This window comes from Trichoderma aggressivum (assembly GCF_033847375.1).
Source record: "Trichoderma aggressivum f. europaeum strain CBS 100526 chromosome Unknown scaffold_010, whole genome shotgun sequence".
NCBI lineage: Eukaryota > Fungi > Ascomycota > Sordariomycetes > Hypocreales > Hypocreaceae > Trichoderma > Trichoderma aggressivum.
The window spans coordinates 1-117,645 of NW_026946376.1; the positions used below are offsets into that span (position 1 = coordinate 1).

The window sequence follows — 117,645 nt, forward strand, 5'->3', positions numbered from 1 at the left end:
TGACTTGGTCGGCTGTGGCCAATCAGGTTGAGCTACGGATTGATTCTGGATTTTGAACCAAAGGCTGGGGCGTAGCCTTCCTCTGACCTAGCTGTTGCATCCATAAATAGGCCCGTTGTTGCGACCATAGAAGGCCTCTTGTCTACCTTGTGATTGTTCTAGAATGTTTCCAGATCAGCGGGGAAATTGAGAGCTAAACTAAGAATACTTGGAATAGTGAAGCTGAAGAGAGTGTCGGATCTGTTCTACTTTGGTGAAATATAAGTGCTGACGCCGTATATGAGGTTATAGCTAAGGGATTGCTTAGCGGGCTGGCTGTGTGAGCAAGAGTATGTAATTTCTCTATTGTTCACCGCCTTATATGCTTACAGTATGACCATATCTAATGACAACTTGCAATTTCGAGGCTCATTTATCACCCTGTACAGCCTGGTTCACCACCGCCTTCTCGGTCACCTGTAAATCTTGCTGTCTGAGACATGCGGTACTTGGCACCAAAGTGGTACAGGCAAGTATATAAGCGTTGACGAGTTGTATTAAGACATAGAACCACTGTTTCAGCAAGTGATTTCCTCTATTACTTCCCTTTCCATAGCGAGAGAAACCATTGGCTAGGGGTTGAGAGACCAAAAAACCTGGGGGTCAGGTATGAGGAACGGTCTCGACAAAGTCCGTGGTGATGAACCAGATCCAAGCCAGGAGAACATCAAGATGCCGACCCCACATCGTATTGTGGGCGAACCTCAGAGTGAGATCCCGAGTAGGCTTCAGCCATTGTGGAGATGATTGGCTCGGCATATTATTGGAAACAACGACAACTGGGCTCATAAATTCCGTTCGAATTCCGGGGCCCGAAAATGTGTCGGTGAACCATTCCGTAAATCTCAGCTTGTTTGACCCATCGGCTTGACAAGGCCGCTTAGACTAGATATTAAGTTGGAGTTTACAAGGTAAATGCACTTTTGACGCGGCCACGCTGAAGCAAGCACTCCGCATCCAGCATTGGTCTAGTTCTCATCGACTTCCATGTTGTCATTGATGGCATTACAACATCCATAGACTCTAGAGGCTGCTGTCGCTAACAAGAGTTCCGCTTCTCCTAGCCGTAAGCCCGTAGTGCAAACGTCCAGGTCAGCAGTTAGCGCCACGTTGTCGGCATCTCTCCGCCGAAAGCGGCCCCATGCCGCCGATATTCGCAAAAGGCGGACTGTTTCTTTAGGCTATTCGAGGTGCGGAGAGATCTGGGGTAATTCCTGGGGAAGAGAATGCTATATGTACAAAGGCTCGATCTCGAAATTGTTGAATCTGTGGGGTAGTCGATCCATTGAGCGTCTTGGGTGTCACCATTCGCTGGACGGTTGTAATTCTAGAAGAATTTCCAAGAAGATTCAATCAGTCTCTCGCAGCAAACATGGCGGAGAAGGAAGAATTCGCCGGCGTTCACATGGACGAGGACGTTGAAGCAACCAAGGAGGTATGCAATGCAACCAACACTCGAATCTCTATCCAGCACTCTGCTAATTCTACTATAGCATCTGTCTGATATCCGCGATGGATCATTGGGACACATTGACGCTGCTCGATCTAGGGCATTGGTTCGGAAGCAAGACTTGAGGATCATTCCAATCACGGCAGGAATCTATCTCCTGTGCTACCTTGACAGGTCAAACATTGGAAATGCAAAGGTCTTGAACTCGTCCACAGGCAATGACCTCTTGACGGAGACGCACATGACCAACTACCAGTACACAATCGCGCTCATGGTTTTCCTTATTGCCTATGCGATTTTTGAAGTTCCGTCCAACTATTTCCTCAAGAAGCTGAAGCCGAGCCGCTGGATTGCCTTCCTCATGTTTTCCTGGGGAGCCATCACGATGGGCATTGCTGGGACACAGAACCACGCGTCAGTAACGGCGGTGCGATTCCTCCTGGGAGTTGTTGAAGCAGGTAAGTGGTGGATATCATTATGTCTTGAGAATAATTGCGTACGGCTGCTAATAGTTCTCGTTAAGGGTTGTTCCCCGGCTTGGTCTACTACTTGACATTCTGGTACCGCGTAGATGAACGATCGATTCGAGTTGCTGCCATTCTGGCATCTGCCACGCTGGCCGGCGCGTTCGGTGGCGCGATTGCCTTTGGTGTCGGTCATATGAACCAAGTGAGCGGCATCTCTGCTTGGCGATGGCTCTTCATCATCGAGGGAGCTCCATCCGTGGCTTCTTCCCTCTTGGTATGGTTCTTCCTCCCGGATTACCCCGAGACAGTATCGTGGCTATCGACCGAGGAGAAAGACTTTGCGGCTTTGCGGCTCTCTGACCAGGGTTCTCATGGATCCGGCAAACCTCTAACGTGGGCGGAAGCCAAGTCCACACTCTTTGAATGGAGACTTTGGGCCCATTACTTTGTAAGAGAGTTTCTGTTATGCATCTGAAACGAATCACCACTGACGACTGTTGTCCCAGATCTACTTTGGCATTTCTACCCCATTCTCTAGTTTGTCGCTCTTCACGCCGTCCATTGTTGCTGGATTAGGAGTAAGCTTGATCCTCTCGATCCGTAAAATTATGTTTATTCGAGAAATAGACACTGATAAACATCCTCCAATCAGTTTACCGATCTCAAGGCCCAGCTCATGACTGTGCCCCCCTACGCAGCAGCTTACGTTGTGACCTTGCTCGCTTCATGGTCTGGCGACCACTTCAACAAGTGAGTTGATCAACGGCAAATTGTGAATCACTGAATCGCTGACCATGGCCTAGACGTGCTTTGCATTCTGCCGCATTTTCCCTCCTTGGAGCTGTAGGTTTCATTGCTTCGGCTACACTTCCAGCCGATCACTTTGCAGTATGTCATACTCGTCTTCCTTCTTGAATCGCTCTCCCAACTAACGCTGCGGTCCAGTCTCGCTACGGCTGCCTCATTATCGCAACTTGCGGTTCATTTGCCTGTATCCCCCCGTTGTTGGGCTGGCTCTCCTCAAATTTGTATTCAACTGCCGCAATTGGCCTGGCTATTGCGCTCAACATTTCCATGGGGGCGCCGGGCCAGATTGTCGGCGTGTGGATCTACAAGGCCGACGAAGCGAAGAAGGGATATCCCACCGGACACTGGACCAATGCAGGCTTGCTGCTCTTTGTCTCGGCTTCTTGTGTCTGCATGCACTGCTACTATGTGTGGCGCAACCGGAACGGCGGAGCAGGGAACGGCGTCTTCTTCAAGTACTAAGAAGCGCAATAGACATTGTAATCACCTATTGTAATTGTAAATAGAATTACCATTTCACGTAATTGTTTGTCAAGCTCGTTTTGAATGTCCTCAAACATCAGATATTAGCTGCCAACAGTGAAAGTATCCCCCAATTTTGTATGTGAACAGAGGCCGTGTTCGGATGCCCTTTGCCGCTGTGCGGAGATCGGACCGACAACTCCTCAACATCAGCGGGTGGATAAAAAGCCCGGCTGGAGGGCGCGTTTTAGCAGCTAATTCCAGCCCATAGTGGCCCTGTTCAGACCATCTCGGCCAAGGACGACATCGTTTTTCTCCGAAATCATCGGCCAGGTCCCTCCGAAGGTCCCAGCGACAATGTCAGGCCAGGTGAGATGAGCGTCGATGCATCCCAGATTCAGGCGTGCGACCGCTGCCATCGGCGCAAGACCAGGTGCGATAAGACACGGCCGGAATGCAGTCCTTGCAAGAAGTCAAGGTCTGCGTGTGTCTATTCTGAGAGGGTCAAAGAGCCCACATTCCCGCGAAGTCATGTCCAGACTCTTGAGCGCCGAATCCAGCAGCTTGAGGCGGCCAACAAGGCACTTACATCGGCCAACAAGGCCCATAGAATGGTCGCCCACAGAGCGGCAGGAGATGCGGAAGATCGATCCAGCTCGCGGTCTTCTGTCGCCAGCGATAACGAAGTTGCGAATGAGGTGACCTTTCTTTCTACCAGTGTTGGCGGTGATAGCCTTTTCCTAGGGCCGACGAGTGGCATCATTCTTGCCAGTCTGGTGAGAGCCGGCGTCGCGGTCGATGTTGAAAGAGACGCACCAGCCTCATCGGTATCTTCTGTGCCTCCTCGCCGGAGTCCCGGAAGGACAGATTGGGACACCGGGGATCGTTCTCTTCCGGCGGAACAGCTTGCTCGAAGTCTCATCGAAGCATATCTGGCCCACGATCATCTTAGCTACCCCTTTTTACATCCGCGGGCGGTCAGGGCCGTTGTGGATGGCATCTATAGCGATGCCAGCTTTGAAAAGACGCACCCCTTTGAGATGTTCATGTTCCACATGATCCTGGCCATCGCCACATCTCAAGTATACAAGTTCAACTGGAGGGTCTTACCGGATGCAGAAACGCATCTTCAAAAGGCCACCGACTATCTCAATGCCGTGCTGTTTGAGGGCGGACTACGGGCTTTGCAAGCCATGCTACTGCTCTGCCAGTTCCGACTGAGCAATTCAACAAATCATGCTTCTGATAGTAAGTTCCTCTTGCCAAGGGAAGCCATCTGTAGCTGACGGCTCCATAATCAGGTCTCTGGCACATTGTTGGTATTGCGGTGCGCATGTGTTTCGAGCTTGGTTTGCATCGCGAGGCCACGTACCGGACAGCTGGCCCGAGACGTGATGCTGCCGATGTGTCTTTTTTATCGCCTAAATATGAGGAAAACGAAGTTCGTCGAAGGTGTTTCTGGAGCGTCTATGCTCTCGACAGGTTAGCCCTTCCAAAAATCATTTGACTCTCTAGAATATCTGCTGATTAGGAACATGTAATGTTATAGAGTCATATCCGTAACACTAGGACGCCCGTTGGCTATCTGTATTGAAGATATCGATGTCGAACTCCCGACCGATGACTTTGAAGAAACAGCGAGCGTGGCTACTCTGAGTCCTGGAAGTGACCGGGACTCCTCACAAATCCCATCTCGATATCGCACGGCCATCTTTGTTCATATCGTGCGCTATCGTGATATCTGCGGCCGGTGCCTCACTTCACTGCATCGCGGCGTCAAAGGTGGTATTCAATCTTCGGCAGATTTTTACCAGAAACGTGATCAACTTGCTACCGAACTGAACGCATGGCGAGCAGAAACAAATTGTCTCAACACTCCGGATATGGACTTGTCGACTCCCCTTGCCGAGGCCCGATCTAGCTTTCGATCAAAAGCTTGGTATGAGCTGCTATACCACAATGGTGTTCTCCTCCTCTACCGTCCGTCAGCTTTTACAGTCTCGGATGGACGAGATGGATCTAATTTACAGCATGTTTTTTCAGCAGCAAGGCAGTCGATTACACTCTACGCTTACCTGTTCCGATCGCGCAAGATCAATTTCTCTTGGATGGTGCTTCATGCGGTTTTCATGGCCGGAATATCCTACATATATGCCTTGAGTCGACATTTCCGAGAAAAGAGACGTCGTCGTAATGGCGGAGAGGGCGATGGAAATTTATTCCAGCTGCTTCAGGAGCCGACCATTGTTGAGATTGTCAACGACTGTCGAGCGTGCTCAAACGTCATTGTTGGCGTTTCCGAGAGGTGTAATTCACAAAAGAATTGCCATGAAGTATTTGACCGCCTCAGCGATGCTCTCGTCGAGGACGCTGTGGAAGCACTTTCACATACTCGCCAATCTAGCTCTTTAGCCGCTCCGCAAGACAACCATTCGGCAATGACAGCTATGCAATCTTCAAACCGAACTCCAAGCAATGATATCAATGTGCAAAATAGTCTTGTCTCTGAGGCTACCTTGGCGGGAGTCGGATCTAACAATGGCAGATATCACTCTCGAGAGACGGCTTTTACGGGGCTTAGTGACAATAGCTTACAAGAAGACAGTGGAAGGCAGGCGTTCAGCCTCGGGACGCCTCTGGCAGCCGATAATGCTCTCCGAGACTGCCTACCTGAGCTCCAAAGGATGTATAATATGCCATGGGGAGATGATGCTATCTTGCAGCTTAGCAATGATTGGTTGGGCGAAATTGGGGGCTATGACAGATTCATGGGTAATGAATGGGGCATGGATCAATGAATCTGTACAATAGCATGCATTTGGCAAAGTAAAGTCGCAAAATGGAGATCCAGGTGTTTAACATCTTATTCTACACTGTATGTAATATATGTACTAGTACAAGATTGACTTCATATCCGGCCTCTTTCTAAGAATGCTCTTGGTATATCCACATATTTGCTGCGCAAATACTCGGCAACTCCCTTTCCAAGCCCATCAATTCTATCCGATGACGCTATGCCTCCATTGAGATTGTCAAGTATCCGACTAGAATCATTCGTCAGTATGCGTTAATGTGCAAAGTAAGATATAGTACTCACAAGTGGACGGCGTTGATGTTGGGAAACTCTACTCGCTCTACCCTTCTGTTCGGGTTGCCGCGATGCCAATCCTCGCCCAAAAGTTCTTTGAGTTTGTGAACGCTCAATAGGGTCCTCAGCCATGGATACTCTGAGGCATCTCGAACAAAGAAGCCCACGTTGGAATTGTCGGCTTTGTCGCCCGACCTTGCGTGGACAATGCTGCCAAGGGGAGCGAACTCGGTTGGGCCAAAAGACAAAAGGTCTACGGGATGGGTTGTGTCTGCCGATGGCCGTACTATGGGATATGTTGATGTGATTTTTGGTGGATCAACCTTGATGACCTTTCCGGTGCTCAGCTGGACGTGGTGATCTATCAATGACAGCGGCATCAGTGCAGGGAACATCTCCATGAATGCCCGTGGTGTCATTGTTCGGAAGTCGAGGTTCATGTGGTAGCCGGGATAGCTCTGCATACGCAAGGCGTATATCGGGATCTTGAAGTTGATTTCATCAATATCTTCCTTCTTGCGAGCTTGTGCAAACACTCTCAGTGACACGGTACCAGCCTGCTGAGATGACGGATTCTCGGCTGGTGTCCCATAGAGCTCAATGCTGAGTTTGCTGAACCGACTGTCACGGAAAATATGAGCCAGCTGGTTCTTCATCATGGTTGCCTTTTCCGCAACGTCTAATCCGTTGATGTAGAATGTTGCTTCGGCCTGGTAGCCTCCTCTGGCTGCTATCATGGCCTTGGTCGTAGCTGGAGGCGCCAATCCCTTGATACCCGTCACCTTTATACGATTTGCTGCCTCTTCCCGCACAGCAACGGCTGACAGGTCGGCGACGACGTCCGGATTCAGATAGAGGTGACCCTGAAGCTCGTACAGCAATTGGGCTTTTACTGTCCCTTCTGTGACATGACCTCCTCCCTCTGCGGTTTTGGTGATGACACTACCCCCTTTAGAGTCGATCTCAGCAATGGGAAACGCAAGATCAACGAGGTCTGGAAGGAAGTCTTTGAAGCCGGAAAAGTTCGCTCCAACGACGTATGGGCCGCATTCGATCAAGTGGGCTGCTAGCAGAGATCCTGCCAGCTCGTCGAATTTGTCCTCTTCCCATCCATAGTACCATGCAGCTGCTCCCATTACCGGAGAAGCATCAGTGCATCTTCCACATATAACGATGTTGGCACCAGCTCGAAGAGCCGCTGTGATGCCCCAACAGCCAATGTAGGCATTTCCGGCGCATGGCGTGAAGTTCCAGTCGTCAAGGGAGATTTCGGGATGGTCTAGGTGCTTGAAACCTGTATGCTTCTTGCCTGAGACCTTGTCCACGAGCAAGTCTGTGATATCATCTCCCAATACGGCGGCCACCACGCAGTTCTCGTATCCTCGTTGCTCACAGAGGCGTCTCACTTTGTTGTATAGGCCCATGACATTCAGCGCACCAGCATTAGTTACGACTCGAATGTCCTGCGCAACAATGTCATCGATGCATTCTTCAAGCTGCTGATAGAAGCCATTCTCATATCCTAGGCTCTCGTCGACCTCCTGCCTGGTGATGGCATTCCAAGCAATGTTCATCTCGGATAGCCAATCGCCCGTGATGACATGGACATTCCCCGAGCGCACCATGCGTGCCATAGCATGCGGGTGGTCGCCCGTGGCACCGGAGACATTGCCAATACGAATGTGCGGTTTCTCAATCATTGTGGCTGATATTGATGATTCAAAAGATGTAAGAGCTAGAAGCTGTTGTTGTAGACACGACTGAGGTTCGTAATGTCGAAGCCATTACTCTTTCCACCAGCTAAGCAAAAGTCCACAGTGCCCCCTTACATCTATCTTGTATGTAATGACAAACGAGGTCTCATAACCTCACCCGAGGATCACGTAGTATCGGCCTCTTGAGATCCAGCCGATGGTAGGAGCTGTTGGACGGTCTAAGTCGGCCGAGGGGCCACCGGTAAGTGACGCTGTCGGCGATCGGCAGCCGACGCCGACGAAGCTATTCCCCGCGAATCTTACTTCGTCTGGACAAGGGTATCTACATGACTCGTGTTTTGCAAGATGACCCATCATGACCAAGAATGTCGAGAGACGCAGACTTACCTCTTCTGATGCTGACAAGTCCAAAGGCGTGAATAGTAGCGAGGCACTTGTGCAGTGGAGCAATATTGAGAATTCTTGCTGCAGAGCGTAATGAATGGACGTGATATTCAGAGTACCAGGCGAGGAATCGCGACATCGCCTTGTGTCTTTTATGAACTTTGCCTAATGGCAGAGATTTGCAAGAGCTCATGATTTATAAGAGTAGAAATGATAACATTGAAAGGCTGAAGATCTGGATTATCTAGTCTAATTAGACTTGTAGTATTACTTTTCTTGCAACCCTCCTTTCGAACAAGTCATAACCGAGAGCAGCATCATTCAGCGATAATTCATGAGTAACATAATTCTTTAATGCATGTTGGTTCTCCCTCAGACATTGCAGTGCATCATTGAAGACTGTACGAACTGGAACCCGACCAAAGTTCATACTGCATCGGTGTGTAAGTTTGCAGCCACACCAAATGAGTAAACAGGGGACTTACGTTATGTTTTTCAGATAGCAGTCCAGCCCGGTGAATGGAAGATCATCTTGGTGAAAGCCCACTGAAGATAAAATTCCACATGGACGCAACAACTCAAAGGCAGACTTGAGAGCTGCTGGGTTGCCTACCACTTCGATGACGGCGTCTGCTCCCCGACCTTGGGTCCGGGACTTGACTTCTTCTAAGATATCGTGCTTGGAGAAGTTGAGCGGAATTGCGCCTAGTTGAGCAGCTTCTTCCAGGCGGTCATCGACACTGTCCACTGCCAAAACGGTCTGAATCCCTTTTGATCGAGCAGTGGCAATGGCACAGATACCGACAGGTCCACAACCGAGGCAAACAACGACTGAGGACCCGAGAGGATCAAGAGATTGATCACCATTTGCGTCCCCATTTTGACCATTCGAAATCGATTTTTGTTTATGAAAGCTTGTCAGTGGCGATTGTAATTGGTTTTGTAAACCTTCAATAGCCCGACTGGCCCCATAATAACCTGTCGGAAAGATGTCGCACATCATGATGAGCAGAGACCTATCCAAATCTTCTGGTACAAGGTGTAGAGTGCCATCCGCAAAAGGTACTCTCACAAACTCAGCTTGCCCGCCATCGAGCTTTTGGGTCCCAAAAGCGACTCCCTCGACACATCGGTTAGTAAGACCTTGTTTACAATACCAACATCTCAGACTAGTTGCATGTTACTATTACCGTTTGAGTGGAATTATATGTGGGTGAACATACCAGACGGGCGAGAATATGGAAACAACTTCATCGCCAACTGCAAATCTGTTCACATCTGAGCCTATTTGATCAATGGTTCCAATGAATTCATGACCCTAGTAGTGGGAGATATGTTAACCTCGTTTCAAATTGTTTGGTTGCCAAACATACCATAATATGACCAGTGGCCGTCTTCTGGTGGCCACGATACATATGCAATTCACTATAAATTGTAAGCAACCACTTTACAGAGCCATGAAGAAGCCTTGGATAGAAGAAAAAGTTACACAGTACCTTCCACATATTCCAGCTATTGTGACTTTTACAATAGCGTCCGTTTGATCGCGAATAGTCGGCTTGGCTTTCGTCTCAACACCAACATCAAAAGCGCCCCGGAAGACTACAGCTTTCATTGCCATTTTTCGCTGTTTTTGGACTTCAAATGATTTAAAAAGGCTACAATGAATACACAGTCAATGCCAATTATATTCCTGAAATATAATGTTGAGCCGAACATGTCAGCCTTTTCTATCCAGTACGTGCTGCATCATGTCATCGTCTTCATCCTCTGGCGGAACATCCGGTATCCACACAATTGCAAGCAGAAGCCGATGATAGATTGTCTTAATAATACCATGTACTTGAAACGTCGGGCTATTTTTGGTACAAGTATTTCGCTTTATGTGTTCGGCTTCTCGAAGTCGCCGAAAGAAGCCGAGAAGTTTTATGCTAGGCACTCAACGCCCCATACATCTTACAAGATTGTGCATAGCAACATGAACGTCATGACGGAAAATAAATTAACATTGATATAATATTATGAGCATGTGCTCACAAGGAACCATCCATACTGAGGCTTAAAGCGTTCCGAATTCACCATTCAACTTGCATTCCAGCTCAATCATGGCGCTGCTTGGCCAGTCTATTCCAATTTCTTTTAGCAAAACTTTGTTTAACAAACTGTATATTAATGGGGAGTATACAGAGCCAAACTCTATAGATACGTTGTCGCTACTCAATCCTAAAGATGGCACATTGGTTGCAGAGAAGATGCCAATTGCCGACAAAGTCGACGTTGACGCTGCCGTAAAACACGCCGAAGCAGCTTTCAATGGCCCGTGGGCTACTTTCACCTCATCACAGCGGTCGGACTGTCTTAGAAGACTGGCTGATCTTTTGGAGACAAGACTGCCCGACATTTTGCATCTCGACTCTCTTACAACGGGAAATCCCATCTCTCTAATCCCCACCAGAGAAAAGAATTATATCAAAAATTGTCTTTTGTACTATGGTATGTGTTTCCCATGATACGTTTGAAAGTGGGATATCGAAGTGATCTTATCAAAGATTACAGCTGGCTGGACCGATAAGTTACGGGGTGACTACTTTCCAGCTGATGATGGATTCGTCAAACTCGTTCGGCAAGAGCCTCTTGGGTAAGCAGTCGGCTTCCAATCCATTTAATCATCGTCTAACGCCTCTATAGTGTATGCGTTGCTATCAACCCGTATAACTCACCTGTGGCATCATTGTTTATCAAGGCTGCACCATGCTTAGCAACAGGAAACGTCCTCATCGTGAAGCCTTCAGAGAAAAGCCCCCTAGGCTCTCTCGCTGTGGCTCCGTTATTTGAAGAAGCTGGTTTCCCACCTGGCGTTGTGCAAGTCCTTCCAGGTGATGGCAAGACTGGCGCGTTGCTAGCTGAGCACATGCGTATACGCAAAGTGAGTGCTGCATGTAAAGTATCTTGATGGTTGATATGGAGTGCTAACAATAGCTAGATTAGCTTCACAGGTTCAGTCTGTACGGGTAAGAAGATACAAATTGCAGCTGCACAGAGCAACCTGAAACGGGTAACATTGGAGCTTGGTATGCATTACAGCTTGCCTTTAATAAACGAACGTGCACATCTAATAAACATACAGGAGGGAAAAGTCCAGCAGTTGTATTTGAAGACGCGGACATCGACAATGCAGTTACTTGGTAAGCCAAAAAACCTCTACCAGTCATATATAATCTGATACACAAGACTAATATCACGTAGGACTGTCAATGGCATCTTAGCTCGAACCGGCCAAGTATGCGTCGCCGCCTCTCGAGTTTATGTGCAGAAGTCTATATCTGAGAAATTTATTGCCCAATACGTCGAACGGATGAAAGCAGCAGCACTTGGTATAGGGGACCCTCAAGACCCAGATACAAGATACGGCCCTTTGGCCGACTCAGCGGCATTCGAAAAAGTACACGCCATGATTTCGCGAGGAAAAGAGGAAGCAGAGCTAGTGGTGGGCGGTAATCGAATTGGAACCAAAGGTTGCTTCATAGAGCCAACCGTGTTTCTCAACCCAAAGCCAGATGCAGAGATCTACAGGAATGAAGTATTTGGCCCGGTTGTTGTCGTCAAGACTTTTGACACCGAAGAGGAAGTGATTGAGGCTGCAAACGACACGGAATATGGCTTGATGGCGGGTGTCTTTACCAAAGATATCAACCGGGCCCTGAGAGTTTCAGCTCGAATTGACTCTGGAGTCGTGGGAGTCAATTGTGTGAGCATGGTACGTGCTGAGTGGGACCCAACCTATTCATCTTTTTCATCCGCTGACGATTATCTACCTAGATGCATATACAAGCTCCATTTGGGGGAAAGAAGGCATCTGGGATTGGTAGGGAGTTTGGTGAATACGTAGGTTTGGGTTCTCACCTCTATGCTTTACGGGTGTTAACTTGTAACAGGCACTACGAGCTTTCACAGAGCCAAAGACAATTTTGATCAAGTAGGTCATCGTCACCATTTCTGAATTAAACTAGGGGCATAACTAACAGCCAACTAGTATGAATTCATCGTAAAGTTCAGCAGACGGTGGACGACAGTGAATTCGAGTGTTGGCGAATTTGTCCAGCTCATCAAATTTGTATTCAAGGGAAAGTGTTTTCAACATGTAGCAACTATAGAGTCACGGCATAGCCGGTTGTATTCGGTAATAGAAGACATTAATTGAATGATCACGCATGAGTCTCGCTTAATTGTCTGGTTTCATTACGCCTAAAAGGGAAACTTGTACTTAGCTCTGGGTCTAGAATCGGGAATAAACTGCTTTGTGGGTTGACTGGAAGAAGACTTCTCGGCCTCTATTTCTCTCCGTCAGAGAGGACCGGGAATAGAGGTCTGTTACAGCCAGCTGAGCAGTGAATTGTCCCCACCGCACTTGCATCAGCAACTAGTAGTGCTGGCTTCAGAGTACCCATAATCACCATCCTACATTACGGGTAGGATTATACTATGCCGAAGCTCAACGTGATCTTCCCCAATGTCCGAGACATATGCATAACCTGAGAAGTACGGTACAGAAATGCAGACCAGGGTTGTAGAAGAAGAGTATTCTGTAGAAAATGGTCAGCAGCATCGGCTTCTGTCGACTGACTAGTGCCATCCATCCATCCTAGATGAGGCAACAAAGATCTGGAGCCGAGATGGGTGGCGGAGACAGGTGTGGAGTGCAGACCGGCGAACGCCCCCCGAAGAAGCCGAGCGAATGCGGGGAGAGGAATTTGGGATGACATGCCATGTTATGCGAACTATAGCAAAGAGCACGTGGTAATTGTTCGCATGACGGAGGCCGGGAATAAAATAGAAGGCAGGGACTTGCGTTGTGGTAAGATGCCGCGATGGAAGCGCTCCAAACACCATGGAGAACCCGAAAGACAGGAGAAACCGGCTCCGTACGAAGGACAGAACACGGATAGCATGCCGCCGATGTAATTCGAAAAAGGTCAAGTGTGATGCGGCTCCTGGAGTTCCTTGTTCAGGCTGCCAGATTGCCAAGGCGGAGTGTATCCTGATCGATTCAAAGCGCGGACGGTAGGTCGGAACTATGACATGTTATCTCTCGGAGCAATTTCTTCAATTTTGATGACGGGGCTGACGAGTGTCATAGATATGTTCGTCGGAAGAATATACCGCCAAGTGAAGGAGAAACACGAGGCGAAACACCGGCTTCTGTATCACCTCCAAAGGATCCTCCACCGGTGTCTCTTAAAGACCATAGCAATAGTCATGCAACTCTTATCTCTGAGGGTGTCTCGACCGTGGAACCCGTGGATGGCCATTTACTACACGGCTTATCGCAATCCTTCGAACGCCGAGCTCCTACCGATTCCAGTGCTTTGTTTTATCTGCATATTGCCGATCAGAGCGTTCGTCCAACACAACAGCCAATAAATGATTCCATCAGAACTTTCTACGCTGGCGATTCGTTCAGTCTTACTTATGCCATCCACGATGTGCTGGCTCCCTTTTTGAGTCATAGACTCAACTATCAGAAGCGCCTTCATTTTCCTATTGCTGAGGGGTTTGATCCCTCAGACATGGGGCGTGAGAACATTGCTAATGTTCAAGTGACCCTGTTGCGTGAGAGGAACATTCTCCATCGCCTGGGCCCAGATGCTTTGGAGAGGATGCTTGATGTGTATTTCCGATGGTTCCATCCAGCCTTTCCCTTGCTCAACCGGCAAGACTTTCTTCAGAAGTGTCTTCGCAACCAAATGTCCTTGCTAGTTCTGAATGCACTGTTGCTAGTTGCTGCTACAATATGTGACCAGGCGGACATAGCCTTGACAGGATGCAAGAGCAGGCAGCATGCTCGTACAGTCTTTTACACACAAGCCAAAGCTTTGTACGATGCCGACTTGGATCCAGACAAAGAGAATAACGTTGCTGCTGTATTCCTGATGAGCTTCTGGTGGGGCGGATCGAATGACGAGAAGGATTCGTGGCATTGGCTGGGCATCGCGGTGAGCCTGGCACAAAGTCTAGGGATGCATAGATCGTGAGTACCTACATGCACTTTATACCTAGGCAATATTGGATTGTTACCAACAGCTAACACCTTTGGACTGATAGAACTGCCAAATCTCATATGAGCAGTGAGAAGTCGAAGCTCTGGAGGCGCATATGGTGGTGTATACGCATTCGAGATACGCTTACGAGTGGCTCTATCGGTCGACCACAGCATATTTCCCAAAGAGATTGTGATGTAGAGATGCTCGAGCCCGGCGACATGGCCAATGAGAATCTTCTAGGGGCTGAAGAAGCGATTTATGCCTGTCAAATGGCACGTCTATCCATAATATGTAAGTCCTTTTTTGGTTGTCCTATGCCTACACCCAATCTAACAGCTTTAAACCATAGTCAGCAGAATAATTGCGTCGCGATACGCAGCAGTCCAATCAACGAGCCCTACCAAAAAGACCCAACTTGAAGACGATTTGGAAAACTTTCGACAGCAGGTTCCAGCCGCATTACAATACAAAGGAGTCTATGCCGAGACGGGCCAAGGCTTGTGGTCTGCAATGCTTCTCATGGCTTACAAGTATGTAATTTAATCCCAACATTCCAAGTTGCGTTACTAATATTCACCATCACAGCTTTGGTGTGATCCTTCTCTGTCGACCTACAGGTACTGGAGATGAGACTGCCTCAAACTTCTGGGGAGATCGGCCGAAAGCTATGGCTGCTGCGAATGAAGTTACGAGAGTGATGGAAGATATCCTTTCTACCTCTCTCGTCCGCCTCTGCCAAATCCATACGTTCGTGTGCCCTTTTGGATCTCTTCTCTTGAAAATCTTTGGTTAGCTGACCTCCGAGCAGTATCCCTGCTCTCTTCAACTCTCTGTCTATGCATGTCTTCTCTCTTTGTACGTCAGGAGCTATTGGGAGAGAACTTGCCGAAAACCGAGCACGAACATGCATGCTTGGCTTGACTTGTCTTCAAGAGTCATGGCCCGTTAGCGGTTGGATCTTGAAACTATTTGTCGACATTATTGAACGACTTCGTAGAAAGCTTACGAACCGAAACAAATCTGGAGAGCTGAGTATGGTGACGGCTAGCCCTGCTCTTGGGCTTTCACAGCAACAAAAGAGCACTACCCACCCATATAATCAACACTCGGGGACCATGGAGGATATGGGAAGACAATCAAACACACGAGAACTCGATATCGCAGGTGCCATGGACTCAACATCTAGGCCACCTCTGGAGGCACTGGGCGATATTCCTATGTTATCGAACGATTATTCTGCCTTTAGTTACACCAACGCTGAAATGTTGCCGAATCTTTTTGTATTGGATGATCTGTTTTCTGATTTGGATGCAGGTCAAGTGAACTTTTTCGATTTGTTGGAGGTTCCAAACTACGATACTATTGATGGAATCTCTTATTAGGCCTGAGTTTTTCATCTCTATACCTGTATCTCTATGTGTATCTAAGATGCGTCCATATCGCAAGTTGACATCCAGTATGGTATATCTCCATAGTCATTAGAATACAGCAATGACACATGGCGGAGATCCAACAGCCCCGATCACATGAATCGGAGCGCTTGTTAAGAAGAATGACCATCTCTTTACTTCTGCACAAACAACACTCAGCTGCTCCAAATTCCACAGCTCCCCGATTGGAGTTCCCCACTGGCACAGGAGCCACTCATGAAGGCAGCAGTCCTCAGGATAAGGCCAAGCCTCCCATCCCATTGTATCTCCAGCAACGGCTGAAAAGTGCTTGGAGTAGAGCCAGCGAACTGTTTCCATGTTATTTGCTACACCAATCATGTAATGCTGCTGATTAGTTCCGAGAGCTCTAGTAGACTTATCCGCTTGACTATAACGGCAATCAGCTAAGTTTCTTTCAGAGATGGTATGCTGTCATACTTATGCCAACGGACGAATCCAGTTCGAACGATGAAAACGTCTCCTTGGTGGCATTCTGTGCCTTGAAACTTGAGTACTTCTTCTAATTCGGAGACAGGGATCGCATAGGGTGATATTGCGGACGGAGGTTCTTTGCCTGGGTTGTGATGTTCCCACCACCTCAACTGTAATGTTCTTGTCAGAATTTCTAGTTAGACTAGCCATTCCGGTGGTTTAAACTTACCCAGTCAACTAACACTCCTCTGGCAACTATTCCACCTCGTTCACAAACATCTAATCTGGGTTAGATGCCTTGATTGAGAGGGCAATGTAGGGTGTAAGGACTGACTGTGAAACCCATTTCGTGGTGATTTTAATGCATCTTCAATGGACAAACCGTTATAGAATAAGCCTTGTTTCTGTATACTCCACTTGAATAGAATATTAGCACTGAATTCGTATACTCATCTTATGAGTCAACTTACGTGTTTCAAGCTATCCCACTGAGAGCTTGTCTGGGTATTGATTTTGATCTCATCATCAAGCCCGAGGAAACCCTCTGAAGCCATTTGCTTCACATTATGCTCAATGGGAATGCGACCGAAGCCCGGGAATTCAAGGTTATTCATAGGCCAATCCAGTTGCACGTGCTTCCCGGTACGAATCTCAAGCGAGGCATTTCTCACAGTGTCGGCGTTAAGAAGATTGAGGGCTACGGAGTCTAGGTTAGAACTTCCAAGAAGATTATGCAAGGGAGCATGTCTAGCTCACTACCAAGTTCATCCTCCTTTCCATCCTTGTCGAAAAATCCCCATAGACAACCCTGTGGTTGCCCCGGAACAGACGGCAGGTCATCAAAGGGTGGGAAACTATACTTGTCAATCGACATCATGTTGCGTTCGGAGTGGCCAAGCCGATGTTCGACATTCTGGGAGGCTTGGGAACGAGCAGCAGCCTCTTCAGCTATAAACACGAGTCCATCGTGAGCATCGGTGTCTCAAACTTCCCCACATCGATTAATTCACGATTCAGCTGGGGTCTGCGGGGTAAAGGAGAAGCGTAATCCGGGGTAACGGGAGAGAAAGGATATACAGTCAAATTACAGCTATTTGTGAGGGCGAAAATCGTTGGTAAACTCAAGATGCCGAGATTCGGCTTCTTAGCGAATTAGTGGACTACATCCCGGATGGTCCTGAAAGAGGACTTGGGTGGCTGTTACTAGCTTGACATGCGGTGAAAGGGAGCGGTTCCAGTCTGTGGAACTTTGTAAGACTATTTGTTCTCCTTATTCTCTCCGATCGACAGCCTCCCAAAAATATCCTCTTGGATGCTTCATCTCATACGTTGATTGAATTCAGCAGTCCAAATGATTTCGCCGGCATTGTTTCGGATCCTGGTACGTTGCAGTCCTATAGCTTCATGATTATCTTTAAGGCATCAACTGACTATTCGCCTTATCAGATCGTGGCCTTTGTGGCCCTCGGCAGTGTAACGTATGGTTACTGCTCCAGTATCATCGCCACGACTCTTGGACAGCCGTCGTTTATCGCATACTTTGAACTCGATACTCGACCCAATGCCACACAGCTTGAGGGTGCCATCAATGGACTCTTCCAGGCTGGTGGTCTCTTCGGGTGCTTGTCTTGCATCAAGTCCGCCGACTGGCTTGGCCGCAAGCGTGCCATTTTGTTCACCTCCATCATTGCTCTTATTGGAGGCGCTCTGCAGGCAGGCAGCGTCAATATCGCCATGTATCTCGTTTTTCGTTTCGTGACAGGGCTTGGGATAGGTATGACTGTACGACCTGGATACACTTCTTCGCACCACTAATTGTGCCCTTTAGGTTCCATGGTCGTCCTCATCCCCCTCTACCAATCCGAAATTGCACCGCCTCGTATTCGCGGCCTTCTCGTCGGTATGCACGGTGTCATGATCTGTATCGGATACGCTCTCGCCAGTTGGGTCGGCCTTGGGTTCTTCTTTGTGAACGCGTCTGGTGCACAGTGGCGTCTTCCGCTGGCTATCCAGTGCCTCCCGCCTCTGTTTCTCGCTATTGGTATCTCGTTTCTTCCCGAATCACCTCGATGGCTTCTAGATCAGGATCGCCCAGACGAGGCTCTCAAGGCCTTCGAAGCGGTACGAGCAGAGTCTGATGATTCAATGCTTCAGGATAGGACAGCTATTCTGGAAGAGTTTCGCATGCTTAGAAGCCTCATTCAACACGAGAAGATGGCTAAGCATCGATTCATCGATCTCTTTACTTCGCCTGGCATGCGTAAAAGGTGCCTGATTGGTTTTCTTATCTTGTTTGGCTGCCAGGGAACTGCGACCTTGGTGATTAATAGTATGTCATAAACCATCATGAGAAAGGGAAGAAAGCAATTCTGACTCTGCGTTTTAGACTATGGCCCAACGCTATATAAAGCTCTCGGGTTCTCTACCGTTCGTCAGCTTCTGATTCAATGCGGTTGGATTACCGTGTGTCCCTTTGGAAACATCATCAACTCGCTTATTGTAGACCGTGTTGGCCGTACGCGTCTGCTTGTTGTTGGCTTTGCTGGTGTCATCACGGCTCTTGTTGGCGAGTGCATCACTGTCAGTATCTTCCAACGCACAGGTTCACGAAGCGTGGCTGGAGCAGCTGTCTTCTTTCTCTTCTGGCACATGGCTTGCTTCTCATCGACTTCCGATGCCACCTCTTACATCTATGCTTCCGAGATATTTCCAACCCCGCTGCGTGCAAAGGGCCTTGCAGTATCTGTCTCGGGCCTTTTTGTTGCCACCATCATCTTCTTACAGTGTGCGCCAACTGCCTTTGCAGTTATTGGCTGGAAGTATTACCTGGTTTTCATTGGCTGTACGACTGTGATAGGCACTTTCATATGGCTTTATTGTCCCGAGGTAAGTTGTCCTCTGTTTCTCGTTTTGGCGCTGAAATGGCTCATCTCACTCTTTACCGTATTGATGCTGATTATTTCTCAGACTAGCCAATTATCCCTTGAACAAATCGGTGAGCTCTTTGGAGACACGGTTGAAGGAGTATATGATACGGACGAAAAGCTTGATTATGCTAAGAGCAATACTATCGAGGATGTCTCTGCTGTTCTACCTGAGGCTGCTAAGAGAGATGCTGAGAGAGTTTAGCGGTATGGGCATGTCACCAATTTGATTTCGTTCTGCATGCACTTTATTCCTATGTTGAAGCCACTGTGGTTGTTTGCTTGGTAATTTACAATGACCATATAATCTTGTCATAATACCACGATTAATGTAAGGGAAATGCTAGCTAGCACCTCAGTGATTGCATGAGGTTCAAGTGTCAGAATAGAACGCAAAGGGAAACGTTTTATTTTCTCACTTACAGATATCTAATAAAAATTAAATACCAAAGGTGCTTAAATATCTTCATGTATCTGCTACTGCCACTACTCTCTGCTACTATCGAGATTTTTATCTAGTATCTGCTACTACGGCTATGTCTTTCTATAATTAGCTTCTGGTATCATTATTCATCAGTCATTTGCTTTTTTAAAAATTCGCGACGTGTGATGCTGGATAGCATAGCTGGGGTGTTGGCCAGAATTCCCCTTGTTATAAATATGTCCCCATTATCCTTCTATGAAGAGGTCGCCTTACCTGTGCGAATATTATCCAGACAAATAGGGGTCTATACTGTTAATAATTAATTCTGGAAAGTGCCACAGTATCCCAAAGGCCATGGAGAGAAAACCCAGATACTGCGTATATTGGACGTGTTGATCTACACTCCAATTGAAGGGTAAGTTCTGAAGTAATTAACAATGCATTGATCTAGATGAGCAAGAATATAGAAAATAGCTTGGTTGATTGATATAGTCCGAATCGAAGAAGTAGAATCTAACTATCAGCTCATAATCTGTCTTACCCCTTCGTCAAAGGAATGGATTCAGGTTGAAATAGCGGAATGAAACAAGGAGCATTGCTGATGGATTATTATTTTTCCAAAACCCGGCTTACACTGAGTCACGTCATGTGATATTACATGTGCTTCGCCGTTGTCGGTGTGATATTGTGTGGGCCTCTTGGCTTCATCGGACGGAGTAATTTGGGGTAGATTCCAGCCATCTTCATGTAAGAGGCGACTCACGCAACGCCAGCGACATGTATCAGGCAAGATGCGGCACAAGGTCAAAGTGCCCCCATGCCAGTTCTGCAACAAGTCCTTTCTAAGGACTGAACACTTGCGCCGGCATGAGAGAACACGTACGCGATTCTATTCTATGAGACTCCCCATCTTGTTCAATGACCGACTAACCCCGTTGATTTGGACTTCTGGCAGATACCAAAGAAAAGCCCCACGCTTGTATCTGTGGACGGAATTTCTCACGTCAGTATGTGAATCGTTGCCCTTGTAAATCCCATTCTTCCCAGTACTCATCAGCAATAGAGACCTACTCTCTCGCCATGTGAAGTTAGCCAAAGAGTCCGAGGGGCATGGGCCTCTCAGCCCCAGTGTCCCGAATCGACAAAGGAAATCGGTTGACAACTCTGAAACCTCTATGCTGAACTTTGGATCGGCCATTGAGATTAGAACTGATAGTGGTCCAAATACCGATTCGGTTCTGTCTACGAGTGACACTCAAGTCTCCCCTCCCGAGGCTGCCAACCTGATTCCAACAGCACTCACGAATGAGTTGGACATGCTCTGGGACAGCTTCCAGCTGCAACACAACCCTTTTGACCTTTCATTTTTCAGCCCAGAATTTCCCATGAACTTTCAACCATTTGACTTTGCGCCTTCCCTCGATATACAACCGTTGCCAGAGACGACGACACCTGCCAGCGAGGTCTCAGGCAGAGCGGAGGAATCTATCTGGCAGGATGATTTGCCATGTGCCTCTGAATTATTACGCCAGCTGCCTCTCAAAGATTCCACAATACCTCCTCGTCCTAGATTACCCAACGTATCGACTGCTTCCCCGAGTGCTGAAGCATACTTGCCCTCTGCGCCGAGGAACCCGTGCTACATGTCCCCCCAAGACTACGACCAAATTTCAGCTTCTGTTCAAGATAACGCTGCTCTTCTCCCCCTACAATTCCAGCTCCCCTCCAAACACACCCTAAGCAGGTATATCGAAGGTTTCTCCGGGTTTAACTTGCACCGACCTTTTCTGCAACTGTCCACGAAAAGCCTCTCTCAAATGCCTCTAGAGCTTGTCTTCGCGATGGCTGCAATGGGCGCGCAGTATCGGTTTGAGGCAGAGCCAGCCTTGTCTTTATACTACGCCGCGAAAAGCATCATAGATGCGAGACTCAACAAAGTTTCAGCAGCCGTAGTGGAAGCAGCGCGCAACTCGACTATACAGGCAAGGCCAGCGCTCGAAGCCATGCCTAATATTGCGGCGAATTCGGCAGGCCATACAAGCCAACCAGCCATAAACATCGAGACAATTCAAGCCATGATCATTTGCATGTCCCTATGTTCATGGGAGTACAAGAACTTATTGCCAGATGCTTTCATTCTGGCTGAACAAATCGTGCTACACTTACACCAGGGAGATTATCTGTGCCAAGAGGATCCATCTGAAGATGAGACTTGGTTGCAATGGATTCGACGCGAAGGACGCAGACGAACCGTTTTCATCGCCTTTATCCTCTTCAACTTACATTCGATCTTCTATGACACACCGCCGCGGCTCATGGCTCGTGAGCTTTGGTCGATCAAAATGCCACAGCAGGAATCTCACTGGTGGGCTGCCACAGCACTCGAATGGGAGGAAATCCGGCGACGCGATCCCCCCATATGCCGCACTTTTGGTGATTATTACTCGGACTTGGTAGTCCCTCGTGAAGCTCGAGGTCCGCACCATCGAACTTCAGCGTTTGGATGTCTGGTTTCGATTCATGGTCTCGTGCAGCAGATCCAGCTCACGAGGGACACACTATTACACATTGATACGTCGGGTGCGGATCTCGATACAACACCGCTGTCGGAAGACGTCTACATGAAGTTTAGGCGGGCTCTCTGCCGTTGGGATAGCGGCTGGGCTTCGAGCAGGGAATCCACAACACAGCCCATTGCCCACATGGCACCGCTGGGTTTCAACGCCACGGCCGTGTTTCGGATCGCCTGGATAAGACTTTGCTTCAATGCAGTCCCAAGCCGGAACTTTAGCAGCAGAGATCCTGCCGTGATTGCAGCCTCTTTTGCTCGATGCCCCCTACCAGAACGCTCGCCGCGCCTATACTCGGCAGTTCTCCAAAGTGCACATGCGCTCAGCATACCAGTGCGAATTGGCCTGAGATATGCGTCAAAAACCCAGATTGTATCCTGGAGCATTGTTCACAGCATTGCTAATCTGGAATGTGCTCTATTTCTGAGTAAATGGTTGGAGCGAGCGAGCTTAGAGAGCCACTTGTTGCATGATGAGGAGAAGGTGCTGGTTCGCGTCATTGCGCGGATATTAAAAGAAACTCCATTCTTTAATCCCGCCCTGGATGACGAATTCAGCACAACGACGATTAAACAGATGGCGTATTCGGTGTTAAAACTGTTTACGGAGATGTTCAAGCAGTCGCATTTGTTTGATGCGATTGGTTCATGTATAGAGGCGGCTGATCGATATGCGTCCACCTTGGAATGTTATAATGAAATCCAATGAGAATTGTAATTTACGGTAAGAGGCTAAACATATCATTTGTATTACTCCAATAGAAAGGCTTCATCTTTTCATAGTAAATATTCATACCAAGCTAGTTGTTCATGTTCAAAACGTCGTCACTAGGCAAAAGTCCAATTAATTCCTTCGACTCCGTATATGCTCTCTGTATGCAGCGCGTTAAGCTTACACCAGACTAAAAATATTTCGAAGAGCCGTTCCAAACGTTCGAACAGCCACTTCCATATTCTCAGCACTGGACGCCGCAAACGTGAGGCGGAAAAACACGTCGTCCAGAGGCAAATCCGGCTCGGCTCTGAACCAGGAGCCCTTTGCTACTAGGACGCCCCTCTTGAGACACGCAGCGAATATTTCCTCCTCGATATCAAGAGCAGAGTATAGTTTTGCGTTGGGCCGCAAGCTATGGCTAATTTTGATCCAGCACTGTCGCAATCATAATTAGTCCTTGTGCTTTCATTTCTCTTGGGTCTTCATATGTACTTACAAACATGCCTGCACTCGGTGAGTTCCAGCTCACAATCGACTTTGGCAGGAACTTGTCAAACGCAGCCAGCAACACGTCTCTTCTCTCAGTATATTCTGCCTGTAGATGCTGCAGCCAGTCGAGGAATCCTTGGTGACCCCATTTCTCGTCAACTAGCTTATATATGAGAGCCTGAGAAAAGCCACTGGGTCCTTGACTCGCCGTTTCAGCGTGCCGGATGAAACGCTCAATTATCTGCTCGGAGGCCGTCACCCAGCCCATTCTTGCTCCGGGGACGACGACTTTCGAAAAGGAGTCGATGCGCATTACCCGGCCGTCGGTGTCGATGCTGAGAAACGAAGGGGTGAGATTGGAGAGGAATATGTTGGTAAGGAGCTTTGAAGAGTTGTGACTGGGGGTTGGATCGGATCGTAGCTGAAGAAAGTAATAGGGGTCGTCTTCGATGACATAGATGTCGTGTTTCTGACAGACTTTGTATATCGCTCTTTTTCTTGCAGCGCTTTGGGTTGATCCTGTTGGGTTCTGTCCGGTCGGCACGGTGTACAAGACATGTGGTTTTCGAGCTCCCTTTTTCGAGGCGTCCCAGTTTGTGAGAAGCTCGTCCATGACTTCTGGTATGGGGCCGTCGGCATCCATCTTGATACCGACCGTCTTGAGGCCCATTGGGAGAGCAGTCTCCAAGGCAGAAGCATAACAATACTCCTCCGTCATCCACGAGTCGCCTCTGTTCTTATCGCATAACATTCGCAGCGCTTGGTATATGCCAGCCGTGCTCCCAGTAGTTAGACAAGTATCCCAATCAGCATAAAGAGGTTTATGGACGAGCTCTGTGTGTTCGGTAATCCAGCGAATCATCTGGGCTGAACCTGCTGCCTGGCCGTAGTTTAACGCGACAGAGAGGTCAAACGCTGCATCTCCGGATGCGATGTCGCGTAATCCCATTGTAATGATGGATTCCGCTTCGAATAGGTCGCTCTCGGCAGCACCAGGTATCTCGGGAATCGCAGCACTTATAGAGTTGAATGGGAAATAGTCGGGGCTGGGAAGACCGCCAGCTAGTGAAATCATTCCCGGTCTCTTGAGAAACCTCGCGGCTACTTTCAAGATTCCAGGAGCTCGTGCTCGACATTCATCCGTTAGGTGATCTGAGACGGCATCGTTAGAGAGGACGTGTCTCCTTGAAGTAGCTAGAAATGGCACTTACTATCCCATCTCTTTGCAGCCGGCCTGTCGGATGACTTTGTTCACGAGGGTAAGTTACACGCAGTTTACGGATTTACAAAAAGATGAACTGACTCTGGAACACTGCAATTTGAACATGTCGGAATCAGCATAGGCACCCGTCGGAGCCACCATTTTTCCAACTGCCTGTCGACGGGCATCGATATCGGCAATGGTGGGATCCTTCCGGATGCCATTGGTGAGACAAACGCTCGAGTGCCATTCTGGACTCGCCGTATCGTCTAGGAGGATGCCATCTGTAACTAAAGGTGCCATGTTGCTATGTGAACCCTTGGCCATGTCAAATGAACTACGAGGAGATGGGACTTGCTAGTTTCAGAAGCTAGAAAATTTGTTTATAAAGGACAGGGGGGCTTGGGGTCTTTATTACCGTCTTATAAATCCATCTGCAATGATCATCACTCTGATGTCTACTTGCTCTGACTCACCGTGCTCGTAATGAAGTAGTGATATGGGGCTGCTCTGTATAAGTTGAACGCGAGTTGGGGTAGAAAAGATGCGTTGGGGTAGATTGACGAATCTACTCCAACAGTTGTTAATACTACCGAGACTCTCGGCCTTACAGTCGAATGTACACTGGAGACATTAATGAGTAAGAGTTTCTGACTCCTTAACAGGTCGCGTTGATTGGCGCTTATGAAGGAGTCTTGATAAACGAAATCTAGTCTATTAATCTACGTGCAGGTCAAGTGGAGGACAGAAAACCCGAGACTGAGAAGATTTCGAACACCCACGCCGTTAATAACACGCTTGTTTTCTAAGCATCTGCTACTCTAGCTACTTATATATTTTTTTTTAATATTTACTATTATGTTTGTATTTCTCCAGCAACTGCTCATATGTCTATACTTCTCTAATAGGTTCTATTACATCTATATTTCTTTGCAGGTGTAGAGGTGCCTAGAAGCCTCTAGTTGTAAAGTAGCGCCAAAAGTACTCCGTTACGGTCTTGAAACATGCATGACTGGTGGCTTGGCGAGAGTCATCCATCATATCTCAAAACACACGATGAAAACCTCAAAATCATTATGGGAATTTCTCACTGCTACCAAGCTCCGGGTAATCTCAATCGAATTACATCGCAGTAAATCACCCCGTTGACACAGCACATTTAACCTCTATCAACGCTAAAGAACAGATGACTAATCTCGGATTATGAAGCCGATGATACCATGTTCAAGTAAGTGAGCAACCTCAGACTCAGTGAGAATCTCATCACATCTCAGCTCATCTCATCTCGGCATCACACCAGCCATGGACGGAAACCTCGCCCTCACGGGAGCTCCCAGGCGCAAAAACGGCCGCCCACAGGCCTGCGAGCCCTGCCGAAGACGAAAAGTCGCCTGCGATCACCGCATTCCCATATGCTCCCGATGTCGCCGCGGAGGAGTATCAGACAAGTGCGTCTATCTGGCTCAGCCGGGCCAGCAGCACAACCACACCAACTTGTCGGGATCAGCCGCCGTTCCATCTCTAAGACCGCAGGCCGCAAACGGCTCTCCCATCTCCATGTCAGTCCCCGTCAGCAGATCGCCACAGGCAACTCTCTCAGAGAGCAACGTTGGGTATCTCGGCGCGACGAGTTTCTCGGCATTCTATGAAGAAGCTCAAAACAGCTTGTCGGTAACGGAAAAGTGCGAATCAGAGGCGGACACGATGCCGCCGCTCAAGATTGTAGAGGTTTTCCCGCGGCTAGATGAGCTTGCTCTCGGCGCCCTGCGACACATTCCCGACAAAGCTTCGTCTCAGCTGCTGACGAGGCTCTACACAAGCTTTTACGGCGGCTGGAATACGCTCTCGGGGCGGTGGCTGAATGATTCCCTGTGGGCGGCGTTTGGGACGACTCTGGATCATGTGGCGCGGGACGAGGAGCTTCTCAGGCGCATGTCGTTTAAGCTGTGTCGGAACAGCGCGGTGCCTCTTGGGGAGTCTCATACAGATCCGCAAAAGTGGTTTGCCGAGTATTCAGGGGCGAATCTGCGGTGGGAGTCTCTTGGCCTGCTCTACGTCTTTTGGGCGGGCGGTGCTCGAAGACTGCCTGAGAGGACTATCATATCCAGCGACTGCGAGACGCTGCACAATACTCACGCAAGCGATCTTGTGAAGCAGTACAAGATGGCCGCGTGGAAGTGCATAGAGCTCAGTCGTGATGCGTCCAATAGTAACACCATGTTGGCCTTTCTTATTTTGGGTCACAGCTTGTTGGAGTCCAACGAGTCTGGGGATGCAGGTAACTCGCTCCGCTGCTTTCTCTGTCAAGCATTCATCTAACAAGTGCATCTCAACTCTCAGGCATGCAGTACTGGAGGACACACGGCGACCTCATGGCCATGACAACGTTTCTCGGCCTCCACGTCTCTCCAAACGCCAACCCAAAGGACTTTTCCGTCACTACGCAGACCAAGCGCCAGCTATTTGCCGCCATCTTCACACATGACAAGGTCACGGCCACGTTCACCGGGCGGCCGGCATTTCTCAGTAGAAGATTCTCCTCAACGCCACTTCCTTTGGATATGAGTGAAGAGTTGTTATTGTCCAATCCTCCCCTCGCCGATTACACAGACTGCCGCGTGGATGAGAATGGATGGAGCACCGATGGCAAAATTTATCTGTCGACAACGTTGCGTGCAAGAGCCATGCTGTCGTATGTAAGAGATGAAATTCTGGAGATTGCCCTACAAAGCATGGATTTCGGGGGCAAGACGGCACTTTTGTAAGTTTACGAAATCACACATTAACAGCACCGTAAGAATTCGCCATTAACCATGTCCAGGAATTTGAAGAAGCGAGAGATGCAAATCGTTGCCGAATTCCCACCCTGCATACTCTATTCACACAACGACCTCAACAACCCAGCCGTCTCAGGCAAGGACCTGTACGCAAAACTCCTCATCTGGCTCGAGCACCTGCAAAACCTCTTCCTCATCGAGCGTCTCCTCAGCAAAGAAGACAGCGAAGAAGCAGGGTCCCGGCTCTTCGAAATCAGCCTCGAGATGGTAACGCTAGCCCATCTCTTCTGGACGCACCAAAACCGGCTCAAGACGGTCGAAGACTGCGTCGAATGGACAACGGCCTCGTTCGCGGCTCCGGCGGGCGGGATCCTGTGCATGGAGCTGCTCCGGGGCAAGGCGCACGGCACGATGAGCGCGGCGGGCACAAAGGCCATTATCGTGGAGAAGCTCGGGATGCTGGCGGCGTTTCTGGACTGGGTGATGCCGTCGTCGCCGAATGCTGACATTTGCTTTCGTATTAAAAAGGTTGTGAGAAGGGTGTTGGAGCAGGCGTTGGAGGCGCCGGTGCAGACGAACATGTTGGATGAGGGGGGGCATTGGAATATGGACTTGTCGTCGCCGGATTTGAATTCGTTTTTCAGTTTTGATTTGCTGGATACGTTTGAGTGGTTGCGGCCGGAGGGAGGTGGAAGCGTGTAAGTGAAGATGCGTGATGGATTCAATTGTATGTGTACATGGATATATGAGTTTGTGCGTAGCGTGTTGGGTTATTCATGTGCTTGATTTAACATAAAGATCCAGAGTCGATTGCTCTTGGAGTGAAGTTACAAGGATTCGTACGATTCTCTTTATTGGTAGTTAATCTCATCCTCCCATATCGTACCTATCTATGATGAGCCGTGTAAACATCGTAGAGCCACCCCTCGACGCCAACAACCAACACACCCCACCAAGCCTAAACCTCGGCTATCAGCTCCGTCTCTTTCCATCTCGTCATCAACCATCTTTCAGCTTTCAAATCACAACCTACAACAACTCCCAACTCACAACCAACAAGCTCCAATTCAACTCAACCCAAACTCAGCACTCAACATTCAACCAAACCAAACCGAATAACAAACAACAACAAACAATCACAATGCCTCCCTTCCTCCGCCCTCGTCTCCCCCTCCCCTTCCCCCTCCGCAACATCTTCCTCACAACAACCCGCCCATCATCATCCTTCTCCTCCCGCCCATCCCCCCCAAAACTCCCCGCCGCCCAACAAGCCGAATTCGAACGCCTCCAGCGCGCCGCCGCCGTGTCCTCCGCCTTCCAAGAAGCTTCAACAACTCAGACTCCCCCCTCTACCGAAACTCCTCGCCACACAACAACCGCTTCCTCTTCTTCTTCTGTTTCTGCTTCATCGACGCAAAATTCAGTCAAGACAGACGACACGAATACGCTCAACCAGGGCCTCTTCCGCGGCGCGCCACCGGAATTCGAGGGCGATACGAATCCCAAGACGGGCGAGGTCGGCGGTCCCAAGAACGAGCCTTTGCGGTGGGGTGGCGATGGAGATTGGAGCTATAATGGCAGGGTGACGGATTTCTGAGCAAGGTTTTGAGGTACAGAAGACGATTCCAACGAAGCTTTTAGATTCGAATAAGGAGAGGGGGGGATCTACAGCACAAAGGGAAGAGAGGCACCACGAGATGAAAAAGGATGTAAGATGGAAAGGATCAAACCGCGAGGAGATACCAGCGCCGCACGCAGCGACGAATTGTACATTACAACTATAGAATCTGAAGCATGTACTATTACTATCCCACGCATCATGATGAGTAGAGGGGGTATTCTTTCATGTCCCAGAGAGGAGAGAGAAGAAAAAACTTCAAAAGAAAAAAAGAAAGAGAAAGAGAAAAAAGCGAAGCTCCGGATATAAAATGGCCGCCACATCCTGGTCCACTCCCAAAAAAAAATCAAAGCATTTGCCCCTCGCTATTTTGCTGTCCGCCCAAAATACAAAAGCCCGTATATATGAGTCCTCCCTCTCCCAAGGGGGATATTCCCATCCCCATCCCATCCCATAGTTAGAGCAGAAGCCTTCCCTTGAACAGATCGTCATGACAATGGAACAAAAAAAAGGATCAATAATTAACAGAAGAAGAAGAAAATAGAAACCAAATTACTTTTCCTCAGCCGTTGCCGCCTTTTCTTCATTTCCCATATCTCGCATCTCAACATCCTTATCCTGGTCGTGCCCTTGAGAGTGGGTGTCGCTCATCTTTTCGTCAGGTTGATTCTCCTTGTCTCCTTCGCTGTGTCGGCGCTTAGCCTCGGGAACTTCATCCGCGTTCTTTCTCTTCCCCCAGTTGCCGGAGATCTCGCTGCCCAGACTGGGCTTGCCGTCCAAGATATCATCAGCCTTGCCCATTCCCGTAATCATCACATAGTTGGCCGCCTGCTCCCTCATGCGCTCTCGTCGGCCTTTTCCGCGAAGTCTGGCTTGGGGCTGGGCACCATTTTGCACCCAGCGGATGCTCTTGACCATGTAGCTCAGGCCATCGTGGACGGCGTGCCGTGATCCATATTCTCCGCCAAACTCGCGGCTGGTAATTCCGTATCGCGTGGATGGGGCGTACTTAACGAGTCGAGGCAGTATCAAAACATTCACGTGCAGGTCGCGCTCTGCAGGGATGGGCATTGGGCCTGCGACGGGAGGGGCGGAGATGAGTCCTTCAGAGGTAGCATTGACGGGCTCGTTCTCCGGGTTCTTAACCTTTCGCCGCTTCGTTTCGCCATTGAGACCTTGCTCCAGATCCAGCAGAGACGTATCGACATCCTCGGTCCATTCTCCCTTGATCCATCCCCCGTGAATGCATGCCGCAACCACGTCCGAGTCGTCGGTGTAAACATCCGTGCCCCAAAGAAATGCCCTGGCGGTAATCTCCTCTCGAGCAACCGAAGACAGGTGAACGCGCGATACTTTGACAGTCAGAGTGCAGTTTTCTTTGCCCTTGATCAGTTCCAGCGGCAATGGCTTCGGATTTGACGAGAAGCCGCGGTGTGTGGGAGTACTGGGGAGTAGCCTTCCCGCCTTCAGGTCTGGTTGGTAGATGAAGTCGCCCAAGTGGTGACGGGGATGGCCAGCGACTTGCTCCAAAACAGCCTTGGACGATACAATGGTTCGCGGTTTGGACGGGATCGCAGTCGGGGGGCTCTGGGCAGATTTCGGGGCCTGGGCTGGTTGCGCGGGTCGCGACGCATGGTGGTGGTGATGGTGATGATGCGCAGCGTTCGGCATCTTTTCGGTCGGTGATTCCATCGGTGCGGCGCCCTTGAAGTTCTTGAACGTGGTTACTGCAACTGTCGGAGAGGCGGCGCTTTCGGGTGCGTGGTGGTGATGGTGGTGGTGGTGACTATGGAAAACATGCGTGGTTAGACTTTTTATGCCGCTGCCCGGATTAATCCAAAGTTCAAAACAAAACTTACTGATGGTGGTGGTGGCCATGGCCCCTCGCACGCTTTGTGCCACGTCCTACCGGCGTCAATCTGCCTGAACTATCATCATCACGACTCTCGTCTGTATTGTGCTTGCGTCTTCTGCCCCTTGCGCCCTTGGTCGCGCCGTCTGGTGCGGCATCCGGACCTTGGCTGTCCATCTCGTCTCGTTTGGCCAGCGCGGCGTTGACGTACGGCACCGGGGCCGAGGTGATGGGGCTGGACAAGCCGCCCAAGCTCACGCCGCTGCCAATGCCCGCAAACATGCGACCAAACTCGCTCTTAATGCCTGGTTCTGCAGCGGGGCCTGGCTGCTGGGGCTGCGCACCCTGGACGGCCTGCGGGAGCGGGGATACGCGCCCTTTGCGGTTAATCTCCTGGATGGCCAGCAGGTTGCGCTGGTGAATGCCAGGTCCGGATGGGTCGTCGACATTTCTGTTCCGCGCCGGGTCAAACTGGTGATGTCCAACGGCACCACCAAAAGGCGCCGACGAATGAGGCGGAGGCACATCGTCAAGAGGTCGAGGTCTAGGATGTTGTTGTTGCTGTTGCTGCTGCTGTTGCTGTTGCTGATGTTGTTGCTGTTGCTGTTGCTGCTGCTGTTGCTGTTGCTGCTGCTGCTGCTGCTGCTGGGCGTGGTGAAGCTCCATTCGGGCTCTGTCTGGAGACTCGTGAGGCTGAGGTGGGCCAACAGCGCCAGTTGAGCTTTGAGGATACGCTGGGTGGGAGGTTGGAGGGAATCTCTCAGGAGGCGCTGTCGGATACGCTGAAGAGCTATGAGGCGCATAGGGTCCAGAGGCAGGAGGATAGTCTGGGTGTGGCCGCTGGTGGTCCATGGGCGCGGGCCTGTAGCTCGCCTCGGTTTCCGGTCGCCCCCAGCGAGGGTCCCGAGGATCGCGCCGGTCGAGGAGCTCAGCAGGGGGTGCGCCGTAGGGGGCAGATTGATGTACCGGGGGTTCGCGATGCGCCTGGTCATGCGGCGGCAGCGGATGTCGGTTCGGGTCACCACCAGAATACGCTCGCTCCCTCCCTTCTCGTTCTCGCTGCTGCTGCTGCTGCTGCTGTTGTTGTTGTTGTTGTTGTTGTTGTTGTTGTTGTTGTTGTTGTTGCTGCTGCTGCTGCTGCTGCTCTAGTCCGATGGCGTTTTGTCTTTCCCTTTCTGCCCTGTAGCGATCATCGTACGGATAAGGCCTCAGGCCAGCCCTCTCACCGTAATCCAGGCCCGCTGCTGACCGCGCGATTTCCTCCCGACGGCCGTAAGCGTCCTCCGGACCGGGCACCCTCCCGACTTCCATCGGCCGAGGCGCCATGCCACCGTACGGCCTCGACTGAGCATTATTTTGACCAGGAGGCGGCGGTGCTGTAGGCAGTCTTGCCGCGTCTCGTGACGGGTCGGTCGAGCTCGAGGGGTGTCGCGAGTGATAGGGAGGCTGCTGCTGCTGCGGTGTGCCGTATCGTTGTACGTCGGGGGTCGTGGCGTAGGGACCTCGAGGGGATGGCGCGGTGCCAGCTCGAGGGTCGTACGGTCGCTGAAGCTCGGGGGTTTGGGGCCGTCGAAAGGGAGGGTATTCGGATGACGCAGAGTGCATTCGAGGCGAAGCCTGGATAGATGCCGCAAAGCCAGGGCCAGAGGTGGAGGCAGATGTCGGGGCCGAGTGCGATGCGTACTGCTGGGCAGTCGAGGGAGGTTGAGCATCTCGCGAGGCTGGTGGCGGGCCGCCGAGCATGGACGAAATAGACATGGAGCTGCCGCCAGACGCCGAGCCAGCGCGCGCGATGGATCCCAGAGCAGGGAGCTCACGGCCTGAAGGAAAGGCGCTGGGTGGTCCGACGGCGACGGGGGGAGGCCGCGGTGGCGGTGGCCCGTAGGTCATGGCATGAGGCTGGGGCGGGTGAGGCTGCTGGTGATGCTGCGACATGGGATGCTGCTGATGCTGCTGCTGCATCCCCGGCTGCTGGGGAGGCGACGTGGGCGGCGGCATGTTGCGACTCAGCTCGCGAGCGGTGGGCAGCGACGAGGCGCTCTGGGCACGCGAATGACTGGGCTCGGGATAGTCGCGGACGTGCGAAGGGCGGTAGGGCGCGTCCGAGGTGCGGCGCTGGTGGGCATAAGCAGGGCTGGCGATGCGATGCGAGGCTGGCGGCGGTGCTGCTGACGAGGTCGACGCCGACGTCGAGTTCGGGGGCAGAGGAAAATGCGGTCGGGCGTGATGGCGGTTGTGGTTGTAATTGTGGTTGTGGTTGTGGTTGTAGAGAGCTGGCGACCGTCTTGGATCCATCGTGCCGAAGTTTTAGCTACTTAGCTCGAAAATTCCGACCCGGGCGGAGCTGATCTTGGCCTCAGATGGGCTGAAGCTGCCGCCCCCGTTGCGTGAGGAATGGACGGACAGCAGGTCAAGAGGTCGACGGGAGGCGAGTCAATGACTTGGCCAGCTTCGGGCTTGCGAGGGACAGAAGCTGGGCAACAGAAGTCGGAGCCTCTGTATCGTCCTCGTACCGCTGCAGTTCGCCTGTGGGCTTGCGCCCGGCAGCTGCCGTCTGGCAGGGCGTCGAGCCGAATTTCTGCTCCCGGGGGTGAGAGGCCAGGTGGGCTAAGCGCGCCAGATGCGAATGCTCTCACTCAACCCGTCTCAGAACGCCTCGATCCAATGCAAACAAACCGGCTGGGGAAAAAATAAAAAAAATAAAAAGTGTGCCAGCCACTGACAGCACGCGACGGCCTGCGCTAGAAAACCTTGAGCTCGGCAAGCGCCCCTTTGTTTCGCCCGAGAGGCCACAATCCAGCTTTAACGGTGACAAAAGTCCACTTTTCTGGGGAACGATGACAGTGCTCGTAGAAGGAAGAAAAGAAGGCGGTTTTTGGAGATGTGCAAGTGAGAGAGAGAGAAAAATGAGTGACACGCACGGCAGAGGCCAGTCAGCCGCGCAGGGATCCGAGCTCCCCCTTGCTGGAGTAACGAGATGCGCGAGGACGCTTTGGATTTGGTGAGGGGGAGACAGACGGACCAGGAGACGGTGCGGTGGGGGGGGGAACCAGGATAGGTGGGATGCAGCAGCCGGGAGTCGCTGTTGGTGTGGAAGTGTATGTAGTGTGTGGCGTAGTGTAGGTAGGTGGTCTGCCGGTTTGTTTGTTTTGTTGTTGTTTTGATTTGGTTCCTGTGCGGTGGTGATGGACGATTGATGTGTGCCGGCCATGGACATGGACATGGATGCTGATCTTGCTCGTCTTGACGAGATGTCGCTGTTATCGGTGGCCAGATATAAGATGCGAGTATGAGGGGGGAGGTGGCTGGGAATAGCTGCAAGTGTCCGCCAAAGTCTTCTTCTTCTTTTTCTCTCTCTTTCTCTCTCTCCCCCTTGTTTGAATCCCGCTTCTTCACCAGATATTCTCTCCTTTTTTTCCTTTTGGCGTCGTGAATGGCGGAAAACAAAAAGACACCAAGACAATGAAACAGGCGGCAATCAAAAAGGTTCAAATTCAATGGCTTGGAGCTAGTGGGCGCGGATCCCGGGGCAAGTTTTTGCTTGGCGCCAACGCAGGAGCTTTATGCGGGGAAGCTGCCAGAGGCGTGCCGATAGGCTATTCTGCGAGTACAGGGCACCGCTGGCAAGGTACTCGCCCGCCCGCGCTGCTGCGAGGAGCTACCTGGCGGCTGCGAAGAGCTACATGACATGTGCTGCGAGGCTTGAAGCCATCGCCGTCATTTGATGGGTATTTATAGAGGCAAAAGTATTTTGCATCACTGGAATCCATTGCTTGTACATGTATCCATGACGATTACATACATGCACCGGCACTAAGACACACAAGACACGACACGACACGACAAAGCAGCGTCTGCACGTCGTTGGGCTACAGTTACGAGTATGTACCTACGAGTGCGTGCCTCACCTCAGCCGGGAAATGGCTCAATGAGTGGCCACGGTCAGTTGAAGCTCAAACAAGAAAATGGCTCCACGCGCGAGAAGATAAAAAAGCAAAGAGTAAAGAAAAGAAGAAGAAGAAGAAGAAGAAAAGACAAGGGGTAAACTTGGGGATACAAAAAGACAAGGCAGCATCATCACGGTCAACAAGCTGATGATTGATGAAGCTTCACCTTCTTTCTTTCATCCAGATTCCACATCTCAAATGCCACCCATTGGTTTGATCCGACGTGATTTCGTCCATCTCCATCCCGGCTCCCTCCCAGAGCGCAACAAGAAATCGTGTGTGACAAAGGACCCGCGATCTGACCCAGCCTCGACGTCGCACCGGCTCGCTCGCTCGCAAACAACCTGAACCCCTCAGGAACCGGACCGGACCAGGGGACCCCCGTCGCAATCAGACGTCGATGCGCTGGACGGGCTAAGGCAGACATCATGCACGCATTATAACCGAGTGGCAGCGTCGGGCCGCATGGCGCTGGACTGGCTGGACCCTTTTGGCCCTTTTGCCCTTTGCCTTGATCCTTGAGTCTGCTTGCTGCTTGCCCCCCTTCACCGCTGGACCAGACGCCCCGATTCGGGGCAATGGGGGGTTCGGCAGAGACGACTGCATCCAGCACGGCACAGCTTCACTTTCACACGCTCGCTCGCCCGTTCACGTCAGCGCTGATGATGGTCCGTTGGGATTCGATGACATGCCGGACCAGAACCCAGACCTGGAACCCGAACCCCTGGCCGGCCCCCAACTACATGGGGTTAATATGCAGAGATAACCCGTCCATATATTCATACGTGTCCAGAAACCCTAAGAGAAAAAAAAAGAAAGGAAAAAAAAAAGAAAAGAAAAGAGGACCAGGCACGTGCAAAGAAAATTTCCCAGACATGGACGGGAGGGTCTCGGGCTGGCTGGGAATCCACTCCCTCCCCCTCTCTCCAAATAAAAAATGGAGGTGAGGTGAGGAGGTGGATGTATCTAAGAGAGAAAGAGAGAGAGAGAGAGCGCGAGAGAGAGAGAGAACATCCATTGAAAATTGGGCAGAATCGGCAGAAGTGTGTGAGGTGGTGGTCGTTCTGGCGGTGTAAAGCACCCGGGTCGTAACATCACAGGCTGCATGCATGTGAGTCGATGGGGCACGCAATTTATTCTGTGTGCTGTGCTGTGCATGCACATTGTGTCGCGGCGGATGCAATGCGTGTAACAAAAAGCGGGCGCGTGCAGTGTTTTGTGGTGTGGTTTGCGTTGCGTTGCGTTGCGTTGGGCTCGAATGCTAGCTGGATGGCATCTTGATTCAGTTCCATTCTTTGGTGGTTTGGTTTGATTTGGCATCCAGGCATCATCCCCAGCCAGCCCGCAACGAGTGACCATCCCATGATTTCTATTGCATGTGTTTGTAGTAATTGCTGCCAAAAGTATCCAATGCCTATAATATGTCTTGGAATGCCCTCATCCTGTCAAATTAGTCGCTGATATTGCATTTACTGCAGAGAGACGGACCCCACGTAAATGTGGTCTACCTCTAGGTTAGGTGAGGGAGCGCCATCCGAATGAGGGCATCACCGATTGGCACCAGTGGCAATCAGACACTCCTTCAGACGCAATTTACGTGGGCTGCTCACACTCCCGAGACAACCTAGTACAAATCCCGGTATACGGATTCCTAAAAACATGCAGCCGACCTTGGAGACTTGTTGGTGTCATCATCCTTAATAATCCACCTGTGTATGATCTTTTGGACGATGGTTGTCAATTAATGCGTCCAATGTAATGTAATTTGATGCACTATGGCTCTCTGATCACATGTAGCCGTTATCACTGTTATTTCATATCTCTTCGCCAACTGCTCCCATCTTGTCCCTACCATGTCCCCCCCCCCTGATAGCATCTGTCGTTATCTCGGCCAAGGCTTCACCTTTTCCCTCACAAATGTCTGCATCACATGATACACCATTTCCAATATTCACACAGAGTTACTATAGACTATTATAGACGCTCGGTAGAATGGCACGACTCTGGATTGTACGCCAGACCCGCTACGAAGCTATTCTAATGCAGGACTGCAATCAATCCTCTGTCAGAACCGCGCGGGGTCAGTGCCATACGCTCGGTTGATTCCGGCGATACGGCGTCGACCTATCGCATTCTGGAGCCATATCACGCCGGTGTACAGGTTCCGGCGTGTTGTACCACCATCGGAATCCATTAGTTCTCGTAGACTACCTAGGTAGAATGAGGGGTTTGGCGGGGTTATCTCGTGATGACCTCAGTGAAGCCAATATTGTATACTTGCCTGATCATGGCATATCTGAGATTTCAATATTCACTCAAACGTCAAATCGAAGCCCACACTTGATCGGCGGTTATAATTCATCACATTTTAGCTACCCAAGTGCCGTAATCAGCAATCAGAAACGCTAAAAAGGCCATCGCAGAATAATAATCAGCTGCTGTTAACGGCTCATAGAGACAAGGCCACTTCAGCATGCCTGACCGCGTTGTCCGTGTCGCCGTTACTCAGGCTGAGCCTGTCTGGCTAAACCTCCAGGCGACTATAGAAAAGACGTGCAGGCTTATAGCAGAGGCTGCATCGAATAATGCTCAGCTTGTCGCCTTCCCCGAGACTTGGGTTCCAGGCTACCCTTGTTGGATTTGGTTAGTTTTGAGAAGTCATCACGCGTAACTTTTTCAAAGGTTGCGAAGAGCTAAATGGTATCTCGATGATAGGAGTCGGCCGGTTGACTTTGACCTCAACGTTGCTTACATCAAAAATTCTCTCCGCTTGGACTCACCAGAAATGGAATTGGTCCAGGCGTGCGCTCGTGAACATGGGATTGCCGTCTCGCTGGGTTTCTCGGAGAACAGCAACAACTCGCTCTACATTGCCAATGTCCTCATTGGACCTGATGGCGAGATCAAAGTCCATCGACGAAAGATGAAGCCTACCCACATGGAGCGCACTGTGTTCGGAGATGCCTCTGGCCATTGTTTGCAGAGCGTGGCAGAGCTCCCGTTTGGTCGCGTTGGCTCATTGGCATGCTGGGAACACATTCAGCCACTACTGAAATACAACACCATAGCACAGAACGAGGAGATTCACGTTGCTATTTGGCCTCCTTTGAATTCAGAAGTCGGAGATCCCATCCCGTGGTCTATGACCGCAGAAGGTATTCATAGTCTTTCTCTTTCACCTCAGTCGGGCTTTGCTAATCGATACAAGGCTGTAAAACGCTCTCCCGCACCTACGCCATTGAATCCGGAACATTCGTGCTACACTGCACCACGGTAATTACAGAAGACGGAATCAAGTTATTAAGCACAGCTGGAGGGGCGCTCATGTCGAGTCCGGGCGGAGGTCATTCAACCATCTTTGGTCCAGACGGTCGGCGCATAACGGATCTCATCGAGGAGGCAACGGAGGGCATCGTTTACGCAAATTTGAACATGGACGAACTGATAGTGAGCAAGATGTTTGCCGATTGCACGGGACACTATAGCCGCCCTGACCTCCTCTGGTTGGGAGTGGCGCAGGAGATTAAGCCAGTGGTTAGGCCGCAGCGGGTGGAAGGTGCTCAAGAAACGAATCCGGATGAGCAAATCGAGTAGCGAATTAGCTGCCAATGACTATAATGCTTCGTTGACATGTGATGATGACGGCCAACAGGACTACGACCTATTGCTGCTGACGATTCAGACTAGTCTCACATCTATTATTCTTCAAACAAGATAATGCTCTCCCGGTTTACCAAAATTTGACAGTGTCGTCAGAAGAGCCGGATACCAACGGAGTAGAACCTTGCAAGAGAGTCACTAATGAGCATTTAGGTGTACCCTCTAAATGTCTGTCGATATTGCCCAGTAGTTAAATCCTAGAGCTTGATGGTGCTACCCTTGAAGCCAACACAAAGATCTTCCTCGACCTGTCGGAGAATCTCACTGAAAAGAAGATGCCGCAACGGCTTCTAAGTGTTTGTGGCACTGGTACTCATATTCAGTTACATCCAACATATCTATGGCTTTATCCACTGATATGATGCGATAAACTTTGACTCTGAGAGAGGGCAGCGGTACACACGGGCATCAGTATGCCACTCAAGAGTCAGTTAACAAAAGGCTGCTAAATCCCATAGTTTCCATATTAGATTCTACATGATAACCCGCCGAAGCAAGAACAGGCACATTTACAGCATATTGAGAGATTACAGAGGGAATATGCTGAATGAGGTCAGCATACCATGACTTTGCATGGATTTATTTTCATGCGGTATCAATAGAATCTGTATATGGCTAATTAATATGTCTTGTTTGTAATTACCGGACATGCCGGGCAACGAATTGTTACAGCTTGCCTTACACAATGTCCACGCCACTGATCCCGCGAATGAACCCAATACTATTTTGGGAGCAAACTGACGAAATAACCGATGCAAAAAGATGGCCGGGGATGATGAATCGTGTATTTGCATGTTGAATACTAGTAGGTACTACTAAGGTAGAAAGCTTATATCATGATGCTACTAACATGTACATATCAGTGCGGGCAAACATTTGGATTCAACAGTGCCCTTCGGAATTTGCCGCGATTTAAAATGCAAATGACCAACACCAAAAGTCATTGAAGCTTTGAAAATCTGAGTAAATCGGTCGAATGTCTTGAGCCTCTTCAACCGACCGTCGGCGGGACCTGTAAACCCGATGAAAATTGATGTCGTCTAGACTCGGGACGTGGAAAAGAAATACGGCCCACGAGATAACGAGCTTAATTGAAAAGCCAGGCAAGGCCCAAAAAACAGGACGAATCACTGAGCTCGAGATCAGATCTAAGTGTGGCGTGTGACTCTGGAGAGTTGAAGCAGAGAGTCCATCGCCTATACTTGTAAGCGTCATTAGAGCCGCTACGGCTGAATAGTCCTCCCGAAGCATTTCTATTTCTGTATCTCGGGCTGTTGTACCTCCGGCAGCACGTGTGACAAGTTGACGCCACAAGAGCCGGTCTTATGGCAGCTCACCTAATCGGGACGGATCAAACGGCTTGAATGGCTTGAATAGCTTGTATTAAAGACTCGGCTGCTCTACCATGATCAATAACAAGAGATGCTGGACACGAGCTTCATCAAGTTGTCCATATACGAATCCAATAATAAAAAAGAAACAAGAAATTATGACGCGACACTTACGTGCTATATTGTCGGCGCTTCTCTTGATACTACTTGGTAAGTGTCGGACGAACGAGTGTCCCATCACGAATTAATGGTTGACAACTGTCCAGCGTCAAACCTGGTCCTGGCGCAAGAAATTCACAATCAAGTTGAAGAAAGAGATGTTCACTCATTCGAAAAGAGAGAAACCTACAGAGTCTGGAATCGAGAACGAAATGGACATGCGTGCATCATGTCCATCGTCTTCATCGTCCTTTATCCTTTGGGAGCAATCTCCGTCCACCTCCCCATCGACCAGATCCCTTATCTAAGAAACACCTATCTCCGAAACAAAATCATGGCTATGCACGCACCCATCCAGATCATAGCATTCCTCATGATGATTGGCGGCATGGCTCTCGGCATCAGGGTCGCCAAATTCGTAGGATATCTCCATAATCCTGTACACGCGCATTGCATCATAGGCTTCATCGTCGTCTGCACACTCATACTCTTTCAGCCAATCCTGGGTATCTTGCAGCATCGATATTTCAAGAGAACCGGTCGCAAGAGCATATTTGCTTACGTGCACCGCTGGATAGGACGAGTCGCCATCGTTACGGGCATAATTAACTCTGGATTGGGCTTCCAGCTGGCCAAAAAGAATGTGATTATTCACACCCACTCTTATGTCAGAAACTATGTGATTGCAGGCATATTGTTACCCATCTGGGTGGGCTTGATTATCTGGGACGAGTTGAGATCACGCAAATCGGCAGCGGTCCCCGATGGAGGTGAAAAGGGAGCAACTCAGGAACAGGAACAAAAGTAGATAGTAAGGGGCAGCATTTTTGAGGAAAGCCATGTTTGTGAATACGGCTGGTACTAGAATGCATTTATTGTAATGTTTAATAGCTAATATTGTAAATGAGTAGAACCTTGACTGCTACGTAGCTTTTGGCTCTGTTCTTCCCATGCTTCTGTGATATGTATAATTGGATTGGTTCATTTTGCCATGTAACCTATATGTATTACATATTTCCAATGCTATGTTTCTAAGTCTGCGTGCGGTCTTTTCTTACTTAATCAGGAAAATGCCGATTAATTCTGTATCCTTAGACGTATCGGCTTAGAACAGCAGCGAGTCCTTGCCCGACGAGTCGTAGAACCCTGGATGTAAAGTCTGGGCTAAAACTCAAGAACAGTTTCTGGTTATAATTCGTCTCCACAATACATCTAGAAGATTGTCTAGTGTTACTTAATCCTGGGGTTAATGGAAGAAAGGTGATGCAGTCATCGATAGGTACCACCCACCAACTCTCTTACGTCCCTCTGTTTTGTTCCTGTTTGTGTAGACTTATGATCCATCGTCTACCATTTAATGATGGCTTTGCACTGGTCTACCCACTTCGGATCGTCGCTCTGAAACACTTCGCGAACAAAATCTGTCGGTTTCGACATCAGGCTTCGCAACCGCTCTAGTCGTGCATCTAAGGATTCTATACTGGCCATCCTCACGTCCGCAGACTTGGACCTACCCCATGCATGGTCCTTGGGACAATTCAGCCAACCTAGTGCGGCAACCATGGGGTTCGTTATCATATATTGGCCGGCGTTCAGTTAGCACATCACTTTTGGAGCCCTAAAAGAGGGACGACACACTTACTAGTTGCTTCACGCACACGCTGAGTACTGTACATGGTCTCTTCTTCTATTTTCAGCTCCTCTCCCTTTGCCTTTGTCCAAACGAATTCTTTGGGCATCAAGTACCAAAGCATTCGCAATGCCAGGAGGGCTACGCGTGTTCCTCCTCGCTTGTGCTTCACAGAGCTGCTAGCTATTGCGAACCTGGCGACTTCATCTTTAGCATCTCTTTTAGGCACGGTATAAATAGTCATGTCCAACGTCATGCCGACGGTAAGAGCTAACATGAGGAGAAGCTCGACTTCAGGCTCAGATTGGAATTCCTCCAACAGACTGAGTGCTTTGTTGTAGTGATTTATGAGCCCAGGTTTAGGTGGCCCCCAAACGTTTGAGTTTGCGTTTGAGTTCTCCTGCAACCGTTTGAAACCTTCAACGAGGCCAGCAGGGAGGCCGTTCTCAAGAGGGAAGTTGCATCCAAAGTCGATGTGATATCCTCTGTCCTCGGGGCTCGTGATTTTGTGAGTATGAGCGAGGCTAGACATGGCAATTATTCGCTCTTGGCTCTCTTCGTTGGATACAATCCTGTGAGTGATCATGGCCGTGAGATAACTTTTGGAAACGCCCAGAACCCAATCAATTTGATTCTCTTTGAGCGCTGATCCGATATACTTTCGCCATTGCTCTTTGTGTGCTTCTGATACCTCTGTGCTTGCTGTCATCCGGAAGACGGGGCACAGAACGTTCAGCCACTTCATGTCGTGGGATACGAGAGACCTGTCATAATTATACCCTAAGGCTCTAATGATCCTATCGGCATACTTATCTTGATTCAGCTCGTCTCTTATGATGGTCTCTCTCTTTTGGACCAGAGCCTTGTCCATCGCATCGTTGATGGCTTCAATCAGATCATCAAATTTCCTGTGAGCACGCAGTTAATGAGCATCGATACATGTATACTCTTCGGAATCATAGGCTGAGCAGTTGGCCTTACTTCAAGCTAAACAGACCTGATGAAATCTGGCTTGAAGTTTCCCATTTTTTGAGGCGCAGATGCCCATCGTCTAGCTTCTTCTGCTGGCTAGTCGAGAGCACGGTGGTACGTGCGTGCTTTCTGAAAAGCTTCAGGATTTTTTTTGCTGAAAAATTTGCGCATCTCGGGGACAAAGATGGAACGCATAACCTCCTCCACGAACCTCGCAGGCGATTTTGTCTTCCGAAAGATGAGCTGGGCGATGGCAAAGCTGCCGCCGTAGTTGTAGGGATTCTTGAACATCTCTAGTGGACTGGGTTCAGCGATTTCTCGTTGAGAGAGCTCCTCCGCGCGCGAGTTGAGATATGCCGTGGCTTTCGGTTTGGTATACTGGAGTTGATCTAGATCTGGGCCACTGTCGTGATGCCTTGTCTCTGGTTCAATTCCCGTGTGCATCCCATTCTCATTCACGGTGATTGTGGATGGCTGCGTCATCGCAACATTTGATGTTCGCTGGCGCGTCTTTGCCGGCCTGGCTTCATCGTGAGCAGAGTGACAGTCTGTAGACGGCCGTTTCATGATGGTAACGATTGGCAACAGTTTGAACGTTTTGCTCTTTGGGGGTGTTTGGCATTTGCACTATTCGATGGAAGAGTGAAATCATCCCACAGACGGTGAATGTGACTATTGCAGTGGGAAGTGGGTGGAGTGCATGCGAGCTGCAATGCAAGGGCCTGCCCTGGATCCGTGAACCTGGATGCCATGCAGTGTTACATGTATCTCCAAATCGCTCTTTTAGGACGCCTTACACGTCTGTGTCCTACTCGGAGATGGTTTATACAACCGGATACCTTATGGTATAGTAGGTATTTATGTACCGCGGTTCATAATCTCAGCAATCCAATGTGGCGGTATGCTTTATAAGAATGACTCCGCGATGCGCCAAAGTCTCGTATAAGGTACCGATAGTCCCGAGATACACGTTCCATGTTTATAAATTCAATAGTACCAACAACAACGGGCGAATGGCCCTTTGTGCCAGATACCTGAACGAGAGCCAAAGTACTAAGGTACGGTGTAATGCTGCCACGTTTACAACGCTTCATCTAGCTTCATGCTGTTAATCTCTTCATCGGCCTCGAGTGTACGAAAGATTCCAAACGCTCCTAATAATACAGCTTTTATACCTAAAAATTTTCGCAAGAAATAAAATCACCTGCATGCATGCCGCATAATGGCGAGGTGTATCAGATAGTACGAGTGACTGAGACAAAATCGCGCAATCTTGGTACATATCCAAATATAAAGTTCAACATCCCCCTCTGCAATCGCCTCAGACCCATTTCTGAGCTCGATAGTATCAGCCTCATTGCGTCTCTTCGCGGGCCTTTACTTTGTCGCCGTTGCCACATTGATGATATTTCGTATCACCGTAGTGCCGTCGTCGAGGGTCTTGAAACCTTCCGTCTTTCTCATTTCACGCCTCACAATCTCCAACGCCTCGTCCCACCTCTCCTCGTCTTCTCGGCTCCAGCCAGTGCTCGGCATGCCCCTCATGCTCCAGATCAACTCGGTGTGGCGATCAAAATTTCCGATATTCACAAACATCTCGCGCTGCTCGACTTTTATGGACTCCTTTCTGAACCCACCAGCCTCCACAACATTCGCTATAACAGATGGATCTGTCCATTCTGCAAATGACGTCCAGGCCGGCAGTATGGCTCCTGTGCGGGTTACCCGAGAAGCCTCGCGGATAGGCTCTAGGACAGGTACATAGGCGAAGCAGTTGAGTATGAGCGTCCCTCCGGGCTTGAGCGTGCGATACATCTCCTTGGTAGCGTCGAGACCACCGTTGCGAGGCCCCACGAAGATCAGCGCATTGCCGATGGAGTGAGTGAAAGTTTCATCTGGGAACTTGAGACTGTCGGAGTCCATGACGAGACCCTGAGCGGGCCAGCCTTGAGTTTCTGCTCGGTCACAATAGACTTCCACCGCTCCACCTGAGATATCCGTCCCCGTGATTTTATAAGTCGCAGCGACTTCTGGAGCCGCAGCGGCCATGATGACGGCCGTGGCAGAACCGTGTCCGCAGCCGTTGTCGTGAATCACGGCACCAGCCGGAATGGCCGGGATCTGCTCTAGAGATACGGCGGCTAGCCTTTCTGCGCCATCTTTCGCGAGCTCCTTGTAGTTTTCCGGTGTGGGCGGTATCATTTGCTTCGGCCAGAAGGCCATGCTGGCCCTTGAGCTAGTCATCATGTGTATACTCGTACAGGAAGAGATTTGGATGGGCGACGATTTCTGGGTCTGGTTGCAAGGGATGTAAATCTTGGAGGAACGGCTCAGAAGACTGTAAATATTCCTTCACCCCATGCTCAGCGGCCACGATATAACCGAAACGCGTAAGGAGAGCCACCCTGTTGGCTGGAGCAGAGGCAGGGATTCATTCCCCCGCTCTTGTGTGTGAGCGCTCCTCTTCATAATGCGTGTACAAATGCTCCGCGGCTGAATCTTTGATGAGAGATGAGGACTTGATGCTGCGCAGGATGGGCAAAATTAACACGCAAGGTTTCGCTATGGCTTATATGTACTTATGGGAGGGATAATAGTAGAGAGTAGAGGAAATACATGAGATTGGACGAAAAACATGGAGTCTATCGTTGAAACTGTATCCAATCGGTTTAGCTGTAAGCCTCAATGCCATTATGCTCAGACTCAGTGTGGAGCCGGCCAGCGGCTTCAATTTTTAGTTTTCTTACCAAAGGCAGCTCAATTAAACCAACGGCAATGAGATCTCATTGAAACAGCGCTTGTGCCTTGCTCCCTGTGCTAGTGCTTGTCTAGCAAAGGTTCTAGATGACACTCAATCTCAGCATTAAAATCGCTCAATAGCGTCCGATAGGCCGAGTTTTTACATAATACACGACGCCAAGATAGACGCCGCGACAGGGTTTATTACGCGGAAGCGTCGTCGTACATCTCAGCCACACGGGCCTGAGAGAAACCGTTATGGAACTCGCAGATGGGCCCCATGTTCAGAACCATTGATCCTGGCTGTGCAATACAGGACCCCTATTTTGCTTGCTTCGACGCTCTCAACTTGGAAGTTTTGGATGACCTTTTACAGAGCCCGGAGTCCGGCGTTCTATGAACCCCTATGGAATACTAGTAGAGGCCTCCTGAGTCTCGAATACGTGTATGTAGTTTTCTCCATCGGGCTTCCAGAATATTGGACCCTCCAACATTGTGTCCGCGAGCACGGAGCGCAATGACACTCATGGGGGCAGTGAAACCTACACTAATCTTTTAGTGGCTATATTCTCGCGTACCTGGGCAGCCACCATTGGCTAGACATGTCGTTCTCTCTTGCAGTGCTTGTTGTTTAAACGAGATCGACAGGGAACTGGAAGAATGGGATACCAAGATCTATTGTCACCCCCTTCTGGAAGGCCTAGAGCTGGGCGTTGTAGGGGTCTCGACTCGAGCACGTTAGTTGGTTGGGTGCACCTGCATGATGTTTGCGCGCCTACATGCTGATCTAGGTAAAGAGGCTGACGATAGTCCCTTGGCTTTTCATGGTTTGTGGCCATTCATCTGCAAGCATCAAGGGGATAGGTACTACTCGTATACGGGATTCGCAAGAATAAACTCGAGTCCCATCAAAAGTACCTATCAGGTAGAGCTGTATCCTCGGAATACTACCTCCTACCAGGTACCTACAGTACCTACATGCAGGTAAGGTACCTAGGCAGGTAGCTCGTATGGCCACTACATGGAGGTACTCGTGTGTATCAACGTTCAGCAGAGTTGGACTGCATGCCCCGTTGCGCATCGAATCTCGCGCAGGCAAATCTCCATGGTTTGTTGTGGCGCCAGCTTCTCCTTCTCCTTTCCTCCTTTCTTCGTGGCCAAAGCACATCCGCCCCATAGTTGTAACCGACGCGCGTCCGAGCTGATGAAACGGCCAACATGGTTTCCGCACGCCGTGTTTTGCGTACCAAAGGTAGAGGAAACTTTGTCTGTAGTATTTCCTTTGTTCCATTTGGGGGCTGAAGTATCGTATGTGGAATAGGAGATCTGGGTAAGTACTAATGGGCGCATGTTGGCCTGTTCTTACCAGCCAAGCTCGCTCCTCCTCTCTTTGGTTCAGCACTTCAAACATTGTCCACTTCTATTCGAGCCTTTGACACATTCCCCAGATCCCTCATTGCTGTTGCTATTGACGATACGCCGTTAATATCAGTGACAGAGGTGTTCTCCGAGCCACGAGCCGACCCGTCCTTCCAGCATATCGACATAGCGAATTCAGTCCCCGCCATTACCGTCGCTTGGTTTCTTTTTTCTCTGCTGTCATGGATCATAATCAGATCCTCTCCCAGCGGGAGGTCGAAGGCATGATTGCCGAAGGCGATAGTATTGTCATTTTCCAAGACTATGTCCTGCGCCTCAACAAATGGCTGGACAAGCATCCTGGAGGCTCTCTGGTTATTCAGCATATGGTGGGCCGAGACGCGACCGACGAGATTACAGCGTAAATATTTTCCTTCATACTTGTCCTCTTCATCTTCCTATTTTGGTGCCATCTTCCGTCGGGCCTCTTCTCGTATGCCTCTACGACAATCCCCTGCCAGTCGCTGCATGCAATGTGCATCGAAAGCGAAATTCCCCAAAGTAGGATCGAGACACCGGCTCTGTTGTGCTTTAAGCTTAAACGTGCATATACAACGCACCAATGCGCGCGGGACGGCACGCGGGTTGCCATGCTGGATCGAGATCTCTTTTGCAGAGGCCCCATTTCATCTATTTGGCACCAGACCAAACAAACCCGCCTACGATAGTGTGCTAACAATTTCTTTCTCTTTTGCTGCAGATATCACTCGGCGGCTACGCTTCGAACGATGGCGGGCTACCGGATCGGCCGGAAGCCAATGGGGCCCTGGATCAGTAAGACTCCTCCGATCAGGGGAGGCATCTTCCGCAAATCGAGCCTCCACACCCAGCCGGAGATTCCGGACATGTCCATCTCAGATCCCGAGAGCAACTCAGACACGGACGATTATTCCGATGAACCGAGCTTGTCCAACACGCCCATATCACTCTCTCAGTGCAGCAGCCCCAGCTTGTCCAGCATCGACGGTCCAGGTGCTCGTATTCCTGCTCTTAGCCTTGGTCTTGGCCAGAAGAGCCTTCGCAGACGAATTGCTTCATCATCAGCATCATCTATTGGCGCTGCGTCTCCACCAACTAATTGTCCTGTCAAGTATACAGATTGGGCCGTCCAGCAGGGGGTTGAAAAAGGCCTGCGTGACTATCCGTCTTTGGATCCAAAGGTTCAACAGGGCGTCGTCAACAGATACCGGGCTTTACACCAACAGATACGCGATGAAGGGCTCTATAGCTGCCGATATGTGGAGTATGGCAAGGAGATGCTTCGATACACGACTTTGTTTGCCTGCTTCCTTTTTGCCTTGCACCATGGATGGTATATGACCTCGGCCGTCTTTCTTGGGTTGTTCTGGGTGAGTGCCTCTCATATTTGCCTCGTGTAACACATCATCGTGCTGACCTGTTTTTATCGATGCTTAGCATCAAATCATGTTCACGGCTCATGATGCTGGCCATCTAGCCATTACTCAGATATTTGTCATCGACACGCTCATCGGCATGTTCATCGCTGATTTTTGCTGTGGTCTCTCCATTGGCTGGTGGAAGAGCAGCCATAACGTCCACCATCTGATAACAAATCAACCAGTGAGTTACTACTGCCGTCATACTGAGGACTTAAAAGACGACCAGCCGTTAACCATATTGTTTTAGGAGCATGATCCTGATATTCAGAACGTCCCCCTCTTCGCCACATGCCCTTCCTTCTTCAGATCACTCCGTTCCACCTACTATAATAACTTCGTCTTTATCTGGGACGCCGTGGCAGATGCCCTCGTTCCGTACCAGAAGTACACATACTACCCGATCATGGGCGTTGCTCGCTTCAACCTCTATCTTCTGTCTTGGCTGCACCTCTTGTCGGGCAAATCTTCGTCGTTGGGTTCTACCAAGGCATGGTGGATTCGTCCCACGGAAATCACCTTTTGCGCTGCTTACTGGTTCCTCTTTGGCTACTGCTTGGTTTGGCGCTCATTACCGACATGGACAATTCGTGTGGCCTTTGTGCTCGTGTCACATATTGTCACTATGCCATTGCACGTCCAGATTACTCTCTCGCACTGGGGCATGTCGACGTCCGACTTGGGTGAGACCGAATCTTTTGCCCAGCGGCAATTACGAACCACCATGGATGTGGATTGTCCTGCTTGGCTTGACTTTATCCACGGTGGACTCCAGTTCCAAGCCGTTCACCATTTATTTCCAAGGATGCCACGACACAATCTCCGCCGAGCGCAGACCCTAGTCAAGGAATTTTGTGCAGATACGGGCATTCCTTATTCCATTGTGGGCTTTGTTGATGGCAATCGCACGGTCCTTGGCCGGCTAGACGAAGTGAGCGAGCAGCTCAATATGATGTTGAGCTGCCAAAAGTACATGGCTGAGACGGGAGAGAGCGGATTGCACTGAACGGCTCATTTGCTTGTTTCTTGCAGTAGATGCAGAAACTCGTGTCTTTAATATCTCGTACCATAGAGGGAAAATGCGTATCATGGAGGGAAAATGAAAGAAAGGCGTTAAATGGATTTGTATTGTACTAGAAATGGCTTGGGAGGGGTATATGTGGCCTCGTTCTCGGCGTAGAGGACATAATTGATAGAGTCTGATGTTATTCCTTGCAATAATATGTGTCCCAAGAAAACCAGTCCATTGTGTTATCAAATGACCTCTTGCGCTTGCGTGGTGAAGGACCATCAGAATCCAAGCAGCCTAGTATGTTCTCGATGTCAATATTGTCAAAGCCTGACTGCTCATTTAGGTCTTGGTCTCTGATGTAAGCCATAAAAGCGTTGGTATATAACTCGAAATCAGCTTCGCTGGAAGAAGTATCCATTCCACAAACAGTGGATTCTTCTGAGGCTGTTGCTGGCATCATGGACTCTTCTGAACTGGTCCCTGTCGCTGTAGACTGTTGATCTTGTGCGTCCTCGGCGGTATGTTCACCGGATATGGCAAAATCTGCCAAATTACAGAAGACTAGAGCCGTTTTTTCCAGTTTGGAAGAAACTGCGGGAAGGGAACCGAATTGTTTCATGCTCTTGAAATATGTTGCTGTCTTTTGGAGCAGCTCGAGGTCTTGCGGTGTACTTGGTTCCGATGGATGGTCCATGATATGGCCAAACAGTGTAAAGAATGGCGTAAAGGGATAGTATAATAGTTGCCTTCATTTCGAGACTGTTAGTGCGAGGGCTTATTGAGAGTAATACCATGGGACTTGCCAGACGAGTCCATTGTACACATGGATCGAGTTTGAGACTAGGTCTGGGAGAAGCATGATGGCATCCCGAGCGGCTTGAACGCGACGTTCTCTGCTGCTGGGGTCCTTGCGTAATACTAGGACCAGGATGTGCAGATACTGAAATCTCATTGCGCGTACACCAATCGTCATCTCTTGGATCTGATGAGCTGTTGAGGTAGCGGATTCTTCATTCAAAACCTTCAACAAGAGCTAATAGAGTGTCAATAGAGATCGTTTTTTGCTTGAGAGATGAACTTTACTTCATTTGTATATGAATCCCATGACCGTAGTTTGGCGGCCAAAGCTTGATAGTCTGCGATATTTCCAGGACTTGCAAGAAGACTGAGCGCCGCTCCGGTTAACTTGGCCAATTTCATTCCTTGGATGAAAAAATGGGCGCCAAAGGTCGAGGTAGAAGAGCCGTTCTCTGTAACGATGGGTTGACTCCTGTGCGGATGGTAGCCTAGGAGGTATTGGAAGTCGGGCAGCGGAACATTCTCGTATATGGTAGTCGGGAGTAGCATTGGGCGCCCGAAAGCCAACGAACAAGATTTGTCTATTGAGAACAAGGACCAGAATAAAGCTAATTGGCGTTGTTGGTATTTGTAACTGCCTCTTCCTACCACGTGCAAGCCAAGGGCTTGAGCTTGGCGGCAAGCATGGCCTACAAGCATCCAAGAGAGATTGGGAGAGGCGTATTGCTCGCCGTGGCACCCTAATAACAGGAGTGCCTGGACGTTTATCTCGCTGGGCTCTAAGAATATTCTACAGTCATTTAGTGCCATTTCTGTGTTCTTCTGGAGGCTCTCAACAACATCTGATTGAGAGCTGTCGTTTTGAAGAAGGGTGAGAAGAATAAAGTTGACGTAGACAATCCAAGCGCGTTGAGGCACTGTAGCTGGATCGAATATGACGTTCAAGAGAAGGTCATCCAGTGGAGTGATGAATAAGATATCAGCGAGTTGTGCACTTTGAAGGAAATCTGATTGCGGTTAGCTGACCATGCAGAATTCATACAAACGATCGATCAACGTACAGCTTATCAAGTTATACCCAGCTGCTCGGGAGGGAACATAGTATCCATTGAGAGACTCAAAAGCTGCTGCATCTGTGCGTGGCTGTTGGAGGCTAACTGTAGTCAGAGATTTGGATAGGTCCTGCAATGCGGAGGATGCTGCCTGGTGTTCTGCAAGTCGCCCTTGTCGCGACATATTCTTGATAACATCTAAGTGTCGCGAAGCTTCGCTCAAGTATGAGAATGAATGCGAATGGTCTAGAGTGAGCTCAGGAGCATCTTCTTCTCCAATTGGCGTTCGATATGATGTCGCTGCTTCTACATTTGACCTTGTTGTGCTTGAAGGAGCTTCAGAGACTCCACGATTTCCAGCAGAACTTATGAGAGACGTATTGATCACGTCAGAGAGCGTATCCAGGGCTTTCTCAACACGCGAAAGACGCTGGTCTACGTTGCTGGTGTTTTGAGGAAGGATAGTTGCTGCTTTTTTGGCTGGTTCAGCTCTGATATTTGAAGTTAGACATCTATCAGCGCGAAGATGATTGAGGGTCATACGTGGTGACAGTCTCATTAGACTTGGAGACAGGGCCTAATCTGTGGTAGACGCATTCGCCTGGCCATGGACGACATGCTGCACACTTGGGAAACTCTCTCGAACATCTTTTTTTTTTAGGTTAATAAAAAGAGTTCTGAGTTTAATAGCCTTGCAAACTCACTTGATCTTCTTTTGCCGGCAATGGGTGCACTGCATGTGTTTAGATGGTGTCAGCCATACAGAACCACCGGCGGCACATGGTGGGAACTGCGACGTACCGCAAACCGTGCTAACCCTACATCTTTGGAAGGCGGCATATTCGAGTTCATAGTGCGATAGGATGGGTAATGTCGAGCCAGGGCTGTGACGATGTTCAAGTTACTTCTCTTCCACTTGGTGAGATCATGGAGAGGCAACCTGTGTGGAAGCTCAAGTATTAAGCTCCGGCTTCACGGGCGGCCATTGGTTGCGACCGGAGTTTCAAATCTAGCTTTGCGTAAGTCCGGCGTCATCCAATCAGAGGCTAACGGCATATATTCCTCCCTTGAAATACAATCGTCTGCCTTCATTTAGAACGATGGTGACCTTATTACTTGAAAAATATGAGCTTAGCTCCTAAAACGCGATACATATTTCTTAAAATGACAAAAGCAATGCAATAATATGAATGAATCAGATTCCTATCAACCATCATGAAGCCAAATGATGTTACTAGCAGCGCGGCGCTAAAGTATTTACGAAGAGAGGTTAGCCATGAGGACAAGGGAAATGTATGGCAATGCCGAACAATTTAAGTGGTTGCTCCTACTGGCCTATGCGGCTGAATGGTTATACTTATGTCAAGGTTTGTATAATCTCTACTCCGTAAATGACATCAAACTATGTCAAAAGCAATTACGTCTCGTATCCGTGGCTCTGAGCCATCAACGACTTGGTATCACTAGGTTGGCAAGTTGGAAAGCAGCCAGGGTATTCGCTCCTACATCTCTCATTCGGGGGGTTAATAGATACAAATCAGACACACATCTTGATCAAGGCTGGAAATGAAAAGATAATCCTTGTAATATTCCACCATCCTTGGTCCGTTACCACCAATGAGCACCAAACTCACCGGGAAGCCGATCGAGTAGTAAATGTCCGACAGGCAGCCCCGCGATTGGGCAAAGCTGCCATTCACCATCTTTAGAAGTAATACAATCGCATCATGGGTCCGGAGATGAGAATTATAGAATTGAATATAGATTTTCTTTATTTTTTCAAATTGTTTTCGTCTTTACGCAATCTTTTTCCACATTATTTTTCTTTACCATAGCGGTAGCAAAGGCGATTTCTTTACCACTCTGGTTCTTTCTGATCCATGCGGGAGCTTTTGACGTTTGAGAGTGTGCCAAACAAATTATCCGGTCGATGAGTGGGCAAACAATAATCGCAAAACCACCTAGTAAACCACCCAAAGATGACGCGTTCTCAGGAACCCGCTGCTGTTGAGCTTGGGGAAGACCAACACGCTGAAAAATCTGACAATGATGAAGCGTTGCGAACGAGCGAGAAACAATCCTTGAGTTTTATCCAAATATACAAGGTTAGCGGACAATAAAAGGACTGTTCTGCCGACTCTAGCTAAATAATGAACAGAAAATAATGAACATGGTGACTCTTCGCGAGAAGCTGATGTATACGGTGGGCATTCTCGCCGCTATGGGATCCGGAACGGTACTGCCTTTGATGACTCTAATTTTCGGCAATTTTGTGTCGGTATTCACCGATTTTGCTTTGGGACGAATCCCCAGCGAGAGTTTCCGAGGCAAAGTAAACCACTATACGTATGTAATGCTACTGGGCCTTGATGAATGATATGGCAGCTAACTAAACTATAGACTATACTTCATTTACATGTTCATCGCCAAGGCAGCATGCACATATATATATATGTTTCTGTTCACAGTCGTCGCTGCCAGCGTCAATTCGGCTGTTCGGCAGAAATATGTAAATGTTGTACTCCACCAGCGAATTGCCTATCATGAAACTGTTCTCACATTGGGAGCCGTCTCCCTCGCCCTCTCCACTCATTCTAATACCATTCGTTCTGGTCTGGCTGAGAAGTTTGGCTTGTCACTCAAAAGTAGCTCTACTGTCGTTGTAGCTTTCGTTGTGGCACTTCATTCTCAGTGGAAATTGGCTTTAGTCACGGCTACGATAATTCCAGCTGCGGTTGTGGCGGTCGGTATCACGAGTGTGTTTGACGAGGAGAAAGAAGCGAGCCTCAACGCCATCAATGCAGAGGCCGCAACGCTTGCGGATGAAGTGATAAGTTCCATGAGGACCGTCAGAGCGCTCGGAGCTGAAAAGGCTCTAGGCGGCAAATACGAGGGCATGCTGAAGCGTGCCATTGCAATTGGACTCGCTCGATCTCTGATCAAGGGAATCCAAGCTGGGGTGTACATGTTCATCCTTTATGGAGGATACGCCCTCGCCTTTTGGTATGGATTGAAACTATATGTCGATGGCGAAGCGGCAACGGCTGGTACAGTGATCACCACTCTTTTCTCTATCATGATTGGTGTAAATGCTTTTTCCGAGCTCGCTGGCTATCTTGGACCGTTTTTGCGAATAAAATCTGCTGGAGCCGAGATTTTTGAAGTCATTGATTCGGCCCCAACAGCGCGAGTGAGCTCAGGGCAGGATGAAAGCTCCAATTATGCGATGGGCCATTTCCAGCAAGACATTACTTTTGACAGCATATCATTCAATTACCCAACTCGGAAAAATGTTACGGTTCTAAAAGGGTTTTCTCTCAACATTCCTGCTGGTAAAACTACTGCCTTGGTCGGGCCCAGTGGTTCCGGTAAGTCAACCGTTGTCGGGCTCCTTTTGAGATGGTACGATGCTGCGAATGGGCAGATCAAGATAGGTGAATCTGGATTACATGAAATCCCACTTCAGACGCTGAGAGCGAATATTGGACTTGTGCAACAAGTAGGATTATTTGTGTCTTCCCGAAGTGTAGCTGTATTTCTAACAAGATGATAGGAGCCTTATCTATTCACTGGTACCGTATACGAAAATATCGAGTATGGATTGTCAGGAAGCCCATTGGGGCAGCTACCAGTCGAAGACAAGAAGCGTCTGATCATAGAGGCTTGCAAGACTTCCAACGCTCATGAGTTTGTCACCAGACTCCCAGAGGTATGATATGAACCTACACTGTTACCATTGTGTTGACTCACGCAATGCAGGGATATGATACACCAATTGGGAACCGAGGCACGATGCTTTCTGGTGGTCAGAAACAGCGACTGGCTATCGCTCGAGCAATTGTCAAAAACCCACCCATTCTTATCCTGGATGAAGCTACGAGTGCCCTTGATGTGAATTCAGAGGCAATCGTCCAACGGGCGCTCGATAATGCTCGTGAAAATAGGACAACTATATCAATTGCCCATCGCTTGACCACAATCAAAGCTGCAGACCAGATTGTGGTGATGAAAAAGGGCGAAGTTGCAGAGGTTGGTACGCATATGAGCTTATTGGACAAGGAACATAGTATTTATAAACGGCTATGGGAGGTGCAAATGTTATCGCAAAGCCGGCACTCCATAGAAAGAGAGGATGAAGAACTAGAAACAGTGGCCAGCGACTCTGTCCTACAAAAGGAACTGACACAGGTGGAAGATGCATCTCGTACAATGTCGGAGCAGACGAGCCAAAAGCTTAAGAGCAGAGGAGTATTCACTCTCGTTAGCAAAATCCTTTCTTCTCAAAAGAAGCACTGGTGGGTGTTCTTCATTATTTGCGCATCTGCAACCGTTGGAGGTAAGTTGTACGATCAATACTCGTCTCTTGAACCATTGACTGACCTTGAAAGGTGCTCTATTTCCTGTTCAAGCGTTTCTTTACGCCAGAGTGGTGACATCATTCCAATTGACTGGTACTGCCCTCGTATCTCACGGTAATTTCTGGAGTCTCATGTGGTTTATACTGGCTATCGCAGTCGGAATCGGGTACTTGGGTGTAGGATGGGCGGGAGGAGCACTGGGAGAGGTAAGAGACATGCAACATTGGTAGGAAATTCGCCTTATGCTAACTCTCGTATAGCTTGTTGCCCAGGCATATCGATATGAGTACTTGCGCTCCATGATGTCTCAATCTATGGCATTTTTTGATCTTGAAGAGAATTCTGTCGGCAGCTTGCTATCCAGACTTTCGTCAGACCCCGACGCGGTCAACGCACTTGCTGGAAGTAATCTTGCAGTCATTGTAACTGTCGGAGTCGCATTAGTTAGCTGCGTGGTGCTTGCTTTAGCCACAGGCTGGAAACTTGGTCTCGTGGTTCTCTTTGGCGGCTTCCCATTTATCTTTGGAGCTGGCGTTGTTCACGAAAGAATGCAAAATTCGTTTGAGGAGAAGTCCGGAGCCATGTTGGCAGATAGTGTTGGCTTTGCCAGCGAAGCTATTCAGGCCATCCGCACCGTGTCGGCGCTGAACACGGAACCGTTGATCGAAAAGAAGTTTGGAAAGTTGCTGGACGAGTATAGCCGCAATGCCTGGCAATATGCGGTGCGGAGTATGACTTGGTTTGCTTTGAGCGACAGCATTGACTTGTTGTGTATGGCTCTAGCCTTCTGGTGAGTTGCCGTGATCTCATATCCTGTTACGTTCACTATTAACAGACCTTACAGGTACGGAGGCCGGTTATTATCATTCCAGGAATATACAACAACACAGTTTTTTATCGTGTTCATAGCCATCGTATTTGGAGCTCAAACAACAGGACAATTCTTTGCCCATAGTTCAGGTATAGTGAAACAGTCTCGAGAACTCGCAATCGGAATGCTAATGTATGGCCATATAGACATATCCCAAGGTATATCGTCGACCCGCGCGATTCACGAATTGGAAGATTCCGTGCCGGATGTGTCCAGTTTGAATCAGACGGCGCCAGACATTTCAGTTCTTAGCCAAGAAACTCCGCTTATGGAGTTTCGCGATATAGACTTTTCATACCCCTCCAGGTCATCTCAACGGGTGCTGAAGCACTTCAACTTGAAGCTATACAAAGGACAATCCATCGCTTTGGTAGGTCCTTCTGGGTGTGGCAAGTCCACCATAATTCAGCTTCTCGAGCGATTTTATGAGCCTCTAGCAGGAGAAATTATGATTGCGGGTACACCAATGCAGAGCTACGATCCCGGAGTCACTCGCACATTATTTTCGTTGGTCAGCCAGGAGCCAGTTCTATACCAGGGCACAGTCGAGGAAAATATCAACTTGGGAAGATCCACGCCATTGACGCCAAACGAACTAGAGCACGTCATTGATCAGTCACAACTTCGTGACTTAATCTCATCCCTCCCAGAAGGAGTGAAAACATCAGTGGGATCTAGAGGTACCCAACTCTCTGGTGGCCAGAAACAACGCATTGCAATTGCGCGAGCGATTGCTATGGATGCACCGGTTCTGCTGCTCGATGAAGCCACCAGCGCCTTGGATAGTGAGACTGAGCAGCTCATTCAAGCTGCCATTAAAGAGGGCACTGCAGGGAAAACTGTCATATCGATAGCACATCGGCTTTCTACGATCCAACATTGCGACTGCATTTATGTGCTCGATGGTGGAAGGATAATTGAGAAAGGAACTCACTCAAGCCTCTTGGAATCGAAGGGTCAATATTGGTCCACGGTGATGGCTCAGATTGGTGTTTGCGAGTCTTGATGAGTAAAGGGGAATGATTGTCTAAGGAGTGAATCGGTTAAGAAAATTAGGGCAAGGGCCGTAAAGATGGCTTCGGAAGCAGCAGGGCGGGAATCTACTTTGATTCATTTCTCTCATTTCTTGTATTTGCAATTCTATACATTTAATAGGACAGTAAATTACTCTGTACCATGAATACTTCGACTATCTGGGGATTAATCTTAAAGAAACAAGTCAATACACCCAGACCAGAAAGATATCTGTTGTATACAGGTCTACCACCACTCAGTAAAAGGCACAGATACAGTATTGCATCAACATTAGGTATCAAATATCAATCCTAGTCTAAAACAAGTTACTACTCGTTTGCTGAACAGCAATCATATCCCGATATTTCCCTCACCGTTGTTTTCACGAACGATCATGTAGCTCCGAATACGCCCCAGAATAACGCAATATCGAATAAGGAGAGACCACGATGGCCTCGCAGTTATTGCCCACTCAAATCCCTGACATCTGTCCATCCCTTAGTACCCTAGCTAGGTAATTATTCTCCGGATGGCGTTCGGCACTTGAATCCGGTGTGCCATCCGGAAGACAGCGTGGGGCTATGCCCGGACACTATAGCATGTCCGACTTCGCGCAACTTGATTGGCTGAACATGGACCAAGGCCTCCGGATATCAAGATACAGTCGTCTTCAAGATGAGTATATATTCTTCGATGAATCGTTTGTAAACGGCACTCACTTCTCATCATCATTCATTCTCAGCACACAGTCCAGCTCAATACCTAGTCATCAATTTGTTCTTTGTATAGCAACATAATCAATATCATTGTCATAATGTCAGTTCCAACAATTGCAATTATTGGAGGCGGTCCTAGTGGCCTTGCTTTGGCACGGTTGTTGGAAGTCAACAAGATAGAATACGTTGTCTACGAACGAGACGCAACCTCTTCAGTGGAGGGCCAGGGAGGCTCTCTCGACATCCATGGGAAAACCGGTCAAGTTGTCTTGAAGGAAGCCGGACTGTTTGACGAGTTCAAGAAGTATGCGCGCTGGGACGCCACCAAAACTCTTATTCAGGACAAAAACGGAACCACGCACCTTGAGTTTGGTGAGGAACAAGATTCCCCGGAAATTGATCGCGCTTCGCTGCGTAAGATTCTGCTCGAGTCTATTCCGCCGAGTAAGATCAAATGGAATCACGCCGTTGGTAGTGTGGAAAAGCTTGACTCTGGAAATTTTTCTATCAACTTCAAGAATGGCATTTCCGTGGCAGGCTTCAAACTTGTCGTTGGAGCAGATGGTGCATGGAGCAAAGCACGACACTTGGTGAGTAGTAACCGCGTCCGATCATGGAGAAATATGCTAACAACAAAACAGCTCACCTCAGCAAAGCCTCAATATTCGGGGAAGCATTATCTTGAGGCCAAGATTTCCAATTCAAACCCCTTCCATCCCACTATCGCAAAACTAGTCGGAAGTGGAAATCTTGTAGCTATGGGAGAAGCAAAGCAAGTATCAGCACAAGCACAAGGCGACGGATCCTACCGCATCTATCTCGGTTTGACTGTTGCCGAGGACTTTGCTACAAACGGTCCTGTAGACCTCTCTAAAGCAGACGGAGAGGTTGCACGCAGTTTTTTCGTCACCAACACTGACTTCTTCGGCACTTGGGGTTCTCCCCTCAAGGACATCATTACAAACTCCGAGGGTGCCTTCAGGCCCTGGCCGCTTTATCACCTTCCGTCTGAAGCACTCTCTTGGGTTTCAGTTCCGGGTGTCACTGTTATCGGCGATGCGGCTCACGTATCTACCCCGTTCGTGGGAGAGGGTGTCAACTGTTCGATGTATGATTCCTATGTGTTGGCGTCTCAAATCGCGGAACACGGTTTGGGTCAGCTGGACGCTGCGGTTGCAGCATACGAAAAGGAAATGTTTGAGCGCGGGAAAGACTTGATTGAACGAAGCAACGGCAGTGCGAGCCTTCTATTTGCACAGAATGCCCCCAAGCCCTTATTAGATGTCCTGAAGTCCTCACAGTAGGATGTTTAATCTTTGATCGGAGATGATTGGATCAGAGAGCCTTCATTTTGCAATATGGCTCCGCGATTATGTAGGCCAAGTTGCTTCTGGTCTTTGGTATACATTTTATTTCAAAATATAGGCTCGTAGGATGGATTTGAAGGATTCCGCAGTCGTTCATGCATTCAAGTTTCAATTCAGTCCTCAAATACTAGCTCACAGTTGGCAATGAGTAGCGATAGCATTATGTTAAACATAGATAGATATATTACAATTCTCGACAACTTTGATCATGCCTTACCTAGACTTTCCTCTAACCAATTGATCTCAATCTACATTTCTTTTACCATGGCCGGATCATCCTTGCGCGTATCTCGCATTTATCTACATGAACTGGATGACTGTTTCACCGCTCTTGAACGATACTGTGGCATATGACCATTCTTCCTTTGTTTTCAAGAGAGCGACTTTGATTTCCCCCTCCTCACTCTTTTGGGATTCATTTTTTATCTCCTCCGGGTTTTTCAGGAGAGGCATGCGAAACTTGTCTTTCCTAAATATCGTACCTACCAATCCATCAATAGTGAGCTGGGATTTCACCCCGACTGCCTCTTTAGGATGAGACCATATGATGATGGCTGCTGCCAATATTATGATACCACAAACGTAAAGTGCCTTGAGTGTAATCAAGAGACGAAATGGAATAATTGGCACCCTCGTCAGAAGTACCTTCGAGCGAGACTGTTCAAGAATATTCTTTCTTCTGCTGATAGCCCCGACGGATAGTGATAGCACGGCATGAGACATAAAAGTTGCAGTGGTTTCCGCAATGTCGGCGGAGCTGTTGCCGGCGCTGGCAAAGTTAGCCGCGCATTGTAATGCGGCATTCACACGATCGTTGCCAAAAGGACCAGACATGATGCCACCAAGAGTGCTATTCGCCAGAGTCGTGTTGAATGATGTTACGGTATCGTTCACCCAGGTATACGTTGCTTCATAGACGGTAGAAGAGCAATTCAAGATCCAAGATAATGTTTCGACTGCGTCAGAATGATAGGCAACTCCAGGGTCATTTACAAAGCTCTTTGAATCAATCTCTTCTTTTACAGCCCAAGTCGCGAAATACACTGGATTCTGATATGTGAAAGGCGAGGTCTCGGTGAGGCTTGAGTTGCTAAAAAGCTTTATTCCCACCGGGCTTGACAGTGTGTTAAAGTCGCCGGTAAGTGCAGGTGTACAGTTGAACTTTGAGTCATTAGGTTGCATGTAAGTGCAGTCATATGTTATTGGTTGACACTGCGTAGATACTGCGAATGTGGTGGCTTTGAAGTCGACGTTTGAGGAGCTTGCTGCGTCTCCAAGATATAAAACGGCCGGTGATTGGTTTGTTGGAAAATAGTTTACTCTATCGATTGTAGAGACATTGTGCAAGACTTTAAAAGCCTCGCTAGCAGAAACAAGGTAGCTTTTCCCCATCGCTGTTATGACGTTGCATGGAGAGCCGGTCCCGTTGTCGGTGCAATCGCTACTTATAAGCCCCCGACCAAACGAGTGAATAGAAGGGCTATTAATTTGTAACTGCGTTTGCTCGATTGGTATAACCACGAGGCCAAACCAGGTATCAATAATTGGGATGACAAGACTTCTATAAATGTCAGTAACTGAGCAGAAATGACTCAATGTGACCAAAATATGATCTACTCATAATATCCGTCGATGATCAAGTAATAAACTTACCCCAAGATTGTTGTAATTGTCAGGGTAATAACCACACCAAAAAGAGGGCCGTCAAACTTGCTTCCTCTTGTCGCTCGATAACAGATGGCGTCCCAAAGGCCGTGCCACCCACTAACCAGGAGGCCTAATAACACTGATAATTGCTTTGGTGTGAGGAGTTTGTTGATCTGTCCCTCCTGTGACATCTGGTTCATAGAATTGGCCGCGAAAAATGTCATCAATCCCGTTATCGTGCCCGATAAGTATGGAAGAAGCTTTCCAGCCGCAGAAGCAATAGTACTTAGAGATGACGGATTAAAGAGTACATAGTATGCCTTGGAACCACCGCTGACCATAAAATTACTGATGATGTTTCGTGGAGCGGAGGAAATATTGCCAGAAGCTTGCAGCTCGGGCAAGCCTGGGTTCAGAGATATGCGATTTTTAAATATGATACCAATGAGAAACCCAGATACAGAAGTTATGGCCAGGCATGGTACGGTAATTGCCAAGAGGATGGTTACATATGTGTTTATTTCATGCCCTTGATCTTTCTTCTTACTTCGCTCTTCAGTCTTGGTTAACATCGAATACCAAAGTTGAGTCATCTTTGAGAATCGATGAAATCTTTTTATCTTTGAGGTTGAAAATGGAAAGAAACAAGATTTGGAGTCAACTTGCCTAAATGGAAACTTTTGAAAGACTCCGCACCTTCAGTATTTATTCCCCCTGTGTGTCGCACAATGATCTTTGTAAGGCACTCTGCATACACATCATTGGGACCAAGAGCCGGTGATTTCGAGATGGAAGCCTGATTTAAGGCTTGAACTATGAACGCACTGAGTAAACAGCTCTTACTGCGAATTCCAAATGTCTGGTACATGTACGACCTTGACTCACAAATTTGTGGCTTTCAGTAAGGCGAAGCTGGGCTAGTAGGCCTGATTCCACTGAAGAGGCTGAAAAGGTGTTTATGCAGTAAGGAGAGAAGATTGACGACTGGTGTTACCGCGCATCACTTAGGTTACGCAAATCGTACATCAATCACTCAGTATTCCATTGTAGAGGTACACGTTGGTTTAAAGAGCCCGAAAGACTGAACAACTGACGTGCTATGTCGTATCTACATGATACATAGCTACCCATTTATTAGAGTAAGGAGTCAAATGGTAATGGATAGTGTGCTCTAAAGGAGTGATAGATGCCTCTTATGTGGGCTTGCCGAGCAGAGCCTTGTTTAACCACGAGTTTCAAGGGTCGCGTGGAATTGGAGGTATCAACTAGGTAGCGAAATAGGCTGTTTAAACAAAAAAAAAAAAAGGTCCGAATAGCCTTGTTTTCCAGAACCCAAGGATTCGACACTTGACCCCTACGAGCACCGAGCTTTTGACACATACTGTAGGACAGACTTCTACTACATACTAGTGTCACCGTGGCTGCGCTGCGAGTATATTGGGAGATAAAAATTCATTCTAAATATAAGTTGACTAACGTCCTTATTAATTCCTCATATATGAAGGTACTTACATGCATGTGTCATGTGAAAGCACAGCCACGCACTATTTTTTTTTTAATGATATGGCACGGACATCATTCCGTTCCTTTACATCCTTGGTGCTTGGCTTGCGTAGATTGAGATCGCAAACCTTTGCTGTTTTGAATACTGATTGGCATTGTTGAATCTCCACCAGCATATAGAGATGCGAAGAGAAAGCGCCAAGACACCCTCAAGCTGATATTAATGTTCAACGATCTACATGAGCAGGCACCTAGTTGTTGACTCTACTGATGGTTGGATAAAAATATACTGAGACAAATTATTTAGAAAATCACATTTTATTGCTTCTCGTCAAACGGCCTTACTTGAAGCCGCAAGTCAAGTTTATATAACCGAAACTTGCATTGTACTCTCCAACTATCTTGATCCAACCCAAAACCGATTCCCTCTAACTAGAGACCTAGGGCTGTTCTGGTAAGACCTAAACCACATGTATCTCAACTATCAATACTATGGCTTCTTGATACATTGGGTACCCTTGTAGTACTCCTCTAGTTTGCAACACCTGGAATCTCCGTTTCCTGCATTCCATGCGCAGTAATACCCATTGCCAAAGTCACACGGTCCATTTTGGTAGCATGGCAGAAGCTTTGCTTTTGCAGCGTAACATTTACCGTTCAATGCTTTCTGGCCGTTTGCGCAGCAGATTGTATTGCTCGACGCACCGCCGGTACTGTCGACAAAGACGCTGACATCAATTGTACATTGTGGTGTGCTTCCTGAGCAGATAGTCTTCCCGTCGGGGCATAAGTTATACGACGCATCTGCGCACTGCCCGTTTATTGCCTTTTGGTTGAAGGCGCAGCAAAGTATAGCCCCTTTGTTGTCTTGGGTACATTGTGTTTTTCCTGAGCAAATAGTCTTTCCGTCGGTGCATTGGAGCGCTGGAGCTATCGGGTCCACGCATTTTCCATTCAAGGCTTTCTGGCCAGGAAAGCAACAAACAGATGTTCCCACTTGGTCTAGAGTACACTGAGACTTCTCTCCAATGCAAAGGAGCTGACTAGGACAAGTACAAAATGGGAAAAGGGTGAGGTCCGAGCTGGCAGATGCTGGGCTGGCAGATACCGCAGAGGCTTGAAGCAGGCCAAGCGCGAGGAGAGCCGCAGGGATGAATGATGGCATGGTAAAGATGGGATAAAAGAGTTTTTTTATTTTGGGTTCACGAGCAGAGACTTGCTGGTAGCTTATTTGTAGAGACTGAAGAATAATGAATCGAGAGATCTTTTTCCTGGTACTATGCCAGCTCTATTTATGTGCAACTTCCCACATTCATCGAGCTAACAGTAGATGCCCAAATGCCCTACTTTCTCTTTCATCTTCCGATATTTTCCTTCTCCGCTGGTATGAAATGAGACTGTTTTACCTGAGCCGAGACAAAGTGTCAACTTATGTCACAGTGTGTTCCAATAGTGCTCTATTAATATATGAAAGCATGCAGCACTACGGTCCTTTAGCTCTGAGTGACCGAATGTCTTGAAATTTTAATCGCATGACTATTAAGCCACTGCATGCCGCATCCAATATCTACGGAATAGGAACGGTCTATAAGAAACTACACCTTTAAAAAAACGTGGCGTATTTGGTCTTAAGCGGCCATGTATACGCAGCCAGATTTGGTCTGTCTGGGCAGTAGCTGGAAAATCCGAGACGTTTAATCTTGCGTCCTTTGACGAGCCGTCTTTCTCGACGACTCTATATCTAGGCTATTAATCCGAGACACGGGAGTACCCGTGTCTTAGTGGATGTCATATGGCCTTCGTTCCCTCGAATGGCTGCCACACCAGTCTTACTTGAGCCGCTAGGTCCCGATATCCTACGGGTGGCTGGTCGGATCATCGGACAACCTTATCTGCAAATTCAACTTCCGCGGAGAAAGGAAATCTCAAGTGTCTTTACGGATGCGAAGATGCTCACGTGTACTTCACTGATTCATGCCAGCATATTGTAATGATCAATTGGACATCTGAGCTACATAATTGATGAACTACTGTCCGTGGGGAAATGGAGCTTGACTGATGGCTCCAGGTTTACCCCGCCATTTCAGTGCTCAATGATCAGTTAAACTGAACCACATTAGTCAATCTTTGTCACGAAAGGACTCATATCATGAAGAGAAATCGCTCAGCTCACCTCCAATCGGCCGTTGATGTTGGCAATTCGATCATCCAGTTGAATACCCTGGCGTTCACGGTATCCTCCATCTCGCATTGGCAGCTCGGCGGTTAAAAGGCTGCCCTCTAGCCGGATCTCATTGGCAGAGGCGGAAAAGTCTTGAGTAGTGACACAATTATTGATTAGCGCTTTTTGTCCAAAGAAGAAAAAAGGCTTTTATTTTGATGTACGGAATGAATGGATGAATGAATGTTATATGAACAGATTGAGTTCAGAGTGCTTCTGGTGATGGGTGGATAGAACCATAGTGGGTAATGAAGACTCGGAGACCAAAAAAAATATCCTTGATATTACTTACTGACGCCATCCCACATGAACCAACCATCTTCATTGCCAATGAAGTTGTCGAGGTCAATACGGGATTCTTGCCAGTTTCCCTCTTCATCTGCAACGTTGGCAACGAGGATGTGGCCGTCCTCTAGCCAAAAGTTTTGTGCTGAAGCTGAGAAAGACATTGTGACTGTGGCGTTTCGTATAAAGAGGGAAAAGGACTAAAGGCTGCTTAACTTGATTAAAGATTGGAATTTCTCCGAGATGCTGGTGCAAAGGTTCTTATATCTATGAGGGAAATGCACATGATGTTTGGAGCCTCAGGGGGCGGCTGTGTCGATGCCTAATACCCCTCATTGTGCCCCGCATCATTTTTCCTGCATGATGTTAACCGCCAGTGTTGAATTCTACGCTGTTGAAGTTCTCGCAAGTATTGCTCATGTCGCAAGAGCACTCCGTAGAGCTGTCAATCATCAAGGCCATTGGTCGTATGTGCTTCTACAAGGATCATCACTGAGGATGACTGATGCTTATTGTCCACGTTCTATTCCAAGAGGTTCTTGTTATACGCGCCTTGACATAATGACGACTCTGCAAGTCAGTATGACTACTACCGCGTCTAACATGAAGCTAAGACGCGCCAGCTGAGAGTCCAGCCAAATGCAACTAACGTACTTATCCACTCAAGTTTGGAAACCCACAACCTGTCGATTCCCTTCGTGATGAATAGGAATAACATGGCTGAGCTGGACCCTTACCCCGAGCTTCCTGATTCGCGCAGCATTCGGGCCATCAAGTTACATGGCGCCACCAGCCCCAGCGACGATATTCGATTCGACCTGATCACCCTGTCTCTCGATGCTCCGCTGCCGTATGAGGCGATCTCATACACATGGTCGGGGCAACCCCTTGACCGACCTGTCTACGCCAATGGCAGAGAGTATCTCGTCACTAGAAATGCCGAGGACGTCATGAGGAGACTACGCCCAAACAAGCCTGAGCATTCTCGTCATCTGTGGATTGATGCCATCTGCATTAATCAGAAAGACGACAGAGAAAAGGCAGTGGAGGTACAGCTTATGTATGAGATTTATGCAAATGCAGAGCGTGTCAATATTTGGCTTGGCCAAGGATCACCATCAACTGCTCTGGCCCTCAAATGGCTGAGGTGGTACAGCTGGACATTTTCTCCAGTCTGGAAAGCTCAGACAAAATATGCCGGGGGTATCACATCTGCGGGTTCAATTTTCATCAGGCTGCTTCTGTGCATCGCCGTAATATGCATGTCATGTGTTTGCGCATGTATCATGCTGCTTGTTGGGGCCGTAGTCTTGTTTCCTTTCGGGTTGCTATCCGTCTTCAAAAGTGGGCGGTCTTCTTACTCCCCATTTCAGCTTCTTCAACTAACACATACTGTTCCAGGCTACAAAAAGCAGTTCCAAGATGGCTTGGCTGACTTGGCGTCCATGGAATACTGGGAGAGAGCTTGGACAGTTCAAGAAGCAAACGCCAACGAAATGTGCTTTATTCTATGCGGATCGTCTGCGCCGCTTCGGCTTGATCTATTCTACATGAGCCATTATATGATCCCGCCGATATATATCTTCAGCCTCCTTAACAACAGCAAACTAAATCAACGCTATAGCTTGCACATACTTGACATATTTCACACCCATGTACAGGCAGAGTTTGGCACCCAGGTCTTTGACGTTCTTTGTAAGACAAAAGCAACGATAGCCAAAGATAAGCTGTTCGCCATAAGGGCCATGTTTCCTGACAGTCTGGGTGCATTGACTATCGACTATTCATTATCTGACAGCGATACTTATACCGAAGCCGCCCGTATTGTTTTAGAGGAGACTCAGAACGTCGAATTCTTTAGATATGCTTGCCAGCCTGGTCGAGAGGACAATTTTCCCAGTTGGGTGCCTTCATGGTCGGCGCTTATCGACATTCCAGATTGGATCTGTAAATTTGCGCCAGCGACAATATCTCAGGAGGCTATTATAACAGAGGACGATGATACGAATGTACTCAAGTTGAAGGGACGGCGGGTTGATAAAGCTGCGTCTGCTATCAGTGAGAGGTTTCCAAGTGTAACACCTTTGCAAGTCCCGTGGTCACGCTCGTTGGATCTCAATGTCGCGCGCGAGGCCTTCGTGGTCTTTAGGGAATGGGTACATGCAACTGGGGCGGCAAACAACGAGGACCCCTGCATGCATCGACTGGCATGGATGATATCTCAAATGATCAAACTGGATGTCAATGACGTTTTGTCTTGGTTTCAATTGACATGGGCCGAGGACAATTTTGGTATGGAGAAGCTGTGGGACTACGGACTGCATGGGGGAGAAGTCTGCGATTCACGAAAGTTCACCGTGAATTTCTTGCAAATGGTCAGTGGTAGGTCGCTTTTCGTGACGGAAGCGGGAAGAGTCGGGATGTCAACTTTGGTAATATATCCGGGAGACGAAATTGCGCTGTTTACAGGCGAAAAGCTGCCATACGTTATTCGCAAAAGTCTCGACTGTCCAGACAAATACAGGCTAGTAGCACCGTGTTGGTTAAGCGGCGCCCTCATGGGTGAAGAGTGGCCGGGTTGGAATGGGCAGCTGGAGGACTTGGAAGATATTGAACTAGTTTAAAGCCACAAATCTTAAGGCGGTTAAAAAAAGATAATGCATTTCGTTGCTGGGAAGCCCAGTCCTGACATGAGAATACACAAATAATAGCGTGTTTTGGGATGGTCATGTACACATAGATTCTGCTGAACATATCCAACGGGCTTTGACGAAGCGATGATCTCTTTGTGGTCTCTTTACCACGTTGAGACAGGTTCTCTCTCACCAGATTCTAGAGTTTGTCGCCCGACAAGGAAATATTATGCGGGTTCGTAGATGTCAGAGCGTTCATAGACCTGGTTGTCACAGCGTCCAAGCTAGATCCGCTGAGGATGGTTTCCTTGACCTTGCTGATCAGTTCAGCTGTTGAGACAACACCAAGCTTGAGAGCGTCTGTAAGTAATCTCGCAACGCCGTGCTGCATCACTCCACGCAATATCTCCTCTATTTTTTATTGAATACATGTTAGCACTATAACAGCTTCGACCATGTTGCTATCTACATAAATAATGTTTGACTTACTTTGCATGGCTGGCGTGTGTCCTTTGTGCAAGATGATGGTGTATTTTTTGAGCTTTGACTTTGGATATTTTGTTGATAGATTGATGGGGTGGCCTAAGCTGACAATCGTATGCTTACTGCCATCCTTTTCGGTACTCAATGAATAATATTTTCGTAGAGCTGGGACCGTAGTTGCGGCGGTAAATTAATAGAGTCTTCAAGTAAGAGCGTGAGATCGCCCACCTTCTTTCTCTTCTTTGTCATTGATGCATTCAAGCTGGATAGGCTTATCTTCTGGTCTCAATCCAGCTCTCTTCAATAGCTGGCGAATAATTTCATCGTCCTCTGTTTGTATCACATACACCTGAATCAGTTGTGCGCTTTTTTAAAGAGGCCAGATGCACTCACTGTATATTATAATCCCATGCTCAAAACGAGACTCGCCTGAGTAGCACATCAAGAAGAAGACGTCAATGTACCCAACGAGTCGTATCTTGCCGGGCCATCGTTGGTTATCAATGAGAATATCCCACGGATGGATGTCACTAAGCATGAACTGTTAAGGATAATACAGCCACGATGGTCTGCGATTACATACTAGTCACATTCCAGGGTGTTATCATCAATTGTTCGACCAAAAGTGCGGAGAACACGATGATATGAAGCCATTTTCGGAGAGCTCTACGTGAAGCAATAATAATAAGTTGAGAAGATGGTGAAAGAACACGGCAGTTTGAAACGAACGAAGTTCCAGTAATGCTAGACGTTAAATGAAGGCGAATGCAGATAAATTGCTGCTCAAGATTGAGGAGCCTGTCGTACACCAAATGTCGAACATTCTAGGCCCAAATACAATGTAATAACTTTAACTGACCCAAACGATCAAATGGCCTTCAATTGTTTGCATCGCGTGAGTACGGCTACCTGTCACATTAGGTCAGCCTCTAAATCCTCCTTTTCGTTTCACCACTGAGACCACGTCACGCAACTTTGGGCATTGATGCAGATACTTATGGGGCGCAAGACGGTGGCTGCATGAATTATGGAGATCATCGTCTAATGAGAGCTGCAGAATAGCATGTCTTCTTCAGCTGGCCAATCAAATCCCAAATTCATGTGAGTCGTCGCTTGCCATAGCCTAGCAAATGACAGAGGGTGAAGAGGAATGCGCGAGGGGAAGAGAGGCTCCAAGAACGATTCATGTCTTCTTTCCAATAACACATCATGCAAATTATATTGTTGCGGCTCAAATCGTGCCTTGTACGCTCACGACTTTGACCATTGGCTATATAAGCGTGGTTGGATTTTAGAGACTTACTGATCGAGAGATCTCTCAGGCGCTCTATTATGCAATGATTTGTTGACTAAATTGCAGATATATTCATTGCTTTATCATCTTCATCAGCTCATTTCTCCTGTATGATCTTTTTACAACCTCTGACAACTTCATCTACGGCACAGGAGGACGTACCCTCCAACACCAACTTCACCATGGCTGATCAACTTGACGAAGAGGACTCTTCAAAGAGAGTTCTCGTTGCGAGGAAAATGCTCAAGACAATGGGGTTTCACGAAGAGATGCTTAGAAGTATCGTCACGTCATGGCTCGTTCCTCGTTTCAGACCCGAGATTACCTCCGAGCTGGGTCACAGTCTTACCAGAATCCAAGACGTTGGGTTCCTGGGGATAACAAACAACTCCACCGAGGGGCTGAGACCTTACCGAATGTTCGACATTGCAGATCGTATGCTTGTTGACAACATTGATCCATCAGCGCCATACTGCATGGTATCGCACCGCTGGAAAGATCCTGAAATCAACCTCGATCTACTTCGAAGCGCCAGAGAATACGTCTCTCAGTCATATCCAGTTTGGTACAACTCGGATCGGAATGATGTTGAGATCATTATAAAATACTGTAAGGAGAAGGTGAAGCAGCAAAGAAAAGATGTTAACGGTTATGCCGTGAAGAGCAGACTTGATGAGAGGCTATCACAGCAAGGCTGCTATGTCCTATCTCTTCTTGGGATGCACCACCAGAGCAAAAAGATTCACGCGGAAGTACGTGAAGCGCACAGAAACTTGGAGAGAATTGTACGAGACCAAAAGGTTGTAGAGATGGAAAACAGAGTATACAAGGACCTCAATAATAAGGCGAAACATCCTGAGGATGGAATTGCAAATGGAACATCGACAGTGGAGGCCTACCAATACGAACATACAACCAATAATGTTGATGAGAACCATGATGTTATCAAGGCCGCGTACGACAGAGTATTTGACACAGAGTGGGAAAGAGACAAGCAATCGGAGAACATCAAATTCGATGCCCTGAGTCGGGATCTCCGTGAGTCAGTGGACGGTATGATTCGCTGCTTACGTCTTTGGAGATCTGCCATCAAAATCGAGCAGTCCATTCTGAAAGCTGGAGAGATTTTCGACCGTGGCCTGCTACCCGGCCAGAAGCAGCAAAAGTCTTATGTGTGGCTTGATACCTGCTGCATAGACAAGAGCAACCATAACGAGTATTCTGAGTCAATGTCACTTATGGGGGATTGGTATGCACAGTCTGCATTTACCCTGGTGCACTTGGATACTGGATTCGATAAGTCGCCCAAGGGGTCTGATGCAGAGATCTATTGGAAGGAGTTCTTGGGCACAGATGGCGATTATGAGAAGTTGGCTTCACTCCCGGATCGAGAATTGGATCAAGTTCAGAGCTACAGAGATATCGACAATGAGCCGGAAGTTGAGTGGTCCACGAGAGGATGGACACTGCAGGAGTTGGTCATGAGTAGAATGACATACTTTGTCAATGCTGACTGGGAGTTCCTACACCGACCTGTTGAAAATCTAGGGCGCGCGTATCATCTCATACCTTATATCGATGTGTATACCGAGGCTCTCGACGTCAAACCCACCCCAAACTCATGGAAGCCAGAAGTCTTAATGACTGCGCTATTGAACTCTGGGGCAGTCCTCCAAAGTGACGCGATGAAGGTGGTTTATCCTAGGATTCAGAAGGAATCGGAGGATGTGGAGGTCGATGATACGCAATCTTTAAGCAACCGGCTATTGACCTCGATTGCGATGCCATGGAACTTGATGGACACCATGTTTCATGTCGTCAAACCCGAACCAACCAAAAGCGAAATATCGAAGGACAAATCTTCACGAGACACCTTGCTGCGAGAAATTTCGGTGCTTTGGGATCCGGCATTGGCAACTCGGTTTCCTCAGATTGAGGCTGACGAAAAGGACAAAGCAAAGCAAAAGCTTTTCATGGTTCCCGAAAATGCATTCCCTCAAACAAGCCCGGATGCGGAGGAAAGGGTACTACATGCGCTTTCTATCATCAAAGCTCTCGAGTTGATAGGATTCTGTTTCCCCAGGGACATATCCCGTGAGACTGCCAAATCAGAAATGGCACAAGCCGTGTTCTTTGCCGCCGTGGGGCTCATTGAATGCTACGACGAAACTCGGCACCCCATTGTTGTTCAGCGAATGCTGCAGAGAGAGATTGGTGGCGGTAAACCAAATGAAGCCCAGGAAAAAGAACTACTGAGGCTGAAAAGGGAAGCGGAGAAGAGGGTGAAGCTTGAGATGCGGAAAAAGCTCTTCCAAGAGCTGCTCAATTCCTTTCCCGAAGCAAAGGAACGCTGCGCCATCGACGAAATGAAGAATACGGAAGAAAAGGAAGAGGCATTATCCAAGACTCTTGCTTACATCTTGCATGTTGTTGTCGACCTGGTGAAGCCTTTGATCCAAGAGGACCGACAGTACATTGCCGACTTTGGCAACATCACACTACTCGATTCATGGATAGAAGGTACACAGAGATTTGGTTTCACCACCCAAGAGGTCATGACTTTGGCATGCGAGCGAAAGACTACAAAGTCGTTTGATCGTGCATATTCATTGATGGGTATCCTGGGTGTTCGATTCCCAACCTTTTCCGCAGAGGGATATGAGAAAGCACTCTGCCGACTCCTTGATGAAACAATCACCATTCATAACGACGTGTCGGTGTTCAATTGGGTGGGATATAACAAAGGAAGTTCGATGCGCGGCCGCTCGATGTATCCATCAACACAGGAAGCATACAAATCCAAAGGCGGCAGGCTGCACAGCCGCAATTCTTTTTCGGAAATTGAAAAAGACAAGATGCTGAGGACGACAAATTCTTATCATGCCGTTGTTGCACTTTTGCGCGATGCAATCGACTTCCTCAAAAAGAACACTCCACCTAAGCAGGAAGTTGAATGGATCCAGGACATTGCAACAATCGTCAAGAGCTTCAAATTGGATGAGTTGAAAACGCCCCCAGTTGACCATTCAAAAGTAGAAAATCTTGGAAGTCATATCAGCATTCACAGTAGAGCCGAAGCGTTACCATATGAGATTGAGATTATCAGCAAATTCATCGGGTACATCATCAATCCCTCCACTAGGCCAAAGTCTGGCCCGAATATCGAACCACAAATTGTCATGATGAGAAATCTTACGTCCCAGGTTTCTGTCAATACAGAACTGGAGCAAGTTTATGACATACCTGCTCGTGTGTCAACCGACGACACTGAACCAGTTGAGCGACCTGTCTCTCCAATTACGAACCAAGACTTTGCGCCTGCGGATGATGTATCTGCAGTGGCTCCAACCGAGATTCCATCCCCTGAGGCAGGCGTTGATGATGAGTCTGCGCCTCTGGGTAGAAAGAGCAGATTTGTAGAGCAACTCTCTGAAGCAGGCAAAACTCCAGTGGCGTCTGTGGTAGAGTCACATAACAAGGCGCAGAATGGAGATGAGATTGCAAATCCTGACGACGATGTTACTCGATATCTCCAAAATTGGGCTTCGAGAGTCTCCCAAGGATTCAAAGCAGATCAGAATACTCTAAAAGACCTACTACCGGCGAAAATACATGGGATACAATACAAAATTGAGGAGCAGCAGCATCAAGAAATCTCCACCAACAAAGTGTCATACTTTGGCTCCTCGAACATGGTCTCACCACACCCTATTATAGTCACCAATGCAGGCATTGAGGGTATATTCGACGTTCAGCGTGTCATTATTACAATGGCGGACATTGATGGCCTTCGACAACAAGTCGAGCATACGACAAGTACTGAGCAAATAATATCTGGTTACTGCTCAATCAGTACCGGGTTTGCGCAGGTGATTGTACGATTCTCCTGCAAGAGTGGCCTCTTGAGGAAACAGCTCGAGGTCAATGATGGAATCGACTTTGACGTGATAAAAGAGAAAAGTCCAAGTAAAAAGGAAGATAAAAAGCGGGAGCATAAAACGACTGCCAAAGTGCTTTGGAATAAATTGAAGAGAGATAAAAAGGACAAGGACGACAAGGATGGAGATAAGAAGAAGAAGAAGAAGAAGGGGAAAGAGGAATCAAATGATGGCATAGAAAGCGACTTGCTTATGTCGGAGAATCTAGATGATTCTGGCAGCAAGAATGGGATTCAGAATGAGGCATCGGAAGGCCAACCAATTCGCGACACGGATGAAGAGAAGACCATCAGCCGGATGATCAAATTTATCCAGGAAGAGGACTTGCGACTTGTGGCAGGTGAATGGGTGCTTGCGCGATGCTCAGGCGTAACCGACGCCAACTGGTTTCTCTGTCATCTCGAGTTGGGCTCGACACATCCATTTTACGGATATCGCATCCCAACGAGTGAGATTGACTTTGAGAATTGCATCCCGGAAGACGGGCTGGTGTTGGCGTGGAACACATACATGAACCGAAAGAAGGAAGAAATGTGCAAAATCTTGACAATGCTGCTCAAGTCAAAGGAGCGCAAGCTCAAGAGGAGAAAGTTGGTCGGCCGCATACTACGTGATCTGGCGCCGGTAGATGAGAAAGCCGAGCATGAGCATGAAGACATTCAGCGAAGCGTGGTCGACAGGATTGATGCCAATGACGGCGAAATTGATAATACGCAGAATGAGTATGACTATCTGGATGAGTACCCTCAGGATAGAAGCGAAGCTGCGAGAGGATTGCGGCCAAGTTCGGAGCTTCACTCTTACGATTCCGCGATGAGCATGCCACAAGATGACATGTGGTCAGCTCCCGTGGATCCTCAATCTCAATTCACAACTTCGAGTTTCGAGACGCCGAGCATGTTGCCCAACCAGGAACTCCGTCCCGAAGACTCGGTATCCAATATCGGAGATCAAGACTCGAGGCCGAGTCAACAGCCGCCGACGCTGCGTGGCTCTACAGCAGCCTCAAAAGACGGCGAGGACGACGATGGAAAATCGCATTTTTGGGATTATCTGCCATTCATTGAAAAAGTTGCCGAGACAAAGGCCAAGCATTTCGACAAGCATTTGAGCGCCACGGTGTTGAAGGACACGCCGCCGGTGCTTCGGCAGGCGATTGAGAATTTGAATGACAATAGGGATTTCTTGCCGGCCATGTTTCACTCTGCGAAGAAGGTTCATATGTTTTAGGGAATTTGGTGTAGCAAAATTTGATGAGTTTTCGTTATTTCATAGCATGATGAATAAATTAAAAGTGTTATCTGACACTGTTATTGAGAGAATAAGGAAATAGAGCTGCAAAAAAACATTAGCCGGTGTGGGGATTGATCCCACGATCTTCTGAATTGCATCTGCCTAGACGGAACAAAGTTCAACACTGGAGTGGCAGAATCCAGTAGAAAGCCATTCATGTCTTTGCGAGATTGATACCCAGACGTGTTGACCACTACACTAACCGGCCGTTGTTAGGAAATATGTGATGAGTTCTGGATTTAATAGAGCTGGTGTTGGATTGCTCTCGACATAGGAGGACGTTGATGGCATCGGGTGGTGGAGGGAATTGGGGGCTTGTCGCTAATTTATAGAAGGGCAGCCCGCTAGAGGATGCGCATCAGCGGCCCGTATAACGCCAATTGCTCCGCTGTGGTGCATTCGACGACTAGCCCCGGCGCCTGTGGGCTAAATGGATCTCGGCCCGGTCCATGCCATCAATTAATCGCGTTTACTCAATTCACAATGTATCCCTCAAGAAAGAAATTGTAGATCATACAATGCAATCAATTTGTTGATCTTTATAGAAATTGCACCAATACCCTTTAAAACAGTCTGAAGATGGAACACACAGGCGTTTTACCGCAATCGATCGTCTCAAGGAGAGCAAAAGAGATGGACGTCAACACTCCATGCTGTCTACCCGGCAATTAATGAAAGGTTGGGCATATTATATGTTACGTTTAATCCTTGAGCCAACGAATTTCAAAACTACCTAATTGACACTTAGAATGGCTCTGAGGAGCCCCAGGTCGATTAATGCTTGTCGGTAGATGCTCGTGCTGTCTCTACATGTAGCTTCAGATTACTGTTCAGCTTCCAAAATACGGTCCTTTCTCTTTGGTGGACACATACCACGACTCTTTTCTTGAAAGCAATTTCCCCATCACATAATTGTAATGAGCGCAATATTTAGTCAAGTATCTAATTACATGTAGTCAACTCCTCTCTTAATGCTTCTGTGTATAAACGCAGCAATCAGGAAGCCATTTCTCGGACTACAAACAACCACACCTGGCGATTCGCGCTCGGCGTTCGATTCATCTTCCTTCACGAGTCCACCACAAGTACATCAGTAACAAGGAAGGGTTGAGAATTAAGTGCCAAGAACCACATTATATCCAAATATCTGAAACGTGCCCAACTGGCCTGATTCGCCGGTTCTATACACTTTCTGTTGTGCGCGACATGGTATACACGAAAGATCGGTACACAACGCCCATCTCGAGCGAACCAAATATTCCATTCTTTAACGCTTGTACTACCAGGTCCTCCGTTCTTCATCTTTACGCTCTCTTTACTAGCCTTAGTCAAATGTGCCCAAGATATATGGAATTCTCATGCCAAAGTGCAGGCCAGGTTGAAATCGCCGTCAATCTGAGCTGAGACAATGTGATACCCTCTAAACATCACTTGTAAGGCTTTGTAGGTTCACAAGCTCAGCATACCGCCCATTTTCCTTCATTAAATCGACATGCGTTCCCTCTTCGACAATCCTTCCCATGTCGAATACGTAGATACGGTCTGCTCTCTGGATAGTACTTAACCGGTGAGCCACTGCGATAGTTGTTCGACCCTTGGACGCATTATCCAGTGCTGCTTGCACCAACTGCTCAGATTCGGAGTCCAAGGCTGATGTCGCTTCATCTAGCAACAGAATTTTAGGGTCACGAATTAAGGCGCGGGCAATAGCAATACGCTGCTTTTGGCCTCCTGATAGCAAGGCACCCTTACTTCCAACGACGGTGTTAAAGCCATCTGGAAGAGATATGATGAACTCGTAGATATTAGCCTCGCGGCAGGCAAACTCAACGGCTTCATCAGGCACATTGACACAGGGGCTGCCTAGAGTAATATTGTCTTTAATCGTCCCTTGGTATAGCGTCGGTTCCTGGCTCACAAGAGAGATAAAAGACCGGTAGTCTGCGATATTTAGTGTACTAATATCTTTACCATCGATATAAATTTCTCCGGCGGTAGGGTCATAGAAACGCTCTAAAAGACTGATTGTGGTGCTCTTACCGCAGCCCGAGCTTCCGACAAGGGCGATATATTGGCCTGGTTGGATATAGAGATTGAGACCGCGAAGTACCAGCTGCTCCGGTCGTTCTGGATAGCGGAAATATACTTGACGAAATTCAATCTTTCCTTTTACCTTGCCAAGTCGTTCTCCCTCGGCTGACCAGGTATCAATTGTAGGTTGCCGATCGAACAATGTTTTGAGTTCCGTTGCGGCTCGGTGCGCGTTACTCATGTTGGGTGCGAAGGAGAAGATAGTTCCAGCTGATTGTGATCCAAAGATGACCGTCGTGAGACACAAAAAGAATTGGAACTCGTCGTAATCCCCCTTGCCAATGAGTGTACCGCCGTACCAGAAGCCCAAGGCAAGACAAAGGAAAATCAGACTTTGTGATGCCGCATAGAGAACACTAGATTTAACAACCGACACAAGGCTCCTACGCCTCTGTGTCCCAAGTGCCTCTCTATATTCGTTTAGCACACCAACCTCACGTGTAAGAGAGGCGACAGTGCGCATCGAAGACACCGCTTCCGATGCAAAAGATGCCGATGCCGCATATTCAGCCTTTGAACGCTGCTGGAACTGCGCCAGTATCCAAAAGCGGTAAAATCCACAAGCAAGAAGAACTGGCGTGGCAGATAGGCAAACAAGAGACAGTTTCCAGCCGACAGCTAGTGACATAACTACGCCAATCACAAGGGTCGCCATCATCATGGTTAATGTTCCCAGTGTAACGCCACTGAGGCCGGCTACGTGTGTCGTCTCTGTGGATAAGAACGCCGTGAGAGCTCCCGACGTATTCTCGTCCTTGTCAAAAAATGCAACATCTTGTCGCAGTATAGTACGGAACGCGCGCTCCCTTACGCGGCGGATCAGTTTCTCGGAACAGAAGCCAAATGCGGCACCTTGTAGTGCGTAAGCGATGAACTGGACAACCGCAATCATCAAGAGCATGTCACTCCAGAAGTCAGAGTTTCTTTTTAATGCAGACCTGTTTTGGTCATTTATAGGATGTGATAGTGTCGAAATCTCTTTAGCAAAGAAGACTAGACGATCGACAGTCAGACATCAACATTCTTTATGGTCGAGACTGTGGAGGATGGGGGAGGCTTTTACCTACCTGACATGACGGGATAAGTGGCGCCACAAATGATGGAGAAAACCAGTCCCAAAAGCATAATCTTCCATTCTGGATCATTGAATGACTTGATGAGGGCTATCAAAGTCCACAGGGTGTAGCCCTTCTTTCTCTCATGATTCGAATCCGCCTTTTGTGGGATCTCAGCCAGGGCCGATTCCACATGATGAATCTTGATGTCGCTTCCAAAATCGGTTGGAATCTCGTGAATAAGGTGCTGTTCTTTGCCATGTAGCTCCTCTTGAGCATCAGTTGTCAAAGCGTCAGTCCCGAGTATGTTTTGTGCTGACACGAGATCAAAATAATGGCCTTTGCTGTTGAGTAACTCAGAATGAGTGCCCTGCTCGATGATACGGCCATGAGACATGACGACAATGTTGTGGGCATCCTTGATAGTCGAAAGCCGGTGCGCAATGATGATGGTGGTGCGGCCGGCCGCAGCCACTTCAAGGGCCGCCTGCACAACACTCTCGGATTTTGTATCGAGCGCAGAAGTGGCCTCGTCGAGTAACAAAACTACATGTAACAATGTCAGTTATCCAAAGCCTCTTATTCGGTGTGTTGGAGCAAGCTCGGTATAAACACACTTTTAGGATCTGATACAATTGCTCTAGCAATCGCAATGCGTTGCTTTTGGCCACCAGAAAGCAGGAAGCCCTTCTCACCCACATTCGTCTGGTAACCCTCGGGCAGTCTCATCACAAACTCATGTGCATTTGCCTTTTTTGATGCCTCAATAATAAGCTGCCGTTGCTTCTGTTCTGTTTCGTATTCGTACTTGGTACCAATGAGACCATAGCGGATGTTGTGATAAATAGAAGTGCTAAAAAGAGTAGGCTCCTGACTGACCAATGCCACTTGTTGACGGAGCCACCTCAAGTTTAGCTGGCTGATATCATGATCATCGAGGTATATCGTGCCGCCGACGGGCTCGTAGAATCGCTCGATCAGACTGATAAAGGTGCTCTTTCCAGAGCCTGACGCACCGACCAAAGCGGTGGTCTTACCTGCTGGGATCTTGAGGCTTACATTTTCCATTACTATCATTTCGGGGCGCGATGGGTAGATGTGCTGGACATTCTTGAAGTAAAGATTACCTTTCACATGGCCTAGTCTCTCGCCTTCGTCCTTCATTGGATCGATGGGCGACGGGCGGTTGATGGTGTTTGCGATATTACCAACAGCCGCAATAGCCGTTGCAAAGGCTTGAATATGCGGCATGACATTTACAAGAGAAAAAGAACCGACAATAATAGAAAATACGACAGTTAGAAGTTTCGATAAAGGAATAATCTCATCCAAAATGTAGCTGCTTCCCTTCCAGAACGCCAGACTGTAGGTGAGATAGAGGATTAGCCACATCGTAGCTGACATGCAGGCCATTGACTTCTGCATCTTGTAGCCATATTTGGCTCCTTTGTCCAGATATTCGCCATATTTCCTAGCTAATCGGTCTTGTGTACCGAAGGCGATAGCATTACGGATGGAGCTGATCACCTCTTCAGCCAGACTACCACCTTGGGCGTATGCATCAAGGGAGACCTTGTTGTTCTTGAGCATGAAGCTGGAGCCGATCCTAGTGGTCAAAAATAGAGCAATGAGGCAACTGGATAAGATCAGAGTGAGTTTCCAATACATGATGAAACCCACAACGTAGGCAGTGATAAAGGTAGCGATGGCGGCAACAGTTAGCGAAACCTTTTCAGATATGCCATCTTGAATGAGACTGGTTTCGGCGGTAATTCTGGTGGTCACCTCGCCCGCCCCCAAGTTATCAAAGAAGCCGATATTTTGGCGTAAGCAACTTGCGAGATAATGCTCTCGGATCTTGGCTGTGATGTGCTCGCCGGTGTATATGAAGCCCACGGTGCAGACAAATGATGCAACGAATTGACCGATGGCCAGATATATAAAGTAGAGAACAAATTTGGTGATCTGGTTGGTGAACTCACTGTATGTGAGAGATTGACCGTCGTCGATGCCATTTGAATAGCCCTGAAAAGAGTTTTGAAGTTGGCCAAAAACGATATTCATGAGCGGCATGATGGCACCTGATGCTACCGCGAAAATGGAAGAGACGGCAATAATTACGGCATCATTACGCGTGATATAGCAGTAAATGACTTTCATGCCTTGTTGAACCTCCGGAGTGGCGACTTGGCGCTTGAGGATCTTCGCTTGGTGAGGTGGGAGATGTCCATAGGGGTCTTGTTCGTCTTCGGGCTCGACATGTCGAGTATTTTCGGGGTCGTGCGGCATACGCATGCGAGATTCTTCTGTCGTATGTGGTACTAGAACCTCTTTGTGAGAGAAGTCCAATTTTTGAGCTTCTTGTGTGTCGTTTCCAATTGTTTCATTGCTGATAGATGTCTCTGATCGTTGAGAATCATCACTGGCATAACCAGTGCCCATATTCCGATTCGTCCTCCCAGAAGCTTCGGGCGCCATAGTCGAAGGTTGGCAGCATGCGTTGGAGTGTGGCCCAAGTATGTACTAGGATTGACCTTTATTATCACTTTCTACTTCACTTTTAGCTGCCATGAATATGAGGGTACCGCACCATGATAAGAGCACTTACCGGCTGGTGTTCAGCCAGACATCGATATTTGAAAGATTTTGTCAAGAGGAAACGAAGATTTACGTGCGTTTGGATCTAACATGAAGAGAAGGGATGTAAACATGCCTAAGGTCGGTCACGGTGCCATACGATGTCGGATTGAGCAACCGCGACGCGGCACACCTACGAACCTTCTTGCAAATAACCACAAAATGCGTTGAGATGACGCCTGCCGATTGTATTAAGTTCATTACAGCTGTTGCTTGGTAATGATGTAACCTACCTATATACATGTAGGCAGCATCTCCAGTTTATCCATTGCGACAGATCGACATCTTGGATACAAATTAATATGAATACAACTTGGTAAATGTAGCAGCTGAATGAGTGAGTTCCATGTCATCAGCCAGTATCGAGAATGTATACTAGGCAATATGCATGCTGCCATCTGAGACATACCGTCGATTTTCATTTCAGCGGCAGGATCTATGTAGAGTAGAGAATGATCTGGCAATTTCCCATTTAGAGAGTTTTAATCCTGTTCAAGGAAAATTTGGGGACAGCCAGCTTGACACTCGGAAAGAACAGGCGTACACGCGATCAGATTCTTCTAGATCCGAATGCCTGCATCTAGTCTGTTCTATACTCTGCACTCCATGCTGTCAAGACGTACTGCGTCATGTCTCACCAAACGACACTCACAGTATCCCTTCAAATGGCATGAGATTGAGCCAGACTGGAGGACATACTTAAAGTTACTCAAATACTGTCTAAATCTGAGTCAGGTGTCAGCGCATTCTGGAAATCTCCCATTGTCGACATTCCAGCCATCGCCCCCGTGATATGCATGATCTGCATGTCTGTCTTTCGTCTTTACGATGCAGGATTCATCCATAGTCGGCCCAATGCATCAATAACTTGTTATCCTTTTACACGTTTGATTGTATGGCCACTTGTGATATAACTATAGCAGTAGATACTAGAGGGATATGGCTATAGTAGTAATTGAGGTACCGTGTTAGTGGTGACAAATCGTTTCAGTACATAAATATGTAGATTACTGCCTCTGAATGCCTGGTATTAGGCCAATTGAAAGATTTGGCACAATAGCGCGGAATCACGGAAATAAACAAGTATACAGCAAGGTCGTCGGCCAACTCCTTTCGTTAGTATTTGATGTACCACGTATCTCTTCTTTCATATACGCATACGGAATATATCTTATCTTAATCCCAGTGACGTGGACTATTTTGCTTTGTTGCTGCAGGGCCTCTCAAATGAATGCCACAGTACACCTGTGATGCAATGTTTGATGCTAATCGACGGTGCATAATTAGACCAAGTCCCGCCTCTCTTAGCCCAGACAACCTCGAGGCCTGTTGAATGCAACGGTATTTCCAATCCAGCTCTAGTAGGCCATAATCTTTGTTAACTTAGTCTTTCATGCGATACCTAGCAAATCGGGAGGCTTCAAACTGCTCGGCGAAACTGCTCGGCGTCCTCTGCCAAGGGGGGGTTGGAAACATGCATTCTAGAGGCGCTACGTGGCTTCTCTAATCTTTTCAAGATATTTGCCACGTTCTGCTTTGGGGGTTTTCTTCTCTTTATGAAATAAACAAGTATGGCCAATGATTCCTAAGTATCGATCACGAGGCTCGCTTAAATGGCCCTGCAGTTTAAAGCATTCGGCATAACCTCACAAACCATAGGACCGGAGAAACTTGGCACACTTACATAGGCCGGGAAGTTTCTTTGGCTCAACATGCTCGTCATTGTTTGCCTATCTGATAGGGATGAACTATCTCCACCTAGGGTCTGTGAGTCGTTAAGTGACGTATTTGAAACATGCATGTTCTTTGGCCGGCGCTGCGGAATAGATCCAGTTCTAGTTTGCTCTCCATGAACTCTTGGCTAAGGGCTCCAAAGGACGGGACTGCTCAACAAAGGAGCCCCATTTGCCACATGATATGTACGCGTAATGCTCTTTCGACAAAGAAAATAGAATAGACAAAGACTATTGCCAAGGCATGATGAAAGAAATTGTGACCTGAAGGCGGCTTCCTTTGTTTGTAGTTCATGTTGTGCAAGCTGCTGCGCCGCCGTTGTGCTCGTCTTTCCCACCCTCAGTCTCGCCACCACATCACATGTACGTGTATTTATACTTACAATTCTGCCATCATACCAGAACCCAAATCTGGGCTGGTATCAAGAGGCTTGAACGGCACGACACTGCTTCAAACAAACGGTTATCAACAAACCGGTATTCTGCGAAGCAGCGCTACACGCAAGGTCATAATGAATCCAGGAAATGAAGTAGACCCTGAAGACACTGCAAGGCTCAAGAATATCGCACTGGCTTGCAAGAAGGATCTATATGAACTCTCGGGGGGTGATAAAGCTCAAGAAGATGCGAGTAACGCTAAAAGGGGAAACTGGGCCTATAGCCAATACGACGAGCTCAGCGAGTGGTGCATAATCGCTGGGGTTAACGGCAAGGGTCTCGACGCCATCGATGTGCGACTGAAGCATGCTCCGGGGATTTTTGAGATTCACGAGCAACTTCTTCAATCGCTGGAGGATGATCTGAAAGGTTTCTGCCTCTCCTAACAACATTCAATTAACGTAGCAGTCGTAAATGGATGCTAACTGGAATCATCATGATCAGAACTACAACCACCCTTCAGAGCACCCGAGCATGCGGTCAACATTGATGGTAGTGTAGACGGTGCTCAGCCAGATCCGGCTTTGCTATCTTTCAAGTCTTTCTCCTCGGTTGGGTCTGAGGTAGCAGGTGTCATCGGCGATCCTGCATCATCAGCATCCGAAAAACGTAATGCGCAATTGAGACAACGCATCGAAGACACAATACGCCGACTAATGGGTTACGCACTAGTATTCATCTATGTCCTAAAACCCCCTATACCTCCATCTGATATTGAGACCTTCATTCTTGAAAATGCCAAGGGATCGTTCACCTTGGCCTACCTCCTTGTGAGCTGGGGATTGGAACTTCAACGAGAAGGCCACACACAAGATGCTATCATAAAACAAATGAAAGGCATCGATGAAATTCTCGTGCGATACCGCTATCTCATCGACAGAGAGTCACTTTCATCGCGTTCAAGGACTATAGAGGAGGCAATTATCCATTTACGTGACGATCCTGATGCCGAAAGGTTTTTCGCAACGCCCTGCGGCCAGAACTGGCTATCATGGGCTAGAGCAAGGGCGCACAAACCAGCCGTCGAGCGGTTGCTTCATCAAGGCGCCAACCAGTCGCCGGTGTTTCTGTCGCTCCCGAAGAAAAGTGCGTAATATCTCATCACATGGTCGCTAATACCATGCATGCATTATACATTAGCAAAAACTTCGTATTCTTGCTAACGCTGCACGCCATCGCACAGACACCGACATCAAGTTTCGCGAACTGACCCTAGCAGACCGAGAGCTGGAGCTGCTATGGCCTAAGTACAAGTCACCAGGTGAAAAGATGGATCGCTATGGGAGTGTTAGTCCCTGGGCGCGAAATCGCGTTAAGGTGCAGGTTCCCGAAAACACATCCGACTACATCAACGCTTCTCCTATTACTCTCACGTCGTCTAGCCCAAATCAACTCCCTCTGCACTATATTGCTATGCAAGGACCTACCGAACCGTCATTCAACCACGTCTGGCGCATGGTTGCTGAGCAAACCACCGCATCATCACATGCAGTTATCGTTCAACTCACAGACATGTTTGAGAATGGTACACTTAAATGCGACCAGTATTTTCCTATGACTAAAGAAGACGCCCCTTGGAGCATTAACGACGACAATATATGGGGCGACAACTGGAAAGCACAACTTACCCTTGACTCGCTAGATGTCATTGCAGACGGTGCGATCGAAAAGCGCTTGCTGGTGCTGCGTACATGCAAAGAAGGAGAAGAAGGAGAAACACGCCTTATTTGGCACTTTCTTTACAAGCGCTGGCCCGACTTTGGTGTTCCAACGGGAGACGACCTAGAGAGCTTTCTTCAATTGATAAAGTTGTCAAGGGAGAATAGCTCGTCAGACGGTCAGCGCATTGTTCACTGCAGCGCTGGCATTGGTAGAACGGGTTCTTTTATTGCTCTTGATCACCTCATGAGAGAGCTCGACTTCGGAGTTCTCGAAAGATACGATGTGCCTTCAGAGGGCCCTGATCTAGTCTTTAAGACAGTCGATAAACTTCGCCAGCAGCGTTCGGGCATGGTCCAAACTGAAGAGCAGTATCGATTCATCTACAAGGTTATGTGGAAGCTTTGGCACAATAAGTACGGTGTTGTAGATGAGGAAGCTGACAACCACGAATTAGCAACAAGTGGGTTCAAAGATTCCAAGAGTTGAAATTACAGATCTGGTAGCATGAAGGCGTGGGACGGTGGCCTTTACAGGACTAGACTCTACAGTTGGAATGGTTGGCTATGGCGCCGGAGAAACTTTAGTGGATGGGAAATTTCGTCTAAGGGGCAGACAAAGGAGTGGAGATTGTTATACTTTCCATCGTTATAATTGAGATTGTAGTCATTACTGTTATTCAACTAACTGTAAGTGATCTTACGATATAAATTTATTTAGCAAAAAGATGTTTCTATGTATTGGGATTGAGAATTTGGATGCTATTGAAGCCGGCAAACAAAGCACCATAGCTTTAAATCAGACATACGATCCAATATATCATGTCAAAGTTAAAATAAGTGATAATACTAGAAACTAAAAAAATGTAGTCATCGCTGTTATCCTAGCAACTGTAAGTGATCCAAGATACAAATCTATTCAGCAAGTCTAGACAGATCCAGAGCATCAATCCAACCACACAGGATCCAACTCCTTCAACAACCCCAAATCAACATTAACAAAACTCTTCCACAGATCAATCTCCCTCAACCACGGCCTCGTCTGCACAGCAAACGTCACAGCCGTGCAATTCTTCAACAACTCAGCCACATCCTCCGCCATAACAAGGATCAAATCACCCCTATACGCTATCCGATCTTCAAGCCTTTCCTTGACATTTTCCAACGCCTTTACAGTTGTGTTATGCATGCTCAACTCGCTGCCCGGCATGTCCTTGGGCAAAAACTTCCACTCCCACGGTCGGGAGACGCTATCGAGGAAGCTGGTCGCCTGCCGATTCCCCATCCCTATCATGAGCGGGTAAAAGTGCGGCGCCGTCCAGATCCGAAGAAGCGCGAAACGAGCATTCGGGTGCTTCACTGCGAAATCTTCGGCAATGGGCAGTAACTTTGGCCATCTGTCTGGTCCGATGAAGTGAGGTGGATACTTTACTGGGAATAGGTTTCGAGGGTCGTCGTAGTTGATGAAGAGGTCTAGTTGGTCTGGGCGATGAGGCTCTGTGTTGGCCGTGGCCACGCCTGGGACTATTCGGGAGTCGTTTTCCAGGTGTGCGGGGGCCATTACTCCTGCTCGATATACTGCGATTTTGTTAGCAATTGCTCCTCCTGGAGACTTTATAGAGGTACTGACATTTGGCAATGATGGGGCGGATGGCAAGACTCCAATCGAATGGGTAAATATCTGAAAAGTGGCGGTCCTTCTCCAAAACAGCCTTCCACTCCGTCCAGAATTTCGCATCGCGGTACTTGTAGCTTGTTCTGGTCCTTCGATCGGGCCGAGACTTGCTTCGTTCTCGGGGATCGAATAGGGCAGAGTTCCGGAACCCCTCATACTGGTCAGACTTGAGAAACGCAGTCACATGGGCCGTTGTGTCCACCTCTGGGAAGAACATGGCCATGGTCGAAAAAGCCTGAACCATGTCTTGAACAATGAACGCGTGGGACCACGGATCTGAACCATAATCCCCATAGTAGTCATCGTCGAATGCTTCAACGTCGAGCCAGTACATTAACTCGGCAATGTAATAAACCCAATCAGTCGATTCCGCTTGAGCAGTTTTGAGCATAGTAGTGATGATTTCTTGGACCTGCAGATACCTTTCGGTACATCCCGGTTCAAGGTCACCATTGTGAAACGCCATTTTGAACTCTGATAGCAGAGAGTTAGCGGTTTGGTCCTAAAATCAAAGGCTTACATAGAATCGCATAAGTATACTCACCCGTAGATCTTTCACGTTCCATTACCTCCATAGGATCCGCACTTTCAAGGCGATCGGCGATTAAGTGGCTTTCTTTGATGGCATCAAGGCCAGTTTCCTCAAGGACTTCGCGCTGGTCTTCTGAGAGTGCCCCTTGTAGGAGCTTCTCCAGGCCGGTTTTCCATATCGCCGGAAGCGCCCACATACTATCTTCATCGCTATCCATCTCCTTGCTAAGCGGTTCTTTGAAATCTTCCCCGGCAAGAATCGCCGCCAAGCCTTTCTCCCAGTACTTGTTGTGACCAGGGAGCCCCGAGTGCTCAAGGCGACTTACGTGGTTTCTGATTTCTCGAAAATGCACATTCTTTTTGTTAGATATTAATTCGTCTGGGAATAGAACCTCATCCTCCACAGTATTGGCTTTGGTGTAGAACAGGTATGGGGAGTTGGCCATCTCACCAACGGCGGCACCCTGGGGCGTGAAGGACGTGAATGTTCCTCCGGTACTGAAAAGGCGGAACTCTACGTCTTCGCTTGTCACAACATCCCAGAGACTCTTGACCTGCTCGCCGGGCTTTATCTTGCGGGTTCGCATTGTATCTTCCTCCCGAGTGAGGCTTCGCAGCTGCGGCTCCATGTGGGAATACATATCAGCAGGCTGCGTCATGCGCCATGCCGTGCGAAGTTCCTTTTTTGTAGTTCTATCAGTATGGCGCTTGGCTCCTGCTAGTGGCATAAGAAACATACCGTGATGATGGCATTATAAAGGAGCAGAGGTGACTCGTTGGGTACCAGATTCCAGATGAAGACGTCGTAATAGTCATCGAATCCAAAGCGCCATTCCCTCAGCGCATCCGTCATGTCAAAGTAATCAGGGCCCACCTCAAGAGCGTTTTGCCATTCATTCTTTGAGGCCCTTCCGATACCCTGCTTCCTGCGATACGTCCAAAGATGCTTCTCGGGAGGTGCGGTTATGACGCGACCAGTTCTGCCGTCCCTCACCAGGACCAACAGCTCGCCGGTTCTCATTGTCAGATACTGCAGAAAGCGGCGGGTGACTGGATCGCGGCGCTTCATGTGGCCGACAATGATATTCCTCGTCTCGATCATGTCATGCTGGCGACGTCCTTTGCCTCGCCCGCCGGCCTGAAAATGGCGACTGCGTTGTTGAGCCTCAAGATCAATAAAGTAAGGGAAGAACTGCAACTCATGCAGCTGCTGAATCAGCCTGTTATTTGCCCAAGACGTCCAATTCGAAGCAGGGAAAAACTGCCACAGGGTGAGGAGATTCAGGTCGGCGAACTCTGCCCAATTTCGGCAGAGTTGAATAGCATGTTTGAGGTCGCAATCTTTGGCTATGATTGAGAATTGCAGCCAGCCGTCTCGAGACATTGCCTTTTCACTCGCGTGATTCCACACGCTCTTGCCACAGATGGCTACCCGAGATCTCTGTGAAGAGGAGATGGTTTTTTGGCGTGGCTCCCGTAGCCCTTGACGATCTGCCAACTTCTTCACAAACCATTCGTCCGTGTGGAGACGCCTATAGTGATCATAATCGCCCATCATGTCACCAAACTCTTCTTCGTCCTCTGAATCGCTATCATCCGTGGCCTCATCGTCAACATCTGCCTCTGCATCATCCCCGCGTGCAAAATCGGCACACGCATCTCTAATCTGTTGAAGAGAAGGATCCTCCAGCTTCAAGCAGATATCTCGTAGATCCGAGTCGACAATCTCAGCGTCGTTGAGGAACTCATCCACACTACCAGCACGTAGCGCAGCCGGTAACAAGGATGCTTGAGCAAGCAACAGGCGACAAAAGAGTAGCAACTTGATTTCTCTAACGTCCTTGATGGCAGTCTCGATCTCGTCGTCAGTCATCGGTGCCGTTCTCGTAAACGTTTCGTGGGGATTCTCCAACGATCCAACGAGTTGGAAACCCCAAACGTTTTCCATTTTCTTGTCGACCCCCTGGCTCAGGCGTTTTCTCATCTCTTGCTCGGTTTCAATGTTGTTCCTGTCGGGCATCTGTTGATCGGCTGCTTTTTTTGCTTTGTTTTGCTGCATGGCCATGAGCTTGTCTTGTCCTCTATCGGAGTCGCCGGCGCTGCCTTGATTGCCAGGTTTGACGGCACTCGGCTTGGCCTTTGCCTTTTTCTTACCCTTCTTGGAGGGTTTCTGGTCGTTTTCTTCCTGCTGTTGCTCGGCGGCCTCTTCTGTCTGCGGCTTGGGCTCAGGCTCGGCTGGGGGATCTTGGCTGCTGCGGATGTCTGCAACATTCATCCAGAGGAAGTGCCTGATCAGATCAACGTACTGGTTGCGCTTGTCGTGGTCTGTGTCTTTGATGGGGTCCCATGCCTCATCGCTTTCCCATTCATCTTCTGACATCTCCATACGCTCCCGGAAAGCAGCTTCGAGATAGGCATCCTGGCTCTTCTGCTCCTCCTCCCGCCTGGCCTGCTCCAGTCTAGCCTGCAACTTGTCTCGGTGACGCTTGAACAGGGCAGCTTCCTGCTTGATCTTCTTCTGCTCCTTGTCACGAGTTGCCTCTTCCTCTTCCTGGGCCCGGCGTACCCAAGCGAACCATTTCTCCTGCTGGTATAGCACATCCGCAGTTCGCTTTTCCAATCTTTCCAGCGACCGAAGAATGATGTGGCGGTTGCTGCTTAGCTTGTCGAGGTATGCTTGGTGCCCATAGTCGATTTGGAGCGAATAAAAGTGGGTGTGGTGAAGCCTGCGGGCGTCGATGACCTGCCCGGTGAGGACATATCTGTCAAAGAGATGGGAATGTACGGCCCTGAGAGTCTCTTGGTCTTGAACGTCGTCAAACGTCTGGTTCGCAAGAGGAACCTTGCTTGTCTTTAGGTAAGGAGGGGCTTCGCTCTCCAGCTCATCCAGCCTGGCATTGCGTCGTTTGTACCCCTTGTAGAGCCCATAGACCTGCTTGGAATGGAACCAGCAGAAGACGCCGTCGGCATGGGTAGCCTCTTTGGTACACTTGCTTCCATCGGACAGGTGCAGAGCCTAGACGTTGAACGGGAGTCAGCGGCCATGGTTTGTTCGGCACTCACAGCAGCAGCAGTGGGGTAGCGTGTTTGTTCCCCATACGAGCACATACCTGGCATTGCCCGTGATCTTGGCTCATGGCCAGTGTCCCGGCAATGTCATGCGGCTGTACAGATACGGAGCACCTGGTTCTAGCCGTTCCGCCTCGTCAAAGCCTCGTTCTGAGATCCTGATAGCCTGATAGCCCGTGCAGCCGTACGACCAGGCCAACAGAGTTAAATTTAGGCGGGCGGCTATCACGATAAGACCCTTGGCGTCTGGTGTCTTGATTAGGTCATTAGTACGTGTATGGATGCTGGAATCAATTGGGAGCCTCAAAAGCCTGGCCTGGGCTCTCGAGATGTGGCCGCCCCCCGATGCCGAAGCAGGCAAAATTGGACGTTTCATGCATGTTTCACGGCTGACTAAGGTGGATGCAGCAACGGCGGGGCTCAGGAGTTATTTGAGGATCAACAGCACGAGTAAAGTCTGCAACAGGGGGGCAAAAGACGCGCAACGAGAGCGAGTCAGAAAGAGAGGGTTGCTGGCCGGGGTAGACAAAAATATACAGTAGTATCAATAAAATGACCTGTGGCTATTTGTTGGTTTTTTTTTTTGGAGTCACCCAATTCCGTGGGGATTGAGTCCCGTCTGACTGCAGAAACCGCAAAAGGAATATACGCAGACATAGAGGAATACGCTCGCCATTCCGGAGGAATTGAGTGTGGCTGATATGTACACGTAGATTGCCTGATTCTGTATGCTCGTCATTTCTTGATCTTCTCTTGTTTGCACACCCCTTGAGCGGGTACATCCAGAGGTATTAATCAACAGATGTGGCCCCCAAATATCGAGCAATATCACCACTTATCAAGCCACCACATCCAATGATATTCGCATGTTTTGTAGTCTTTATCCAGAATATCCATTACATCAGCCATTTCATCATACTGGATCAGTATTACAGTAGGTACAGGACTTGATTGACGTGTACTCGTACGGTGTACTCCGTAGTGGTGCTGTACCTACTGCAACCCCCTATTATGCGTGGGCTTCTGGAAATAAATTCCTGGTCCCTCCTACGGAATAGCGCAAGATTGGACCATGACGCAGTCAGGTGACCAGATCCACCAGAACCTCCCAATCCACCACTCACTGCTCGGCGCTTCTATTTCCCCGGGCCCTCGATAGCTTATCGCGCCGCCATGTGCCTGGATTATCTCACAGCTGAGCGTGAGCGCCAATTTGCAACCCCTGCTCAGCATGTGGGCTCCCACTTTTTACCTTCCAGGTTGCAAAGTCCAATTTGCCTCGAGGGTTTCAATCCCAATCCCGGGCGGGTTCGGCTGCGTCATGCTCGTCGCTCGCATTTCCTCATCCAGCGAACCGTTTTGCCAAGGTCCAAAGTTCCAGAGCGTCTACGCGACTTAGTACTCGTACGGTACCTGCCGACGTCATCAAGCAAAGGGCGTGGCTGCGAGATGCTGGCTTGGCTGGCTCTGCAAACAGGCCTCCAACGGGATCAACAGCGTTGGAGTCTCCAGTCCAATCGGCTACTGCAGCACCAATCCTAGATCTTCCACTTTTCCCAAGACGGCTTCGTACGCTAGCCTCACCCGTTCAACCCCGCAATAGGGATTAGGGATTGTCGAGAGAATTCCTGTGGAATGAGATGAGTGCATTAGTAGCCTCGGCGAGGCCTGAGCAAGAGAGCACGCATGACTTGCCCTCGAGGGGTCATTCACCATCAGCTTCAGCGCAAGACAAGATATGACAGGCTGACGATGGTAGCATTCCGACGTGATGGCTGCGAGGACGAGGCCGAGGCCAAGTCCAAGTTTCAAGTTCCAAGCAATCAAAGCACATGTGGCGGCCCGAACCTCGCGAATCTTGCAACGGTAGACACGACATCCATCAAGGGGGGGGGGGGTTAGTCGGTCTTGGAAGCGCAAATCGGCCCCGGCTAAAAGTCATCTTGCACGCACGAGGTGGCGACTTGGAGGGGAGGAGGGGATGGGGAAGAGAAAAAGGGAAAAGGGAAAAAGGAACCTTGGGAGAAAAGAAAAAAAAAGGGTCCAGCAGCAGCTGAAACTGCGTCAGCGTGTACTCGTCGACTGCGAGAACTGCACCAACACAGCACAGTACGAGGGACTGCTCCAGTGGTGGTAGATGGTGCAAAACCGAGGAAGCGAGCCATCTCCGAGTCCAGCAAATGGACGAACAACAACGACAAGACAAGAGGCTCTCGTCGTCACTGTCCGGCCTGGCACCGCCTCGATGCAATGCGTGGCACGCGCGGGTACCAGATCCTATTGGAAGCTGGCGAACGCGCGTCAGACGGCCGCCATGTCGGAGGTCGGTGCCGTGGACAAAATAATTGAACCCACCAGGACCGACAGATTCGCATCATGTTGCCTCGTGTCTTGGCACAGCACTCTCTCTCTCTCTCTCTCTCTCTCTCTCTCTCTGTTTCGCCATTGCCGCACCCAGGAACTACAGTATTACAGGCTACAGTACCGCAACATTAGCTTAATTATACCCGTACTGATACACGTATAAGCGACGCCTCACATGGACCCTTTTGGAGTAGGGCTGCCCAGCGCTGTGGGGGGGCTAAGCCGGGGTCTTGTGATTAATCTGAGATTGGCAAGGCGCCGAGACAAGTATCTGCGCGTACCTGGCATGGTTCCACGGACACGACCTGGAGCAAGACGCCACCACAGCAGCGGCCGACAGGTACCTGCTGGATACCACCTCGCCGCCGCCTCTTTCGAGATTTCTCAAGACTCCATCACCATCTCCCCAATCTCCTTGCCTTAAAGTCCCTTAGCAGCATCGCTAGGTACAGGTAACCACTAGCAGCAGCCCCTCGTGCCGACGGCCCATGTACCTACACAAATACAGTACAAGCGCAGGTTCCCCCCCGTGGCGGTTTGCAGCCTAGCGCCTGTTCTAAAACAAAGGCCCCTAGAACGTGCCAGGCCTAGGCCCCCAGGCTCGCATCGACTCCCCTGTTGGGCCCGGCCAATCAGCGGCCCCGGCAGCGTCCCTTGTTCCATTCACTCGCTGTTGGCCGTGTGCTAGCGGGCTCGCTCAGCGATAAAAATCTCGTGCGCTGCGGGACTTAAGAGGTCTGTGGTCACCTAACGCTCTGCACTGGGCTTCGGTTGTTGTTTCGTCTGTGCTGTGCTGTGCTGTGCTGTGCTGTGCTGTGCTGTCTCGTCTCGTGGTGTTTGATCTCAACTTTTGATCTGTCGACTCCCCTTTGCACCTCAGTCTTGACTACCACAATGTTCAACAACAACAATAACGAGCAGCAGTTTGACGAGGAGCGCGGCGAGCGCCCGGCGCGCGAGTCTCGCTCTCCCTCGTCCACCCAGCGCAGGGCCCTCAAGTTTCTTCGCTTCCCCAGACTCAACAAGGCCGCGCTGTTCCTGCTTCTGCTCGTCGACGTGACCATCGTCGGCCTGCTGCTCTACTCGCTCGAGCCGCTCATCACGCTGCTGCGGAGAAACGACGAGCTCTTCAGCCCCCGAATCACGATCCCTCGCAACGACTCCTGGAGCTCGCCAATGTTCGACGACGACGACCGCGAGCTGGGCCACCCCAAGATCCCTCGCATCCTGCACCAGACGACTGCCAACAGCACCATTCCCCAGAAATGGGTTGCCTCGCAGCGCAGTTGCAAGGAGACGTACGGAGATTTCGAGTACAAGGTGAGTCGGGCCAAGTGATTTGCATACATGTATATACCTGTTTCCCCCTATTTCTAACAAGCAATTTGGCTCTTAGCTGTGGACCGACGAGCTGGCTCGCGAATTCATTGCTGCCGAATACCCCTGGTTTGTTGAAAACTGGGATGGCTATGCTTTCCCCATCCAACGCGCTGATGCCATCCGCTACTTCGTCCTCCACCACTATGGTGGCATTTACCTCGACATGGACACCTTCTGCAACGAGACCATTCCCTTTGAGGAGCTGGAAAAGGGCCCGGGACAGCACTATGCTCTGTTCAAGTCGACCCTGCCCACCGGTGTCACCAATGACTTCATGATTGCAACCGCCAGACACCCAGCCTACGCCGCCGCCGTCTCCAAGCTTCCCCTATTTTACGACATCACCAGGTTTTGGGCCGAGATTCAGCCTTATGCCAACATCATGATGTCTTCTGGACCGCTGTTCCTCAGTCTCGTTGTCAAGGACTATCTGCTGGGCCAGCCTTCATTACCCTCGCCCACCGTGCAGGTCATTGATCCTCCGGATTTGAGCTCATACATCACCGACCTCGAGAGCGCCACTTGGCACAAGGCAGATGCTCATGCCCTCATGTGGCTGGGCACACGGCCCTGGACCTGGTTCCTTGCAGGTGGAGTGGGACTGCTCGTCGGCTTATACCTCATCAACTACCTTCTACTGTTAATATGCGAAACTTGCCTCCGCAAGGTTCCGTCAACCGTCGCATACGCCATCAAGGAGAGCAAGCTGGCGTAGAGGACGAGGGGAGGTGTGGGCACTTTTTCTACGTATATATATTGCGATAATGGCTGCATCTTGGTCAAAAGGGAAATCTGATTTAATGCGTGGAGTATCTTTGTTGAAATAACCAGGGACGGTGCAAGGGAATAATGATATGACAACGCCGAATGCTCACCAAACTAGACTGGGAGCAATTTGTGCACCCCTAATAATATACCAAAATAATTGAATAACGATAACAATTATACTTCATCTACTACTCTATAACGTGATTGTAATTGAAAGTCGATAACCACTATCATTTGTGTAGATATGCAGATTCGTGCATCTTCACATGTTATAATAGTGAGCCCTAGACAGCACAGGGAATCACACCAAAACTACACAGATGGGTACATTGATATTTCAAAGCAAGACTACGTATCAACATAAGCGTCGAAACTCAGGAGCAGAATGATATATGCAAGCAAAGTGACACCGAAATAACCCTAGGAAATTCAACTTTTACACCTTGACATCTCACGCAGCAGGCGTCGGCAGCTGACACGCAAGATTTTGCTAGCCAAGACAAAAGACCAACAGGGCCAGATGCGTTACGTATGCCCTCTCCTGCAAAACATGCTTTCAGTGACATACACCCCCCTCTTTGGCCGTTGGTTACGCATGGCCACAGTTGTTCTATTGAACTCGGCAAAAAGGCGTTTATGTTTGGGTCTAGAAGCGTAGAAGCGTATAACTAGTTTTTCTCTACTTACTGCAGATACAGATACAATACGTATTGTTCAAGTTGAGGCGGAGGGGGGGCGTCTTATCTCGGCATAAATCTGTGTAAGATGATTGTTTTGGGAATGTGGTTTTGGGAATTGTCTCCACGGAGGGAAAATATGTTTGGGTGCTGTGATATAAGTGGCGTTGTTGAGATGGGCCAAGAAGGTTTTTTTTTTTTTTTTTTTTTTAATTTTCTTTCAAGCAAAGTTCATCATTGAACTTCAACCACCAAAGTACATGTACAGAGGCCAATTGTATCTCGCTCATCTCATAGAGGGGCTTACGGTTCAGACACTGCACTGCCTTAGAAAATTGCTGCGTCATTTATGAAATACATGTGGTTTCATTCGTCGGAATGCGTCTGGCGGGCGTTGGAGTTGGGGCACAAGTGGCTTGAAAAATGACATTCAATGGTTTCTTGCGCTACTTCAACACACTTCGGAGCAATTTCGTATTACCGATGCCCCTGCCAAGCCTCTTGGATCGTATCCCCACGCTGGCTAGCCATTAGGGGTATAAGTCGAGTTGCGATCTTGGGAGTTGATTGTTGCCGACGAAGTCTCTGGAGGACATTGTGTGTACTGTAGACGCGTAACAAATGTGTAAGATAAGTCGTTAGTAGGATATTGTTGCAGATGACTTGGCAAAGCGGGGATTTGGATTTCTTTTTTATTTCCGGTTCAAATCCGGTTCTTGGCATGGGGGAGTTGTCGGAGAGTAGAAGTGCTGGGGGTTGACAAACAAATTCGGAGGATTAATGTATTAGCATCCTTGGCAACTTGGCATCTCTCTAGATGGGAATGTGATTTATATGCTTGGTAAAATTGACAAGAACTGTCTTTTATATACAGCCTTAGGCTATTCCATCTGATAGCCTTTCGCTGCTTCTACTACTCACATATGTAGGCTACCTCTTTGAACAATTTGTGGGGCTTGTAGCACTGATTTCAAGCTGGATGCTGTTCGAGACACAGGATTTAAGATCAACGAATTCAAGTGATGATTGATCTAAGGAAATCTCCTTTACGTGTACAAGTTGGAGGATGATATACTAGCTTACATGTCACATCAATGCCATCTGACCCTTGATATTTATGAAGAAACTGATATCATCTCCAAAACAGACAACGGGCATCGCGAGTAGGCTATGCGTTGGGCAATTGGCCGTGTTACCTGCATATCTTACATACTTGATGTCATACAAAACAAGGCATTGGCAATATCCATAAGTATTAATAGTCGCCATATGCCATCTTCTGATCTAGATAGGCGGTCAACTCTTTTCAGTCTTCAACCTCGCCGTCATGTTTCTTCCTCCCGTCCACACTGAATCTAGCATTCCTGCCTTGCGGCAGCTCATACGTGATTTCCCACTCGGCATCCTAACCACCGCCATTCCATCGGATACGCATCCTCTGATTCAAGTGAGCCATATCCCATTTCTCTTAGACGTCAGCGATGAGTCCAGCGAGACCGAGCTTGGCACCTTGAGAGGGCACATGGCTCGCCAGAACCCCCAAAGCAGAGCCATAACCGACGCTGTACCCCCCGGAACCCCAGCCAATAACAATGTCCTGGAGCAAGAAGTGCTAGTTTTGTTTACTTCTCCCCATCATCACTATGTGCCACCGGTATTTTACGTCGAGACCAAGCCTACGACTGCCAAAGTAGCGCCTACCTGGAACTATGCCACCGCACAGGTCTACGGCAAGGCCAAGATATACTACGATTCGAAATCAAAGGACACGGCCGAGTTTCTCTCTCGGCAGCTAGACGATTTATCAAAGCATTGCGAAGAGTCCATCATGGGCTACACCGGCAAAGACGGCCGGCCTGGGCCGTGGGAGGTATCGGAGGCACCCGAACGATGGCTCGAGTTGTTGAAGAAGAATATTATTGGTATTGAGATATCGATTACTCATTTGGAAGGAAAGTTTAAGATGAGCCAAGAGATGCGAAAGGGTGATCGAGATGGAGTTGTTCGGGGCTTTGAAGGGTTGGGAACGGAAACGGGGTTGGCGATTTCGAGTATGGTTCGGGAATGTGGCGAGCAGAAAGATGCGGCGAAAATGTGAATGAAGATGAACAAATTGTCGCTTGAATAATATTAGGCAAAACTCAAAAGTGTACATGTATGTATCGGACTAGGATCGACAGCTGACGCGTAGGATCAATAAGATGCCGCCAGATCACTTGACGGCCCTAGATCTTGATCAGCCAAAGGCGGCGACTACAAGTTCCAGATTCACTCGCGGGTATTAGCTAATCTTGGACAATGGTCGGATGTATTGACCAGATTTCAGTGCTCAATAGCCTGCTCCAGGTCAACATATCAGACACTCCTATCGTGATGTTACACGCCAGATCTATGTGAAGATTCACCATACCACAGGTAGCCCACCCAATTAAAAAAACATACAGGCTCCCGCCCGCCCGCTAAAGGCTAAAAAACCTGTTCCGTCAAAGGCGGCGCCTTCAGTATCAACCAATCATGGTGGTCATATTCCCACACACAACCCGTGGGCCTTGAGTTCTAGTTAGCTTAGGCGTAATCAGAGATGAATAAAGACTGTCGCAACGCTATAGGACTTTGAGCATTGAACATGTTGAATATCCAGTCCAGCAGAGAAAATATATGTTGAACAAAGACATGGTGGCGAGGACACGGGGCCGGAGCAAAAGCGGACCGTGATTGCCAAGCCGTTGCTCCGGCTCCGTTCGGTGCGAATGAATCTTTCTTTTTGGCCACTTGTGGGTCGCTTCAATCCGTGGCTGCGAATGTTGATGTGCCGAGTCTGGTGGGCTTTGTAATTGTAAATTGGGTCTTTTTTTCTTGTGCTCCGACAAGTGTTACTCATTGCTCTATGACTAAACTCCGCTGCCTACTGATTTTTTTTTGCATTGCGAAAAGGCCAGTTAGGGGTTTTAAAAGCGGCTATTGATGGGGTAGAGGCTCACATAGCATAGAATGGCAGAGGAGGAAATTATCGAGACACGATCTAAGAAATGGTTGGAACAGATGACGTGACCAAGACTGTGGTAGAGGGATACGGATGGCATTTGAAATGAGAAGACTAACAATTGATATAATTCACGGCTACAACTATTGGCGAAATTACGCATAGCTTCAGCAACCTGACTACCTATCAAGCATGTTTGTACATCTAGTATACAAAGGAAATATCGACATAATCTTCTGAAACCCCGGGTTTTGTGTAAAGTCCAGTATTCACTCTTCAGTCACTTCAATGATTGTCTTACCTAAACCACCTTTCCCATTATAAATTGTTTGACACGCCTCCCGCACTTGATCGATATCCATCATGTTAACTCTTGCACCAACGACGGGCAATAGCTTCCCTTCTTCTACATAGCTCCTCAAAGTGTCGAGATCCTTTGCGTTGGGAGCCAAGAACCAATATTTATACTCCACGCCGTAATAGTAGGCCCGAAGCTTGTTAATTGAATCCCCGACATCAAGAAAGATTCGGCCGTAAAAAGGAATACGCGGATTGTCGGGCCGATTCATCACACTCGATGCTTGAAGTGTAGCAGCTGAGGGCTTCGTAGATATAGATACAACCATTCCTGTTGACCGGACCAAAAGAGGCAGAAATTGCATGGCTTGGCCGGTAGTGTCAAACAAAAAGTCGACAGAACGCAAGGGAATCGCTGCCAATGGGTCGGTCTTTGTATAGTCGATAACTAGAGGTTGAGTTAGCCATCAAATGTAGCGTACTGACGCTATTGAATTGTAGCATATTATCGAACAGGGCATACTCTGATCAACAACTCCTTCGCCGAGTAACTCGGGAACCTGGGGAATCTTGGCTGTCGAAACCGTCGTGATCACCTTGCCAGCATGAAAAACATTCTTCGCCAATTGGCACGCATATGCTCCCGTGCCACTCACTTTTCACTGCGGTTAGCTTTGCCATCTAATATCTCTACTGGAAATGAGGTTACTTACAGCCGGCAGGTATAAAGACTGTCTTTCCTTCTAGTGAGCCCTTGTATTGCCGTAAAACCTGCAGCGCCGTGACACCCGCCAACGGCAATGAAGCAGCCTCGCCAAAGGTGACATTTTTAGGCTTCAGAGCAACGTATTCCTCCGCGCACTTGGAATACTGGCTCCAGGCTCCTGCGTCGTAACGTTAGTTCTGCCACAGTCCCGTATTGGATGGCACCCGAGCGTCACTTACCTCTTCCAACTTCTGGTAATCGTGTATAAACCTCGTCGCCGACTTTCAACGTTTGTACATTATTTCCAACTTGGCTCACTACACCGGCTGCGTCATATCCGACCTTGTATGGGAAACTTTGAGGTGTGAGCTTCAGACGATGCCTCTGGGATATTGCACTTACGAGTCCCTAACGGCCATCTTGAAGACTCCTGCCGCCTTCTTCACATCCACTGGATTAACACTTGCAGCATGAACCCTTATAACTACATCAGTATCCTCTGTAACCGTCGGCTGAGGCACTTTGGAGAGTTGATAACGGGATGGATCAGTATAAGCAGGCGCTGTGACGGCAAACATTTCTTCCGCCATGATTGAGATCGTCAAACACCACAAAACAATAACTTGATTCAAGATTCTAGCTTTAGCTAATTAAGAAAAACAAAGTCTTTATATCACAGTCCGTCTTAGCGTGTAATTAGAGCCCCCGTTCCTGGACAGCGATTAACAACGCCAAGCTTTGCCGCTGCGGAGATCTACGGGACTAGATGGCTAGGGCTAGGAAAAGTCCGCACTTTGGACTCCTGCGAGCAAATCTTGCCGGGCTGTTGCATTGGTCCTTGACCGGCGGACAAGCTACTATCTGTGATTACAAACGGTATTCGGATATCCGAATTGCTTCTTTTGGTGACACCACACCACAGGAAGGCATTATATTCGTGCCTCGGTAGAATTGAACCATCGCGGATTTTCCAACAGATTCCGAATCCCTTGACAACCTCTTAGCATATGCCGAGGTGATTTGGCTCTGCGATTTATAATTCAGCATGCAGTGACAGTTAAATAAACGTAAACTAAGTAAATTGAGGATTAGTCAATTGATCAATAACAGTAGGCGCAACATTGTATAGGTAGATATAATTCAGCTCAGTCTATGCCTCCATTTCTTCCTTCTGCATATTATTTCTCACATTTTAATACAAAGATAGCATGATTATTTCTCATATTCAATACTATATAAAGAAAGTACGCTTCCACTAGATAAAAGCTCTGGCAATTTATTCTTCTTGTAATCTGAAGTTTACGCACATTCCGTTATTCATGCTCAATGAGATCCTAACCATTGGTTATACCCTACTTCTATCAGGAACGATGGAACCTTACAAGATTGCAATTGGAGAAGCAAGCCCAATAGGGTATCGTATGATGCCCACTGCACACAGCTCGAATCTCAACGTGGCTGTCAGCGATGTACAGATCTTGGACCGCTTGACTAAGTCAGCAAGCTAGGATTAGACCTCATTGGTTTCCAGATTCTAGTGCGAGATTCGATGGTCATCAACCCGAGACAGGCACAGACCTTCCTTCAGCATTGCTAAAAAGGGGCCATAACCATGAAGGTATCTGTACAAGCCAAATAACAGGGGACTAGATATAACTACTATAAAGAGGAAGATCTCTGCCCGACTAGTCTAATAGGGAATCAAGCCAATTGATCATACATTTCAACAAGCATCATGGGTTTATCATTTAAGAGCAAGCCAATTAGTTGGCTGTATTCACATGCTGCTCCACGGTCAATGAGTTTGGGCCTTTATTGATTGCAATACTCCGAGGTTCACCGGACATCCATTTGATTGAGATGTCTAGTACGTCATCGTAGTAAATGCTTGCTCATAATTGAGTCTTATCTTGATAAAGCGAATATAGCTTTTCTTCTCATCATGTACAATAGAAGCCACAATCTAGTCGACAGCTTCTGGTTCAGCTTAGAACGCAATCAACAAAATTGTGTTCAACACTTGCACCCCACAGAGAACCCACTCAGCGACCAACCCTTTTGCAGCAAGTTTCATTGAGCCCATCAAGACGAGGTGGCATAAAACCCCAGCTGCAATCGCTCTTTTAGCACCACCTAGGCACTGAAGGGCAAAGAATGCCCCAGGAAAGAACAATAGCCATGTAGTGACAAGACCAGGATTATACGCTGGACCGACAACCAAAGCCGGAATAACGTGGGTCAAGCCGTTTATAAAAGCAAACCCGTAGAAACTTCTTGCTATTCGGATATTATTCCGTGCAGCGATCCCATTCACCCATACGGTTGTACCGTTGACGAATAAAACGACAAGCGGGCTGAGTGGACATGCTTCAACATTTCCAAATCCCTAATGCGGAAAAAAATATAGTGTGAGATTTGCAGTTATCTGCAAAGTAAACGTTGGAAGTCTTACCAGGTTATTGCAGAAGTACGCTTGAAACGCATATCGTCTACCCAAGAAATCATAGCCATGCTCTTCAAACTCATGCAAAAGGTACATAGGTAATGCGGCGCGCATCCACCAAGTTTGATCCTTGAGCAATGAGGCCCATCGGGAATGACGTTTCGTATCGACACTCAGAGGATAATTTGAAGGCCTGCAGAGCTCAATGATCAAAGGAGTTGCCGCGAGCAAGGCGACAAAAGGCCAATCTTGAAGGAGAGACATGAGGTCTATGGCGAAACGAGAGCTATTGGCTTATAAGATAGCTATCAATTAACAATCATATCATGTAGCAGCCATCTAAACTTTTCTCCAGGGAGTATTTGTCGATCGCGACCCAGGTTGTTATTTATAGGCGCCATGTTGAGAGCTAAAGTTTACTTCGTCTATAATGGGGGGGAAGATTCGAAGCGCCTACTCAGCGCTAACATACTCGTATTACATGAATGTTATTGTGTTACTTTTCATTAGTTCAGGCGGCATCTGTTGCAACTATTCGCGATTATTAATAATAAGTCATAGAATCTTAACATTGCTCATTGGTTACGGCGAGCTTACGGCTTCGCTAATGCTCACTAGTTGTCACAAAGATTGAGTGAGAACCTACGTTTTATCCACTTTCGGCCGAGTTTGAACGAGTGTCTGAAGTCTATCTTCCCACGCTCTTTAAAGAGCCATAACAATGACATCCGAGTTCATGCGGGGAGGATTTCCAAGAACAACTAGCATCATTCTATACGTGCTCTGGAATTGCTTATCTTGCAAAGCAAACGAGCTCCATCATGGGCGCTTCAAGTGGAATTTCATCATTTTGATGCCCAGAATTTGGCATTAGAATCATTGTGTAGTGTATTCCATGGAATCAACTTGATAGGATACTACAAATGCTGAGTCTCACATAAGCCGGTATCGGCAAAGACGCGCAACCAGCAAGACAAGAAATATAAACTTTGATGATACTATACTGCCCGTGTTTATTTTTCTTATGTGATTCAATTGTTAAAAAAAGTTGACAATAATGCACTAATCAACGATGATTCATCGAGAGTTTCCTTCAATCTATTCGGCCAAGAATTTGTTGAATGCTTGGCACGAGACGAATATCCTATTGCAGAACCGCAGATCATCAGGTTGAGCTAGCTTATAATCCAGAGATAAGACCTGAGATGATTATTGTTTTAGGTTAGCACAAAATCTAATTTCAACGTAGTTGTCCAAACGAAGTTACCTTGTTTTCATTCAGTATGGGCTAAATCGATGGTGAGTTGTTGTTGAAGAGATCTTCTATATTGCTTGACTACCCTATTGCCGCCCCAACAAGTTGTTCTGTCTTGGAAGCATCCAGAGAGATTCTAGGCTCGGTTTTCGGGCAAGCCAATGCCAATAGAACTCGAATCGATGAAAAGAATGGACTTCTTAGTTGGTTCTGGGCTAGTTCTACAGTTAGTAATGCTTCATCAACGCTCTACTCCTCTTATTACTGTATCGTTATATAAATTAATTCTAGTGATTTATGCTACAGTTGATACTGATCCAAGATATTTCTAAGCTTAGAAGAATGAGTTTAGAGAACCTGTTTAATGTCGGATTCTTAGCCAAGTTCCAACTCGTTCCAGGGTATGGAGGAGATCACCATGCTCCATACACCCCACCTCAGCCTCACTCGAACACATCCATCTAGCTCACAAGTGATACGATTTAAAACCTGCTTCAAGGATTTCCTGTCAGCTGTAGATCAGCGCTCAACTCAGCAAGCAATCTACTCGCTTAACAGAATAAATCGACAAGACGGGATGAAAAATCCCTCCTAGTAGGGCTTACTTGCACAATCCTAGACATTTGCATACGAGTACATATACGATATACGATATAAGCAATGCAAAACGCAAAATACGATACAAGATGCTCCGTAGCCGTGCCCTGGCCGGTGCAGCACGGGATTTGTATTAAAACATACAATCCTCCGGCATCCAGCGGGCTGTGTCCCTGTTCATGCGTGGGATTGACTCGGGTCCCCCCACGCCTCTGTACGAGTAAGCATCAGGACTCCACTGAGTAGCAGGATGCGCGAAATAAATCCTACTGGACATACAACAATTTGTATATGATATTTCTAATTTCACAATCCTGACGGGTCCAAAATGCTGATGACAAACAGGGAGAGTGTGTAAGTTCCCAAACAGGTCCGCAACTCGAACCGGCCTATGAGTTTTAAATACACGGAGTAATCGGGATCATTCCGAGACACAGCCACTGCTCCGTGCCGAGGATACCATCATTGCTAGTGTACTTTAAACTTCTCCTTCTATCGGGCCTACTTTGTGAAAAGTAGCATGTCAAAAGAAAAGCCCACCACGGCTCGCTCGCTAACTCAAAGTCGGAAAATTGTGCGGGATACTATTTGCAATAAGCTACTCTACTACGTACATACTCGCGGTAGCGATATTACATACACGGCTGCCAACGGGAGCGTGGGGACGCAGCACTGCATAGGGCTGATCGAGACGCCCGTCCCATCCCTCCCGTCACACATGGTCGCTTGGGAGAGCCGCAAAGAGTTGCTTAAATAGGAAGATATATGGCATCACGAGACTCACGATAACTATACATTGCGTACTTTATACCAGAAAAAGTAAAGCAAATACAAGGGCGGCCATCTCCGGTGTCGACTTGTATGCTTGGCGTCTCACGCTTTTTACGCGTGTGCGATATGGAGGAGTAAAACTAGGTGCACACTGCAGCGTCAGCCTGTACATTTGGACTGAAAGATGATGTAGAGGACTCGTATACTTGCCAGGCTCGGAGCCTAGTTGGAGAGGCCGATATCGGAGACTCTTGACGACGTTGACGGCCCCGGTTTTGCCTCCCTCAGGAAGGAAAAAAAATCCGATATGGACCCATTGAGTCGCTTAGAAGAGAACCAGGTTCACATTCGAAAGTTTTGAGATTCCCGTATAGGAAATTAAGGCGTTGCTATGAAAGCGAGTCAAAACAATGTACAGTAAACAGACCGGTCCAACTGGACACCGAGCAGGGGGATGCTCCATATAAGCAACAAGAATGTTGATCCGCCCACAAATAGCCGTTCCCGTCGGGAGCGTATTTCCCTCGTATCAGAAATAGTCCAAGAACGATCATAAGTAAGCAGCTAAAAAGAGACAATGATGGGTACATTGAATTACGAATGGGTAGAAACGAAGCGCAACCATGGCCATCTACTTCATCTGCTGTGCTTGGGAAACTACAATGGCCACTCTGAATGTGGGTGTTGTTAGCAATGATCTTCAGCTCATCGAATATCACCGAGCATCAAGATTTCATTCAGCATGCGACTTTTATCCCAGAGGTCCCAAAACTAGGTATCCGTCTGCAGGGGCGGAGACAAAAGTTCACAGTTCGTGCCCTCCGAACTACCTCGGCATGCCTCTCTCGGAGACAAGGAAGGCATTCTGCGTTCGCAGCGCCTGTTTGCCGTCAGTCTCACTGAGATCATCGCAGATCCCTCTAATCAAGTGTCGTTCCGACTGCAGGGATCAGTCCCAGGAATGTCCCGCCGAACACGTTGCCAGTCGTGCCGACTGCTCAGTGAAGACATCACCGGTAAGAATGCCTGGTAGCTGGACCCCCGGAAGGGCGTGTCTTGTCCAGCAACTGAGGCGGCCACCGAAGATGACATTTCTACTACGTCTCGACGCTTGGATCAACTCACAACCATGCAGCAATTATACGCATACTCACACCCTCCCACGATCAATTTGTGGGGGCCCTCCATTCAACGCCGAGCAAAGGACGGAGCATGCACTCCGTACCCCAGACCGGTATAGTGGCTACCAACCGCTGCCATGCTCATCATCACATGGCACCAGACAGGTCTAGGTGGAGGGATACCGAGAGCCGGTCATTCGCAGACCGAAATTGTGACCTGAAAAGAATTCTCCAGGGCCGTAATGACTCCATCGGGCATCCCTGAAGTCCTCCTCCCTTTGTCGAGCACCGTTGGGGGTGTAGATAAGGGGAAAGGGTGCTGCAAGGTAATACATCGATATCTCACGGACTACTTCCGTCATGACTACGGATATACATACATCGGTAGCGGCGATAAAAGAGGGAATAGGGCAAAGGAGAAGGGAAGGGGGGGTGGACAAGGAAAGATCGCCTCGTGGTCTTCTCGATCCTTGGGACACTTTAAACGGTGACGGTGGCATTGGTGTCTTTATGCGTACGAGAGTGAGCAACCAGTAAACAAACCCCAGCAGAGAGAGATAACATCCAGCGGTCGTGACGTATCTGCTATGAGGTGGCTTTTCATGAGTACATGGATTCCATGTCAAAGCTGTAAACCGCCATGTGCATTTCAGCTAACGTCGCTCTTCTGCCGGCCAGAAGTGTCTATTATTAGGTCCTAGTCGTGCTTTTGATCGACGTTTAGCTGCGGGGTCTGCAGCGCAACGAGCAATGTTGCGGAGAAGGGCGGTTGTTGTATTTGTCAATGAGGACGAGAGAAACTCAAAAGCGCAGTCCGGGGCTATTCGCAAATGACCAGGACATCTGCATGCAGCAGCGGTGCATCCATTATTCCCGTAGGCCATGCTGGGCTATTGGGAAATCCTGGCGCTTTTCTCCGCACCCCATGGCTTTGTTCTAATAGATTGACTTGCAAGCATCATCACCTCGGCTGCCACAGAGCCTTGTGGATGTTTTCGTCTTATTAGCACACGGAGGCACCTCCGACAACGATCAGTGGTCCAAATCTGTCTGTGCAGTATTGCTAGACCGGGAAAGGAGCCCAGGGAATCCATAGCTGACTCTCTACCGAGTGTCTTATTATGAAACGACAGAAATGCCATCTAGTGACGGAGAGCCCTGATGGGTTAGATCAAAGGGGAGATAGAGTTAACCAGCATGCTTCCCGCAATGTATGTTACACGTATTCAACATGGCGGCATCTCTGTTATCGCTAACTTGACCCTAGAGCGTGACAGAGTTGAAAAGAGCTATTGGATGCACAATTGCCGGAGATCCTAAGCGAGGCGCAGCGGTAAACCCTCAAACGTTATGAGGTAGCGCTTACAGAGCATCGTCTCATCGTATTGGTAACGCACGAGCAGGCGTATCAACGGAATCAACGCTTCAGTGCTACACGTACGAGTAATGATTCGACCGAAAGTTCTCATGCATGATACGTAGGTGCTGTAAGAGAACAAGGGAACAGAAATAAACCGGTGCCGAACAGCCAGAGAATTGTCAGCGGTATCACCGGCACCTCAAATATATCATCAGCAAATCACCGAAACTTCTCCGGCCATCAACACTTGTATGAAGTGCACTGCATGTACAAGTAAATGGCTGGGTTTTGATATCGTCAGCTGTCCTCGGTTCGGGAACGCGGCCGGTTTGCCCAGCTCAAGCATGCGTGCTGTCTTGAGCGCTTACACGTCTGGCAAGGTCAAGGGCCATTGCCCTCTGTCTGTTTTACCTTTGCCACTTCAACTGCTGGACGTCTGAGTGGACGGAAACGCTGCAAGTGCCAGGCTATTAATGCAAATGCGCTGTTCGTGCAGGGCAAGCAAGCCTAGTCCTTGGCCTTGCTTCGACCTCGCCTAGTAAGACAGGGATGATGGAATCTTCGGGGAGCGCCTCAAACGCCATCCTCCTCCTCCTCGGCCGTTCTAGACTTGAGAGTTCTTTGAGAGGCAAAAGCCTCCGCGGTTCCGAGCGAGATCCGGAAGCAAGCGCACATCAACACAAGGATAGACGGAGTACACGTACTCACTAACCAACCAAGGCTGCAGGAGATACTGCGAGTTGGGATAGTATTACCCTATTTGTTAATCGTCTTTACCCATACTTTCGCACCAACATTCCTCCTGTGTGGTGCCTCCCTGTGACTTCAGGGATATTAGTGAAGTATTACAAATGGGGAGATGTGTTGTGCATTCAATGATAAGCAGCTACTTAAGTATCCCTTCAGATTTTCGGGCCTAGGATGCGGCTGTTCTATCAACGTGTTAGCCATGTCGATGGATTTTGCCTTTGTCCTTGCATTACTCGCCTCTAGTTTGCCCCAACAATGCTCCGTGGTCCTTCGCAAATCCTAGGATCTCTTGACGGGTAATCACGGCGATATGAGAGCACCATCGGAGTTGCGATTGTTCACAATAACTCATCACGGTTAGATGGTATCACCGCTTTCAGCTGATGAATAGGAAGTAAATGTTGGGTTCTTGCTCAGCTTTTGTTCAGCTCTCGCTCAGCTCTTGCTCCCGCGCGCGTGGGCCTCCAGGATTCTTTCACCGCTGATTGCGCACGGCCTCATGTGGTGAATGGCTGGATTCGCTTGGATATAGTGGTAATACAGCATTGCCGTAATTTGCCTGTGCAAACATGAATACCACCATCTCATTACAAGGTATTTTGCTTACGAAGGTTACGGGAATGAACGGATAGATAGATCCTTGGTTAAGTAATATAAGACACGTCTTAGCAAACTACGGCGGCCGAGTCGAAGCTATATGCAAGAATAAGTTGTGTTAAAATGTAAGAAAAAGATAGATACCTCGGATGTTTATGCTCAACCCTAAGATCAGCCCAAAAGTATTTCTTGTTATGGTGAGCGTAAACTGCCATGAAAGAAGTGATATAAATTAGCATCAGAGGCTTACAATAAGCTGTGAGAAGATTGCCGATTGCTCCAGTTCCCATGGTACCCTCTCCACTTGCTGATAGAATCTTACAGAAAGCAGTATAGATACTCTTAAAACGATACTTTGAGTGGGACCATGATCCATTTCAGGTTTATCGGTGCGAATGCAACCTAGTTGGTGTCCAAAACCCTTTACGAGCCATTCTGGTCATCGAGAGTGTTGTATTAACGGTGTTTCTTTTGCCCAAGTTAACAGTTTAACAGTGAAGCACATTAAGGCTTCTCCACAGCTCGGGATACAGTTTCAGTGTTCCTCAAAGTTATCATAAATGCATATTAGCTCACCGGCTTTGCATAAAGTATGGGGTCGATGGAGTTGACTTACAGAGGGAGTATCACAGACCTCGAGACATTACAGGGATTCTTCTGAATGCTAGTAATGTAACTTTTATGTAAACTTCTTGAAAGTTCGGAAGCTCTGTCATCGGGAGGCTCTTCTTGGTTGCCATTCTGATGTCTCCGATGATGCCTCAAACCCTCGGAGATTCACATGATCATTGACAACTCATACAGCTTTAGATACGTCAACACCTGGCCGACCAAAGAAATTATGTTCCACTAAAATAAGTTTAGTAACCCGCAAGAGAAGTTCACGACGCCGCGATGGGCAGATTGCCGACAAACGTGTAGTTAGAACTGCTAACTAGGCTGGATCTTGACAGAGGCTGCGACGCCGTTGACGACTAAGCAACAAATAAAAATAAACCAGAAGGACGACTTTGCAGTTTTGACATGACTTTTAGTATCTTGGATGAGTGGGATGGGCTGAGGGCTCTTTCAGACTCGCTGCCAACGTGTTGTTGAGCCCTCTCATGGTAAGATGTTCTGTATGATGAGCCATAGGCTCACCTTGGACACATCTTGTGATACGTACACGGCCTCTGACAAACTCTTTACATTATAGGATAAGTATGTCAGAAGCCATTGTTCTTGCAAAGGGCCATGAGCCGAGGAGGGAACGGATACTCTGGCTGTATCATGAGCAACCTGAATGTCCCGAGTAAAGACGACTTGACATAGTCCCCCATGCAATGGATACAATCTTAACATGGCTAGTAAGGAGAATGGAAAGGTTTAATTGACAGTACCAAGCCAAATATGAATTCGTTTTGGATTGGGTTGACTTTGATCGCAGGCTGTTGAAGCGACTCTTCACTCGTTGCATGTTATCCCTCCAGACAAGCGCGGAATAATTATCCTCAGAAAGTGAAATACATCAATGTTTCGAGTCTAAAGGATTATAACAGGCTATCTAGGCTAACTTTACAGGCCGTGAATAGCTTCGCTGAGGAGGCATAGCTCAGTACGACAAGAGACAAAGATGCTCTGCTTGTCCGGTTACCCGGATTAGGCCGCCAGCTGATTCCGTGAGTCGGTAGACTAAACGACTAAACAGGGAATAAATAGGAACAAAATAGCCTCGTCATTATCGTCGCTGCAGCCTTAAATGCAGCAGTGTCCTTATCGGTGTAGCATCACGAGTTTAGCATATCTGACGAGCATCTACCCGCCCTCTTCGTCGTGGGCGTGGTAACGAGCTACACTCTATCTATCCATCCTTTGGCCGGGCATCTGTAGAGTGTATTCACGACCATGAGATGATTGGATTGTCGCCGGGCGGTGCAGCTTCACTAAGACCTTTAAACTCTGTTGCGAACGATGGGTAAGCCTCTCTTCGGGCCAAGAGACGCCGAGCTTTTCACAAAGCTGGGCAAACTATCTGAGACAGCAAAGGCCCATCATGTCCTGAAAAATTCCAAATAGTCTCAATTAGATGTCATAAATAGTATATCGTGTATCGTATCTGTGCCAAGAAGCACGGGATCGCCAAGGACCGTGTATGCCAGATACCTGCCTTGGCTGGTTCATACGGAGCTCGCGGATTATGGAATCTTGCAATTGCCAAGACGTCCGAGCATCTATCTATGCAGTCATTATCACCGTCGCATCCTCTCTCGTCATTTGCCTCTTGTTTCATCTCGTGGGATGGGCTACAACTGCCGGCCGGATTAGTAAAGCATCGTGGCCCAGTATCTATCTAGTATATGCTTAAAAAAAGGCTACGCAAACCATCCGCGATAGAAATAACAATCGTCCGCCCGGCCTCTGTAGGGCGGCACGACAAGGAGACAAACAAATCGCCAAGTCTCCGCCATTTCCTCTACACCCTCCCGCTTGGATGGGAATACTAGTGGGAATAGTAGAATTGCAATTCGTCGTTTTGTAAGCTCACTTCTGCCCGGTGCCATCGCCAAAGCCAAGGCTGGAACGCATCTACATGCCGCATCCTCTGAACTTTGAACCGCCAATAGCTACACAGCGCCTCTCGTAATATGGAGTACATTAGTGGTGCATGCACACGTCAATCTGCATCTACAGGGATCTCTGCAGGACTTGTCCCTCCTTACCGCCATGTCAAACTGGAAAAGATGTGGTTGGAGGGAGCCACCAGTGATTGTTTTGGGCAGTCAGTTCGTTGGTTCCAACTCGGTGCTAACACAAGCGACGTTTGATGTCCAAGCCTCCCCTTTCGTTTTATGTATTTTTATCTTTTGTTGCTGCTCGACAGGGTTCCGTGCCACAAATCATGGAGGCGCCGCTATTACTTTCTACCTGGGGGTGCGTCGGCTTCATCTTGAGTTGACCAAGGCCGTGGCCAAGTATTTCAATCAAAGAGCCAGCTTGCAGGACTCAATTGATTTCATCCGCCGGCCGAGTGCCGTAGACGAATTACTCGAAACGTCCAGACAGTGGAAAGATAAAAGTCCGTCGGCGAACAACCGTCGGCCAATTTTGTTTTAGCTTTCTTTTTTCTTTGTCTTGGCTTTTCATTCGTCTATTAATAATAATCCCAAAGGCAAGGCACCGGAGTACGGCTGAGCCTCAGATCAAACACTTTGACAGTCGAGAAGATTGCCTACCGGTTACAGGAAATGGTTCCGAGAAGCTAAATTGGCCGTCAAAATTGGCACAAATCTGACCTTGTCTCGGCAGGATTTGTCACTTGCAGTTTGTAAATGTTCCGGGAGTCTGGCTGCTGCCCTCGATCTTGGTACCTGAGATGTGACGGCTGCAGATTCATGGTGGCGATACATACTTGTAGATACTACGTCTCGTACTAGATAGTTGGAGATATGGCCATATTGAAAACAATTGGAGACATACTCGCAATATCATGACCAAAGCACGCGATCGGCATGGCGAGCTGCTCCCGTCAGTTCCTAGCAACAGAGAAAATAAACAGCGAGGGACCGCGTGAAGCCACAAAACCGCTGCACTGGGACTCCGAGTGCCGCCAGTCCATCTAGCGCAAGCTTAAGCTCGTCAATACTAGGAGTAAAAAGCCAAGGACAGAGTCGAGTCTTTTCTCTCCCCGGTCTCGGTCCAAGGGCGACGAAATTGTCGACACCACCTCGACAAGTGCTACTACCGTACAGGTAGCAGTGGGAATAGCAATAGCAACAGCACTTGATGAAGCCCTCTCCTTGCTACTGGCCGAGAGCTGGGATCTCCGCCACCCGCGCCGTCCCGTCGTCGTGGTGCTGGGACCCGAGCGCAACCAATGAACCGGGATCTGCCTTTACAGACTGGCCGTCACGAGGAGAGACGATCCGCAGAAACTGGCCATCAAGGTTCCAGCCACGGCTCACCGATCAAAGTCTGGATACTCTGGCGGCATCCCACTAGGCTGCTGCCTTTTGGCGGTAACGTCTTGGTGCTGGTCATCCTGTGAGAGATTACAAACACCCCCGGACGGCATTTTCTTGGCCCGACACCAGAGTGGGTGTAGTCTCGCGGCGGTACTTCGATGAGGAGGGTAAGAGAGAGAATGGAAGGATTTTTGACAGGTTTGACAGTAGCCGAGCCGTTAATCCTTTCGCCTCTTTTTTTCTTTTTTCTTGTCTCCTCTTACACGTGAGCGCACACCGACGTATGGGTATCAGTCTGCTGTCAAACCTAACGGCGGGTGGAGAGCCTTTTCTTGCTCGGACATAAGGCTCGGCCGCTACCAGGGGCTAGTGCATGTAGATGATTTGACAGGCCTAAGCTTGGAGGTGCTCTTGTTTGTCGAAATAGCGGTGCGAAGCCCCTTCGAGGGCCTTGTGTCTGCCACAGTCGCTCCATCCTACGAGTACGGGGTGGATTGGCGCTTTTAGTCTGGAACATGACGATGAGCAGAAGGGCTTCCGTTCATCTGACATTTGTTCATGCACGTCATGGGCGCACATCTCCGTGTTCATGCACCAAGGCGTTGAGGAAACACGGGTAGTAGAGAGAGCCCGGCGTTGGAAGAAACGCGGCTGCTACAGTACAGAGGGGACGGCTTGCTTGAGCGTGAGGGCGGACAGGAACAGGTCCCTTGTCTCGACAAAGGCTCAATCAACCCTGGTCGCATTTGCTCCAGCTCCGTATCCTGGGAATTCCCAGAGACAGGTCACCGGGGACGCCAGTGATTGGCCAGACCGCATTTTGTGTGTGGCTTTGCATCATACCCCTAGCTGGGCCGACAAACCCCTTGACAATTCGTCGTCGACTTTGCTTTTTATATGATATCGTTTCTTTTCTGTCACTGAGGGGGGTAAGATTCACCGCATACAGGTTACAATGCTTTGTCTGTAACGAATAATAGACCGCGTTGGGCGTCCATCTGTTCCATACGTGTTCCATTCCCTGTTCTAAACGGGGGCCGGACTAAGAGAAGGGGGCCACATGTTTCCGGTGCAGCAAAAATTCATGCCAGTTGCGGCAAAGAGTGGAAAAGTGCGGCTCTGGCTGGAGCGGAAATGGGCAGTATATCGTACTCGTTGACTCGCAACTCAGCTGGCTTGCGATGCGGTTGAAAGATGGAGGTGCCGCATCATAGATCTGTTTGGTCAATGATTGTGAGACATGGAGCCGTGGAGCAGGTTTTAGTTTACGACGCGATGCTGAGTCCCAGCAGATCGGGCCCGCCGTAAGAGGCAATGACATGCCAAAATACCAACGTGATTGTAACTAGCAGGCTTTTGAAGGGCGAAGAAAGAGAGCGGTCCGAAGCACGATTGGGCATCAAGGGGCAACGAGGCTAACTTTTCGAGATGAACGGTTGAAGAACAAGACCATGTGGGGATGTGTCAAATTTTTCTCTATCCTTCCTTTTTCCGTTTGATCAAGTACATCTCGAGTGAGCAGGGGTTCGGCCGTGGTGTTTGATGATTCACAACTGCTTGATACAGTCGGCCTATTGTCTTGTGAGTCAGATTTGTTGTAGGAACTTGAACATACATGTACCAATGATGCAACAGAGAACCCGAGGCACTGGCAACATGCTGCAACTAAGCGAGCCGCCTCAAGGCATATTTCGTTGGGAATTTTATGAAAAAAAAAAAAGAGAGAAAGACAACGTGGTAAAAAATACTTGCCATCTCCATTCTCTAGCGGGACGGTTAATGAAGCTACTGCGGCCTTGCCGGCGGCGACTTGACTGGTTCCTTGCAGCTTAAAGGCGTGCTAGAGCCAACAATGGGCAGCACGGACTTGTGTATTGTGTCATGGCACTTCTCGAAGCTCTTCGGACCGGTAAACTGTGATGTTGGAGTCATTGAAAGTCGAGCAATGCGGAATCTGGCGTCTCCGACACACGCCCTTGTACGCCCCAGCAGAGCCTCGAGTCAAGACGTGATGGAGAGAGGTAACGGATGGATGGATGCAAGAGACGTCGAGACATTATCACGCGTCAACTCGGGCAACGTGCGAGAGCTTTATTCTCGCTCTGTCTTCGGTACAAATCATACCTACGAGTGCGTATGCGCGCGTCTCTGCGCGTACAGTAGTGGCATACAAGTTACGAGGACTTGGTCCGTTGGTGTACTCGTACGAGTCTACACATGTACCCTTGCCCGGGACCCTGCTCACTCCCATCGTGAAGAACAGCTAGGCATAGTGATCAAGTCTCTTCTTGTTCAGCCTGTTGCTGCTAGCAGTTCTGTTAGCTGTCGGACCAGTGGGCGCCGTAACGCGGACGCGGCAGGGATTCTCGCCAGCCCCAAGGCATGCCAGGAAGGGTAATTCGGCAGCATTGATTGTCTGGTCAGATTCCGAGGCCATTTTCAGCCACTCCTAGGCGCTCCCACCGATTTGGTCGGCCGGCGCCCAGCTTGCCAGGGGGTGGTTGGTTTTCCCCCGTTGCTTGCACTCCCGTAACAACCCACGATGCTGCCACCAAGTGGGCTAGACGGGTTTGACGAATTTTCCAGAAGGCTTCTGCGGATGGCGGGTCCAGTCCTGGCTTTTTTGCTTTCTTTTTCTCGCCCATTGTTTCGAAATAGGCTGCCGTTTTGGGGGGGGACCTTCGTATCCCGTTGTGGCGATGACGGAGCAAAGAAGGCAAAAAATCCAATCATCTTGCCCTGCTCTGCTCTGCTGTGGCTATGGATGGAATAACTCCAGTCGGTCGGCCGTTGCTTCGTAAAGAAACAAACCTGAACTTATCCATATACCTTGTATACCTTGTACAAGACCAGACCAGACCGGGCATGATCAAATCTTGTCGGCTCTCGCAAGTATACTTGTATGTGCTTGTCCCATGCAATCAAACCAAATCTCTGATGCGTCCAAGTAGGGCCTGGCTTGGAAGCTCGGGCTCTTCGAACATGGTTCCCATCCCCAGCTCGGCATGCCGCATCAATGGCACACCATTTCAAGACTCTGAATCACTCGAGCCGCCGCTCATCAGAGGGCTGCAGCCAGTAATGGCGAACAGAGCAAGTCATGACACCAGTTTGCGTACCCGCCCTTTGCAGTCCCAAGTTCCCACACTTTTCTTGCAAGGACCCATGACTTTTTGCGCAAATGGGAAAAGTGCTTGGCGAGGATTTTTCTTCTTCTTGGTCCCCTAGCTGGGCCATTTGCCGCCATTCGGCCCTCGCCCTCGCCGTGCCGTTTTGTGACTGATGGGGGGATGTTTGGTGCATGGCTTGGTGTTTGTTTGGTGTTTTAGAAGGGGGGGGCTAAAGAAGCAGAAGAATTTACGGAGTACAAGAGAAGGGGGAAAAAATCATTTGGGGAGTGACGTGGGCTCCATCACATCGCCTTCAACAGAGCCCGTCCAACGGACCGGAATGAAGCGACGAGCGCGAAATGGAGAGCAGAGTCGGCGGACATCCTGGACAAGGTTCAATGTGCAATTTTGTGGGTTGAGCTACTGAAGCTCCAACCACGTGGGTTCTTTGGGCCAGTGTCAGCAGCAAGCCTCTTTCTTCTTCTTCTCTGCTCTTCACCGGTTTCAAATTTTATGCATGTATGCTCTGGTTAGCTCCGCATGCCGCCAGTCGGCCTGCCAATGGCGGCGGCTCTGTGTCGTACTTGATACTGGAATCCGGAGGGCCTCCGTGCTGGAGCGCTGCACGGCGGAAAGCTTACATGTAAGTGGTGATGCCTCCGTGATGCGATGCTTTATCCGCTGCAGGTCGAAGCTCCAAAGCAAGGCATGGCATGGCATGGCGTGCGGATGCTACACGAGTCGACGTACTCGTATGAGGAGCAGCAACAGCAGTATCCGTAGTTCGGTCGACCAAACACGAAGCTCGGTTGGTGAGCTTCTCCAGATGGCATCCAGTTTACAGTACAGGGTATTTCCCTACAAGGCGGCGGCACACACTCGCACAAGTGGATTGACAGGCGGATGGAGCCTGTCATTTGCCATAGACCTGCTCCCAACGGGCCTATACAGTTCATCGACTGTCTGTCTCATGATCAAACAGCAGCAATCATACCATTTCCGTGACCGCCGCCTGCCACAAAAAGAGCCCGTCGTCTAGAATTTTTCACTTCAGGTCCTCGCAGCGTTATCACGTACTGTATGTACCCCCGTTGTTGTGTACCGACTTAGTGGGTTGGCCTCCCCCCTCGTCGGACATGGGGAGGTAAAAGGTATGGTGAATCAAGACGCTGAATGGCCCGGATCCCCATGTCGTAGTCCTCAGGTTGCTGTGCCACGGAACAAGATGGCGAGAGCCTAGCAAGGCACAGACAGGCAAGATACGCCTCTTTCTCTCTCCGCAGCTGAGGTAGCTCGCAGCGGTGAAGATGAAGGAAGATGATGGGATGGGTGTGAGTAATCTATGGCAGCAGCTAAACGGCCGGACTGGCTCGTAGTGCTGCAGCATTCCGCGTTGCTAAGTCGTGGAGGGCAAAGATAGCGGCGGACCGTCCCCCCTCGCTTTCAACTGAGCAAGTGAGGTGCCGAGTTTGACCCTACTAGCACCAGCGTGCAACTCCTCCAAGCGGAATGGGCTCCGACACTTTACAAGCAAGATGGAATAATTTCAAGTTGCTTCCTATTTTACTATTTTAGGGCCGTGACGCCACAGTCCGGCTCGAATTCAAGGGGACTGACTGAGCCACGGCGAGCCCAAACCAAAAGTAAGCCGCTGAAGACAAGACTGGACTGGACTGGCCTCGACACGACCGACCCGGGGGGGGGGGCTTTAATTCCCGCTCGACGTACCGGAGGGACCCAAGCCCAAGTGCTCGTATGCGACTATCGAGGTCGTGGCCATGACTCTTGAGTCTGAGAGTCGCAGCCCATTTGGAAAACCCCCCTGCCAAACATCCACACACCCCCACTCGCTGAAGCTCCTCGTTGACACCCTGCTTGGAACCTTGGAACACACCTTTGCGGCTTCACTTCACACCCCTCCCCCCAGACGTCAGGGCAAGGACCCATGGATGGCAACACTTTGTGGGCAAACAGTTGACTAGTGTTCGTAGCACGACTAGTTAGAGGGGTGGGCGCCTGGCATTTGCCTGCCTCCGGTACCTCACGCCTCTCTGATTCTGGAGGTGGAAACAACATTGGAAGGGCGGGTCACCACTCTTGTAGTTAATAAGACAGCTCGGCATCGATGCCCGTCATGGGAATCCCGGAGACCTGGGCAGGTAAATGCGTCCCTGTTTTGACGGCTAGCCATATAAACGTTGGCCTCCCCCCGCCGTCTGCAAGCTGCTGCATTGGGCTTCATTCACGACTGCGACTAATACCTTCTCCATCAACCTCCATCTATCCTATCTATCCTATCTATCCATCTGCCTATCCAATCTCTTGACCTCTTCCACCACCGTGACGCTCTCTCCCTCCATCGATACGACGCAAACCCTTTGACTACCTCGGAACAACCTTGATAGCAACCATGTGCAACTACATCTACGTACGGACCTACCCACCACCATCTTTTCTGGCTCATCCCCTCGATGCTGGGATCAGGATCCAAGACAATGCTAACGTAAAATCTCCGCCGCTTACAGAAGGAGCTGAAATGCCAGCACCACTACCACCTGGTAGAATCCTGGTGCCCCAAGTACATTGCGACTGAGCGACGATGCACTCCTACCATTGTCAGCAAACAGTACTGGTAAGTCTCTCTCCGGGCAGCTCGACCATCCTGACCGCACCACGAATGCTAACATGTTTGACTGGCAGGGGTGACGATATCTGCGGTATGCTCTCTTTGCTTCATTGCCAACATGGCGACCGACTTGCAATCGACTGGACATTGACTAACATGACCATCAACAGCTGCCTGCCGTGAACGCCAGCAACCCAGCAACCACCCTTGGGCGAAGCTCATCCGCAGGCCGGAATCTCGAGCCGCTCCGCACGCAACGGTTCCTGCTCAATAAATGATTTCATCTACAAGCTCGAGCTCAAGAGAGCTGGCAGACATACAAACGCGATGCTTCTCCAAGCTCTCTCTGCGCAGAGCAATGCATATCAAAAGATTGGGACATGGAAGGA

At 48.7% G+C, this 117,645-nt stretch overlaps 29 protein-coding genes across 29 annotated transcripts; 15 read left to right on the plus strand and 14 right to left on the minus strand.

Annotated features, from left to right (window-relative positions):
* Nucleotides 1-1,411: 1,411 nt before the first annotated feature.
* On the plus strand, nucleotides 1,412-6,023 carry Triagg1_3400 (transcriptional regulator family: Fungal Specific TF; the record flags this gene model as incomplete). The annotated part of the gene is made up of 10 exons (XM_062897689.1): nucleotides 1,412-1,474; nucleotides 1,533-1,947; nucleotides 2,013-2,404; nucleotides 2,463-2,534; nucleotides 2,609-2,706; nucleotides 2,760-2,844; nucleotides 2,902-3,218; nucleotides 3,497-4,473; nucleotides 4,527-4,707; nucleotides 4,775-6,023. 10 exons carry the CDS (start codon nucleotides 1,412-1,414, stop codon nucleotides 6,021-6,023), a joined length of 3,849 nt encoding a protein of 1,282 aa, XP_062757389.1.
* A 295-nt stretch (nucleotides 6,024-6,318) lies between these two features.
* Nucleotides 6,319-8,013, minus strand: Triagg1_3401 (uncharacterized protein; the record flags this gene model as incomplete). Its single annotated transcript, XM_062897690.1, has 1 exon — nucleotides 6,319-8,013. The coding sequence occupies one exon, from the start codon at nucleotides 8,011-8,013 to the stop codon at nucleotides 6,319-6,321; it is 1,695 nt and encodes a 564-aa protein (XP_062757390.1).
* Nucleotides 8,014-8,665: 652 nt separating this feature from the next.
* Nucleotides 8,666-10,033, minus strand: Triagg1_3402 (uncharacterized protein; the record flags this gene model as incomplete). Its single annotated transcript, XM_062897691.1, has 5 exons — nucleotides 8,666-8,843; nucleotides 8,898-9,581; nucleotides 9,636-9,730; nucleotides 9,786-9,837; nucleotides 9,909-10,033. 5 exons carry the CDS (start codon nucleotides 10,031-10,033, stop codon nucleotides 8,666-8,668), a joined length of 1,134 nt encoding a protein of 377 aa, XP_062757391.1.
* Nucleotides 10,034-10,517: 484 nt separating this feature from the next.
* On the plus strand, nucleotides 10,518-12,461 carry Triagg1_3403 (uncharacterized protein; the record flags this gene model as incomplete). The annotated part of the gene is made up of 9 exons (XM_062897692.1): nucleotides 10,518-10,905; nucleotides 10,969-11,050; nucleotides 11,101-11,338; nucleotides 11,396-11,483; nucleotides 11,540-11,597; nucleotides 11,659-12,169; nucleotides 12,232-12,297; nucleotides 12,348-12,388; nucleotides 12,446-12,461. 9 exons carry the CDS (start codon nucleotides 10,518-10,520, stop codon nucleotides 12,459-12,461), a joined length of 1,488 nt encoding a protein of 495 aa, XP_062757392.1.
* An 839-nt stretch (nucleotides 12,462-13,300) lies between these two features.
* Triagg1_3404 (transcriptional regulator family: Fungal Specific TF) lies at nucleotides 13,301-15,835 on the plus strand (the record flags this gene model as incomplete). Its single annotated transcript, XM_062897693.1, has 6 exons — nucleotides 13,301-13,473; nucleotides 13,550-14,440; nucleotides 14,515-14,744; nucleotides 14,803-14,983; nucleotides 15,039-15,200; nucleotides 15,262-15,835. The coding sequence occupies 6 exons, from the start codon at nucleotides 13,301-13,303 to the stop codon at nucleotides 15,833-15,835; spliced, it is 2,211 nt and encodes a 736-aa protein (XP_062757393.1).
* Nucleotides 15,836-15,931: 96 nt separating this feature from the next.
* Nucleotides 15,932-17,192, minus strand: Triagg1_3405 (uncharacterized protein; the record flags this gene model as incomplete). The annotated part of the gene is made up of 4 exons (XM_062897694.1): nucleotides 15,932-16,271; nucleotides 16,322-16,485; nucleotides 16,786-17,012; nucleotides 17,072-17,192. The coding sequence occupies 4 exons, from the start codon at nucleotides 17,190-17,192 to the stop codon at nucleotides 15,932-15,934; spliced, it is 852 nt and encodes a 283-aa protein (XP_062757394.1).
* A 474-nt stretch (nucleotides 17,193-17,666) lies between these two features.
* Nucleotides 17,667-19,444, plus strand: Triagg1_3406 (uncharacterized protein; the record flags this gene model as incomplete). The annotated part of the gene is made up of 5 exons (XM_062897695.1): nucleotides 17,667-17,696; nucleotides 17,762-18,089; nucleotides 18,144-18,644; nucleotides 18,702-19,201; nucleotides 19,283-19,444. 5 exons carry the CDS (start codon nucleotides 17,667-17,669, stop codon nucleotides 19,442-19,444), a joined length of 1,521 nt encoding a protein of 506 aa, XP_062757395.1.
* A 1,394-nt stretch (nucleotides 19,445-20,838) lies between these two features.
* On the plus strand, nucleotides 20,839-22,941 carry Triagg1_3407 (uncharacterized protein; the record flags this gene model as incomplete). Its single annotated transcript, XM_062897696.1, has 1 exon — nucleotides 20,839-22,941. One exon carries the CDS (start codon nucleotides 20,839-20,841, stop codon nucleotides 22,939-22,941), a length of 2,103 nt encoding a protein of 700 aa, XP_062757396.1.
* Nucleotides 22,942-23,032: 91 nt separating this feature from the next.
* Nucleotides 23,033-24,964, minus strand: Triagg1_3408 (uncharacterized protein; the record flags this gene model as incomplete). The annotated part of the gene is made up of 5 exons (XM_062897697.1): nucleotides 23,033-23,060; nucleotides 23,129-23,382; nucleotides 23,444-24,588; nucleotides 24,648-24,681; nucleotides 24,740-24,964. The coding sequence occupies 5 exons, from the start codon at nucleotides 24,962-24,964 to the stop codon at nucleotides 23,033-23,035; spliced, it is 1,686 nt and encodes a 561-aa protein (XP_062757397.1).
* Nucleotides 24,965-25,939: 975 nt separating this feature from the next.
* Nucleotides 25,940-29,011, plus strand: Triagg1_3409 (transcriptional regulator family: Fungal Specific TF; the record flags this gene model as incomplete). The annotated part of the gene is made up of 5 exons (XM_062897699.1): nucleotides 25,940-26,915; nucleotides 26,978-27,398; nucleotides 27,459-28,112; nucleotides 28,219-28,271; nucleotides 28,332-29,011. 5 exons carry the CDS (start codon nucleotides 25,940-25,942, stop codon nucleotides 29,009-29,011), a joined length of 2,784 nt encoding a protein of 927 aa, XP_062757398.1.
* Nucleotides 29,012-29,584: 573 nt separating this feature from the next.
* Triagg1_3410 (uncharacterized protein) lies at nucleotides 29,585-33,179 on the minus strand (the record flags this gene model as incomplete). Its single annotated transcript, XM_062897700.1, has 2 exons — nucleotides 29,585-30,818; nucleotides 30,892-33,179. The coding sequence occupies 2 exons, from the start codon at nucleotides 33,177-33,179 to the stop codon at nucleotides 29,585-29,587; spliced, it is 3,522 nt and encodes a 1,173-aa protein (XP_062757399.1).
* A 4,125-nt stretch (nucleotides 33,180-37,304) lies between these two features.
* On the plus strand, nucleotides 37,305-38,425 carry Triagg1_3411 (uncharacterized protein; the record flags this gene model as incomplete). Its single annotated transcript, XM_062897701.1, has 3 exons — nucleotides 37,305-37,474; nucleotides 37,547-37,986; nucleotides 38,040-38,425. 3 exons carry the CDS (start codon nucleotides 37,305-37,307, stop codon nucleotides 38,423-38,425), a joined length of 996 nt encoding a protein of 331 aa, XP_062757400.1.
* Nucleotides 38,426-41,585: 3,160 nt separating this feature from the next.
* Nucleotides 41,586-43,150, minus strand: Triagg1_3412 (uncharacterized protein; the record flags this gene model as incomplete). The annotated part of the gene is made up of 2 exons (XM_062897702.1): nucleotides 41,586-42,519; nucleotides 42,795-43,150. The coding sequence occupies 2 exons, from the start codon at nucleotides 43,148-43,150 to the stop codon at nucleotides 41,586-41,588; spliced, it is 1,290 nt and encodes a 429-aa protein (XP_062757401.1).
* An 810-nt stretch (nucleotides 43,151-43,960) lies between these two features.
* Nucleotides 43,961-44,830, minus strand: Triagg1_3413 (uncharacterized protein; the record flags this gene model as incomplete). The annotated part of the gene is made up of 1 exon (XM_062897703.1): nucleotides 43,961-44,830. The coding sequence occupies one exon, from the start codon at nucleotides 44,828-44,830 to the stop codon at nucleotides 43,961-43,963; it is 870 nt and encodes a 289-aa protein (XP_062757402.1).
* Nucleotides 44,831-47,469: 2,639 nt separating this feature from the next.
* Nucleotides 47,470-49,144, plus strand: Triagg1_3414 (uncharacterized protein; the record flags this gene model as incomplete). The annotated part of the gene is made up of 3 exons (XM_062897704.1): nucleotides 47,470-48,090; nucleotides 48,158-48,322; nucleotides 48,389-49,144. The coding sequence occupies 3 exons, from the start codon at nucleotides 47,470-47,472 to the stop codon at nucleotides 49,142-49,144; spliced, it is 1,542 nt and encodes a 513-aa protein (XP_062757403.1).
* Nucleotides 49,145-49,343: 199 nt separating this feature from the next.
* Nucleotides 49,344-51,852, minus strand: Triagg1_3415 (uncharacterized protein; the record flags this gene model as incomplete). The annotated part of the gene is made up of 7 exons (XM_062897705.1): nucleotides 49,344-49,896; nucleotides 49,942-50,183; nucleotides 50,234-50,470; nucleotides 50,597-50,955; nucleotides 51,010-51,491; nucleotides 51,705-51,733; nucleotides 51,802-51,852. 7 exons carry the CDS (start codon nucleotides 51,850-51,852, stop codon nucleotides 49,344-49,346), a joined length of 1,953 nt encoding a protein of 650 aa, XP_062757404.1.
* Nucleotides 51,853-52,979: 1,127 nt separating this feature from the next.
* On the plus strand, nucleotides 52,980-57,235 carry Triagg1_3416 (uncharacterized protein; the record flags this gene model as incomplete). Its single annotated transcript, XM_062897706.1, has 8 exons — nucleotides 52,980-53,105; nucleotides 53,159-53,346; nucleotides 53,401-54,499; nucleotides 54,554-54,709; nucleotides 54,760-55,336; nucleotides 55,389-55,564; nucleotides 55,619-56,148; nucleotides 56,203-57,235. The coding sequence occupies 8 exons, from the start codon at nucleotides 52,980-52,982 to the stop codon at nucleotides 57,233-57,235; spliced, it is 3,885 nt and encodes a 1,294-aa protein (XP_062757405.1).
* Nucleotides 57,236-58,057: 822 nt separating this feature from the next.
* On the plus strand, nucleotides 58,058-59,263 carry Triagg1_3417 (uncharacterized protein; the record flags this gene model as incomplete). Its single annotated transcript, XM_062897707.1, has 2 exons — nucleotides 58,058-58,549; nucleotides 58,601-59,263. The coding sequence occupies 2 exons, from the start codon at nucleotides 58,058-58,060 to the stop codon at nucleotides 59,261-59,263; spliced, it is 1,155 nt and encodes a 384-aa protein (XP_062757406.1).
* Nucleotides 59,264-59,626: 363 nt separating this feature from the next.
* Nucleotides 59,627-61,164, minus strand: Triagg1_3418 (uncharacterized protein; the record flags this gene model as incomplete). Its single annotated transcript, XM_062897708.1, has 2 exons — nucleotides 59,627-60,887; nucleotides 60,980-61,164. 2 exons carry the CDS (start codon nucleotides 61,162-61,164, stop codon nucleotides 59,627-59,629), a joined length of 1,446 nt encoding a protein of 481 aa, XP_062757407.1.
* Nucleotides 61,165-64,573: 3,409 nt separating this feature from the next.
* Triagg1_3419 (uncharacterized protein) lies at nucleotides 64,574-65,146 on the minus strand (the record flags this gene model as incomplete). Its single annotated transcript, XM_062897710.1, has 3 exons — nucleotides 64,574-64,582; nucleotides 64,650-64,789; nucleotides 64,990-65,146. The coding sequence occupies 3 exons, from the start codon at nucleotides 65,144-65,146 to the stop codon at nucleotides 64,574-64,576; spliced, it is 306 nt and encodes a 101-aa protein (XP_062757408.1).
* A 537-nt stretch (nucleotides 65,147-65,683) lies between these two features.
* On the plus strand, nucleotides 65,684-67,606 carry Triagg1_3420 (uncharacterized protein; the record flags this gene model as incomplete). The annotated part of the gene is made up of 1 exon (XM_062897711.1): nucleotides 65,684-67,606. One exon carries the CDS (start codon nucleotides 65,684-65,686, stop codon nucleotides 67,604-67,606), a length of 1,923 nt encoding a protein of 640 aa, XP_062757409.1.
* A 208-nt stretch (nucleotides 67,607-67,814) lies between these two features.
* On the minus strand, nucleotides 67,815-68,752 carry Triagg1_3421 (uncharacterized protein; the record flags this gene model as incomplete). Its single annotated transcript, XM_062897712.1, has 5 exons — nucleotides 67,815-68,026; nucleotides 68,105-68,263; nucleotides 68,327-68,428; nucleotides 68,492-68,628; nucleotides 68,682-68,752. The coding sequence occupies 5 exons, from the start codon at nucleotides 68,750-68,752 to the stop codon at nucleotides 67,815-67,817; spliced, it is 681 nt and encodes a 226-aa protein (XP_062757410.1).
* Nucleotides 68,753-69,574: 822 nt separating this feature from the next.
* Nucleotides 69,575-74,560, plus strand: Triagg1_3422 (uncharacterized protein; the record flags this gene model as incomplete). Its single annotated transcript, XM_062897713.1, has 1 exon — nucleotides 69,575-74,560. One exon carries the CDS (start codon nucleotides 69,575-69,577, stop codon nucleotides 74,558-74,560), a length of 4,986 nt encoding a protein of 1,661 aa, XP_062757411.1.
* A 1,483-nt stretch (nucleotides 74,561-76,043) lies between these two features.
* Triagg1_3423 (uncharacterized protein) lies at nucleotides 76,044-80,247 on the minus strand (the record flags this gene model as incomplete). Its single annotated transcript, XM_062897714.1, has 3 exons — nucleotides 76,044-77,707; nucleotides 77,782-78,315; nucleotides 78,387-80,247. 3 exons carry the CDS (start codon nucleotides 80,245-80,247, stop codon nucleotides 76,044-76,046), a joined length of 4,059 nt encoding a protein of 1,352 aa, XP_062757412.1.
* Nucleotides 80,248-82,651: 2,404 nt separating this feature from the next.
* Triagg1_3424 (uncharacterized protein) lies at nucleotides 82,652-84,725 on the plus strand (the record flags this gene model as incomplete). Its single annotated transcript, XM_062897715.1, has 3 exons — nucleotides 82,652-82,946; nucleotides 83,022-83,663; nucleotides 83,761-84,725. The coding sequence occupies 3 exons, from the start codon at nucleotides 82,652-82,654 to the stop codon at nucleotides 84,723-84,725; spliced, it is 1,902 nt and encodes a 633-aa protein (XP_062757413.1).
* Nucleotides 84,726-85,181: 456 nt separating this feature from the next.
* Triagg1_3425 (uncharacterized protein) lies at nucleotides 85,182-89,549 on the minus strand (the record flags this gene model as incomplete). Its single annotated transcript, XM_062897716.1, has 5 exons — nucleotides 85,182-85,813; nucleotides 85,866-86,384; nucleotides 86,455-87,121; nucleotides 87,181-89,457; nucleotides 89,505-89,549. 5 exons carry the CDS (start codon nucleotides 89,547-89,549, stop codon nucleotides 85,182-85,184), a joined length of 4,140 nt encoding a protein of 1,379 aa, XP_062757414.1.
* A 3,219-nt stretch (nucleotides 89,550-92,768) lies between these two features.
* On the plus strand, nucleotides 92,769-93,969 carry Triagg1_3426 (CAZyme family GT32; the record flags this gene model as incomplete). Its single annotated transcript, XM_062897717.1, has 2 exons — nucleotides 92,769-93,194; nucleotides 93,271-93,969. The coding sequence occupies 2 exons, from the start codon at nucleotides 92,769-92,771 to the stop codon at nucleotides 93,967-93,969; spliced, it is 1,125 nt and encodes a 374-aa protein (XP_062757415.1).
* Nucleotides 93,970-96,026: 2,057 nt separating this feature from the next.
* Nucleotides 96,027-96,797, plus strand: Triagg1_3427 (uncharacterized protein; the record flags this gene model as incomplete). Its single annotated transcript, XM_062897718.1, has 1 exon — nucleotides 96,027-96,797. The coding sequence occupies one exon, from the start codon at nucleotides 96,027-96,029 to the stop codon at nucleotides 96,795-96,797; it is 771 nt and encodes a 256-aa protein (XP_062757416.1).
* A 1,154-nt stretch (nucleotides 96,798-97,951) lies between these two features.
* Triagg1_3428 (uncharacterized protein) lies at nucleotides 97,952-99,275 on the minus strand (the record flags this gene model as incomplete). Its single annotated transcript, XM_062897719.1, has 5 exons — nucleotides 97,952-98,427; nucleotides 98,503-98,634; nucleotides 98,693-98,863; nucleotides 98,925-99,040; nucleotides 99,088-99,275. The coding sequence occupies 5 exons, from the start codon at nucleotides 99,273-99,275 to the stop codon at nucleotides 97,952-97,954; spliced, it is 1,083 nt and encodes a 360-aa protein (XP_062757417.1).
* Nucleotides 99,276-117,645: the final 18,370 nt, after the last annotated feature.